At 49.2% G+C, this 143,335-nt stretch overlaps 2 protein-coding genes across 3 annotated transcripts; both read right to left on the minus strand.

Moving 5' to 3' along the window:
* Positions 1-6,663: 6,663 nt before the first annotated feature.
* Pkp1 (plakophilin 1) lies at positions 6,664-54,531 on the minus strand. The gene is given in 14 exon segments (NM_001394216.2): positions 6,664-8,916; positions 10,935-11,041; positions 12,036-12,123; positions 12,648-12,834; positions 13,096-13,249; positions 14,383-14,559; positions 15,248-15,403; positions 16,996-17,110; positions 18,459-18,636; positions 19,454-19,661; positions 21,742-21,886; positions 24,624-25,018; positions 43,829-43,935; positions 54,139-54,531. Coding segments are annotated over 13 exon segments (2,187 nt in total). The 5' UTR covers positions 54,341-54,531; the 3' UTR covers positions 6,664-8,916; positions 10,935-10,966.
* Positions 54,532-92,739: 38,208 nt separating this feature from the next.
* On the minus strand, positions 92,740-124,618 carry Igfn1 (immunoglobulin-like and fibronectin type III domain containing 1). Of its 2 annotated transcripts, NM_001430788.1 has the most exons (25): positions 124,528-124,618; positions 123,791-123,878; positions 122,488-122,536; positions 121,987-122,109; positions 120,388-120,527; positions 118,789-118,888; positions 117,438-117,482; positions 117,187-117,232; positions 116,475-116,652; positions 115,216-115,329; positions 113,895-114,063; positions 112,448-112,720; positions 107,081-111,586; positions 106,477-106,601; positions 105,726-105,867; positions 105,085-105,384; positions 104,189-104,488; positions 103,512-103,685; positions 102,443-102,571; positions 100,145-100,447; positions 99,293-99,381; positions 96,575-96,770; positions 95,089-95,388; positions 93,700-94,026; positions 92,740-93,179 (listed from the first exon to the last, which is right to left on the minus strand). In NM_001430788.1, exons 3-25 carry the CDS (start codon positions 122,492-122,494, stop codon positions 93,166-93,168), a joined length of 8,100 nt encoding a protein of 2,699 aa, NP_001417717.1. In that variant the 5' UTR covers positions 122,495-122,536; positions 123,791-123,878; positions 124,528-124,618; the 3' UTR covers positions 92,740-93,165. The 2 variants fall into 2 exon arrangements, with proteins under 2 accessions (NP_001417717.1, XP_087436932.1); XM_087580806.1 differs by lacking the exons at positions 107,081-111,586; positions 117,438-117,482; positions 118,789-118,888; ... (3 more) ...; positions 123,791-123,878; positions 124,528-124,618 and having other exon boundaries at positions 92,748-93,179; positions 117,187-117,227.
* Positions 124,619-143,335: the final 18,717 nt, after the last annotated feature.

A 143,335-nucleotide genomic window follows, 5' to 3' on the forward strand; every position in this document is an offset into this window, starting at 1 on the left:
GTGTGTATGTGTATGTGTTTGTGAGTGTGTGTATATGTATATAGTGTGTTTGTGTGTGTGAGTGTGTGTATGTTCATGTGTGTAATATGTGTATGTTTGTATGTGTGTGAGTGTGCATGTGAGTGTGTGTATGTGTTTGAGTGTGTGTATATGCATATATAGTGTGTATGTGTATGTGTGTAGTATGTGTATATGTGTGTGTGTATGTACAGTGTGCATGTGGAGCATAGAGATAGACATTGGGTGTCTTTCTTGGTCCTTGGGTACCTTATTACTTTTCTTTTTAGACAGGGGTGGGGAGGGAGAGAGGTGAATGCATATGATATATGTGTGTGCAGGCACACATGCCTCTGTGCATGAGCAGAGGCCAGAAGAGCCAATTAGGTGACCTTCTCTATCATTCTTCACCTTAATTTTAAAGACGGGGACTCTCACTGAAGGGTGACAGTTAGCAAGCTCCAGTAGTCCTTCTGTTTCTGCCTCCCACAGCTCTGGAGTCACAGGACTGCCTGTTCATGGCTGGCTTTTTATGTGGGTACTGTAAGCACCTTTATTGATGGGACATCTTACCAGCACTACAATGGCATTTTATTCAGCCATAATGAAATTATATCATTTGCAGGAACATGGATGGAACTCAAAGTCATCATGATAAACGAAATAAGCCAGATTCACAATGGCAATTGTGTTATGTTTTCTCATATGCAAAATGTAGAATACAGACACCTCATACATGCATACACACACCACACATACTACACACACATCACATACATACCACATACACACCACTCACACAGAGACTACACACACCACACAATCACTACATACACACCACATACACACATACCACACACACACCACACCACTCACACCACACACACATACATACCTACCACATACACAAACACAACATACACCACACACATCAAACACATCACACAAATACCACACACATACTACACATACCACACAAATATAGACACTACATATACACAGGAGACTCTCTGAGAAGAGGAAGGGAATCAATGGGAGAGGGTAAGAGAGGAAAACTAAGTAATAAGTAATAAGGAAACCGAATAAAGCACATGACATATACATATGATAAAGTGCATGACATGTTATGTATGATAAATGTATAAAGAGGTCATAATGAAACCCACACTTTTGCATAATGAGTATATGCTAATGAAACAAAAGCAAGCACGTGAACCAAACAGCCAACCACAGAAACCCCCTAAAGAATACCATAAGAGGGGGCTGGGGATTTAGCTCAGTGGTAGAGCGCTTACCTAGGAAGCGCAAGGCCCTGGGTTCGGTCCCCAGCTCCGAAAAAAAGAACCAAAAAAAAAAAAAAGAATACCATAAGAAGCAGGGACTTTCGATGATAGTATTCATTGGGAAATCATAACAAACAGGTGTATGTGAACCCTCAGTGAATACACAGCGTAGACAGTGTACGTGATTCACTCAGGGAGAAAATATGTCTGACATGAAACAAAGTGGCAATTTAGTTGGTTTGAGATTATATGGAATACAGAATAGAGAATATGTTCTTTGCTTATAATGGATAAATAAAAAGTATCTAGAATTTTCCCAAATGTTTAAAATTAAGTAACATTCTTCTTTAAAACCCACAAGGAAACAAACAGAAAACTTACAAAAGAAGTAAACAATATTTGAAAAGTTATAAAATTCAGCCAAAACAGTGCTAAGAAGTTTAAATATTTAGAATGCTTGAAATCAATAACCTACGTTTCAATGTTAAAAATCTAGAAAACACTGGGTGTGGTGGTCCCAGCACTCAGGAGACAGAGGCAGGCAGATCTCTGTGAGTTTAAGGCTACTTGGTCTACATAGTGAGAGAGAACCTGTCTACACACACACACACACACACACACACACACACACACACACACACACACACACACACACACACACACACACACACACACACACTGAGAGGGAGAGAATACAAGGGAGAGAAAAGATCAGAACTACACAACAGTGTTGCTCCTTTGGAGGCAGCCGACACTGGAGCATGCGCAAAGGCGTTTTTCCGGAGGCGTTGCGGACATGGGAATTTGGCTAGCACAGGTGTGTGCATTTGAATGGTGCACAGAATGATGTTTGGGGTTTGTGCATTTTACTGTATCTGTATTTTACCTAAGAGGGAGGAGGGGAAGAAAAGGGTAAAATTAAAGAAGCATAAGCCCAGGCTGGGGCCACCTTCCTTCCTTCCTACATGCTCCTCAGCGTCACTCCACCCCGCAGGAGTAGCGCACCATCTGCAGGCAGCCTTGGCTGCTCCGTGCCTCTTTCTACTGCTTCACTTCAGTTTTCATTCATTCCCTTCTCAATGGCACAGGGCAGCCAGGTGTCCAGTCCGTGAGCCTCTACATGCTCTCCCCTTGCTCTTCTCATCATCTCTTGGCTTAAAAGCCCTCATGTTTTTGTTTACAAAAGTCTGGCCCAAATTATGCTAAGGCCTCTTTAGAACATGGGGGCACTGGGACTAGTTCGTTCCCTGTATTCTTGGATACACGAGAAGAGTCCTGTTTGTCATATTAATGCATAGCAAGTCTGAGCTTGTAGCCGGACTCTTGGCTACTTTGTGGGTTTTTTTTCTTCCATCCTTATTTTGCCCTTTCACCCACCCTAACACGAGGTAGGACAGAAAGATGGATAGAGGGGAAAGAGAGAAAGGTACCCCCCCCCCCACCACCACCAATAAAATCAGGAGTAGGAAAGGGAGCAACAATGTCACTAGACTACTTCCTGCTGATTAGGGGCATTGAGTTCCTTGGGTTAAGTTTGATCTTCACTGCCAGCATATCTATTTTCTTCTTTTTGTCTCCTCGCCCATGAGTACTTGACAAATTGTAACCAACAGCATCCAGCCACCAACCAGCCAGCCAGCAGCTCCCCACCGTTGGGCTCTAGTATTCGTTTACCCTCTGAAACGCTCTGAGAATTCCAAACATCACACACTTGAAACTATCTGCAGCTGTCAAAAATCACACCCCTGCTAGAGCATGAGGCAAGGACATACAATGTTGGTTTGTTTGTTTCTTTCTTTCTTAGAAGCCAAAATTCTCACTACACGAGCTCGATTACCTGGGTTTGAGACAAGGATGGGCATCCTGGGTCTCAGTCATTTGCTTCACGTATTTCTCTCTTGATTCAAGAAATGTCTGGGAAAGGGGCTCTTGTCCTTCAAAAACGTCTCTCAGCAAAAATAATTCCCCATAGCCTCTTTCAAATTGAGAAAACCCCTTTGTAGATAGCCTGTTTCCTGGCCGCTTTGAGGTTATCCTCTCCCCCCATGCACACACACACACACACACACGCACACACACACACACAGCACACAGCACACAGCACACAGCACACACAGGTCCTGTCTGGTTCACTCTGCCTGGCTTCCAGTGTTCCTCAGCCCCAACAAAGGAGAGAGCTGGATACTCAGCAGGATGTGGAGGGTGGAGCTGTTATCACAGATGCCAGTGGAGGAGGTGCATGCTAGGCTCACTATCCGGCTTCCAGGTCTTTCCTTTGGAACTGATCCATATCAAGGTTACAGACAGAGTTGGAGGAGTCTGTCAGAGTTCCCCTGGCAGGTAACAATCCTTGGATCCCAGGGCGGAAAACAATAGGGATGGCCAGCATGAAGAGATCTCCTCTCTCCTCTCTTCTTCTCTCCTTCTCTCTCCCTACCCCTTTCCCTCTCTCTCCCTCCTCCCAAACAATATGACCAGACCTCGCATATGCACATAGCTGCATGGATGACAGGAATCCCCATGGAAGCAGTTACTCAGGCTTGCTGAAGCTTGAGGCTTGTGGTCCCTGTATCGGCACTCCCCCTGCTTATGCCCACAGACCAAGTGGTCAAGTCTCCATCTGTTGGTTGCAGTTTAATGGCCCCAGAGTGCTAGAATATGTCCCAGAGGATCCATCACTGTAGCCACAGCTAGCCTCTAACTCACTTTGTAGGCAAGGATGACCTTGAACTCTTGAATCTTCAGTCTCCGTCTTTCTAGTAGTGGGAAAGTTGGGATTCCAGATGTGTGCCACTATGCCCAGCAGAAGCAAAACTTAAAAATTACTTACTAATTAAGCAGTATTGAAGTTTTTTTGTGTGTTTTTGTTTGTTTGTTTTATTTTGTTTTGTTTCGAGACAGGGTCTTAGTTTATATATCAGACTGGTCTTGAACTCACAATCTTCCTGCCTCAGTTTCTCAAGTGCTGGGACTGCAGGCATATACTATTACATCCAGTTTTATGCATTGGTGTGGAAACACTCTATCTCTTACCACTGCAAAATTTCTTAGTGTCTGACTAACAGAGACAATAGCATGTTAGAAGCATAAGGCATGGGCTCTCTGCTAACCTTGCCCCCCCCCTCACCATAGGAGGTTCCTCAGCTTCCACATGCCTCTTCAAGATGGTCAACCTATCACTCCATGACATACACACGTGCTGACCCAGCAGGTGTCTGCAGGATGACTAGTGAGGGTGGAGAAGACATACTGGGGTCATGGAGCATTCTTTGCCTTGAAGCCCTTGGCTCATTAGTTCTATATTCTAACCAACCAAACCAGCCAGCTCTGGGCTAGATGATGCATGCTGTAGTTCCTGGCATCTGATAGCCAGTCTGTGAATCAGAACTTTTATTTTCCTGCATGTCTGCACAGCAACCGCGCCTCATGGGACGTGTAATCCTGTGCTGTCTCGGGCTCTGTGAACCCTGATTCATCACAGCTTTGATAGTGTGTAGGACAGCTGCTTCCTCCGCAGTCTTCCCTATCGTGTTCTGATATCGGGACTCAGGAGCACTGGGTCTGGTCCAGGCTTGGTACTTCTGTAAACTTCCTGTGTGACTGAGCTGGTCACTTTCTCTCAGTTTTTTTTTTTTTTTTTTTTTTTTTTATCTGTTGATTGGAATTTGATGCTCCGTGCTCTGCCTGGGTTACTAAGGCGAAGCACACATCCAAATAGAAAACAATGCCCCAAGGTTCTGAAAGTGAAAGGGTCATTGTGTGGCTCTTCAAAGAGGAAGACTGTTGCCCAATATCTGTTCACACGTTTCCAGCTGTGCTGGCAGCAGAAGGCACTGCCTTTTAGAGACGGATGCTTCAGCCCGCTGAAACCTGAGGGTGGGGGGTTCTGGCCCCACCCCAGGTAAGTTGTAAGAGGAACAAGTGGAATTGGCTTCAAGGTCAGGCATGTGGACCTGTGTGGACACGGGCTCTGTGACACTTGGCCTCTGGGTCTTTGAAGCTTTTTCCTTCCCACTGTCTAGATGTCCTGTGCCCTTCCAGTCTCTTTTGTTCTTCCCTATCCAATCCTGGACCCAAAAGCCCTCCCATGCTCACCAGGCTGTTCCCCAAAGGATTTGCCACTCACTTGGCTAAGGGCAGCTGGATGAGGACTTTTATAGTCATTTGGCACTTCTGTGCCCACATCTAGTATAACACTGAATTTCTACACTGCTATGGTTTCCCAGTAATCGTATGTAATAGTTCTGAGAAAGCGAGTCAATGAGTCTATAAACTGCTTCCAAACATGGGCACATAAAGCTGTCAGACGATGGCAGTGTGTGCGTTCTGCAGTGTGCATGGTTGTGTAGGGACAGCAACCCCTGGGCATGCACCAGGAATGGACGCATCTTACCCATGTGCTATTGAGCTAAAGCTAGAATGAAACAGGACTTAGCACTGGCACCCGTTATAGGAAGTTCAAGATGACCAAATTGAAATATAATCTTAGAAGTCCAGGCGGTGCCATGCTCTCCTTGGGGTGGGGTGGAAGCAGGAGAGGATTGAGGAAGGCTCGCCAGCTGGTCCTGTACCATTTCTTGCTGTTCGGTTTGAAGACGGTCAGAGGTGTGTACATTTTAAGTTGTGTGATTTTGATCTCCGATTGTATTTTAATGAAAATATAAAGACGACACTTGCTAATTTTGCATTTGACTTGCTTTCTGCAGTCAGTACAAGTTCACAGGTCCCCACAGCATTTCCAGAAGCCCCAGCCTAGTGCATCTAATAGTGTGGGTCACAGAGAACCATAGTCCTCTCCTGGTCCTCAGCACCCTCTCCCTGGCCGTTACTGGACACCATGAGACCCCAGGGTGCTATAACGAAGGCCTTGTTAGTCATGACTCCTCCGGGATGGGGAAAGCTCTTCCCTAACGTCTTCCCTTTCAACCCAAGCACCCCTGATTTTCTCAGATGATGATGGCCCTTAGCCGATACCATGCCTGGGGTCTTCTACCTCCTTCTGTTCACAATCACTAGCAGCTGACATAAAACCCACATGGCACAGGCATTTTGGGAACCTGAGCTCCTAAGTCTTCCCCCTTGAAATTTTCCCTCCTCCAGCCAGGATGGCTGGGGCTGTGCTCACAATGACTTTCCCACTTGTAACCTGGGTGACATTAGTCACATCTGTTCCCTCCTAAGCCCTGCCTACTTGAAAATTAGGACAGCAAACCCTGAATCTTGGAGCACGGTGTTCACACGAACTACAGTGGATCAGGAATCTGTGAACACTCTTGGGTGACATTTTCAACCCTTGCCTGATACACAGTCAGTAGGCCGAGATGTTGGCGAGAAGGCCCTTCATCCCTGAACAGTATCCCGAATAATACAAGGCTTGAAAAACTTCAAAGAAACACTAAGCAGTTTATTGATTTCCTATATTTTGACAAAGCAAATACATGATGTATCATACAAGGAAACATACAAGATGGATCAAGGAGAATGAGGGCTGGACGGAGGGTCCTAGACACTGCAGCAAGCGCAAAAGTCAAGGAAGATACAGGGCCTCTGTCCTTTGGTCCTAAATTGTGACCTGTTTTAGGCATGGAAGTAGGAGACATATTTGATTTAAAACATGAAGACAGGTCTGGGATAAAGTCCAGCCAGCCCCTTACTCCCTGCTTCTAGGAATGTACTCATAAGTCCTCTTCATTTTGCCCCTGAATGACAGGCATATGTTGGGCCCAGCCTACCTGGCCAGCTTGAGGTCATGGAAGAAGTTACCATAATTGGCCTGATCCCTTGGTGTCTAAGACCTGCTTCATCCCCAAAGCAAAGCGTGGGCCCAACAAATCTTCCTCCCAGGGAAAGGAGAACAGCCCATGGGCTGCAGGAAGTGAGGACTGTGCTGGGGGTGTTGGGTGGGAATGTCATTGTTCAGGGCCTTTAACAGTTTCACTTGGTGACTTGAGCACTCTCCAAGATTCTCTCAAACTTACTGAGTAAGTGGACAGTCCTTACAGCCCAGGACCTGGGTATCCTTTCTTGGGTGGACATATACTATATGGGGCAGGGGTATGGTAGGTTTTATTTATTGTTATACTTTAAGTGCTTCCTTCAGACACTGTCTGTACAGAGTAGTGTGACAATGGCATGTTTTAAGAAATAGACTGTTTTGGATCCCAGTGATTGTCAAGGGAGATCACAGGAAGCATACCCGAGGAGAGTGTGCTGGGACAACATCCCACACTGGTATTGGAGAAAAGGTGAGGTAGGAGGCAGATTCCCATATGAGCCAAACAGGGAAAGATGTTGCAGACTTAAAGTGCCAGAGTACACCGGATAGATGACTTAGGACACCTCTCAGGGACAATGTCTCATGTATCTGACCTCCACCCTCAATGGACAGATCTTTTACTAGGCCACCCTGAGCCACAGAGGGGTTTTTCGGTCTTACAGCTGGGGTAAGAAGAGGGCTGGGCCAGGGAGCATTCTGTATCCTCCTCGAGAGAGGTGTGGCCCTGATCCCTCTTGTCCACTCAGCACTAACCACACCAGCGGAGAAGCACTAGCCTAGACATGAGGAGCTCCAGGGGGAAGGCTGAGCGCTGTCCCACCCAGTCATCCGTCCAGGGAGCTTCACACAGACAGGCTCACTCATGTGGTTCTCAGAAGTTCTTTGGTAATACAGTCTGCAGTGGGAAGTCTGGGTCCCTAGGGTTGGCCACCTCTACCCCACTAGGCATTTTGTTTCACAGAGACAGAGTGCAGACAGGACAGCCAGCGTTCATGAAGAAAGAAGCTAATGGCTGGGATGTGGGCTAGCTGATGCCCTAACAGGACACTTCCTTTTCATGGTTCATCCATCCAAATTCCCTTCTGTCAGCCTCTGGGTCACTCTCCCTGCCCCAAGCACTCCCTCACCTGACACTCAGCAAGCGGGGTCTGAAGCACATTGCAAATAATTTCCAGTTTTCCTCTCCTGTTCTGTGAGAAGCCTGAGCAGGCAGGTGCCCAGTGCCCACCTGTTCCCACCCCATCCCCTTGAGGAGACGAGAGAACACAAGTAGTCATCCCCACAGCTCTGGCTTCCAGTGCTATTCTTACTTCCTTTCTCCCAAAATAGCTGCTTGCAGACTCTCTGAAGTCTGGGGCTCCACTGGCTAAAACTTTCGTGTAGGTGCAGCCCATGTGTCTATAAAGGGAGACACCGAGAGTCCCCCGTGCTGCCTGTGAACTGCAAAGGATCTGCACACCCAGCCTGTTTCACTTGTTGGTTATGCTTTTAGGCGCGCACACACACACACACACACACACACACACACACACACACACAAACACATGCGTGGACACACACAGGTATACCGCACACACATACTTACATTATACACATTATATATATACTGTTTCTCAGAGAAGAAAGTATTGACATCAGATGTAAGCCCCCTTTAACTCAAGAAAGTCCCCCCACCCAACCTCCCCAACCCTATAGCCTGCCAGTTCCCCTAAGGAAAAAAAAAGGAATCAAAAATTATTTCCATCATCCACAGTTTTCAGGCTGCTCTTGGTTGCATCTGAACGTCTCCAGATACTGCCCAGGATGGAGCAGGTTACCCATCCTCAAGGCCTGAGGTCTTCTCAGCTGGGTCGTGTCTTTCTGGAAAGAGAAATGATCACATTAGAGGGCAGTGAAAGCTGGGCATGGCAGTGTAGACCTGTAGTACTAGTCACTTGGCTGAGGCAATAGAGTCACGTGTTCAAGGCCAACCTAGGCTACAGAACAAGTCTGAGGCTAGTCTAGGAGACATAGGAGGACCCTATCTCGGGACAAAATATAAACAAAGGAGGGTAGGCGTTAGAAGCCATTGGTAGAATATTTGCCTAGAATGTGTTAGGCTGCAGATTAAAGTCCCAACAACCACAACATACAGGTAGGGAGACATTGCCACACCGGAAGGTCTGACCCGTACTGCAAGCCGCTTCTCACTCACGCCTTCTCAAATGTGTCTGCTTCGATATTTAAGTTCTTGGCTTATCTATACGAGAAACCCTTTGAATAGCCACTTAAAAATAAATTTTTTCTGTGCTTCACTTCAGGGCTACTTAAGGGCTATCAGATCAGAATTGCTAAGACGAAAGGAAGGCCAGCATCCCAGTCGATTCTGGTGAGTGCTTAGCTTGCAAAGCTTTGACAGTGTGTAGGATTTGCACTTCCTGTCTCTAGAAGCATCACCTGGAAGCGAAGCTTGTCCACTCTAAGCACATATAGAATCAGCATGGGTTTTAGGAAGGATGGAGGGACTAGAGAGATGGGTCAGTGGTTAAACTCATATGCTGCTCTTCCAGAGGACTAGGGTTTGATTCTTAGTGCCCACGTGGTGGCTCACGACTGTCTGTAACTCCAGTTCTAGAGGATTTGATGCTCTCTTCTGGTCTCCTTGGTCACCTGGCTGTTACAGGATATTTGATCACACTGTGAATCCTAAGATTGTGTTATTTACTGAAAAAAACAAAGCTGTTTCTAGTTGTGGAGTAGCTCAGCCTTAGAACACACCTTCAATCCATCTGGCTGGAATACAGATATGCCCTTAGTGAAATACCTTTAGTCAAAAACAATGAAGGTAAAGTTAGTTTGAAGAAGGAAACACCAATGATTGAAAGTGATGTCTAATTGAGTGACAGACAAAGTGACGAATCAGAGAAAGAGTTTGACTCTCGTCAGAAAAGAGAGGAAAGGGAAGCTAGTCACGGGACAGTGCAGGACAGAAGGCCATTTTTGCAGAGACAGGTTGCAGAGAGAGAACAAGCTAGACACAGGTGAAGACAGAAGGAGCCAGAGAATGAGAAGGAGCCAGACGATTAGAACAATTCACTAGAGTTAATTTGAGGCCAAGCAGAGCAATTCAGGAGAAAGCGAGAGAAGCCAGATTGAGTCAGTCAGCTTGGAGAGAAGTTTGAGCCAGACCGACTGAATTGAGCCAATCAGCCAGAGCTCAGAAAGAACAAGGGCGAGCTTATTCAGCAGCAAGTCTCAGAGGCTGAAAACATTCTGGGCTTGGATAAGATTGTATCAAAGATAGAAGCTTCCAGGACTAGGCCTAGGTTAGCCTCAGAGATAACAATTTAATATTACAGGAAAATAAAAGTTACAAATCCATGTGTAAGCAAGATGCCCATACACATAAACAAAAGAGTTAGAAGAAATAAGAAGGAAAGCAAGCTGCAGCTGACCTAACCCAGACTGGCACATAACTGCGTACTATGTAACCCACCTGTGAATGGCACCACCTGGCTTGCGCAGTGAGTTACCTACACAGCTGTCCTCAGTGGTCCCACCCAGACTCCTGGCCCTTCCAGTGTTTTTTTTTTTTTTTTCCAGAGCTGGGGACCGAACCCAGGGCCTTGTGCTTGCTAGGCAAGCGCTCTACCACTGAGCTAAATCCCCAACCCCCTTCCAGTGTTAATAAAACATTACGTATCCCTAATGCCCTGTGATGGGACCACCTGTCTTCTCAGCTAGGGTTCTCCATGGCTGTCTTCTTCACCCTGTTAGTCAGAGCCCAACTGCCTGTTAGGCCAAATGATGCTTCTTCCTAACTGCACAGGCCCGGACTCCGAGAGGCTGTAGTGGTGATCTGGAAGCACCCCTTTGCCATGGGGCAGGCCGATTCTCACCTGCAAGTTGAACTTGCTTGCACACTCTCTTCTTAGAACCGGGAGGTGAAGTTTCTGAAGTTGTTGGCCCCAGCTATGTTTCCCATCATGTTCCTATCGAAACCTTGCTGCAAGGGGAGAAACAGACACGTGATTCATCATAGGACAAGCAGTGTGGGGCCTGATGCCTGGTCAGGAGCCTGGCCAGTGATTGATGGGGGGTTGGGGGGGTCCCAGGTCATTGTGGGTGGTGTCATCCCTGGGCTGGTAGTCCTGGGTTCTATAAGAGAGCAAGCTGAGCAAGCCAGGGGAAGCAATCCAGTAAGTAACATCCCTCCATGGCCTCTGCATCAGCTCCTGCCTCCAGGTTCTTGCCCTGTGTGTGTCTCCTCCACAACTTGCTTTTGGGTCATGTCCTTTTATTGCAGCAATAACTAAGACACCAAGGATGGTTTTGAATTCCTGTATCTCCTAGAGATTCTCCTGTGTGCCATGACAGTTGGCTTTTCTGGGTCTCAGGTGGCTGAGGACAGGCCTAGTGCTTCTCCAGAGACAAAGGTACATGGGCAAACTCTTTAGTCGAAATCGAAAGGGCACCATAACTAAGCCCTGAACCTTTCTAGGACATACTGTGTTCCCAAATGGCTGGTGTTCCCTTTGTCCCAACTTCTTGCTACCCTGCTCTAAGTCAGCAGTTGGCCCTTTGGCAAACTTTTATCTCCAAAGGTATTGACATTACTATCCATAACAGTAGCAAAACCACAGTTATAAAGTAGCAATGAAAATAATTTTATGGTTGGGGGCCACCACAACATGAGGAACTGTACTAAAGGGTCATGGCATTGGGAAGGTTGAGAACCACTGGTCTAAGTGTTCTCATGTTGGGCCTCTCTCGTCTTTCCTCCACCCCCAACATGCAAGACACCTGAGGTAGATCTTCTGGTCAGAGCCCTGCTCACACTCACGATGCTCAAATCAGCTCCTGACTCTCCCCTTGAGTCAGCCTCTCCTTGCTTTGTGAGGTGCACAAATCTTGCTCTCTCTTCCCAATCCGCTAGGACTTTAGTGCAGGGCAAGTGTGGGAAGGGTCTGGCCAGGAGGGCTGCTGGTCTATGCTCTTACCTGCCTGAGGACACTCTGCAGCTCCTTGCTGGCCCACATGTCAGACAGGAGTAGCCGGGCAGCCTCGGCAGCCTTAGGTGAGGAGGCACTATGCAGGTGGGAGGTGAGTTTGTGAGATGAGAGTCCTGGTGACACAGGAACACCCTTCCCTTGCCACCCGCCTCTTTAGGGTCCAGAGGTGTGGGGTGGCTCTGAGTATATGAAAGAGGAACTCTGAGAGGAACAGTGAGCCTGAGCCATCACCCAGTGGGACCATCTCACACCCCCCACCCATCTGGAGACACCTCTGAAGATGGTTCTCTATCCCTGGTTGAAGAAAGAGTCCCACAAAGCAAGAAAAACATTCTCATATAATTGGCCCTGATTCTTCTGTGCTTCCTGCTGACCCTCAGATAGTCCAGAGTCCCGCATGTCTCTCAGCTAAGGAGTAGACTGTCCCCTCTATGCATTTCAAGGACTTGGGGCAGAAGCCACAGCCCTTTAGCATTCAGCTTCTAGAACCTCTCCCTCCTCCTGTTCCCTGCCTCCTTTAGGCATCCTGTTCTCTGCTCCCTAAGTTCTACTGTGTGTTGGGGGGTGAGGGGGTGGGGATTAGGTCCCTCCTCTGCCCACCTGTTGCGGCACAAGTTGAAGACATTGTTGAGCATGCTGTTGGAGAAGTACTGCTTGGCCATCTGAGGCTGCGAGGTCATCAGGTTCCTCACAGTGTAGCAGGCAGAGGACAGGATATCTTCAGAGTTGCTGGTATTGCCGGTGTGGCTAGTGAGGAGTCTGGTTACCTCTGGGAACACCTGATTCCCTATAGTGAAAGGAGTTGAGGAATGGGGTCAGGAAGCAAGAAAGGTAGCCCCTCAAGGACCCACCGGGACTCCAATTCAGATGGATTTCTGTAGACTCACCTGTAAGGTGAGAATTCCCTCCCACACCTCTCTTGAGCCAACTTCCCCCAGCCCCAGCATACTTGCACTATGGAACAGTTTGAGGATTACCTTCTAGAAGGCTCTAGAAAGCACGGGCCTGTGTGTCCTGTGTGGATGGAAGAGAGGACAGGGGCTCTTACCCATCACTCTGTGCAGCACAGGGTGGCGAGACATGTTGCTCAGCAGAGAGGCCCCAGACCGCACCACATCCGAATTGCCAGATTGCAGGAGACGGGCTATTTGTGGCAAGCCCTTTTCCTTTATTCCAATCAACTGACTCATACCATTCGACATCTAAGAGAGAAGATCCAAGGAGGAGTTGGTCTGTGGCCTCCAGGTACCATAGTTAGTGGAGAGGCAGATAATCCCAAGCAAAAACAAACAAACAAACACCTCAAACCAACTAACCAACCAACCAAAAAACCCTAAGCCTTTTCTCTTTCATCAGCAAGTTGGGAGGAGACAAAATTGCTCAGGACTAGGTAACTATGAAGGGTCAGACTTTACCTGCCCCTGTGTATCCATCCCTGTGCCTGGTGGGGTCAATCTGAGACTCATGTGGGTAGGCAGAGAAAGGGTCATTTCTCTCTGTCATGGTGATTCAGGATTCGTGTCTAGACTAGCACTGTCCCATTCCCACTCACTCTCTCGACTCTTCTATCTCAGACACCTCTCTCCGTATCTGTTTACGTGAAACCACATGGCCAAGGGCAAATGACAACTGAAAAAAATCTGGTTATCGTCTTCAAAGTCTCCACTCTTTGTAGAGTCCAGTCCACATTTACTGACAGCTTGCCCGAGACCAAGATGGATTAAAAAGGATTTGGGTCCACATAGAGGTGGAACTGGCATCCCTTGCAAGCCTGCTCATCTGGATCTCAAACTGACATCTTGGTAAGACCTAATGTAGGCCAGTTTGGGGTCCTTTGAGACTCCAGACTCATCCTTCTCACAACCAGGGAAGCTACCTGACCTCAGGTTACCCATGTCTACTACTGCCCAAGTCTCTTTTGTCCTAACTATATCTAGGGAACAACAGCTAGAAACTACCAACTACCCTCTGGTTTTACCCTACACCATCTAACCCTTAAACTTCCAGGCTGATTCCAGCACCACTTTCTCCGAATCTGCCCGTTCCTCAAACTCGATTTACCTATCAGTTCATCAAATGTCCTCTACTGCATACACGGCTCAACTGGTCAGCCCCAAGGGCAAGAGATTATAATGTGGGCACTACCCAGAAGTTCTCAGAGGGCAGGAGGATGTCTGTCCCTGTCACTGCTCTGGCCCAAGGCCCAACATGCTCCCACCTGTAGCTCCAAGCTTACTCAGAGCCAGATATGTTTGAGAGACTCAGCCCGGGAAAGGATAGTCTGGTGGGAGATGCGGGGCAAAGGCTGGGGAAATGGGAGGGTGGGAATCCTCACCAGGCCCTTGCTGGCGGTCAGGTTCTGCAGGGCCCCGGCACAGGCCTCCAAGGTAGCGTCTTTCTTGCTCTTGCCCATGAGGTTCAGGTAGGTGCGGATGGCATCTGAGTGGTACAGCCAGCTGCTGCCCTTGGGGTTGGTCTCTTCCTCAGGGAGTGGGCAGTCATAGTTGTTGTTCTGTAGACAGACAGCACGTCAGTGAGGAGCCTGATGATATAACATACCCAGGCATTCTGCCTCTCCCCCAGTTTCAGGTTGTGGGTTCTGTTGGGAAGGATAGGGGAAGACTGCCCCCATGTTTCTCTTTCTTCTGTGCATCCCAGGACCCCCAAAGTGAGAGAACTGACTATGGATCTCTAGATGGTCTCTGGGGAGCATCTCAGAAGTATGTTCTGGGCAGCATCACCCCTGGGCCTCCAATTGTGTAAGGCCACACTAGGGGCTGGCAGCAAGATGCTGAGAATTTTAGCTACTTCGGGATGTCCAGGCTAACCTGGCTTCTACATCCTGGCTTTCGTCTATAGCGTCTTTCTTAGGAGGCCCAGGAAGTGCTAGGAACCTTTGCCCAAGATGGTAAGAGTTCTTTCTACTGTTTCTCTAATGCTCAAAGATCAGGCAGAGAAGGATGGTTGTCTCACTATACAGTAAGAAGAATGGAGGCCTGCAGAAAGGTTGGCCTGGGCTGCTACAGCCCGTGTGGGTTCCCTGCTGCAGTTCCTGGATCGTAGTATCCTTCCAAGAACAAGGCTTTGACCAGGACCCATCCTTAGGGTTGTTTTCTGGTTCCAAGAGGAGAGGGCTGCAGGAAGGTAGACCTGGTGGGTGCTTGGGGAGGGGCCCTCGCTCCACGGTGGGCACTACTCACCATCATCTTGTCACCCCTGTTGCTGAAGCAGCCAGTGGAGGACTTCTCGGTGTAGGCATTGCGGGTGTTGTACTCCAGCTGCCGGTAGCGGGTGGGCACCTCGGCGTCCAGGCGGTATGAGAGGTTATGCAGGATACACATGCAGTTCTCCACAGACTGGGGGCAAGGAGAGATGCCTGAGTACTGTGCCAACAGATTTCCGGGCCCGCCACCTACTCTGAGTATTCAGAATGGCCTGTACCACTGTCAGTCTGGAAAGAACTCACAGGTGCACCCTGGGAATAGGACATAATCCCAGCCTCTGTTACTTCCTGCCTGTCTGAGTCTGTACGACCTGCCACACCTTTATGGGCCTCAGCTTCCTCAATTGTAAACTGGGCGAGCCTCACTTCTCTTGGTTAGTGGAGTAGATTATGCACTAGGCCCTCAGTTCTGCATGCACCCACAGAATCAACAAATCGAAATTAGTTTTCTTTTAAAAGGCATTTCTAAACATATAGATTTCTTTCTAGGCATTATTAACAACTATTTATTTGGCCTTTATATTATACTAGGTTTTCTAAGTAACTTACAGATGATTTAAGGTACACAAAGGAGTGTGAACAGGTTATATGTGAATATACCCTCTATACGTTCCTTTTATGGAAAGGCTTGAGACTGTGGATTAGGTGTGCATGGGAATTTGGACCAACGTCTATGGTGACTGAGGGGCAACTGCACACGAAAAGGACCAATCATGGAGCCTTGCACATAGCACACATAGCAAGCAGTAGTGACCACTTACTGCTACCAACCACATGGGGGGCAGAAGACGAAAACGTCTTCTCCAGCCCCAGTTCCTTCTGGCTTTTCAAAGCATCTGGTCACTACAGTCTTTGCTGTCCCCTCTTCCCATGGTCACCCCATAGCCTCCAGCATTAAAGATGCTGCCTGCATACCGACAGTGAGGCCTGGACTCGGAGGACCTCACAGGAGCATTTGGATTCACAGCTGATTTGCTTTCAGTGAGCCTCCAGGGTAGGGCTTGGGAGTTACGCTTAGATCAGCACTTGGTCCCTGTTAGGACCAGGGTGAACCTGACTTCTATTGCTTTGGGGCTATCTGGGTAAAGGAGATGTGCACAGAGCAAGAGGAAGGGAAGCTCTTTGTCCTGCAGTTTAACAACAAGGCTGTTCTTGGAGGACCTGCTATCGCTTCCATAGAAGGAAGCAAGAGACAGAGATCCCCCTTCACTGATGTCCCTGGTATCCTGGGTGTGGGGACGGACTAGACCTCTGTGTCCTGAGCTGTGCTCAGCTGTGCTGGGAGTATCCCAGCCTCTATTTATTTTTTCTTCACAAACTGCTTTTCAATCTGTGCGTGCTGCTGCATCCAGAAGTCTAGAGAAGGCAAGAGGGTGACCTTCCAATGGTGTTTCTGGAGGTGAAACTGGTACAAGTTTCATCTCAGAAAGGAAACGGGGCCCCTAAGAATACTTTTGTGGCCTCAGCACCACAAGAACAATGTGGTCCCCCGAGCCCAAGCACGTTCCAGATGTCTCCTCCACTGTTCCTGCCTCTGCTCGTGTTCTGTCTCTGAGACAGATTTCACAAGCACTCGGAAAGTATAACCTTGACTTACGGGTTCTGGGAGAGAAATATCAGGACTAGGAGAGTCCCCGACTTAAGTGTGTGGCCCTGGGATTTGCAGCTATGGGCACAGACTGCAGGATTGGGGATGGAGGGGTCACCAGGGGCCTGCACCCTCACCTTGTCATCGCAGCGGCTGGCAGCCACACAGTTCTGGACATAGGCCATGAGGGAGTCAATGAGCCCAGAGTAGTTCCGCATAGTCTGGCGGCCAGCATCAGCTGAACTCAGATTCCTGTGAGAGAGAACCGGGAAGGAGGATGTGGATGGGGTGATGAGAGGGCAGGGCAGGGATGAGCAGAGTGCAGTGGGCATGCGCAGTGAAGAGCGGCAGACAGCACAGTGCAGAATATAAAAGTTGTAGCCGGAAGAAGAGGGGAAGAGAGAAAAATAAATGAAGAAAAAGAGAGAAGGAAAAGATTCATTCAGGTCTGCCTGGCCCCGGCTGAAAGGGGTCTCCTTTGAACTCAATTGTTTCTGTCCTGTAGCCCCAGGAACAAGACCCTCAAGAGCTCCACCGCATCTGGCGGCCCAGCTCCTGCCCTCTAGTGGCCATATGAGGGTCAGGCGTTTAGAAGCTGCTGCTTGTATTTTTTTTTTTTTTTTGTGGAAGCAGAGCAGATCTGAGGAGGTGCTAGACCATAAGGGTTAACCTGGGGTCCAGATGTAGTTGTCTTTAATGAAGATGTGTTCGTTCCCAAGCACTGTGGGTCCTCCTGCCTAAGGTGGTGTGTATGGTGCATGCACAGGATGTGTGTACGTGCGTGCGTGTGTGTGTGTGTGTGTGTGTGTGTGTGTGTGTGTGTGTGTGTGTATGTGCGCTGTCACATCCAGCAGTCATGTGGCCCCATAAAGTCCTTAGTTACTCTGACTTTTCATCTACCTAGCCTCTTTGTCTCACAGCCTGGAGGCCATGGCTGGAGGCTGGTTGGGAGAAGCACAACGGGAGACACAGAGCGAATACTAACTTCACCCCTACTCTGGAAGTTCTCAGAAGTTCTGGGGGACAAATTCCATTGTGGCAAGTGAGACCCTAAAGGGGACCTTGCTCCATGGTTTCCGTACTCCATGCCGGTAGCCATCCCGGAGCTCTGAGAGCAGGAATATCCAGACCCCACCAGGGCTTTGCCACACCCTGCTGTGGAACTCAAACAACATTGGGCAAAGCAGCACCATCTCCATGCCAGTGAACATGGCAAAGGTTTCTGCTCTCAGGCGGGAGGTGACTCACAAGCAGCCAATCAGTAAACTTTCGAATATGAGAATGTTCTTCAAGATAGCACAAGAAGTACATTTTTCCGTGGGCGGAGGAGGGGTTTTCAGTTGAGCCAGTCTGGCTATTCCAAAGCAGGTCATTTCTACTCTTAGATTCCCAATGCTGTCCTTTATTTAGAACCTCTCGGGACGTTGCAAGGCATAGCCAGACTCACAGACATTGGTAATGCCTGACTCTCTGTCCTGGAGCCAGCCCACAGAAAGCAGGGCCAGGCCAGCAGAGGCTACTCTGGCTGGATGTTGGCTGAAATGGGGGCTGGTTGTGGGAGGGCCTGAGCGGAAAGATCTGACACACCCTTTTCTCTCACCTCAGGCAGCCTGTGGCATTGAAGAAGACCTCGGGGTCCACTACTTCCCGGGACATGTTGCTGTTACCATCACACCAGCCAGAGAAAGGGATGATGACCCGGTCAGTCAGAACAGGCAGGGCATCGGCCACCAGTTCCTCCTTTAGCTCGTCAGTGGAAGACAGGTTCCAGAGCAGCCCTGCACACAGACACAGTCAGCTTAACATGGCGGGCTCTGCAAACCTGAGGTCTAGTGATACTGCCCTGAGTCCTAGCTCTGACAAATGGCCACCTTCCAGGTAGGCTTGGCCCATCAGACCATGGTCTGATTCCTCATGATCCTGTGCTCAGTGCCCATGTCGACTGCAGGTTCTGTGAGGTCTGAGAACATCTCAGAGTTCTCTGCCCAGGTAAGAACCAGGCACAGGGATAGCCCCTGAATTGCAGTCAATTGCTCAGCGGTTTTTAACCATATGTTTTGGGACTCAGAACTGCTCAATGTTCTCTGTTTTCCATTTGAAACCATACATGGAGAATATCAACCGTGACAGCGGGTCTAGGAATTCTTATCAGTTTATTACTCTGAACATTCTTGTCTTCTCTGGTCTAATTCAAGGTCTTCGTGGTGGCTTCTCCACCCTGTACCCCATCTCGAGTGCTTCATGTACTTTGTGAATACAGGGTAAGTGTACTGTAAACAGTCATCCCTTGAGATCCTCTCACCCCGACCCATGGACTTAGCTCCCCTTTTATCACCCGCAAATCCCAATACCCCCTACCTAAAGCTCCTTCCCTTGCACCCCAGCCTTGAGGATGCCTTCCGAAGGGTGAACGCCGCCCCAGGTGATCATCTGGGTGCCACCATTTCCATTGAAGCCAGCGCCATGGAGCCCCTGAATTGTGGCTCAGTAACACCCACCCGGCTGTGCCTCAGCCTAGCCCAGAAGCATGGGCTAGAGACACAGCCTGCCATCTTGCCCACTCCCCACCCCGGTTTCTCTTCGGTAATACCCTACCAGTCAACTGTTTCTGGATCTCCGTGCTCCCGCTTCTCCTCAGGAGGCTGACAGCCTCACGGATCCCATTCTGCCTCCTGGTCTCCAGCTTGTTAGTGGTGCTCCTGAACACCAGATTGCGCAGAGCCCCGGCAGCAGCCTGCTGGACATTCTGATTGGGGCTGCGGAGGAGGTCCACCAGCTTGCAGATGCCCCCCAGCTGATAGACCTGCCGAGAGAGTTGTTATATATCATCTAAAGGAAGGGAGGGTGGGATATTTTTTCTCTGCTCAAAGTAACTGGTTTTCAGACCAAAACAAAAATCAGTTCAGGAGCGTACAAGTCAGCCACAAACAAATGCAGCAATGAGATTATGGGACTGACACAGACATGAAACCCTGAATTCAGAGCTTAGCTCCATCCTCTCCTACTCAGGGCCCTAAGCAAGTCTCTCCTCTGTCTGGAGCCATCTTTTCCTCCTCCGGAGCATAGTGAAGGCCAGAGGAGAAGATGGATCTCCATGTACATCAGAATCCCAAGGTGAGGCAAACACATACAAGGTGCCACAGAAACTCTCCAATGGTAGAAATTTTGATGAAAACGGCCTCCATGCTTCTTGGAAGCCACTTGTGGTACACATAGCTGTTTGTGTGTTTATGAAGTGGTCTTGCAAGTGTTTTCCTAGCTGGCCAACTGTGTGCGGGGGCATAAATGAGTCCCGTTTTCACTGAGGGGAGGGGCTGGGAGGGAGGGAGTTGGGGGCTGGGAAATAGTCATATCCTTTAGTGGAATCTGAGGGAGTGGGTGTCTGTGAAATTCATGGCTGTCATTGAGCCCTGGGACTCCTCCGTGGCTGCTGTAGGACACGATCCTCCCACTGGGACCAGGGTTGCTGTTTGTACCAACCCTGCAGCAGCTGCAGCTGCCTGTAAGAGACCCTCAAGATTGGGTTTGCTGAGGTCTGGGGCGATGGGTCAGTGGGTAGGGTAGAAGTGCTTGTCCCAAATCCCGATGATCTGAGTTCAACCTCTAGGATGCACACAGTAGGTAGGAGAACTCACACAGTTGGAGGACTGAATCCTGACAGTTGTTCTCTGACCACTTCATAAACACACTCATGCGCGCGTGTGCGTGCGCACGCGCACACACACACACACACAGAGAGAGACAGAGAGAGACAGAGACAGAGAGACAGAGAGAGACAGACAGACACACACACAGAGCGACAGAGAGACAGAGACAGAGAGAGACACAGAGAGACAGAGATAGAGAGAGACACACAGAGAGAGACAGACAGACAGAGAGAGAGACAGACAGACAGGTAGGCGCACACACACACAGAGACACAGAGAGAGACAGAGACAGAGAGAGACAGACAGACACAGAGACAGAGAGACAGAGACAGAGAGAGACAGAGAGACAGAGAGAGACACAGACACATACACAGAGAGAGACAGAGAGACAGACAGACAGATAGGCACACAGAGAGAGAGACACAGAGAGACAGAGAGAGACAGACACACAGAGAGAGAGACACACACACACACACAGAGACAGACAGACAGATAGGCACACACACACATACACACACACACAGAGAAAGAGAGAGAGAGAGAGAGAGAGAGAGAGAGAGAGAGAGAGAGAATAAATGAGTAAATAAAAATTAAAGATTTAAAGATCGGGCTTGTTACTAGAAGGTGGGGATGGAGAGAATCATTGACTCTTGAGAGTCCAGCCACTCCTTCCCACACCTCCCTCCCAGAGATATTTAATTCTTTCCAAGGTGCACAGATCCTGGAGGTGACAGAGTAAATAGTATGTGAAAGGTTAGATGAAGATTGAGGGGGGTCTCCATCTACACATCTGTGCCAGGACGAGACTTGTTTTGGGGTCACTTGAGCTCTTGTAAGTTACTCACCCACCACGCTCTATAAATAAGCCCAATAAACCCATTGGCATGGCAGCTTGTGTTCTGATGGGATGGGTATTCTGCTCTGTCATTGGGACACTGTCGGGGGGCAGTTGGTCTATCATCGGGACACTGTTAGTGGGAGGGAGTGACAGCTGTTTATTTTATATCACACTAGGGAAAGTTCATATAGCAATGGCCAGTGGGGGAGATACCATCCAAAGTCCACACAGGAGGCCTCCTCTGCAGGTTAAGATGAAACTCTGCTCTTGCAATGGCAGGAGCACTCCCCATCCCAGTGTCTGGGATCCAACTGCTCAAGCGTCCACTCCTCTCCTATGGTGGGGCCCAGGCTGACACACTCAGGACCCACCATCGAGGAAGGGATGCGGCCGGTTACCTGTTGCTTGGCAGATTCATCCTGGAAGCAGGTGTGCTGGATGTAATAGGCTCCGATGGCCTGGTACTTCTCGTCCTGGGAGCACAGGTACTGCACAGCCTTGGGGATGGTCAGCCCGCTACACTCAATGTCCTCACTGCAGATCCTGAAAAAGTAGGGTGCAGGGCATTACAGCGTGAACATGGCGACTCCAGTGAGCACGCTCTCTACATTCCTCCTCATACACTCAAATACCACGGCTTCCATGTGCCCTCTAGGGAAGCTGAAAAGGACAGGCTGTCTTGGAGAAAATCTTGTGAATGGCTCCCTACAAGGAAGGAAAACGGCCGTGTGCTGGGTGTCCCTCTCGTGGTACGAGATTGCTCTCAGGGGCTAAGGCCAATACGTGACAGTTATCTTCATATTGTGCACAAACTTGGCCCTCTTTCCTGAGAGGGAACTCCTCATCTATCCTGTGGTTGTGTTTGTTCCTGGTCCTGGAAGAGTAAGTGAGAGGCCTGTCTACTCTGTCTCTTTTCCTCCCCACATCCAGCTAGATGCTTGGCTGGTTGGCTGGTTTTTCCTTTTTGTCTTTTCGAGACAGTTTCTCTGTGTAACAGAACCCTGGCTGTCCTGGAACTCGATTTGTAAACCAGGCTGGCCTCAAACTCAACAGAGATCCTGTCTCTGCCTCCCAAGTTTGGAGATTAAAGGTGTGTGCCATCACTGCCTGACTTCCCTTCCAGGTTCTCTCTCTCTCTCTCTCTCTCTCTCTCTCTCTCTCTCTCTCTCTTTCAGTCTTTCACGTCCTGACAGTCACTGTATTTGTCTGTGTTAGGATCACTTTCATGGGACTAGTGGCTAGAGAGCCACTCCACCCACCATAGTACAGTCTGTGACTTGGTCCTAAAACCCTGCCCACTGGATTGTTCTACAGCTCAGAAACCATCCACTCCATAGGTCAGGTTCATGCCCACTGCTTAGACTGTCACTCAAGCTCGTGCATTAGGTTGAACCACAGCAAATGTCTATTAGTTCACCGTTTTAACTGAGTGTTTGGCTTCGCTGCAACCTCTGGCACGTTCCCTAGACTCTGGCAAGAGTCTGTTGGTTGTAGCAAGGCAACCTCAGTTCCAGGCATGAAGGCCTAGCCCAGGCCTGCTGAGTCTCCCTTCCAGGAAGCCTTTCTAAGGAAGGGAGTCCTCGGCTGGGAACTCCCTGAGCTGCCACGGTGTGCAGCCACAGGCAGCCTTTGCACCCGAGTGTGTCTTCCTTCCAAGTGGAGAGAAAAGGGCCCAGAGGGCAGAGACAGACCCTCTGTGGTCAGCCCTACCCCACCGATGTCCTCAGCATCTGCAGAGGGAACCCTCTCTTCATTTTTATGAGACTGACGCTTTGGCCTAGCTGGTGCTCAAGGAATAGCCATAGTTTTAGCTAGGGTCATCCAACTTTGTTTCTGAAGGGGATTCTACTCAAGGGGTAGAATTCTCTGGCCCTGGGCTAGCTGCACACCTGTTCTCTATCGAGGAGGCACTGCCTTCTCTTCATCAGTCAAGTGTCCCTTCTGCGTAGCTTGTCACTCAATCCTAAACCTCCATTTTGGGGCAGATGGCGCCATGATTAGTCTCCCAAAGAGTTTCACAAATTATTCTAAATACATCTTATGTACTTCAAGGGGTAAGTACGTCAAGATACACTAAGCACATCTTGTGCTTCAAGGGGTCCGCTTTAAACTGGATTATGCTTTCTTTCAGAACAGTGTAGACTGATAGGAAAGAGTACAGGGTAGAGAACCAGATGTGTGGCCTTGGGGCAAGCTTGCTGTCTCTGGCCTTTGCTTACCCCTCACCAGGGTCTGCCTGGAAAGGGGTTGGACTAGGAGGGACACACACCACCTTGGTCACCAAGAATGTGTTCCAGAGCTGCCCTGGGCTGCCAGCATGGCTGTGCTTCCTATGCTCGACACACAGAGTGTGGAGTAGATGCTCCCTAAATAGCTGCCCAATAAGTGAGTAGCTGTTATTAGGTCATAAGAAACAGTGGAAGGTTCATGCCGCTCTGAGCCTCAAAAGGTAGGTTTAATGTTACTGTGGGCCCAAGGTACCTGTGCCTATGGCTCTCTTCATGGTGTGTGTGTGTGTGTGTGTGTGTGTGTGTGTGTGTAACAGAGAGAGACAGAGATAGATAGAGACAGAGAGACAGAGAAAGGCAGAGACAAAGACACACACAGAAAGAGAGAGAGAGAGAGAGAGAGAGAGAGAGAGAGAGAGAGAGAGAGAGAGAACACATTGCTAGGACCTCCAGATGTCTGTGTTGGGTCCAAGAATGATTATTTAGTTTCAAAAGCTTATTTTAATTATTTTATATGTGTGGGTATTCTGCCTGCATGAGTATCTGCGTACCACTTGCATAACTGGAGGCTGGAAAGGGACATTGGCTCTCCTGAAACTGGAGTCTCATAGATGGTTTCGAGTCACAAACGTGGGTGCTGAGAATCAAACCCGGGTCTTCTGGAAGAGTGGCCAGTGCTGGTAACTGCTGAGTCATTGCTCCAGCCCTGAAAATAAGTATTTCTAACACTTTCCCAGGCACTGCTGTTGCCGATCCGAGAGACACAGTGTGGCAGCAATTAGCCTGCTAATCTCTCTGTTGCCACCCTCTGTTCATAGCTGGTCACCCTTAAGTCCTGTGTCCACAATGTCTAGCTTCTGTGGCCTTTTCGCTTCTAAGGCTCCTCTAGATCCATGGTCCATCAGACCAGAGACTCCTCCAGGCGTCGATAGGAAAGTCAGAACACAGACTGAGCCTCTCCCTTCCTCCTTGGGAGTGAGCGACCCTTGCAGAGTGAGCCAGGCTAGCAGATCACCTCCCACCTGTCCCCTCCACAGCCCTGCAGCACTCACTTGGAACTGGCCCTTGAGTGGCCAAAGGACATGTCCTTGTTGCAGGAGATAGGCGGCATGCACACTGGGTCTTGCTTGGAGGTGCAGGAGGGCGGCCTCACGGGACACTTCTTGACAGCCTTCTGACCGCTGCAAGTGCTGTAAAAGCTGTATCGGTTCTGGGTGGTCTTTTGGCCCTTGCCGCCCAGTGTGCCCTTGCGCAGTGTGCCCCTCGGGTCACAGTAGAGGTCAGGCTCGCTGCGGCTTGCCTTGATTTTCTGCATGAAGCAGATGTCACTGCCAGCGCCTGTGGTGGCACAGCTCCCTCGGGGATAGTGCCGGCTCCAGTTCTCCATCTGGCTATAGGAGCTGAAGCGTCTGTTGTCAGGCTCCCGCTTGAGGGTCCCATTATAGATCTAGACAGGAAAGGGGCGAGAGGATTAGTTTAGCTCTTGACTGGGAGCCTGGATCTAGCTGTCCACAGAGGTAGCCCTCCCTTGCCCCATTACAGTGTTCAGAGGATCTGGAAAAATTTGCAAAGAGAGGAACCTTAGGCATTTTTTCCCCCAAATTCAGGTTGTGGTCTGCTGTGGAATATGAGATCATTTTAGCAGATATGTCCACCTTTATTACAAGTATAGAATAAAGAAAAATACTGGAAAACATACAATACAGAGTGCAGGACAATAGAGATATAACTTGTTTTGTGCTACATTGAATACATTCTGAGTTGCAATGTAAAATGTATTTTACTTTTAAATTCTGAAAAATAACTCATCGTATGTACATGGGTGTTCTGCCTGCATGCATGTCTATACACCACGCATACGTCTAGTGCAGAAGAAGGCACCAGAAGAAGTTGTCAGATTCCCTGAAACTCCAGTTACAGATGGTTATGAGCTACCATGTGGGTGCTGGGGATTGAACCCGGGTCCTCTGGAAGAGCAGTGAGTGAGTGCACTTAGCTGGTGAGCCATCTCTGAGCCCTGCAAATATACTTATTGTGGGAGTATGTGAAAGGAAGCTCTATACCACTGATCTGGCCAATGGGCAAAGTCTAAGATGGGGGCTGCAAGCCAGAGAGGAGGGGTCCTCCAACAGCCACTCAGCATGAGCAGCACCCACGGGCTTTTGTCCCAAGTCCTCGCCTTGTCACTTAGGCCATCCCACAAAGCAGCTGACCGGTCCAGCTGGCGTCAGCTCGTGCACATGTTTGGAAATGTCTATTTTATTTGAGCTACTAGCTAGGGAGCCCCTGTGCACACAGAGGTGGTATAGGGTACAGGGTGGGTGCAGGGAAACCTCTGGGCTGTGTCATCAGGCTGGCTGGGAGAGACGCAGAGCAGAAACTTATCCGAAGGGAAAATGTACCATGAACCGTGAGATATCCCTAAGGGTCTTGTAAGTCCAACAGAGAATTATTTCTTTGGGAGGAGCCTGCAAACCCAGAGGCTTGGTGGGAATCAGCTCTGGTACTGAACTGTCCACAGAAGACTTTCCCAGACCCGTAAGCTGGCGGGTCTGGCCTGCTGGAACTTGTTCTCAGACAACAGGATCAACACTGAGCCTGATAAAACCTCCCCATACAGGTGCCGACTTGGGAGTCACCTTTGCTGGGATGAGCAAGTCCAAGTCCAGCCCAGAGGCTGCCCACCCAACCCTAAGAGAAGAGAGAAAACGGGATCAAACTGTGTGTCTGTCTGCAGGGATGGCTGCTGTGTGACCAGCAATTACCATCTACACTGGATCTCGCCACACAGGACTAAGGAGGGGCTGTTGGTCTGGTTCCCCCAAAGAACGGTGTCAAGCTACTAGTTGGAAAGTGGTGTCCAAAACCAGGAAGCCATATACTGTTAACCTTGGTGAAGGCAGGTACTCTCCCTTCACTCAAACCAAGCGGGCGCAATTTTCTTCCTCAAACTGGGTCAAACCACCCTGCCACACGGTGAGCTGGCCTGTGGGAGTTGGGAGAGACACAAACAATGCTAAGGCAGAAGCTGGAGGAGCCGGTGGTTTTCTTGGCATTTGGACATAAACCGGACTCCTTGATGACTCTTTGCAAAATTTACAGAGGCCTCCCGATCAGGCAGGAAGGCGGCAGATGGTGCTTTTGGTGATGGGGGAAGCAGAACACTCCCCCATGGGCTTCCAAGGGGAAGGCAACAGGAGCTCCCTTGTTCTCAGTAAGTGACACACCTGGACGTCATCTCAGACACCTGACAAGGAGTGCATATGCTCTCCTGGCCCAGACCCAGCAAAGACGCCATCCTGCTGATTAAGCCGAGAGAGGTTCTGGGCTCTGCAACCAGTGCTGGGAAAAGGAGCAGCAGGCGGCCTTGGCAAGTCTCAGCGAGGTGGGCTGCCCCCAGGGAATGGGCGAGGACCCCTCTCAACAGCCACACCCCAGTAGTGTCATCCATTCCTGGGAGCCCCGCCTTAGTTTTTAAAGTCACAGCGCTGGGTTGTATGAATGTGACATCTGGAGATGGCTCTCTCTCATCTCACCTGTGCCTTTTGCTGTCACTTTGGCGAGCAGGAGAAAAACTCAGCTGGACACTGTCCCCTCCTAACTCTACACAAGCCTGGATGCTCTCCAAGGCTCAGATAAATCATACTTACTGCCTCTAGTCCTGCCTGCACAGGTGGCCCATGATGCAGCCTCTAAGGCTGAATTGGCAGCGGTGGCATGGGAATCCAAACTTTCCTCATGCATAAGCGAGTTAGGATGCCTCAGAAGGATATGTGACCGTCAAGAGCACAGACTAGAGTCACACTGCCTTGGTGATGTCAGATGCCTCCTAGAGGGCAACCTTAGGCCAGGGGCTTAAAGCCACTATATCTGAGATTCTCCAGCTGTGTAACCAAGATCCTGAGTGTTGGTGACAGAGAGGGTCATTAGGCATCACGAGACTAATGTTTGTAAGTTAGAACTGGACGTGACACCAGGGCTTGGACCATCTGCATCTCTCTTACTCTCACGATGGCTGCCTTTAGGAGCCAGCCGAGGGGTGCATACATGCTCTTGAACTCCAAGGAGCCTCCAGTCTCTGCCTCCCTAATGCTGGGATGATGCTTGCATGCTGTCATGCCTATCTTTTTACATGGGTACCGGGGATTCAAATGCAGGTCCACATATTGGCATGATGATAAATCTGCTGACTGAGCTATTTCTCCGGTCCCCTCTGCTGCCCCTCCCCATCTTAATTTCTTAAGACAAGTTCTGTCACTAAACATGGATTCATGCCGAGCTAGTCTCGCTGGCTGATCTGTCCCCCTACCCCCTGTTGGCATTACAGATTTGAACCGCTGTGCCTGGTTTTCAAGTGAGTGCTAGGCTCTAACCTCAGGCCCTCAAGCCTGTACAGCAGGCACTTTACCAGTTGAGCCATCTCTTCAGCCCCTTGCTAAGGGGTTTAAATAACCCACACCATTTCTAAAGAAGGTTCTAGATAATCCATAAGGGGGGGGACAGGCCCAGGAAGAAGATACCCAGTATTCAGAGTCCCATGCTGAATTTGGCAGGCTTTCTGCCAAGATGGAGGAGACTTTCCTTACATGGGTGCTCCTAGCATCTGCGGCAGGACACATCTTCATTGTCTGGATGCCCAAACATCACAGGATGTTTGTGGTGGCCCTGCCCCCAGGCTCCAAATGATAGCAATCCCACCCCCATTTCCAAACACTGTCTCTAAGTCTTAAGCAAACAGCTGCAGCCAGAGGAGAATGAATGGACACCTGTGCCCACAGCAGGTGGGAGAGTTTTGCTGTCAATGCCTCTCCAGCCACACCCCCACACTCAGATAGGGATCGCTGGCAGCCTCCTCCTCTTTGAATACAAAGGGGCATACACACACACACACACACACACACACACACTCACACATATACACACACATTCACACATTCACACATACACTCACACACACACATTCACACATACACAGACACACACATACCCATATGCACACACAAACACATATACATACACACGCACAGGCACACGCACACACATACACACACACATTCACACATATACACACACATTCACACATTCACACATACACTCACACACACACATGCACACACACGCACACACATACACAGACACACACATACTCATATGCACACACAAACACATATACATACACACGCACACGCACAGGCACACGTACACACATGCACACACACATTCACACATACACACACATACTCACATTCACACACACATGCACACACACATGCACACACACATTCACACACACACATGCACACACACACACACACACACATGCACACACACACACACACACACACTCACACTCACAGGAGCACACACGCCCCAGTTTGCATGCAGGACTGTCTCATGCTTTCTTGGGAAACTCAAACTTCAGGTGGGATTAGTCCATGAATCAAAACATTCCAGACTAGAAACTCAACTTCCTGGGAGCAGAACTGACCATTTTTAGTCAACAGGCTGGGCTAGGTGAGTAAGTTGAAGCCCAGAATGTGGGTGCAGAGACGTCCTTCTCCATTTGGAACATCTGGGGACTTCCTGGGAGGCGGCTCTTGTGACCACAGTCCAAGGCAAGCCAGATAAGACTGCATTGGCCAGAAACCTCCCCATAGTTAGCCCATGTTCTGCCCTCCCTCTTCCTAATGCTGCAGATGTCATTAGAGAGTCACCTGCTCAAAAAGGGAAGACAGGCTTTGTGCCGGGAGGTAGTTGTTTCCTTATGTGGCTGTTCCTGTGTCGGAGGAAGACACTTCTTCATCATGCTAGCGAAGCCCCCAGGTTGTTTAGTGGCTCTGCCTTTAACGCCCCTGCCCCCCAAATACTTTCTTTTCCAATGAGGCATTTCAACCCACATTGATGGTCCCTCTCTTCCAGCTCCTCCTTGAGTAGGAAGCTCTCAGGAGCCCACTAGTCACTTGCCACTGTGTAGGCAAGGAATGCGAGTTCAGGAGTGAGTTGGATCAGAGCAGATCAATACATTTCTTAAGCTCCAAAGGCCCAAGAAACTCGTATTTGCTGAAGTCATTGGGCTGGACAGTAAGCAGCCATTCTGGACGAGGTGGTACCCACCTGACTGTACTCTCTGCTTCCTTCCTCTGTATTGCTACCTGTTGGACTGTATTCCTAATTTTCCTCAGTTTATTCCTGGGCACCACCTAACTCCTCCCAGGAGCCCCCAGGACCCCCCTTGCCCCTGCACACACACACACACACACACACACTTACTTGCACTCACACTTACACACTCACACTCACATGCTCACACACTCACTCACACACGCCTTTCTCAGGCAAAGCTTCCATTAGTCCCAACCTAGCAGCAGAGCTCACTGTACCTCTGCTATTTACCAGGCAAGCGCATCAACTTGACCCTACCCCTTCTATCCCCCTAGGCCCCCCTAGCCAGCCATCTCTTCCCTTCTAACACACCCTCTCGAACTATCCCTTAACAGCAGACACATTCTGACCCCCTGCTTCACCTACTCTCTGCCCACCTTCTTTCAAACCCCACATTGCTCTCAAGTGTCTGCACAAACCTGCCCCTTCCTAGCCCTGGATGCCCATAGTTGGACTCCTTTGGCTGCCCACCCACTCTCCCCTGGTCCTGTTTGTTCTCTGGTTACAACAGTAGGGCTCTGTCATTCCTCCATGCTTTTCAAACCATAGGCATTTTAACTGTGCCTAGCACAGGGCTGGGTTCCCAGCACACACATGCTGCTCTAGAGAATTTCTCCTGGGAATGGAGACTCCATTTGCCAATGAGTGCTGGGTTCCCCATGACCTCCTTGCCCAGGGGTCCCCCACAGATGAATGAATGGGCTGGTAGAGGAGGATAGGAGGAACTTTGAGTGGGGCAATATGGGAGTCACAGCCTGTACTCGGCTGAGTTCAGGACACTTTACCCTGACCTGGGACATAGCTGATATGTGGCCAATCCCAGAAAGTTCTATTTCAGTTCTGCGTAAGCAGACAGAAATGACCTACCTCTTTGGGGGCATTGTAAGTGCTGGGCAGGCCAAGATGAAAAGTGTCCGTCTCCCCAGCTATTAGCCCATTTTGAAACCACGCTTCTGCCAACAAGGTGGGGCTGGCCAAACTGGCTCTGCCACAGGACACACCCTTCCCTGCATGGCAAGTCACACACCCAGTGGAGTGTCCAACAGGGTCATGTTCAGCAGCAAGGGAATCTCCCCACGCCCTTCTCATGAAAGCCAGTATGCATACAACTTCACAGAATCCTCATCCCTTGTGGGCCCGGAGAGAGCTTTCTAGAGAAAGGACCTTAACAGAAAGCCTTTCCAGGACAGGCTCCATGGTTGTTTATTTAGCAACTCCCATTGCCTGCCTGTGCCCACTGAGGACCCTTACACAGTAATGACAACAAGCTGTCTTACATCTTATAGGGTTTTGTCTACTCTTGAGTAGCAAGGTACATCTGATATGCAGATCACTCTGCTGAGCTTTTCTGAGGGCTTTCAGACTCTGGTCTTCTACCGACAAGGCACCCAAGGGGGACACATAGGACCCAAGGTATAGAGAGTTCTCTGAAAGGCATAGGGTGCTGCTTATGTACCAGTCTGAGCCAGTAGGGGAGCCGCTGAAGCCTGAGTCACAAAAGATGGGACTTCATCAGGGAGAGTGCCGGTCCCTGACTCATCTTGAGAAGCAGAGGGCCCAGCCTGGGCTGGGTTTCTTATTTCCTGGCACACGGTTGTGAGAACAACCCCATCAGTCAGAATCCCTGATGTTCATCCAGGCAGAAAGTGGTGTCACTTGTCCTTGAAGGGAGCTGGGGTGGGAGTGCCCCTTTTGGAGTCCTCAAAGGCAGAGAAGAGACACACCCACAACACCATCACCAACAGCCTGAAACTCAGGGACACCTCAGAGGCACCCGAGAGAGGCCTATGACCTAAAGAGTACCATTTGGTTTACAGTTTGGTTTGCTTTGGTTTGCTTTTTCAAGACAGAGTTTCCCTGTATATCCCTGGCTGTCCTGGGACTTGCTCTGTAAACTGGGCTGGCCTTGAATTCACAGAGATCCACCTGCCTCTGCCTCCTGAGTGCTGGGATTAAAGGTGTGCACCATTACACACTGACAACCAGTTCCTATCTACTGAGAAGAGGGAAGACAGCAGAACTCCAACACAGCCCAGCTCCAGGGCTCAGATATGTTTTGTTACCGACTTTTGTCTGTCTGTCTGTTTGCTTGAAACAGTCTTACCTCATGGTCCAGTCATAATTACCCTTCCTCAGCCTCCTAAGTGTTAGGATTATAGGGGTGAGCCACCATACCTGGACTGTCACTTAAAGAAAAAAAACCACTTTAAAATGTAAAAGACAACAGTTTGGGTGCCTGTCTTGGAAGCATATGTAGACTTTGTGAGAAAACTTGTCAATAAGTCAGTGTCTCATGAGTTGTGAGGAGCAGAAACTGTGAGCGCTTAGCAACCCGTTGGTACTGAGAAACATTTGCAGACAACTGAAGACTCATCTCCCGAAGCATCAAGATGGCCGCAGCCCAGGACTGAGGGAACTACAAAACGCCGGTCAGTAGCCGGAGAGGCTTCTGGGAGGTGACTTTCTCTCTAGAGACACCCAGTGTCCCTGTGACCTGGTCTCCTTGGCTGTAGATCCCAAGTCCTCCTTATGGAGGTGAGAAGTCCTTAGGGTCTCCTCCTATATGGTGGGAGGCATCGAACTGAGCTGCCAACTGCTATCAGAACCAACTGCCACAGCGGCTACGGTGCCCTCCATCTCTACACCCTGCTCCCTGCTTGATCAGATCCTCTCTTTCTTCCTCCAACACCTGGAGCAGTAGGGTTATTGTAGCTTGTGTCGATGTCAGAGTGAGTTTGGGGACAAGGATGTGACAGTCTATACACATTTCTTTTTAAAGATTAAAAAGTGTGGAGAGACAGAGAGAGAGAGAGAGAGAGAGAGAGAGAGAGAGAGAGAGAGAGAGAGAGAGCGAGAGAGCACATGCACGCGCATGTGTGGATAGGTGCATGCAAGTGCAGGTGCTTACATGGACAGAGGTGCCAGATTCCCTGGAACTGGAGTCCCTGAGAATTTTAAGCTGTGCAATTTGAGTGCTGAAAAATCAAACTCCTGTTCTCTGGAAGAGCAGTTGAGTTTCCTTAATTGCAAAGCCATCTCTCCAGTCCCCCATGTTTTCTTCTAAAAGGGAAATCTGGCCCTCGGCTGTCTTTTTCCCATGACCTCAGACAAGTTGGAGCCTCAGTCATTCTACACAGCAGTGTCATGGATTCTGGGTTTTGAACTCAGAGGCCCACTCTGCTGTCCCAGTGATGGGTTCACACAGGGAGGGAGGAGTAAGTGGAGCACTGCAGTGTGAGCTAGCTGCCCAGCAGAGTACAGATAGATCTCTCACATCCAGTGTCCCCAGCTTGTCCTAGAATGTTGGGGGGGGGGGAGGCTGAGTGGCCCTGAGGGTTGTATGTATTTCTCAGTGCAGAAGACGGACAAAGATTTTGTGGAGGAGACATATCCTAGGGAACTTGCTTTCCTGGCTCTAAAGACCCTGAAGGATCCCAAGCCTCCCCTGCTGATTAGATCATCAAGAACCTCATATGAAGTAAATGGCCATCTTTATCCCCAACTCGAGGGTAAAACATCACCCCTTTGGGAAATGAACATGTGTGTGCACACATGGACATGCAAGCATGCACACACAACTATCCACATGCATACACACACACACACACACACACACACACACACACACACAAGCACACATCCATCCTGTGCACCTCCCACCTGCTCACTTGAGAAATACATTTTTCCACAGGTAGACTTAGGTAAGGGAAAAACTTGAAAATTCCTTGCTCACATCTGAGGCCTCTTGGCTCTCTCTCTTATATATGTGGTCTCTCTCACTTAGCCACTAGACACTAGAGTATGGTGTCGTATGACTCTCATCCCAATGTTCCAGATGCTGAACAAGGAGACTTGTGAATTCCAGGCATCCTAGGCATCATAGTGAGAACTACCTCAGTAAAACAAAAAATAAAACAAACAGAGAAAAGCAAACAGCTTCTGTCCTTGGTGGCCCTCTTTTGAGACATCAAAAGTGTCTCTAGCTATTGGCTAGACCGAAACTTAAAGACTCCAGGCCTAGGAGGTACCTGCCTTTCCTCTTTTGATGGATTATGACAGATTCTTGAATATATTTAAAAGGAGACTAGAACTTGGGGAGGGAAACTCAGTGGGAGAAGGCTTGCTTCATATGTATATGGGCCGGGGTGTGAAAGAAAAGGAAAAAGAAGTAACAAGCTTGGCTGCTCATTGGTGTCATTCAAGTCTACGGCCTAAAGACCAGGACTGAAAAGACCCTCTGGCCCAAGGGACACCAGTGACAAAGGAGACTTTGGGATGGCTACAGCTGGTGTGTTCTGTGCGGGACCATGATCGTAGCAACTGGGAGGAGGAACTCGTTCCCTTATACCACGCCTTGCTCCAAATACACTGCTGGGTCACCAACGTTATGTGGAGGACAGAGGGGCCGCCAGTGCTAAAGTTGGTAGTGAGAGATAGACCCTGGAATCTCTTAGAGTCAGCTAACTATTGCTCGGTTTCTATGAGTTTGGATATCTTGGGCCACCCAGCTTCAAGACTAGGTAGTTAAGAGGAAAATATGGGCCATCGGCTGCTCCCCGAGTACTCCCATTCTGTCTACCCTACTGGGTCTCCAAAGAGGTGGTTAGGATTTTAGGTGAAGGTAGAAGATGTTGGGGGGGGGTTGTTCCAGAACCCTCTTTTTTTATTCTTTTATGAGTCCACTGTAGCTGTCTTCAGACGCACCAGAAGAGGGGCATCAGATCCCATTACAGATGGTTGTGAGCCATCATGTGGTTGCTGGGAATTGAACTCAGGACCTCTGGAAGAGCTCTAACCACTGAGCAATCTCTCCAGCCCGTCCCAAAGGAGGTTTTATTCCACAGAGCTTGGCCCTTGGCAGGCACTGAGTCACAGACTTCATCTCCCCATACTCCATTGGCAAAAAAGTATTCAGCTGGGCATGGGGCTGGTGGCTTTATGGAGTGGCAGGGCTCCACCTGGGTGCTATTTTTTCTTGACTCTCAGATCTCTTCATGACCTGGGTGGGAGTCATTGTGGGAAAACCATCACACATGATTATCCTATGACTCAGAACCTTCTCATATTTTCGCCATGCACCATGGCTGTGAGAGAACTTTAGGGATCTCAAGGACATAGGCAGTAACCGTCACTGAAGCCCGGAGCAATGCTTGCATTTCCAGTCTGATGGTCATTTGGACGAAGCCTAGGGGTGAGTCCCTATGCTTCTTTGTTACTCACCGACATCTCTTTTAGAGCAAAACAACACAGAATTTCCAGTGGGGCCAACACTTCTCGCTAGCATCAAATAGATTTCTGTCTCACAGTGTTGATATTGGTTATAAAGGTCATGGCTACCCTTCCTTTAATAGCCAAAGAATGCTGTTTTTGTGTCGTCTGACGTTAGGGGTGTGCAGTTTCTTTTCAAAGGAAGTGCACTGAAGTTTAAAAGTGATTCCTTGAAAAATAAGTAATAGTTGGAATGATGGTTTTTAATAAACTGTAATACTAACTGCTCATGACTGGAGTTTTAGAAATGTTAGGGCAAATGTTGGCAAAGAGAGGCTTAACGCAGCCATGTGACAAGAACTCCGGTCAGGAGAGCTGGCTTTCCCCGCTGCCTGGCTGAGTATGCCAGTCAATCGGCCTGCTTCCCCAGCCTCAGTTTCTCCAATCACAACACTGCCCCAGAAGGCTCTGGGTTTGGGGTAGGTTGTTCATCCCCGACTGAAGTCACAGCGTCCTGGCCAACCTGGCTCAGCCCTGTCTTCCTCCCTTCAAGGCCACACCCTGAACACTGGGTGGAGGTGGAGGGGTGGGCCCCCCCCCCCCCAAGCTGCTCTCTCCACATCCCCTCCCCGCCCCGCCTCTCCACAACCAGATTTGATTTTGTTTTTCAGCTGAGTTTGCGCTCTTGGGGCAAGTAGGCAGGCAGGCCTCGCAGAGACTTGCCAGGGCCCTGGGGGAGAAAGCTGAGCCTCACCCTAGCAAAGGGTGGGGATAGTTCTTCCACCCACCTGGGAAATGCTACTGCATTTGTCTCTCTGGGCTCAGTGACAAAAGGAAAATTCTCACCAGTAAAGGCACCAGAAGATCCCCTCAATGACTTTTGGTCTATGGTCCTTCTTCTAGTCTCTACTCTCTGGCTTAGAGCTCCCTTGTAGGGGAGAGTCACCACCCATCTCCTGCCAGCTCCTGTCTCCCAGCTCCTGTCTCTCCTCAAACTTCAGGCTCACCACTCCCTTCATGACCACTGAGCTTCAGACTCAGTTCTGCCAACTCTACCTGTGAGGTAATGGGCAAGCCCCTACACTTTCCTGCCACTTCATTCCCCTGCAAATCAAACCAGAATCAAAGTGCTTGGTTACCCACCCATCTCAGAGATACCCAAGGATCGAGTCAGGGAACAAAAAAGCGGGAATGTTCTGTGTAAATTCGCAATACAGCCTTAATCCCAGGGATTATCACATTCTGTGAGTTGACAGAGAGGCAGAGGGGTGAGAGAGTCTTACAAGTCCCTACCTGTTATAATTCAGATCCTAAGGGCCACACATCCCCAAACCCTACAACCCAGCCGAGAAGGCTTTGGCCTTTGACAGCTTTCATTTACAGACCAGGAAACTGAGGCCCATTGAGGTTGAAGTCAGAATGTGCTGTAGAATTTAGCTTTTAATTATATCCTCTCTTAGGCTGCCATTTCATCTGTTCTTTGTTTTTAACCACAGCGTAAGGACTTTAAAGACCAGCATGCTGGTTAAGTCCATTGCCTCTTGTCAGCTCCCCACACCCCCACCCCCTCGCCCAGAAGGGCCCCAAACAAAACTCTACCAATCACTTCTAGAGAAAACTAAAGACATTCGTTTTATTGTTCTTGATTCTACTCGATTCCTCACACCATTCCTCTAACGATCCAGAGGCTGTACGTAGAATGTGTGTGAGGGTGGGGAAGAAAGCAATGGCTACATCTTCTGGAAGCTTCCATTTTAGAAGACAACCCTGACCCATGCTCAGTGCCTACCGCTTTATTATGTGCCTCCTAATCCCTAGTCAGGAAGGACGGAAGGAATGGAGCCCTGGTGAATCAGCCTAAGCCTTGATTCTTCCAGTCTAACCACCAACTTGGAGCTCTGCAATAATGGTATGGAAACCATAGCTGATCCATTAAGCTGAAGCTAGCTCTTGCTGTCCTAGGAAATAGTAACATTCTTTTCTGGGGACTTTCTGGGAAGGGCCTACTGCAGGTGACAGTGTCCTGGGCTGCTGGCCATGCCCTGGGCTAGCCCCACCCAGTCTTCCTGCTCCTTCCCTAACAAAATGTCACTCATCTATCCTACAGCACCCCCACCCCCATGGGAACAAGTAGATCAGGGAGGAGAGCAGGTAGACATGCTCAATCCACTTTGAGGGGCAGTGTGAATTTTGGTCCCAAGGGGTTGGCTGCAGAAAGCCAGCGGGGCTTGTGAGACCCCTGGAGCTGGCAACCCACAAGCTGCTACCCCGTGGGGTAGTGTCCTTTTTTTTTTTCCCTGATAAGTACAGCAGTACTCCTTCTCCTCAGTCCCAGCCCCAGGGTTTTGCTGTGTTCTCCACCCTCTCCTCTCTTTTCACATAGTCCAGCATTTAGCATCTCTTAGAGGCCTGTCTGGTCCCCCATCCGAAGTTCATACTCACTGATGCCATTTTCACTTATATACCGTAATGACCATGTCCTCCTATCTTGGTAAGATCCTAGTGAGCATCCTCTACTCCTTTTCCACAGGGAGGGATTCAGGCTATGGATGTTAGAGCTGAGAGGTCCTCAGCTAGGTGCGTGCTACTCGGATAGCTAAGTCAGCTGTGGAGGGAGACGCATACAATGGAAGCTGCTCCACCTAGAAACTTGTTAGGTATAAACAGAGCCACTCTGATTGATGGTGGCTTGTCAAGGAGGCCCCGTGCAGGGACTCCTTGGATGTGGACATTTGTCACAGATGAAGTCCCACTGTTGTGGTGTGAGCATGCTTGTAGCACTGATTAGTTGTCAGAGACAAGTCACATTTACCCCTCTCTAGGCACCATCAACTCCTTTGGATACCTCCTTTGCTTTCTGAGGTACATTCTGTCCTTTGGCAAGTAGGATCGTTGTCTCTTCTTGTCGGGTGATAGCCTGGGGCCCTTGTGGGACCCTCCTATCTCTCAAGGCTTGGTGGGAGTGAGTCATGAGCTGGCAGCAGAGACACAGAGTTGGCAAATCCATCAATTGCTCCCTCCTAGAGGATCCATGTCGGAGTCTACTCTATCTTCCCTCACCTGGACTTTGCAAGAAAAGGCGAAGGCCAGCAGGCACCATCAAAGGATCCCAGCTTGCACACCTGGAGTGGCACTTAGCAATGGGAAGAGTGGGCGGGGAAGGCGGTGAGCCTGAACTTTTAAGTCAGGGTAGTTACATTAGCAGTGTTATATGCTATGCCTCCGTTACCCCTTGGCATGGCTATAGTTAATGAACTCCTACCACATCTTCCAGCCATGGCAAGAGCTAACTAACCTCCTTTTCTTGGTGGTAAGAGATGCTCAAAAGAGAGCAGGAAGGAGGCTTAGAGCCTTCAATCACCTGGGAGACTGAAGCAGAGCCTCTGGGCTGAAGGAGCTGCGCCAGCGCCAACCACAGGGCCACCCGGGTTTGGTTTCAGCCCTGCAGCTCTGAGTCATGAGGGCACTCTCAAGGCCTGCGGAGTGTTAAGCTTTGGCAAGGAGCTCATAAAATATCCTTATTCTGTGTTGAAAGAAAAAATGCCACTTCAGGGCCCCCCTCTTCCACCAGTGCCTTTGAGACTACAATCCTGGCCTCGCAGTGCTGATCGAATATGTCATACAATAGTCCTCCTACTACAGTGAGAAAGAGATTCCCCACATTTCAGAGATGGAGGCTCGGCGGATTAAGAACAAGCCTGGAGTCACTGAGATAATGAGGGGGAGGGCCAGGATTTGGACTGAAGGCCAAGACAAGCTTATGCTATCTTGAGACCCAGCCTCTGTTAACTGTGGATTAGCAAAGGCAGCCTCTGTTAACTCCTAGGGTAAGAGGTCCCGCCATGTTTCTCTAGCAACCCCTCTACACTGCACAGTGCACAACCCAGCCCTTTGCATACCCAACACTGTTACTCTGACAGAGGGGAACCACCAACCTAGAGGGCACTGTGCATGGAATCACTATTTCCCACTGGAGCCTGAGACGGCCATTGTTTTGCTATCATTACCAGGAGTCCCTACAGATTGCCTTGAGCCCACAATAAACAGGTTTGGCTCGCTTCAGAGTGAAGGTCTCTAGTGCAGAGTCCACAAGACCCTGTCGTTTAGGGAACATCAAGCACAGATGCATCAATTAGGTAAGTGGCTAGGTGAATGATCCAGGACTCTCCTTATGTTCCTGGAGAGCCTCGCTTCAGGAATGCCAAGCTGGACTTAATTGAGCATATCTGTGATTCAATATGGCAGCCACCATGGCTCATCCTACTTAGGAACTGGCTGCTATGGTCCACATAACTTCTTTCCTCTATAGAGCAGATCCTGGGAAGGATGGTCAAGTTCAATCGACATCCAAACACCACTTTACTTGACAAACTCTCAAAATAATTCAATGCTCAGAATGTGCTTCTTGCTTCAACAATAGGAGAACTATAGCTCTGATGTGCACACGAGTGAGGATTGTGCCAACCTCTGCCCCAGCTTCATCTGATACAGACCCATACCATAGTGCCTATCTACAGCTTTAGAATAGAATATCTGTGCTTTCCAAATGGTCTCAGTTCTCTTGTCTCTTCATCCTGGTCTACCCGAACCAGAGAAAGGTATTTTAAGTGACCCATTATCTGGATAATTAAGAGGGACGAAAGGCTTCTATTTTCCAACTAGAAACAGAGGCAGCCCGAGGTAACTCCTCTTGGGTTCCTAGCCCAGTAGAGGAGTTCTTATGGAGACTTGTTTTAATTATAGGAATGGCCTGGGATGACAGACCTTAGGACACAGGACATAGAGCTGTGTTTCAATCTCATATTAAAAATATGTTTTTCAGAGATGGGTGGTGGTGATGCATGCCTTTATTCCCAGTATTTGGAGGCAGAGGCAGAGGCAGAGGCAGGAGGATCTCTGAGCTTGAGGCCAGCCTATTCTATAGAGTGAGTTCTAGGACAGCCAGGGCTACACAGAGAATCCCTGTCTTAAAAAACAAAGCAAAACAACAACAGCAACAAAAATTGGGGCTGGAGAGACGGTTCAGGGCTGCTCTTCCAGAGGACCATTTCTAGCACTCACATGACAGCTCACAATTGTCTGTAACTCCAGTTCTGGGGCTCTAACATCCTCACACAGACATGCATACAGGCAAAACACCAATGAACATTAAATAAATAAATAATAAACAGATATATTAAAAATTATTTCAATTATGTCCCAGATAGTTTATTTTGTTGTATTTTACCTCATAAGTTTACTATCACTTCCCCATTAATGATTATTGCCAAGCAAGTCTAGGAAGAGAAACTATGGCCATTCCCTCCCTTCTCCTGTTGGCTAGACTCCCCCAAGGAGAGAAGAATTGGCTGGAAGTCTGGGGAAGAGAGGAATGAAAGGGTTTGAATTTGTAGACCTCTTGTGAGTCCCTCAAACATGGCCGCATTGTTGACACATAGAAATCTATGGCGACGGATACAATCAACTTCACAAAGTGTAAAGACCTAGGATAAGGAAAACAAATCTTCCCAGGTGAGCAGGTCGTAGGTCAGGTATCTAGGCCACCATACCATAAGGCATTGTGTGACCTTCAGGGAATCATTTATTATCTCCGGGCTTGAGTTTCCTATCTGTAAAACCCACTGGGGTTCTATCTACTGGTTCTGTCTACTGGTTTGGCTCTGAGAACTGGGATGGTGCAGTCAGCCCATCTGAGGTGTCAGGTGTGGGGACATTCTTTGCCTCATGTCACAGAGTCCTCCTTCTTCTGGATGCCTGCAGGACTCTTGGGCTGTCTTGCAGGTGATATTTTGTCCCTGAAGAAGGAGGCTAGAGTGACCCCATAGTCTGTAAAGTGATGCTGAGGCAATAGACCGCTTTGGACTGTTTTCCTTAAGACCGTGGGTGCTTTTTGTATGTCAGACTTACTTCCTCTTAGTTATAAGACTCTTTATGTTCTGTTTCCTAAAACTTGTAATATAATTGGTCATTGATAAAATGCAAAATAGTTTTAACTAGAAGGCTGTTGATGATACAGACTAAAAAGTAACACTACTAATTTCAAAATATAGTTAGAATTTTCTTTTAGAGTTGCCTATTCTATTCTATTCTATTCTATTCTGTTAACTACTCTATATTTAAAGAGAGTATTTACTCACTAGTGATGAACCTTTAGTATTTGGGAATGGCGAGATATTTGGAACCACAATCAAATCTGAAGAATGAAGTAATCAGAGCAGGCAATACTGTTTCTGATCTAAAAGGATCATAAGGAATTAATTCTGGAACCTAGAAGGCTTCTAAGACATACTGAAAACAGTTCCGTTTAAAAACATCTACAGGCTCTAGAAATATTTGAGCAGGATGTTGGTGTAATTCTCCGGTACCAGAAACCATTGTCTTTTATCTATTTCTGTTGACTTTTGCCTCTCTCAGCTTGACTAGAAGTTCACTGAGGGCAAAGTGAGTCTCTGCAGTATCATCTGCAATGTGGGTCACGTGATGCTGTGCCCAGCAGTTGCTCAATGCCACCTGGCTGACCCACCGAATGAATAGAATGTAGGACGTGGCTCTTCACCAGCTCTCAGCAACTCCTGAAAACACGCTGACGAGACCTGTGCAGGTGAACCACACCCTTCTCCCTGTGTTCCCTGCTTCGGGCTGCCATATTGTTTTCACTGGAGGGTGGGACATACAACATTCCACGCCAGTTGTACCAACCATGGGAAAAATCCCACGGGTACACAGTTTTCTCACACCACAGATCACTATGACTGTTTTCCCACTCTCCTCCTCTCTAAATATGGACCCCATTCGGTTGTGCTCAGTGTGCGGCTGATTATACGTCTGGCTCCAATATCAATTACTCTACTTCCTCTCTACTCAGCCCCCTCCCTCTGCCAAATCCTCGTGTGTGCTCAGCTCTTCCCCGTTCCCATAGCCTCTCCTGAACTGAGAGGAGACGGGGCAAGCCTCAGCAGCTACCCTGTCATGAGTCATGTCTGCAGTGTTGCCAGCAAAGGAGTGAAGAGGGTTGGGCCTTGGGACTCGGGGAAGGAAAGGGATTTTCAGTGGTTGTCAGAAAATGAGTGCAGGGAGGTGTGGGGGGGGGCTGTTTGGGAACATTAAAGGCAAGTGAGACAGCCAAGGGTTGAGTTAATTAGGTATAAGAAAGTGTTAGAAAGGCATGGGCCATATGATGAGGTATTTTAGAAACGAGTCCTCCCACATTTCCATGGTTACACTCTTCGTTTGATAACACGGTTAGTGTAGCATGAGATCTACACCTGAAGTAGAAAAACTGGTAGCATCAGTCTCTTTTTGTGGAGGGGAGAACTGATGTTCTGACCTTACCAATTTTATCCAGAGTCTCAGCGGAGAGCAGAAAGAGCTCGAGCCTGCTCTGGGCACTCGGAGCATGTATATGATTAGCATGATTATTCGCTTGGATCAACAGGTCCAACTGTTTGCCTTCTGGGGATTTTATCCAATCCCCTTATTCTACATCACTAAGGCAGTTTCTGAATCTCTCTGGACATCACCCTTTGTGTTAAAGCCCCTTTGCATCTATGAGTGCTCTGCAAGCTTATTCAGTTTGATCCCTTAAATTTATGTTATCCTGAGAGTGACAGTCAATATAAATGACCCCCACACACCAAAAAAGGGAAGAGAGATGAATTTGTAGCAGACTGAGTTCATTCTTTTCCTTCGTCTGCAGTCCGTAACATCCATGAGAGATCCAGGTAAAGAAAGGAAATCAAGCCACAGTAAAAGAACACCAAATTCACAAACTGCCCACTCTTCCTGCACAGGACCCCAGGACCTTCAGCAACCTGGAGTGGCCTCTGTGGTCATTTGTTCAAAACAAATACTGCTGATCCTGCACCCCTTTGAAGACCCAGACCCAGCTTTGCTTGGAGATGGTATCTTTTATCCTGGTTCATTCAGTGTTTTGGGAGCCTCACAAAAGAGTTCCCAAGAACAAAGCAGGTTAATGTTGAAATTAGCAAAAGTAAACAAAAGCATGGAACTTGAGGACTCTGGGAAAACTTGGGTGCTGTGTAGGCTGGTATCCCTGGTTCTGGAATAGGACAAAGCAGGTACTGGTTCACATGATTGTATCCAGAGCACCCAGCACAGCACTGGGCATAGTGCTTGCCTCCATAGATTCAGGAAACAGATAGGTGGGTAGAGGGAGTTGAGGAAGACAGAGCCAGAACCAGGATTAAAGGATCTAGAATTATCCCCACCCACTTGAACTTTTTTAAACCTCGCAAATCGTCATCTGCTTTTAATGTATATCACTTCATTTACTCTTGCCAATAAACCCAAGAAGTCCTTGTTATATCGCTTGACTTGTGAGGAACTTGAGTCCTGGAAGTTGAAACCCAAAGACAAGGTCAGCGAATGGCAGAGCTCGAGTCTGAACCTAAACTTCTCTGACTTGGAAACCCAAGCAAAGTTTTACTCCTAGGAGGCCGCCTTTGCAGAAGCCACTGTGCAGAATGTGTTCTCCTGGTCTCAGAGGACTTTCTGGGCACACTAGTATACATGAAAAGAGAAAATGCTTCACAATTCCCAACACAAACCTCTGTCTACAAAGAACCCCCAGAATTTGAACTTCTCACACATCCTGATCAAGTCAGAAAAATTGGGAAATAGACTCTTAAAAATGTGTTCTCTAAAATATTCTCATGAGCTACTCAGAAATACCCAATCAGCATCGAAGGAGATTGTCTCCTTATGAGGCAGTGGCCAAGCCAACAGCCCCAGTCAGATCTGCAATCCTGACTTACTGACTGAAGTCTGCATTCCTCTTTTTGAGCAACCAGCGAAAGCTCTCACCACCAGGAACCCCACACCATGCCCACAACGTTCCAGAACTTTCAGGATGGAAGCAGTTCCTTACCGGATATCCCCAGGAGCCATTCCCTGCTTGGAACTTGGAGAAGTAGCTGCTTCTGCTCGTGGTGCCATAGTTGTTGTAATTGTCAACCAGCCCATCGTACATGGAACCTGGAGGGCAGAGAAGGAAGGTTAGGACGGGGATGATCGTCATCTTCACCAATCCCTACTCCCATGGTGTCACACACAGCCAGGTCCACCAGCTCTGTGGAGGAAAACAGTCAGAGTTCCTGGGGAAGAATGAAGAATGGCTTGTCATCTGCTGGCCATGCCCATATCTTTCCATATCTGCCATAGCCATGGCCTGCAAAGAACCACCAGCTTGCTTTTAGACCCCTTGGGAGACATTGACACCTACAGGGTAGGAGCTGTCCTGGAGAGCCTTGGAGAACAGCAGTTCCAGCCCAGGGAATCACAAGTCCGCGCTCCACAAAGAGGAGCTGCCCACTTGGGGAAGAAAGGCAGGATCCCGACATTTCAGGTTCAGAGCGTCGAGGTCAGAGCCCCACTGCAGTGCAAGCTGTTTAGCGTCCACTTCTGTCAGGACTGTGAGTTCAAACCTGAACCCAGCCCCCACAGAGGATCCGGTAACCTGCCCCTTCCTTCTCCTCTGAGGTCCTCTGGCTGGTAAACGGGGAACAATGATCAACCTCAAAGGGCCAGTGAGGATTAATTAATGTTTTCCCAGTGCTTGGAGACCCACAAATGACAGGCTCTATGGGAGGACAGAGTGTCATTAGGGTTATTAGCGGCGAAGTGGCTTTGAATCACAGAAAGCAGGCTGGATTTGGGGTTTGAGCAGGAACCCATCTTCCTTCTCTCTTTTTCAGAATGGCAGGAAGCAGGGTGGTGTTTACAACACAGCATCAACTTCAAGCCAGTAAGCTGGTCTGTTTGAGATCTTTATGTCATGAAACATTGGTCATGGTGACATATCATTCACCATGATGAATCCTTCTCTCCTGAGCCATACTCCTCCTATTCTATACATCTGCCAAAGCCAGGATCAAGACCTCATCTTCAGGAAGCCCTCACTGAGCAGCCCTGCTCAGAGGAATCTCTCTAGTCTCTGATAGATCCTGCTGCTGTACCCCAAGTCATGAGCCACCGGCTGTCTTGTTTCCTTGGCTACATTGGAAACTCCATGAAATGGTTCTCTGGCCTTTGTAGCCATAGCAAAGTTTGCTCACACTCATTAAAGGTAGCCTCTGGGAGTAAAGGCAAGCAGGCCTTCTTAGAGGGATGTGCATTCCTTTCCTATAAGGTGATATTTGGAACCCCCCCCCCATCAGAAATCCTGTCTAAGGAGGAGGGCTGGACCTTGACCTCCCTTGAATTCATCCATTAACCCTTCCACTTCTGCCACATCCACTCAACTCCAGGTCATTTTTTGGGGAACTAGATTGTCTGAATTGGGAACAAGAACAAGATAGACAGTTCAGAATTGGGCCAGCATCCTGCTTAGGGCCACCTCCTCTGTCCCAGCGCAAGACTCATCACAAAGGACATTTCCTTTGACTCCAATTCCTCTTCTTGGAGGGTGACAGGATGTAGGACATATTGGCTGTGACAGTTTCCCCCAGAAGCCTAAATGTGTTAAAAAAAAATTGGTCCTGGTCTGGCTCATAAACTCTTTCTGGGCCTCAGCTTCTTTTTCTTCTGTAAAGGTTGCCTTCTCTGTATCCTAAATGGTCCATACACTATGGACATGTAGTCCATGGCTATAGGATTATAGGGACACATGCCTGATGCGTCCAGAGAAACTTCAAGAACTTTCAAGAACTGACAACTAAGACTGACCCCACCTCCTCTGCCTCCTGCCTCAGGGTCATCCCAGAGGCTGTCCATCCATAGAACCCCAAATCCCACCCCATAGGGCTCAGGTCCATGCCTTCCCCTAAAAATGAAGTCCTGGATTCTGCCTGGCCCACAAAGCCTCTGACTTACTCCCAGCCCTCTGCAGACATGGTAAGTTTGCTCCTGACCTCGTTCAAAGTGCAGCTGCTCCTCTGGACAAACCGTGTTGCCATAAGGAACAGGAGGAAGGCTGTGGACTTAGCCACTAGAGAAGGGGGTCCCAGGCAGGCACAGACGCAATCAGGACTCCAAGGAGCTGACATCCAGGTCTCACCCGCCTTGATCCAGTCCGTGTCTGTCATCTCTTCTGAAGCTTGGCAGACCAGTGTCTGCTTGGCTCTCTTCTCTTGAGCAGGCATTTCTTCCCAAAGGGCAGGTAAGGGTCAGCCAGCTACTTCCAGATGGAAACTCTGGGGTGGTGACAGATACTACAACAAAGCCCCGGGGAGGCCTCCTACTTGAAGAATCATCTCCTGGAGGCTCCCACCCAGGCCTCCACCCCGTGAGAGAGAATCTACCAGCATGACCTGATCCCTGTAGGTCATATAAAACTTCTCTCCTTCCCATGCCCTTCACCAGCCTGGCTGTCCTCTTATACAACCTCCAGGCGAAGTAGGAACTGTGCTATAGAGGCAGAAAAGGACACAGGGACAGTCGGAAGCAGAAGATGAGATATTCTATTCTCCCTAGAGCTAGTCCCCATGCCTCCAAGTGACTCGGGTGGAAATGACTCTGAGCCCTAATTCTCACTTGCTCGGTTCCTTCTGGGCAACCTTGGAAGGCACCCTTCAAAACCTCTCTGCAATCAGGGAGCTACCTGACTCCCTGTGACACCAAGGCAGCCATTGTGCCAGCCAGCACAGATCTTCTGGCAGAAGGAAGATACACAGCTGTAGGGGTGGCAAAGATGTAGAGGAATCTAGAGATGTGACCCATTAGAAATCAGGAGGAATGGTGAGCGTTCTCTGTAACTGCACTGTTCCCGCACCCTTTCTCTCTCCTGACCCCAGGGAGCCCCCAGGGAGCCTGGGTAGTAAGCTATGCCCCCTGTAAACATGTTCAACAGCAAGAACACTGATCCTCTGCAAGTGGAACCATGATAGCTCGCTCCTCTCCTGGGTTCACCACTTCTACAAAACTTACACCTAGGAAACCTTTCTTGGCTATCCATGATTGCATCTGCTGCGTATACAGCTCATGCCTGACTATGTCTAGCACTGGACACTCCAGGCACCTTTACAGGGCCTGAATCATAGCTCTGATTTCCTAGGGATCCTATACACAAGGCGCTGCTCTAGTTGTGGCTTGGCCAAACTGGCTTGAGCTGGACATTTTGGGACTTTTCCCTCCCCTGTCCAGTCAGCCCTGTAGGAAAGGTACTCTGGCACCTAGAGGCTCAACACCCCCATTTAATGCCAAATAAGATTAGAATCTTAGAATTCTATCAACCAGGGCCTCCTCTACCCCAAATGTTCTTTGAGGGCAGTGTTAACTGGAACAAGAGAGGAGGCTGTACGAAATTATAAATGTCCAAGTCCATGTCCTTGAGACAGATTCTTTACCTCGTGGAGGTAAAGGGAGAATATCTAAACACCCAGTTACCCCTCTGAACCATACTGTCCTTCACTGCTCTCTACACAGGTTCATTTGCTATGAACAAAATGATGTTGGCTGCTTAGCGAAAGCTGGCAGCCATCTCTATGTGGTCATCATCGGGACGCATCTGCAACCCCCAACGGAACCCAATGCCTTAGAATATCAAAGAGTTTCCCTGATCGACAAGCAGCGTGAGCTGCCTGTCTCAGTCCATGCCAATGTAGAATTTCACTGGGCGGAACCAAGACAGATAATCTACGGCACTGAGGACAGCTCTCCTGTGCTCGCCTTCTGTTCTGGGCCTTAGATGAGGCTGGCTGGCTTTCTTGTGTCCCATGGGCAACCCAAGCTTTCCCAGCTACGAAATCTTTGAAAGGCAGGTGAGCACGGGAGGGGCGATTCATCCCTTTCCACTTTCAAGCTTTCAAACAGCCACGCCCACAGCACTTGAAGCATTCTTTCTCTTCTTTTTTTTTTTTTTTTTTTTTGGTTCTTTTTTTTCGGAGCTGGGGACCGAACCCAGGGCCTTGCGCTTCCTAGGTAAGCGCTCTACCACTGAGCTAAATCCCCAGCCCCCATTCTTTCTCTTCTTGAGCCAACCCCCTGACTGCATTTAATACCCTGTAAATTACAGACAATCCCACCCATATTTTAATACCCTAAACCTCGGTCACAACAGCATGAGACCCCGTCCAACGGCTACGCTTACTCTATGCTGGCTGGTACATTTCTTGGGAGTCTATACGACTATCTGTGTTGTGTTGTGTCCGTGTGTCTATCCATCCATGCATCCCTGCATACCTTTCTTCCAGAAAGCTGGGGGCTCTCTAAGCAAGGGATTTTATACTTAAACTAGATGCACCCCACCTCCATCCCCAGGATAAGCTTCTCTATCACAAGGATCCCCAGGACAAGGCCCGTCTGGCTAACAGGCAGCCCTGAGGGGTTAGAGGGCACCCGAAACTCCTCGATCTCCCTTCTCCTAAACCTCTCTCCTTTGCTAAGCCAGACTTGTCAGAAGGAAGCCTCTCTGGGAGTCTATAGCTATCCTCCGTAAGGTCGATGCCTCTTCTTACGTCCATACCTAAATCAAGCTCATCTATTCCTCAGTATAAAGAGCTTGAGAAAGAAGGCTACAGTCTTTCAGCTTTGAAAAGGTTCTTGGGTTGGGGATTTAGCTCAGCGGTAGAGCGCTTGCCTAGCAAGCCCAAGGCCCTGGGTTCGGTCCCCAGCTCCGAACAAAAGAACCAAAAAAAAAAAGGAAAAGGTTCTTTTTTTTTTTTTTTTTTGGTTCTTTTTTTCCGGAGCTGGGGACCAAACCCAGGGCCTTGCGCTTCCTAGGTAAGTGCTCTACCGCTGAGCTAAATACCCAGCCCCAAGGAAAAGGTTCTTAACCACCCCTGCCCCAGAGCCCTCTTCGTCCATGGTACCCACAAGTAGACACAGAGCAAGAGGGATTTAAATGAGGCAACAGAGAGAACTTCTTGGAAGACACGCGTGAGACACTATCCCCCAAAGATATTCAAGAGCGGGAAGAAGTCTCGCTCTCGCTGTGTGAACAGATGGGTAAGGATCCCAGGAGGACTTGCCCTAGTCTGCTCCCTGGGCCTCTTCCTAGCTACAGGGAGCACAGCCAATTGCTTCTCCTCCTCGAGAGCTCCCAGGATACCAGGGAGAGCAAAGAGTTCAGCGCACCTTCCTCAAGCGCTCTTGGCAGTGGCTCTTGGCTTCTTCCTGGGCATATGCACACAATAGAAAGGCCAAGACACACTGTGCTGCCCCCATTGGGCATCCTCTCCTCAGCCTCCTAAGGTTCCTGCACGCTTTGCTGAACAATGGTTAAAACCAGCTCTGATGGTGCCCGTTCTATCTGATAGAATCTGTGTGGCTTCAGCTGAACCCACAGCATAGGTAGAGCACAGGCCCACGCTGTGGAGCAGGCCTGGTATAAGCAGCGTGGTGGGTAAGAGTAGGGAAGGGTTAGGGGGGAACTCAGCTGTGGTGAGGAGTAAAACCCATCACATGGCAACCACTCCTCTCGGGGAGCAAGAATGAGTGAACGGTGTAGCAGGTACAGGGATTCCTTGTGCTCGTCTGACATGAGTCAGGGTGGGGACCGGGATCATAATTCTGAACTTTGCTATATGGTATAATCAGCAAATGAAGGTTTTAGAGTGCCAACTTTTTCAGACCGACTAAATCAGATCCTCAGACAGCAGGACCTGGGTACTTTTTTTCTAAAAATCCCCTAGGGTTTTTAGAACCCATACCTAAGTTTGAGATTAGCTGACAAGAACTTTATTTTTGTAGGCTAGCTAGGATATTTACTAGAGAGACAAAACAACTAGGAAGTCTTAAGTCTTTTTGAAAGACAGCCACAAGCAGTTTGGGTGAAGTCTTTACAGAGGGAGAGAATTCTAAATCTATTTCCGAAGGGCACAAAGCACTTTTGATATGCTCTTACCCAATTCCTAACAGCTGCAGAGACCCAGAGAAAGGTATTGACTTGTCCAAGACTGCATAGAAGAAAATAGTAACAGCCAAGCTGGGCTCTTGCCACAGTACAAGTTGCAAGGTGTGGTGTGTGTACATGCCTACGCTATGTGCTAAGTGCGTATCTGTACATGTGTATGCATGGGATGTGTTGTGTATCTGTGAATAGATATGTGTAGCAAATTCCTGTATTCATATGTGGAGATATGTTTATAATGTAAAATATGTGTGTGTTCATGTTCTAAATGTTTGCATGCAAGTGTATGTTCATGTGTGTGTTGTTTTGTGTATATATCTATATATATATATGCATCATGTATTGGGTATGTGTGTGCATATGTGTGAATATTTATGTATGTTATAGTATGTGTATGTATGTAATTGCGCACGTCCATGTATATAAAGTAACTGCATGTCTACAACAAATATATTCATATGAAGAATGCATGTACATGCATATAACACACACCTACAGAGAATATCAAATAAAAATATTTGACATCCTTCTATTCTGTTAGGGTCAAACACTGTAAACCTTCTAGAAGCCACACCCCATCACAGAAGCACTTTTCAAATTCTTCAAGATTTATTTATTTATTATATATGAGAACACTGTAGCACTTTTCAAATTCTTAAGCCTAGAATCAATGGCATGTTAGTATTTACAGGCTGGGTGGGCAGGCAGTGCCCCACACCGGTTACCTGGCGGTGTGACCACTGCTCCTGTTATTCTACCTCCAATGTATTTTTACAAACTCTGCCAGGGAGCTAAGCAGAGGGTGGGATCCAGGGAAACAAACAGCCTCTGCTACAAAACACCCTGGGATAGTCCACATTTTTGCATGTGTTGTAACAGGTTAACAGAAACATTGGCTAAAACCCCCACTTCAAGCCAAGGTACACGGTAAAGAAACAGAATTGGTTCATTTGAAGTTTAATTAGTATGTTTTGCCTCTGGAACAAGCTTAAACACAAATACCCTTTAACATCTCTCGTCTCAGCTTGGTGCCTGAGAAAACAACCCCACGGTGATGTCTATCCACAGTCCGTGTCCAGGAAAGGGCAGCTTTCAAGGGTGGAATGAGCAGAACCTTCCTCTGGCAGGAGTTCATGCTGAGACACAGACAAATACAAACACGCAAGTCACCAAAGGCAGGGCCGCCCAAGGCCGCCTTTTTACAGTTCGCAGGAGCGGGCATGAGACTGCAGAGGCTGAGCAGGCGGGAAACTTGGAGGCTGAGCAGACACCTCCTCAAATCCAGCCACACTCCGATCTCTGCTCACCGGGGAGTAAAGGGTCTGTACTGTAGTGGGAAATACCCACGACAGGGAGAAGGAGGAAGTTCTGGCCCAAGATGGAAATTTAGACTCACAGACAGTTAAGCCGCCAACATGAGGCAGTTCAAACACTCGTCCTGTTAGATACTTGGAAGGAGCAATAGAAGAAAGCTCCTTTGACGGAACTTTGTGTGTGACCTGTGTGTCGTGGTGGCTGCTGTTGTGCTTGAATCAAATGAGATATGGGATAAGCTGTGGGAAGAGATTCCAAATGAGGTGTACACATCTGAAAGGTCCAACTACTTGTCAGCCCTTCACCCTCATAGGACACAGCCAGGGGAGCCTTTCCCACCCTTAGAAACAAGAATACTCTTTAGCAAAGATCTCCTGCTGGACAGATTTCACAACACACACACACACACACACACACACACACACACACACACACACACACGACCACCACCATGACCACACCCCCACCCCCACATCACCATTTGCTTATTTCCCACATAGTCAGGAAGACAAGTACTTAATACTCTGACACACAAAGGGATTCCCTGAGAACACGTGAGAGCCACTTCATGGACAGTTCCCTTGGGTAGAGAGCAACCTCCCTCCCTCTGCATGGTCTTCGCCCCCCACTGGGGACTTCACGACCAAGCTGAAAGGATCTGGCCTACTGTGAACAAGGAGGGAGTAGGTAGGTGTGTTAAAATGCTGCAGTTTCCTCATCCAGCCCTCAACAGCTCAAACCCTCTTCCTAAAGGGTACGAGGTGACAAGGGTGGACCTGATGGATGAGGGTCTGAGGAAAAAAAGAAAAGCCTTTTCTAACCACCTGGGCGGTTGGTAAGTTTCACCTGGCTGTTCACCAAGGGTACCAGGAACAGTGGCCATTTTGCCAAGCAACCCCTTGGGTGGGGCCAGCCTTCTTTAGAGTGTGGGTTCTAACGAAGACGCTCTAGATATGAGGCAAGGAGCTCCAGACCCTACTGAAACCAGCATTCTGCTCCAGGTGGAGACTATGTGAGAATTCAACTGTCCAGGGAGCAGAGACCTCCCATGGCTGCCAACTGGTCTCTGTCAGTATGGAAAGCAGGCTCCTGGCATGGAAATCGCCAGAAGAAAGAGAGCGCAGAATGGCTGTGCAGCAGACACAGAGCACTTGGGCGTTTCGGATAAAGAGGACAGACGAATCTGACGAAAACAAAGCCAGATAAACCAGACGTACCAGCTCTGAGTGCCCCAACCGCCCATGCCAGCTGGGAGAACTGGCCCCCTTCGGGAACCTCCCCAGAGGCTGAGGATAGAGCAGACACACCTACAGGGCCAGTCCCAGGAGAGTTTCTGGACAAGTATGCACGAGGAGGCATCAGGGTCAGCCCTAAGCCTTCGCCCAGCAGAATCCCCTTGGGGGAAATGTGGTAGAGACATCATCAGATGGCTACCCACAAAGCCCACGTTAGAAGGAGTAGTTTGAGGTGACAGTTGTCAGGGAACACCCTGCTAGGTAGGGAGAAGGGATGTTTGACCCTGACTCCAGTTTGAGATTCTTTTGGCTCTACGAGGGGAGCTAAGACTGGTAGAGCAGGGGTGGAAAGGGACGAGGTTAAGCACTAAGCAGAGAGGAGTGGGTGGCCTTAAACTGTGCCCTGGGCTGTGGCTCCAGGAGGCCCTTTATCACTCCAAACCTGCTTTCAAATGACGCCCGCCCCGTAAGCAGTGACAAAGGCATTAAATAAAAGGGGAGTTAGGCAAGGGAGGGAACATCTGTTAGGAGAGGAGCCAGGCACCCAAACGGGCAAAGGGCATGAGAGCAGCAAAGCTTTGTGGTGTGGGAGGTGGCAGAGGCGTCCAACAGCCATTTTCTCTTCCTTAGTTCTACCGAGGGGTCACTAGGAAACAGAGGAAAAAGAACACATGTTGGGGAGAGTGTGGGCCTGTGGGCATGCCGGAGGACTGACAGAAATCTATTTCTTTTCTTTTTTTCCTTGTCCCTCACTGCTCTCCCCCAGGTCTCTATAATCGTGCCCTGTTTGACCTGGACTGGTTCACAGTGTGCCCTTTTATTAGCATTTTACTCAATTTGGCTAAATAATAAAAAAATAAACATGTTCAAGTTTTTGCTAATGATATTTAATAACCAAAGGTTGACATATTTCTTACTGGGAATCCTTTGCATGGAAACTTTTACTCTAAAATTCCTACCTCTAACACCTTGTCAGGTCCACTTTCCACCTTCAGCTTCAGGGACCTGGTCCTTTTTCCTGGCCTCCTCCAAACTGGGGCTTGTCACTCAACACAACTTGGGACAAGGACAGGACTGGAAGCCCGAACTGGTGAAGTGGCCTCAGCTGAGACTGGGAGTGTGCCCACCCCACTGAATTCATTTCCGGTTTGACACTGTTTTCTACTTAAGCTGGGTCAGGGGAAGGGGGCTCTCTCTGTATTAAGGATTAGAGAAAGACAGCAAGAACTGGGACCTCCTTCCTGGTTGTGTGGGGCCCTATGATAGCCCCCTAATCAGATTTGCATCTTTGGTTTGGTTAGAGAGTCTTTGTATAATAGCAGAGGATCCCAGGGACTAGTGAGGTGCTCCCTGACTACCTCCCAACCACATAATGCCTCTCCTAAACCCAAATTCACCATAGTAATTTAGATGCTCCCTTCCCTCCTTCACACACCACCTCCACTCGGGATGCTGTCCCTCTCCACCTGGATGCAAGCTAGAGACTAAAGGTTCTGGTGATTCCAAAGCCTGGGGAAGGTGAATGAGAGGATGTGGTGGGGAGAGGTAGGCGAGTGCACCCGGGTCTGGAACTTCAGGACAGACACTTGAAGATGGTAGGAAACCTCCCATTCAGGTACCCCTGAAGCAGGATTGGGAAAAGAGAGCCATCTGGATTTAGGACTTGAAAGATACTCCCAGATATGTCCCCCAGTGAGTAACCCTGGAGGCCGCCGGGTCCACCCTTTGGCATGGCCTGATTGCTGAGAGGTGGGCACGTTTTACAGACCCCGTCGGGGGCGGGCTACGACGACGGAAGCGCATCGGGAGGGAAGCACCATCCCAAGGGCGCACGCCCTTTACCTCGGTTGGAGTGACTCAAGGTGGACGACTGCGAAGACTTGGACTTCTGCCGTTTGACCGTCATCATCACCTGCTCCTGCACACGCTGCCTGCCCGACGTGCCGGTCTTCATCTTCTGGTCAGAGGGCAAAGCGAGCGTGGAGTTGTCCTGGTCCTGGAAGCATTCGTAGGCCAGCGCGGTCTTGAGTGGCGAGTGGTTCATGGTGGCGGGAGGCGCGGGCCAGGGGAGCCGCGAGTGCGAGCGCAGGCCAGGGGAGCAAAGAGTGCGAGCCGGGGTGTGAGCGCGTGTTCTCCTCTCAGCGGCTCCCTATGGCCATAGAGGGCTGGTCCGCGTGAGGGCTCCCGGCTGCTGCTCCTGGCACCTCCGCCCCGGCTCGTCCCTCAGTAGGCACTGGCCGGACCCGCCCTCCGTCAGACAGGATATACCACCCCTGCCCTGCGCCACCCACTCCGCAGGCCGCCGCTCAGACGCGAGCTGTAGGGCACTGCCGCTGCCAGGAGGGCGCTGGGGTGTGTGTGTGTAGGGCGGGGGGGGGGGGGTGAGTGCCGGGTGTGCAAAGCTCCCAGGCTGGTCCTTCCTCTCCCGGTGGCGGTGACGACGTGAGGTCCAGGGGAGCCGCCCCTGGGTCCTGTTCCTGCTGGCTCCAGGAGAAAGTGTGTGCTCAGCTAAGGACCGATGGGGGATCTCTGTCGAGGAAAAGGGAGCTTTTCTAGCTCAACTCTCCCTTTTCTCCCCCATAAAGTGAGGTGCCTCTCAAGCACTGAGGTAATGGCAGAAACCAGCCCTGTTCCTTGGGGGTTTTCAGACTGATGGCTGATGGCTCTTGGACCACTGGCCAAAGAGGACTGCTTTTCACTTGAGGCAGCTTTTAGCTTGAAGGGAGTGAAGTCTGGGGCAGGGGCAGGGGCAGGGGCAGGGGCAGGGGCAGGGGCAGGGGCAGGGGCAGGGGCAGGGGCAGGGGCAGGGGCAGGGGCAGGGGCAGGAGAAGGGCAACACTTAGAGAACAAACAACCCACAAAGTAACACTGTCACTTGTGGATACACCCAACACAGAACTCGTGTTAACAACAGACCTTCTCTGAAATGACATATACTACCCCCCACACCAATGCCTGGCATCCAATAGGTGGGCATCCAATGAGAAGTTAAGATAAACACTAACTTGAAGCCTACTCAGACCCTCACTGAAACACTGGAAGCTGACTCATCCCTAAAACTCCCCACTATGGTCAGGGACTGTGTGTGTTCTCCTCTATGAGCACACAAGCTTGGGATGTGTGTGGGGTGTTCCAAGCATGTGGTGCCCTCCCGAGCTATGGAGGGAGCCCACATCAGTGACTCTGGTGTAGCAGCGGCTGAGTCCTCTGAAGCACTCCTTGATGGCCATCTATCTTAAAGGCATCACACCCTGCCTTGCCCACTGAAGCAAGCCATCTGGAGATATCTTATGCATTTCTTGATGCCTCTGGTTCTGGATATCCAACACTGGAGTGCACAGCAGTGACGTCTTGTCAGCTTAGGTTGAGGGTCTCAGTGAATGCTGTTGGTCTTGCCTTCAGGTGTAACTGTAGCCCATTGTCCACAAAAGTCCTTTGCAGCTTGCTCCTTTAATCTGCAGAGAAAGGGGCAATCGCAAAGGGAGACCGGCTGTTACTTAGGCATCCAGGAGCGGCCAAGAAGACCGACTGCAACCACGTGAAGCTCGTCACCTCTCTTACAGAGAAGTGGGTGCAGCTTGGCTGTTCCCCAGACGACACTCACGGGAGCCACCTGCACAGCAGATTTTTTATAAAGCAGATCATGGCTTCCCCTAGAGACAGCGGAATACTTGAGGGTTGTGTTCTTAAGACAAAACAGGCAAAACCAAAAACCCCTTAAGAGATTCGAGCCCAAACATGCCACCATTAGTGACTAAGGTAAAAACACCTTCAATCCATTGTAACCATGCCGCCACGTTGTGAGATTCTGCATCTAGCCACAGACGGCTGTACACATCACAGCCTGGCCACATACTTTCACGGTAAGAAGAGAGGCAGCCTGCTCCCGCTCCCAGTATGTGGCACCAGGTCTGGTGGCTCCTGGTCCATTGCTTGTCCTTCCCACTACCCAGCCTCTCTTAAAAGTCCTATAAACTGGGCATTAAATGCTGTATACATTGCTTCCATAAGGGCCCAAGTGTACTATAAAGTACACACAACAGCTTATAAAAATGCAGCTCCATTATATCATACACTTGGACTACCCGAGACCTAACGTGTTAGCTATAATAAACCTTAATGGAGTCTTTAAATAATGATAATTCTACTATCTTCTGCAACACACAGGGACCGGAAGCAGGTGATTGGAGTAGCTCATATTCTTATGAAAATCAAGTCCGTGGAAGCCCAAGCTGATAACCTTTAAAGACTGTTTCCGGGTGTAAAGTTCAATTTGTCTAGCTCCTGCTGTGTGATTTGGGTATTGACACTATTTTTATCGCACCGAATAGCAATAGGCAGCATTTAGAGCGTGTTCCTGCGAGCCTGGTGCTTACACACAGGGTTCTGGGTCCTCCTTATGTGGCCCATGCCATCTTGCAATGATCCTATGAACTCGGTGCCACCACCACCACCTTTCCTTTTCAGTAGAAGAAACTGAGGCACTGTAAGGTTACCCAATTAGTAACTGGCAGAGCAAGGCCAAGCAGAAGCAACTGGATCCAGAATGTGGCATTACTTGGCTGCTTCCTTACAATTTTTTTTTATCAAGCAGTGGGCTCTGAACCCTTTCAACACCTCAGTTTTATATTATATATATATATATACACACACACATATATATATGTGTGTGTGTATATGTAGGTATATAGGTATATGTGTATATTATATATATGTGTGTGTATATGTAGGTATATAGGTATATGTGTATATTATATATGTGTGTGTATATGTAGGTATATAGGTATATGTGTATATTTTATGTGTATGTATACATGTGTGTATGTATGTATACATATGTATAGGTGTATACACACACATATATATGTATATATATAATATTGTATATACAATTCCAGCACTGAGAAGTTAGGCAAGCTTGTCACTATTTTCCTTTATGGTGTCTCTTACTGTGTCTGTGACATCCTCGGTCTCCTGCACCACATCTGTAAACTGAGGGGCAGATCTGATGGGTCTTCACGTAGCCCCGGAATTGTGATCGCATTGTGACGTTTATAGAGAAGGGGGATCTCCGGTCCTCTGTTCAGTGCTCTGCTTTTTACCACTACTCCCAACAGAGTGAGAGAGAGAGCCCGTGAGGGCTCGCAGGGAGCACCGAGCAGCCCTTCTCAGCGCCTCACTCTGCCCCGTGCACCACAGCACACTCTTCTTTTGAATGTATTCTTTATCCAATCCCTGAACCCCTGAACCACTCTGAAAGGCATTAGTCTTCATGCTGGAAACACGCTTAGAAGCTGAACCAATGGTGAAGCCAAGGTCTTGTGTGCTACGAGAAGGGAACAAGGAACATTCTAGTCACCATTAGAGGACCAGATGAGGGGTATTCGCCTATTCCCACCATCCCTCTTCCTCCCGTGTAGGGTCCTATTTCAGAAATTACACAGAAAAGAAGGGAACCCTGCTAAGGTCTGAAGGGTGCTGAGGAGGTGATGTGGGTCAACCGGAGCTCTGTGGCACACTTCCAGGAGACCGTTGAACACGCCTTTGCTGGTGAGAGAACTCTGTGGATCGGTTAGAGTTTGGAAACTGAATGGCGTGTTCCTGAAGGAAATTTATTTTGACCTAATTATTAAACAGTCGAAGCAAAATTGCATCCTCCAAGTCATTGAAAGAAATGAGTAAGAATGGACCTCTAATTTTGTTTGCCACTTGCCCTACGGCGTTAAGTTGACCCAGATTGTGAATTGGACACTCAAGACTCCCTCCCCGCCTTCACCAGAGCAGGACATCTTGCGGGCTTGGTGGAATGTGAGTTCATTTAGTCAATGATTGTTCACTGAGCAACTGCTTACTGTGCGATGGGGGATGGGGAAGCCCCAGCAGTAATGGAGAATGGCCCAGGAAAGGCTCAGAGGCCTCTTGGGATCTTGCTACTTCTAACAGGGATGGGTGCAGCTTCTCCCTGCTTGGAGCAGCTCTACTAGATGAGTGAGTCATCTCCACCATATGTCTCCATCTCCAAACTGATACAGTATCCCCAGGGATAAGGAAGGTGAAACACTCTTGCTTTCTGGGCTCCTATGCTTGACTCTTTGCATCTGTCCCATGTTCTAAAACAGTGGCCACTGGGCTGGCTCTGCTCTCAAGCCTTTTCTTGTAAGTCTTTCAGCCACACAGCGGGCTTCTCGAGTGCTGTCCAACTCAGGTCTCAACCTCCCTGGGACATCCACACCACCTCCTCCCCGACCCTTATTCTCCGTTCCTCTTCCAGCTCTCTGTTGCTTTCCCGTCATCGCTGTGCTGATGCCTGTCCGCACGCCTTCCCCCCATGTATGCTGTTCCCCCTGCACGGAACACGCCCAGTCAGGCACTTAAGTGTATGGAGTCCTACCTAAAGTGAGCCAGAGGCCACGCCAACCCCTGGAACTTACACAATAAGAAACATCCAATTTGCATCTCACAGGGCTTACGTTCTAAAGGGATGCAGGAGGGCAAACTATCAAATGAGCTAGCAAAATTACTGCAAGTCATATTAGGTACCGTGAGGGAAACATGAGTGTTGATAGACTCCAGGGAGACAACTGTAGCCACCGGGACAGAGAAGGCCACCGGGCTGACACCTGAAGCACCGAGGCAGCTGTCTGTGTCTCGTGGAGCTTCAAGCAAAGTCTAGCATACCCTGGGGACCTGTACATCCGTGTCAGGAAGGCGATAGGCTTGAGGTGGGCAGACAGCAGCACTGTTCTGAAGAACTTCCTACAGTGGGGGCATTGTCTGTCTGTGGCGGCTGTTGCTTTAATCGGTTAAATCTACATGAAATTTAAAACTCCAAACCCCACCACATTTCAGGCACCTGGTAGCCACACATCGCTGGTGGGCACTCCACTATGGGAAGTGTAGGATTCTGAAACTCCTGTCTAGTTTAACTTTCTCAGAGTAAGAGCGAGCCATTCGCCCGTGTTAGCAATCAAGGTGGTGACAAACCCTCCGACCTCCCTCCTTGTTGCTGCATTCACTCCTGTTATCTGGGAAGAGTGATTCCCAAGCCAGATGCAGTCTCCCACCTGGAGTTCATCGTGTCTCCCTGTCCGTATACCTTGCCCTACTGCACGAGACCCGTGAGTCTTCATGATCTTGAGCCACCTGAGGGCAGGACACTGCTGATCATCGGCGTCCACGTGCCTTATGATTCTTTGGAATGACCTTCCATCTCGGGCACAGACAGCCCCAGATGTAGACCCTTCCCGGACTCTTGAAGCAGCTGAGCCCAGTGCACCACAAGTCTTTGTGTCAACAAAGCGTGCCCACTTCCCAGCCCGTGTCTCTGGGTGTCCGTGTAAACACGAGGAGCCTGTCTTTTTCAGATCCTAGGGGAAATGTATTCCAGGAACCCAGAATTTACTTAACTTCTGCTTTGTCCAGGGTACCTCAAGAAAACCCCACCTAAGAAGTCATTTCACCAAGATTCCAATAAATCATGCCTCATGGGAACCCTTAGGGGACTCTTTTAGAACCCTCAACCTCGGCTTCTCTCAGGTTACCAGACCAGAAAGGGACCAGACTCCACCTTGATTCATGGAGGGACCATAGGCCACCTTTTAACAGGCTGCAGGACACTGGTCCTGGAAGTTATAGGGGCATACAGAACCCCCCCCCAGCCATGGTGGAAAAAAAAGCTAGAAAGAGCAGAGGGCATGCCCACATTCCTTTGGCAAACCCTGCAGTTGTGGGGAGAGAGCATATGGCCAGGGCTAGAACGTAACCCTGTCCCTGTAGGCAAATATACAGTCCAGCTCTGTCCAGGAAGAGCACAGGGGCAGGGCTGATAGAGGCAGGGAGAAGACAGGCATCGAGGGGCTGGGCAGAAGGTCCTGGGTGAATTTCCTGGGCTAGCCAGCTAAAAGGCGAGGCCAGGGTGTGCACTGAGGGCTTCTGGGCCACCAGGACTGCCTCAGAGCTGCCCTTCTGGTCTCTCTGGGCGGGGTGGGTGGGGCAGTTGCCAGCAGGGAGGGAAGATGATGAATAGTAGCAAGGATTCAGTCCAGCGCTGACTGACAGCAACTGTCAGCACTAGACTTGTACTGTGCCCTGCCCTTCTGCCAACCCAGATTTTACTAGTTCCTCCTAACACTGTCTTCCCGAGGCCCCACCTTCTCTCTTGCCTCAACCTATAGATAGTTGTCCTGCTCTGTGATCCCCTGGTAGACCTCAGGGTTCGGTCATTCCCTGGCTCACCCAGATGCCCAAACTCATTTCAGAATAGATTCTAGGAGGGACCCGGGAAATACAAGGACGGAGTTCTAGAGTCAACAGATAAGACACTTAACCTCTTGCACCTCAGTTTCTTCACTGGTAACATCAAGTTAGTAACATTCCTCACAGGGTTCTTAGAGCCATAAATAGATCTCTCTTCTCTCTCTCTCTCTCTCTCTCTCTCTCTCTCTCTCTCTCTCACACACACACACACACACACACACACACACACACACACACACACACACTACACAGTGCAAGGAATTACTGTAGGTATGTAGTAGGAAGCATAACAAGGGGCTAAGAAGGGCGTGTTTATTCCTCCAGCAGTATCCATCTTCTATCTATCTGCCAGTCTTCCACAATACCCAGGGCCGTGTGCCCTGCTCTGGTCCTTGCTTCTTGATGGCAGGTCCCTCAAACATTCCCTCCCTTCCTGGAACCGGGTGATAATGTCTCCAGGCTCCATTCATAGTCTCCCTCTGACTGTCTCTGCCTCTTGTCCTTTCCCCTCTGTGAAAGACTTCTTTTTCTATCATCAGCGACCTGCCATTACCTAGGGATACTTGGGAGGTGGAGGGGCCCTCTGAGACCCAGCAAGCCCTTGACTTACAGTAATTGGCAAGTTGGTGTGGAGAGACTTGGAGAGGTAAGCTTATGATGTCATCCTCAGTTTCTGACCCTGACTCCTCCAACCTCAGGGGCACTGGTCTCCTTCTCCCTGTTTGGTAGATGGTGGGGTGGGGACGGAATGATAAACTTGATGCTTCAGAGGCAAGGAAGGGAGTAAAGTGCCTGGAACAGGCTTGAGCTGGAAGTACTGATCCTATAATGTTCTTGTCATGTCTTATGCTGGGAAAATCGTTAGTATTCAGGAGGTGGAGCCACAGCCCATGGTGGGAGTTGCATCTAGTAGAAGCGTGGGGTGTGTGCCTGAGAGCCCAGCAGGGCCCTGTACTCTTCTTTCTGTCTCACAGTCACCTGCCCAGTCCCAACCCCAGGCCTGCACAGCTTGCTGGTGATTTGATGAGTCACCTGCCCTTGCCTGCAGACGGCAGCCACACCCGAAGCAGCTGGCACCTTGCATTGCTTCTGCTCTGAGCTGCTGGGCAGGCAGCCTGCCAGGCCATGGATGGGCATTGGTGGGAGCCAAGACACTGCAGCACCTTAAGCCAGGCTAAGAATCTGCTGAGTGTTGAAGCCTCCCGTCCGTATCCCGCCCCAGCCAGCTAGCTAGGGCCTCCTGTGGAAAGCCGGACGCCTTATTCAGATCACCAGTAACAAGCCACAATACCTCCCCCACCTACGTTCAGTAACACCCAAGCTGTGGGCTGCAACCAAGGGCCTAGAGTCTCCTACCTACTGGCCCTAAGTCGGAGCTATGCCTGGTCACTGTGGCTCTCTCTGTCAGACATAGTTGTCATTGCACCAGAGCCCACCAAATCAGCTCTGTCCATTGGGGTCCATTTCAAACTTCTCCCTAATCTTCAAGATGCCTTCACACTAGAGAACCCCTCCCTCCTCCCCTCCTTCCTTCCCTCCTTCTTCCTCTTCCTCCTCCCCTTCCTTTTTCCTCCCTCCCTCCCACAAGCCTTATAGCACATTGCCAACCCCTTGCCCACTTTGGTACATCATACTGTCCCTCTGCACTCTAAGCTCTTTGTATCACCAGCACACCCACTACTGCACTCTGAATATTTAAATGGCTTGATAAATGCCTAGTTAGGCAACCCACATTCCATTCATATGTTGTTATGACATCCCTGTCACCAGACCCCATCTTGGAAAACAGCCACGATGACCTTCACCTTAGATCCTCCTGGGGTACAGGCAAGACTTGGACCTATTTTGACAGAGTCATCGAGGATTTGAGGGGAGTCTGTTGTTACCCTATTCTTCTAATCCTCTCCAGACTTTGGGCTCCATGTTCTCATAGCTACTAAGGGCGTAGAGGAGAGGAGCAGGAGAGCTGAGAAGGAGGCTTCTCGCTTTGGAAGCAAAGCAGCCTCTGGATGTGCTATTTACCTGCCAGTCCTACCTTGACTGGCGTGCTCTGAGAGCCTTTGCTGTGCCAACAAAGGCCAAGTGGCCTTCATCACAAGAGGGTTTCACCCCCACTCCTACTCTCTTGGAAGCTGATCAATAAAATGGAGCTGAGTGGCAAGAGGTGTGAACCTAGGCCTCTCTTGTTGACTCCTGAGATCTCTTAAGCAGATATCCCGGCTCTATGGCTGTGGAGCTCAGGCTGAGGGAAGGAGAGCACTGGGAATGGCTGGTGATATGGGAACAGGATTTGGAGGACTCACAGGAACCAGAGAATACTGGAGAGAGCGCAGAAATGGAGAAGGTAGGCTTGATGTTTAGGGCAAAGAATTTTGGTTTTATTGTTACAAGGGGCGATCATTTGCATTCTCAGAGTATAAACACTTTCGAGACTACTTGTTGGTTCAGGTGAATTTGCCTGAACGTCCGTTTACCTCTGTCTAGTGCTTTATGGTCTTGGGTTCTTGTGCTGTGTCCCCTGGGATCTTCCTCTTGGTTCCTTGACAAATTGCCTCATTATCACGCCCCTCCCCACTCCCGGGGAGGATGAGGAACCGAGTCTTGGAGAAAGGCTATGACTTGCTCAGAGCTAACATCGCTTAGTGGCAGAGCTGGATCTCAAGGTGCGCAGTGTGATCCCCAGACAAATTGTTTTTCTCCACACAGCACCACACACGATTTGAAACATCTCTGGGAGGAAAGAGCTGCCAGAGGACATAGTCTTCAGGGGACATTTTAGTGGGTGGAGTTGTGTCGCTGATCAATATCGACATCCCTTACCACTGGAGCCTGTGAGCGTGGTGAGCTTTGGAAAGGGTTCTTTGCAGGATTACAGCTGAGATGAAGGGTTTCCTTAGAGAAAGGTGAATGGAGGTCTGAGCCATAGAGGAGACCACATGCAGACAGAAGATCCTGGGATGCAAAAGCCACTGGAGACAAAGAAAAATGAAACAGACCCGCAGATGGATGGTTCTGGGCTTATGGCATCTCCGAGTGGGAGAGAATAGTATTTGTGAGAAATACCTTGTCCAAGGATAGAGAAATTGAGCTCAAGAAACTGATATTGATGATGAACTGAAACTCCCTGGTTTCTCTTGCCCAGTACCAGGAAGCTAACCCCTTACTCCCTGAACCCCCATCCCTCGCCTTGATGCTTGGTTTCACTCGGTACTGAGAGAAGAATGATGCCCAGTGACTCTCGGCAAACCGAAGCGGCCCTGGAGAAGTCACTTTTCCGCCAGGAGGAATTTATGAAGCCGGTTACACCTCTCTGCCAGGAAGTCGGAGGGGCCTAGCCTCTAATAACTGCCAGTCTCTCAGCCTGGCGGCCCATCATTTTCATACTTTCCTACTTAATGGGATGTCTGCAGGCAGTCAGAGCAACACAGCCACAATTAAACACAACACAAAACATAATAGGACTTTGTCTTTCTGTGGGCCTTTCATTGAGAACTCAGACGGCAGTCAGGCTCTGGGGAGGCCACTTGTTACTTTATAATGGGGAGACTGAGGTCTTGTCCAAGGGTAGAGCCAGCATGGGGCCTGACAGGTTACTCATTGGAGTGTGTGGTTCTGAAAGCCGTCTGGCTCCCCTGTGTCAGGCAGAAAACAACTTTTGCTTGTTTACTTTTTTTCTGGATTGGTATCTTCTTAGAGATGACCAGAATGGGGTCCAGCCAGCCTGTCCAACTTGATGAGGCACTAAGGGCTGGTGGGCAGAGGTGATCCTGAGATAGAAGCGTTGCTCTATACAGGTCTTTGTTCTTCATTTGACCATATAGGATGCAGAGTTCAGGACCTGGCTTGGCTACTAATCTGCTGTGTGACTTTGGACAATCCGCTGGCCTTGTCTGAGTTTCGGTTTGCTTGCTTATAAAAAGGAGCAGGTGGGCGTAGATGCTCTAAGTCAGTAATTCTTAGACCTTCAGGTGCATCTAATCCCTGAGGAATCTTGTTAAAACACAGATTGTGGTGGAGCAGGTATGGGGCGGGGCCCGAGGCTCTGCATTTCTAACAAGCTCCCAGGGGTAGGCCATGCTGTAGGTTGCACACTTGGAGCGAGTTAGCTAATCGTGGTCTGTAAAATGCCATCGACTCATTGTCACCACCGTCCTCAGGGTAGTAGCCGGAACAAAACAAATAGGCTAGCATGTGTAAGAGGACTTTATAAGCTGCAAGGCCTTCTACGAACACAAAAGGGCTCCCATAATATGATTAAGACTTGGTGCTCGAAACCAGCGGACTGGCCTCAAGGTCAAGTCCTAACACTTTTCAATCCTCCATGAGCATTCCACTCCCCATGCCTGTGGAATGGGGGGTCGGGGGGAATGGGCGAGCATATCAACCTCACATGCCTTTTGGGAGAGTAAGATGAGATGGGACCATTGAGCTCTAGATGCAGGAGATCCTGTGTACAATGACAAACATCAATTCTCCCCAGAGTCACTATCCAAGATGGAGGATGGAGCAGTTGCTGGGAACCTGAGGCATCCACCTGCACCTTCCCTTGCTCCCCACAACTGAACTTCATCTAATTTGGCCCTAAGGCCTCCCATGGGGCCCCAGGATCCCCCACCTTCCTACAGTCCTGGAGATTAGATCTCCAGTCTCTCTGTCCCTTGACTATACTCGTGCAGCTGCTGGAGAAGCTGTGGTCTCTGCTAACAGTTGGGAGTGTAGCTGGCAGGGAGTCAGGGGGATCTGCACATCTTTTCCCCTGGGAAACCACCTGCTGTCTGAAGTGTCTGAGGCTTGGCACCAAGGATGGACAGTTTCCATGGTGATGGAAAGCTTGTGGGATTCCCCATTCAGCCTAGCCTCCCACCCACCTTTGGCTTGGGAGATGCATCTAAGGGCCCTCCTCCCAAGCAGTGGCTTCTTCCTTCTGAACCATCTACCCTAGCCCGAGCCATTCGCAGGCAGATTCTGTGGACAGCCAAAACCCACAGTGCATAGCCCCGTGGATAGGACTTAGGTACTGACTCTCTCCCAACCCGTAGCAGTGAAGTCTGGTTGTGTCTAAACAGAACAATTACCCTAATTGCTGTTTGTGCTAATTATCCTGTCATCATTGGTCAGACAGTAGGCTAGCATTACTCATTCACACGGCCATGAACAGCAAGCAGCTGTAGGGCCCAAGCCTCTGGAGAGGTAGAGCCAGAGTGTGGAAGCGCACAGTCTGTCCACGTCTCCAGATCCACGGTGCCCCACAGTAGGCTAGGAGCCTTTGGGTGTGATCCGTAGGTTTTAGTTTCCAGAGAGGAGGGTTCAGGTTTGCTGATGCGCACATTTTATATAATATACTTAAATGTGCAGGGAAGGGCAAATTACCATATTATTCATAGTTCTGTTGATGATGACGATGGGGAAAAAAACTGAACTTTCCTGTTTAAAGTAAGTACTGGATTATTTGTAACAGTCTTCTTCGGAAGCCTTCAATGTCACCGTGTGAGTAACCACTGCAGGACCCTTCCTGCCCAGCTGATGCGTTCCCTGTACTCCTTCCTTCCTGCCCAGATGAACACTCCTGGGAGAGTGGTGTTGGGGGAAGGGTCCTTTGCCCTATTTTTAGAGTACTCTGCTGAGGGATGTGGTGGTCCCCAGAGACAGTGGCTGTCTCCCCTTTCTAGGGACTTTTGGTTTTCTGCACCGTGAGAGGTGAAGAGCAGCACTCCTATATAGAGGTCTCTGTCCTGAAAGGGCTTCACCTTGATTTTGACATTGCAGGAGGGGTCAGCCTTCATCCTCCTCGCAAACCCTCCCTGGCCTGTTTCTAGGTTGCAGAATGCTTGGGTTGTATCTAGCGCTTTCTCTCAGCTCCCGGTCTCTTTCTCGTCCTCCTTCAACACCCTTTCCTGGATGATGCACCTCCCTGGTTAGTTTAATCACAGAAGAGCTTCGGGGAAAGGAAGAAAAAAAATTCTGGATGACACACAGAAGAGATTTAAAAGCCATCAGGTGTATCGTCCAGAAAACTCAAAGCAAGCTTGGGGAGAGGACACGCTAGGACTTGGAGTGAGAAGAGCTGGTTTCTGTCCCAACTGTTGCTGTCTGGTTCTGCCTTTCCTAGGCAGAAAGAGTAGGCACAGAGGCATTTGGAGGTGAATTGTGGGCAGATTGTGCAACACGCCATGCAGAGAAACACATACCCAGGCCACACAAATGCTCTGGGTTCCTTAGGTTTCCAGCCTGCCTGACTCACCCCACCCTCTTACACACCTGTACATGGCTGCCCCTTCACCATGTTGCCTTGCATGGAGGATCCATGAATCCATTGCAGAGTGAGAAGGAGAGAGAGGGTGAGGAGAAAGGTAAAACAAATTTCCCAGACTTCGAATCTCATTCCGGGCTAGCCACTCAGGCAAGCTGGCAGCATGTTCCTGCTTAGGAATCATGGTAGCTAAAACCCTGATCCACTCTAGCAAAGGGGGAGGAGCTTGGTCCATGAAGAAGAGAACCAGTAATGACAGCATCCCCACTTGCCGGATGGATCCATCCATTCTGCTCTTAGGATGGTGCATGGTCCCTCTGGCCATCAGCCAGTGTCCATCCTTTCCCCAGTGCTTCCAATGGACACTTCCCTGTGGTTGAAATCTCTGTGGACAATGAGTCATGTTGAGTCCCAGACATGGGAGGTCCAGGTATGAGGGAATCCTATGGCCATGAAAGGAGTCAAAAGCAGGGTTGGCATTTCCCACCGTGAGTTCCTCTAACTCTGGGAACAGCTCTGGGTAGTGGCAAGGGTGGGCTGAAGGGTCCTTTCTCTCTCTATTGCCCTTCTGCTGCTGCTGCTGCTGCTGTGGCAGACATATAGGTTACTGGAAAGGGCAAGTTGCTAAGCTTGCAGCCTGGGACTAGCACGTAGATGACGATGGTACATGTTTCTAGAAGACTCTTAGGTCTGGCTTATCGTCATTTACACAAGCGCCTCTGGCCTAGTTGCTGGTCACCTTTCAATTGTCTATCTCTGCTTAGGTTCCGGTTAGATAACATAAAAAAATACCTATCAGGACTTTACGCCTCAGGTACATTTCACAGGTTGAGGCTATAGCTCAGGGCTAGAGTGCTTGATGAACAAGTTCAAGACTCTACCTTCTGTCCTCGGCAACCTTCTCCTGAAGGGGACACATTTCAAGGGTCTAACTACCTGGCCTATTCTGAGGCTAAAGAATATACAATTTCAAGTCCGATTAGCATTTTGAATATTTTCCTACCTTGGCAAAATATTCCACCCAAACCATTTTGAAGAATACCACAAATGCATCCTTGACTGCTCGTGCCATGCCTACGGTTCAACTCCAGAACCATTTGGTCATCCCACACTGGAACACCCTCATCCCTTCCCTCAGCCCCTGCTAACTACATCCTAATTTCTCTTTTGTTAATTTAAATGTTGTTCCTTCATTTACTTTATGTGTGTGTGCCTGAGTGTATATATGTGCAACGTGTGAGTGCAGGAGCCCGTGGAGGTCAGAAGAGGGTGTTGGCCCCCTTTGAAATGGAGTTACTGGTGATTGTGAGCTACTAAGTGGGTGCTGAGAACCAAACCCCAGTCTTCTGTATGAGCTCTTAACAGCTGAGCCATCTCTCTAGTCCCTTCTGCTTTCTGCTCCTGTGATCTGGCTACTTTAGGAACCTGTAATGTTAGACTCCACAGCACCTGTGTGGCATAGTTTATTTCACTTAACGTAAAATGCTATCCAACCCCGTTCGTGTTATATCATGTCCTGGACTCGCCGTCCTTTTGGAGTAATATTCCATTGCGTGCACATACAGTCTTGTCCACTCATCTGTCCCAGACACTTGGCTTGTTTCCATCCTTTGGTTACTGCAAAGAATGCTGCTGTCAACTTGGGTATACAAATGTCTGGTCAAGTTCCTGATTTCAGATCTTTTGGGCATCTATCCAAATCCCTTTGGCATTCCTCACAATGGTGCCCTCCCCCGCCCCCCCACCGTGATATGGGCAATGCTTTCTCAATTTCTATCTTCCAAGGATGAGGACTCACTGAATTGCAAGAGTCTGCCTGTCCCTAGCGTAGACTAGTGCTGCCATGCCATAGGGATGTCTATACTTTTCATCCTCTCTGGGTGCAGCTTGCTCTGCAAAGCCCTGTGCATCATATTTTTTTCAGGGGAATATTTCTGAAGTCGTTCCGCCACACATAGTAGACCTACTCTGTGCTGGACACCTACTATGTGCTAGACACCATTCTTTTCCCTTGACAAAGTTGTTTTCTCAATGGGTTTAGGTTTTCCTCAGTAAGTTCTCAGAACTGTTCAGAGCCCGCTGTATTTAGATTAAAACACAGAAAGCCTTTAAGGCCTGAGAAGGAGCTAGCACTGCTCCAGTTTCCCCTCCCCTCTGTCCACACTCAGACACCAGTTTTATGTGCCCGCGCCCAGCATGTGCCAGGGAGAGGCACTGAAGCTAGGCAGGACTGAAGTACAGCCTTGTTTCTGAGGAGGCCTCAGGCATGAGGCAAGATTTACAGGCATGAGGCAATCCAGGGAACAATACAAGACAGATGTGATTCATCCGCTTTATATCAAAGCAAATGGAGGGTGTGGACAGAGCTGCTCATGTTAGCATAAGCAATATGAAAAGGAATGGTGCATCAACTGTAAAAACACACAGCGGGGCGGGGAGGGAGCAAGGAAGGAGCGCAGCCTGAAGAGTGGGGCGAAGGACCCACTGTGGTGCAGGGAGGTCCCAAGCAGAAGCCAGCAAAGCCAGATACAGGCTCCCCCCCACCCCCAGCATCTCTTGTTTCCAAGAGGGTTCATGCGATTTGATTTTAAAGACCAGATCATCACCAAACTGAAGGAGACAAAGGAAGGTGACGGGCTTAGGAAAACAAATGGAGAACCAAATACAATTACGAATGTAATAATTAGATATATAGGTTACATGTTCACTAAGGTTTAGAAATGACACCCGAGGCCTAGAACAGAATAACATACCAGAAAGCCCAGGCCATCATCATCGTTGCAGAGGAAACAAGGCGGAGACCGAGAGCAACAGGAGAGACCACAGTAAGTTTGGAGGACAAAAGTGACTGAAGACCTGGTATGTGAGAATAGTCATTATTCCTGAAGGCATGCAAATGAATCAGAAAAGGTGTTCAGGGTGTAGTTAATAGAGGACAACTGAGCACAGAAAGGCGTGCAGGTTACAGCAGAGAAGGCTGGAGATTGGCAGAGACACAGCTGGTCTGAGTTCTTGAACTTGAGCGCATAAAGAATTTCTCAGGTGTCCAGCCAGAAAATCACACAAGAGGAAAAACCTAGGTTCAGCCCAGACTGACCCTCATTCCAGAAGACAGTGATGTCCCCCAAAGCAGAATGGAAGACAGCCAGTTCAGGTCAGTAGTGTTCCAGTATGAAGCCAACAGCAGACCCTCAGGAGCGAGGGCCCCCCTTAAAACACACTGGGTGGGATGGATGGAGTGGGGCTCAACAGTGGAGCCTGCACAAGGTCCTGGTTCATTCCGTGAGCTCTGAAAGATTTGATCGTGGATGTCCAGAACCGAGACCCCAGGGCTGGCATTGAGCTTCACCTCCATTCAAGCACACAGCTTTACAGAGGGGATAGAAAGAGCAAAACTTCTGAGAAGATGAAAAATCACCTGAGCGGGGAAAATGCAGGGGATGGGAGAAGGGGGGCTGGGAGGAAGCGGAAGGAGCCAGCCATTTCCTCTTCGTTCAAGGTCATCTGCCAGACCACCGGAAATGAAAGCATCTTAAAAAATATAATTTCTTAAAATAATTTTTTAGTCAAACATCTTGCAGGAACAAATATCTCTTGTGGTTATGAGGCAATTTATCAAAGGCCGAAGAACGCTTTCATTTTTCTTTTTCTTTTTTCCTGACCTTATTTATGGATGCAAATAAATAATACTTCCACACTGTTTAAATTGTATTATATGATCATAAAATTATAAGACTATTTATCTGTCCACCATTCTACCTGTATCTTTAGAGAAATAACCTTCAGTTAATATTCATATAGTTTACTATGAATTACAGGGTTTGGGGTGATTTATTACAATAAACAGTTTTTGACAGAGTCACTGCTCAGCTTAGAAATACCAGAGACTAGGTGAAATTAAGGAATAGGCTGGACACACAGACTCTACTGAGCCCTCTTGACCCTCTGAAGGCAGAATGGGTGGGAGGCTTTTGGAGCACATGAGGTTTGGACTTGGCCTGGTGGGACAGGGCAGGCTGGTCAGAGGGGGTGTCTCTTTGGCCAGACCTGTTTTGTTTTTGTTTTACTTTGTTTCCCTTTTACCCTTTCTACATCTATGGATGGAGTGTGGATTCTATGTTGTGGCTATAAAAATAGCTAAGGCCAGAGAGGAAAAGGTAAAGAGCCTTCTAGATAGAAGCATAAAGTATCCTGGGAGGTTGAGTACATCAGAGAAGCTAACTGGCAGTGTGTGGACCTACCGTCCAAACCAGTAATCGTCCGGAGCGCTGAGGAGGGGAGAGCCTCAGCTGAAGGGAGAGAGGTACCTGACAAAGCCTCAAAGGTGGGGCCCTGTAACTGTGTGTGAGGGGACAAGAGGGGATAGCTTCAGAACTAGTCCATAGTGCTGAGACCAGAGAGGGAAAGGAGCAGTGATTGGCACCACCCCATAAGAGCACGTAGTGTCCACTCTCCCATGCAACATTGCATGGCCTATCCACGGGGCTGGGCAGTGGGGACCAGCTTCCAGCAACTGTGAGCAGTCCCTGGTTTTGACTGCAGTCTTTCGTGGAGTTGTTCATGCCTGAGAGAGGAGAGATAAGGACTGAGGCAAAGGCCATGGTGATGTCTCTACCCACTGGACCTGCAGGGCATAGAGACTCAGCTCTCAATTGGGGTCATGCTCTCGAGGTCATAAATGTCTCTCCAGCTCCTTGTGCCTTCCAAAAGATCATTAAGTCATTAATTACATAGCAAGTGGCAATAAAATGGCCCCAGTATTCCTCATCTTCCCCAGAGCCCAAGGCCTCAGGACCCACAACCCAAGGCTTTTGTTTTGAACCAGGTACCTTGCTGTGTCCTGGCTTTGATGCCCTGCATGCATCTGGTCACTTAGTACTTCTATCATAGCACAGGCATTCCAGCCTTGAACTCCAGTCCTGCATACAGAATCGTGGAAAAGCCATCCAGCAATTCCCAGCACAAATGGCAGGGCAGGATTCTAGACCGGGACAGAGGGACACAGTAAGTGACTGCCCATCTGCTTTGAGCAGTGAAGCTCGTTTTCTTTCAGAGACAGAAGTCCTAAATCTCACTTCCAAACTGCCTCACAGGACAAGCTGGAGGTGAAGAATGGAGGCTTGATTCCCACCATTGCTTTGCCATTTACTACTCCCTGTGACCCAGCAAGTTGTGTCAACCGCCGAGAGCCTCAGTTTCTTTTGACATGAAATAGAAGTGAGATTATGACTTCCATATGTCTGTCATGGTGTTGAGACAGGGTGGTGTATGGTAAGGTGCACCAGAGGCCTCCTTTCTGATTATTGCATATCCCTCCCATTCCTGGCCCTCCTCAGACTGGGTGCATCAAGGAGCCTGGCACAGTCAGCCTTCCTCTCTGGGCTCAGCTCTTCACTGGCTTTAACCGGCTACGACTAGCCGTGAGTCCAGCCTGACTTCTTGGGCTCTGGCTGTCTGACCAAGCTTGTAGGCAGTCCAAAAGAAATAGAATGTGAACCATGCATGCAATTTGAAAATTTCCAGTAATGCCACACAAAAATTAATTAATTTTTTATATAAGTCAATATACCAAAATGATATTTGATAATATTTCGATATTTAATATAAAATTAATATTTTATTTATATATTAATATTAATATATATTAATATTTTATATAGATTTAATATAAAATTATTGAGACATTTTGATCCTATGAAATGTTTGAAATCCAGGCCCTTTAACCATGTCTGGTATTGTACAGCACAGATCTTTTTTTAAACATTTAAAATTTTTTATTACATATAATATATAGGTATATATGAGTGCTCTGTCTGCATGGACACCTGAGTGCCAAAAGAGGGCATCAGAGACCTTTATAGATGGTTGTGAGCCCTTATAGGTGCATGTGGTTGCTGGGAATTGAACTCAGGACCTCTGGAAGAGCAGTCAGTGCTCTTAGTCACTGAGCCATCTCTCCAGCCCACAGCACAATTTTTAACGCAAAGAAATCAAAGGGAGATTGGTGTGGATCAAAGACGCACAATAAGAAATTAATTAATTAACTAACTAATGAATTAATCCTTTCATAACTCTCAGCAGGTTCCCTTACCCAGGCAGGAAAATGTCTAAGGAGGCCAGAGACAAGACCCCCTGGAACTCTGTCTCTGGAAGATCTAGGAGCATAGGAACAAGCCAAACATCCCCTCCCCCCATCCCTGACCCCTCTCGACATGTATGGAGAATGGTAGCCCAGTGAAGGGCCCTAGAAGGCATGGTGGGTGAGTCAGGCAATCTCTGGCCTCACAAGCTTGTTTTTCAGAGGAAACCCTTTGTGGTTGTGTATGAGGCCTCACATGGGTCTGGAAGAGCCTGAGGTCTAGAGACCCCAGAGAGAGAGAGCCCAAGGAGTTCTCTATCTTTCCTTGGCCAGGAACCCTAAAATATAAACAGATGAGAGTAGAACCACCCATATAGAACATGGCATGTGAAACCCAGTCCATTAGATTCCACTCAGGAATCTAGCCACCCACCACAGTGACATAGGATCTTCCCTCTCCCAGACAGCAAGCCCGTCTGCCTTCCCACAGTCTTCCTGAAGGATGGGAAGTCCAACATGGTGTCATCCTAGGGAGGAGAAAGGGCAGTAGTTAGGTCTCCTGATGGTCACAGTCACTGGTCGCAGTCTACTCCATGTTGCCATGACACCGACATCCCACTTCATGTCTGGAATGCTTGCCGAGTGACTGTTCAGTGACATCAGTTTCCTGACGCCATAGTCATGGCCAGCTGGATCGGCTTTCTCTCTCTGCTAGATTCCTCACCGTGAGCACACATTCCTGGGGGCCTGGGTTTCTGTTGCTAGCAGCCATGTCATGCGGGGTGCATCCCTCCTTGCCCTCTGAGCAAACCTCCACATCTATGAAACTATGTGGGGACGCGTGCTCACAGATGGTCATGAGAATGAAATGAATCCCAAGACTCCTGACACCTTGTGGGCAATCACTGGAGACTTGGTCCCCCTCTCCTCCCCCCCCCGGACTGCCCTTCAGGGAAGAGCCTAGCCACCACCGTGCTTCCTGCTTTCAGCAAGGGTGGTTTGCCATGGGTGTGTCTTAGAGCTCAAGGGTCGTACTGAAGCCATCTAGAGCTACAGGGCTGGGCAAGGAAGCTCCTGGAGTGTGAACTAGGAGCTTCTCAAGCCCAAGTCCACCTGAGTGGGTCTACTTTTATCAACTTTCTGAGGTAGGAATATTATTTGTAAAGGGAAAAAAGCAGAAGGTGGTCGCCACCTCTTTTTCTTTTTGTGGGGACAGTGTTTAGGGTCAGAGGGTGTAGCATTTGACATATGGTCGTTGACTTCCCAACAGTGCAGCCTCTACCACATCCAGGCTTCCCATAACCCATGGCAGGAGAATTGTTTACCTTTAAACGAAGAAGGTTGGGGTGCATGTGGGAGTCTTGCAGAGACATAAAGTCCTGATGAGATTTCATTACAGAGAATCAAAAACTATGTGAAATTATCAAGGGTGCAAGCATAGAATCAAGAAGCAAAATAAGGGGCTGGAGAGATGGCTCAGCGGTTAAGAGCACTGACTGCTCTTCCAAAGGTCCTGAGTTCAAATCCCAGCAACCACATGGTGGCTCACAACCATCTGTAATGAGATCCGATGCCCTCTTCTGGTGTGTCTGAAGACAGCTACAGTGTACTCATATGCGTAAAATAAATTTAAAAAAATTCTAAAAAAAAAAAAGAAGCAAAATAAACATGAAGGTTTTTTTAAGTAACAAAAGACTTGTTCCTCTCTATGTATTTATATATATATTCATACATTTATTCATATATATCAGAGCCATTTTTTTAAACCTCCTTATCCTCTGACTGGAGAAATGAATGTCTTGCTCCAAATCTCGGTGAGACCGAGATTCAGAGCCCAGTGATGAGGTTAGCTGAGGTTAGCTGCTGACTAGAAGCCTGTGAATAGAGGACTGCTCACACTCGAGTGTCAGAGCTTCCCCACTCCCCAGGCTGAGCTCAGACTCCAGCCTTGGCTGTCAGCGTCCAGCTCAGACAGAACACTCAGCTCCTTACCTTCCTGGATTCTGTACACTCAGCAGGGTGCACAGACGAGGGAGGCAGTACACCATGGGAACCCAGAAAGGAGCATGGAAGCCATGGGAGTGCCCCAGCCTATGCCCCAGAGCTCAGTGGAGTGGCACCAAGCCTGGGCACCCAGAGTGTCCCCTTCTCAGAGTGTGACTGGGTGGGAGGGGAGAGGAGGAGGTGCCCTGTGTACAAGGAAGGCAAGTCAGCTGAGAAAAGCCTTCCCACATACTGATCCCCTATACCAGATATTGGAAGGACACAGAGGTGGTTCCCACACAGGCCCTGGCTACAAGTCACTATACCTGAGAGGGATGTAGTGGGAACCTGCCTTGTTTTGTTTTTTTGTAAGTTTGCCATATCTCACCAGCCTGTGCACTCTGATGTAGGAAGAAAGTTTCTCAGTGGCTCTACAACTTTGTTGGAAGGAGGCAGACTCAGAAGGAGGAAAGTTATGATTGGGGCCACCAGGCACATACATACTTCCTTTACGAAAGCCTGAGGAGAGAAGCTAGCAGCAGCAAGGAGAGATGGGTGTGGCTCCCTGCCCCAGCTGGGAGCCCTGGAAGGGACAAGATGGAAGTCCTGTCCAGAAGCCAAGTCACACCCTTCTGCAGGTTCACATTTTCATCAGAATCTTCTCAAATCACTGTCTCCTAGCTGGCCCCGTCCAATCATACGCTTGTCCCCTGTCGCTTTTTGTCCGAATTCTCGCCTTCTCAGGGAGACGGAGAGAGAATTCCTCTGCCTGCAGGTTCATCTCCCAGCACCCAGCACCGCACCCCCGCCCTTCTACAGAGGTCCTGGATCCATTGCTCACAGGGAAAGTTGGAAGCAGTCAAGGGCCAGTTGCAGAGAGGGGATCTGGGAGCACAAACGGAGCTGTAGCCATCCCAGATGACAGGGTGTAAGCCACCAGCGGCTTGGGGAGGCAGGCTGGGAGCCGTGTCTCATCGCTTGGGAAGCCTAGTGCAAGCACCAACAGCTCCCTTGACGCATGCAGTGTGTGTGTGTGTGTGTGTGTGTGTGTGTGTGTGTGTGCACGTGTGTGTGTGTTTAGGGGGTAGTGTGTGTGTCTGTGTGTAGGGGGGGTAGTGTGGGTGCTACTGCCAGAGAAACAACCACTCATACTTGGGAATACATTCCAGCCCCTACTGTGGACCCTCCTCAGGCCAGCAGAGGGGAGGCCAATAGCATACATACCACACACCTGGTACATTTTTCCTGGGAGTCCAGGTCCTGTAAGACCCTGGCCTGGCCTCCTTCTGAGCAAGGAGTAGTCCTTCCTGGCTGTGTCCTATAAGGCCTCCTGGGTGACACCTCCCTGGGGGATGCCAGGTTTCAGGTAGGTCTACTAGATACAGCCAATAGAAAACAAACCACACCACACCTGTGTTATCTGGAACGGGTGAGATCGCCCCTACTCTGTCCTTCCCGAGCCAAGCCCATCTTCTGCCCTCCCTTACCTCTCATAACTGCTGTGACGAGGCATAGGTGGCCCTGCCGTCTGCCCCTTTATGTGTTGTCCTGCAACAGCGTGGAGCTCAGCCTTCCCAGTTCCTGGAAGGAGGCCATCATGATACAGCCTACATGTTACACTGACCTACATAATACAGCCCACTATAAAAGAAATGAAGGAGCTCATGAGGTCCCCAGCTCCTAGACGGAGGCCAACACTACCCACTTCCATGGTGAGACCCACCAGGGAAGGTCCAGAAGGACTCAGAGGGATTCCCAGCTCCTGGATTGCTCGGTGAATTGGGCAGGATCTGCAATGCTGCTAAGGTGAGCGATGGGGACCAGAGCCTTGGTTACTAACAGCAGAGCACAGTTTCCAGTGGGAATCTGAAAGGTGTCAGCTCAGCAAAGCTGGGGACCTTTCCTTTTCTGGCAACAGGGACAGCACAATACTAAATGGAGAGAGACTAGACTGGACCTCCAGGAGCCATCTTTGTGCGCTCACATGCCACCCTTTTCTCTGTGGCATCCCGCCTCTGTCACTGTCCCACAGTTCCCAGGTCAACACACTGGACTCTGATTTCGGGGACTGTGGCTGGGCTGCACCAGGCGACACTGGCATCAGAGATGGCACGGGACACTGGTGTGGAGGGCACCTGATTGCTCCGAGGATCAGGGTCTGCTCTGCAGCCAGAGCTTGAGTTGATTCTCGGTGCTGTAATATATCTTGGTGATGGGTCTCCACACCCTACAGCATAAACCATGACTGCCTGTGAGAGCTGAAAACTGGAGGTAGACAGGCCCTGACTGTTAGTTCCTGGAACTGGAAGCAGGAGGTGAGGGAACAGGGCCTGAGTGTCCTGGGTTGGGGGAAGGTCCACAGAGAGGGAGTTATCCATTGAGAACTGCCAGGGGTAGCATACAGGATGGTTGGATGTAGCTCTGATTAGTGGCCTATGGGACTAGGAAGGGCAAGGGAAGACAGGAGATAGTAGAGCCAGCCAAAGGGGCTGCCCTGAGCTGGCATTGGCCTAACCCCCTGCTGTGAGCCTGCAGCTCCCAGCTCAGCTGCTCCACAAGGACCGCTGGGGCACAGCTCTCCCAGCCTCTCCCTTCGGCCCCTCCCTCACCAGCCTGCACCCAGCCTGTGCCCCACATCTCAGGCACCTCACCCAGGACATCACGTCCTTTGAGTATGACAGAGCTGCTGGCAGCGGAGGCCGCACCCTGAGGTGTCTCTCCGTTCTCCTGGCCAGCCCCACCAGATTCCCCAGGCTGAGACGGGCAAGGAGGGATGGACTAACCCGACTCCATCTTCCAGGGAGAATGTCTTTTCTGGGAGTCCCATGCCAGCTTCTAGCCAGAGCCCCTGGTTAGGCCTGGCTTCCTTCTCACTTTCTTTTCTAGTGTCGTCTTGTCCCTTGATTGGACTCCACAGTCTCATCTAGGTCAACTGAACTGAGGTTCTGAGGGAATTCCACTCTTATTGGTCCCCAAGAGGGACCCTCCCTGACCCTCAGAAATCCCCCCACCCCAACCCCCAGCAGCTCTGGACCTTGAATAGAAGAGATGAGGAGATGATGTGTAGAATGTGCCTCTGGTCTACTGTCTTCTCCACACTGTGTCCAGCAGAAGTAGAGAAGGAAGTCTAAAATCTGCTTGGGATCCCCTAGGGAAAGAAGCAGAAAGGAGGGATTTCAGGGGAGACTATGGAGAACTATGCAAATGTATGGGGGTGGGGTGGCGAGCAGGAAAAGGAGATGGTGCCAGGCTGTCTCAGAGCTTGTCTTCTGTCCCGTATTCAGTCCCTTCCGGTAGACACTCAGAACCAAGCTCCAACCTCCAGAAGACCCCAGAATGAGGGGCTACTCAGACAGAGGACTACAGAAGGCAAATGGGCAGGAGCTGAGAAAGGAGACATCTCTTTCCGGACCAGAAACAAGCCCCGTGGGAACTGCATGCAATTCTCCCCAGAGAGGCTTATAGAGAACAAACAGCGATCTGTGGGCACCCACAACTCCAACCTTACCTCCACATTGCTCCCCTATCTTCAGGCTGTTTCCACATCTTTCCCCTCTATCTGTCACCTTAGAAATCAAGAACCTCTCTATTTCAACTCTAAGGCCGACAGCACCCCCTGGTGGCACACCTGGAACAGCCCGTGATACACGACATTGTCCTAGGAAACCCAAGACCCCGGCCTCCTCCAGCTTTGCCCCACCGCACCCTTCCTCTGTTGCTCGGGCCTCGTGATAACTGCGGCCTGGTTTGGCAACTTTACATCAGCTCCAGAAGCTCCTCCGTGATAGCAGAGAGCAGGGCCACACTGCCCTAAGCCCGCGCGCCCCGGGATGAGGAATGGGGGTGGGTGGGCGTGGCATACGAGATTTAGAAGTAACAGTAGTACCTTGACAGGAAGGCAGCCTTGATACTCACAGAAACTCTAGGAAGATTCGACTAGGAATGGGCTCAACAACTAAAGTTAACTAACTTTCCCAAAACAATGAGACCAGCCCCAATGGAGCCAGGATTAACCAAGACGTCCAGGGAGCCCTGAGCTAGAGATGCCCGTGGAATGCATAGCCGCAGATATAGCATAGCTTGGAAAAGGGAGGTGTGTTCTGCTACTTACTCACTGTGGGACTCCAGGCAAGGACCCCTCTCTGGGCCTTATTTGCTCTCTGAGGGAGTTCGACTACCCTGTTTCCATGATTGTCCTGAGAGCATGCCTAAATGTAGACTTGCCAGGGCCAGGGACCAACAGCTGCCCCACCATCAATACCCACCGAGGACTGAGTGGGGCCCTAGAGTCTTAAGTGATCGTGTTTAAAGCGAACCGACAGACTGTAGGTTAGTGGTCAGGGAAGCAGTCTTCTTGTTCCAGCATTTATTTCCCTTGAAGCCTTGAATCCTTCAGAACCTTTTCTCGCGCCTTAGAAGCTTCAGTTCCTTCTTGGTCACCAGAGGGCGCTCTTACCTACTGCCTCAAGACTGCCCTCCAGGCTTTAGCCAGGACGTGCTTTACTTCCTGTGTCTTATGGCCTCGTGGCTAGAACTGTCCCCCAAGGTGAAGACTTTGGTCTGTGCTCCTCTCAAGAGGCCACCCATCGGCTTTTGTACCAAGTAGGGCCTGATGCTGCCTGGGGCATGCACATAAACTAACAACAAACAAATAACCTAAAACCTGATAGTTGTGTTAGGCTCTGTGAGAGTCTGCCCCTGTTTGATTACCACTGAGTACTGGCCCCAGGCACTGTTTACCATTTTCCTGCCCTGTGTAGTTCTCCTCTCTTGAAGGCATGATTTTGTCACACACAGGCTGGGAAGAGGCTGCTGCTGGGTGGTTCTCATGACCAGTTCCAGATGGTCTGGGTGGCCACCAGATTCCTAGGTCACAGGCATCCTGGGGAAGGTGCCTGCCACAGGGCAGTAGGTAAGACCATGCCAGCTCTGGGCAGGAGGGCACATACTTAGGAAGACAGACTTATAAAATGTTGCGGGGAGCAAAGCCCAGTCCCAACACAGCCACAGTTTCAGAAGCAGAACAAGCAGGGAGAAACCATGTGTAGGTCTAGTCCAGAGAAATAAACAGACACAGATTGGGGTGGGAATTTGGCAATGTCTCTCAGATCTCAGGTCTTGGTCCAGGGGTATAAAAAGGGGTTTCCATGGAGACAGGAGGCCCTGACTTACCTCCTAACATGATGGAGTCTTCTGAGACCAGAGCCACTGACTAAGGATTAGGATGAAGGGACAAAGTGGGTGGGTTGGCAGAATGGGGACCTGCTGTACATTTTCCAAGGTCAGTTACCTCTCTCTTCCAGCAAACCGAGGCTGGCCCCAAAAGAAGCGAACCCTTCACATGGGCTGCCTGTCAGAGGGAGGGGTGTGCTCTGCATGGTGAGAGGTAGGAAGGGCTCCATCTGCTCCTTCAAAGTGTTCTTTAAAGAAAGTTAACATTCTCCTTAGTATAGAGAAGAAAGGTGACCTCGCTCTGAACTGTGAGGTCCTCTAACACCATTGTGGGCAGGCCTAAGGCTCCTTCCTTTTGCTTACATTAGCTCACCCGGTCAGTAGGAAGATTGATCTGGACATAGATTGGGAGATTCATCTTGACCAACATGTCCTCCAAGGCTCAGGTGTCACCTCCTTCAGGAAGGCTTTCTTGATTCCTTAATGTGAGTTAGATGTGCCACAGGTGCTTTCCCATAATCCCCCTGTGCTTATTCAAACCACCATTGACCCAATTGTCCTGAAACTACTTGGTCACTGGCCAGTGGGTCCTGAGGTTAGGGCCATCTAGGTCATAGGCTAAAGCGTTCCCACAACAACCAAATGGGGTCGTAAGTATTGTGTACCCACTGCTTGAGGTAATCTATAAATTAAGGGGACAGTTTGGATGTGGGGAGGGCTTTGAGGCTGGGCAAACATCCACAAGGCTAGAAGTGAGCCTGACCTCTAAGTCTCTTCTAGTCTGTCAGAACTATCGCCACTGGCATTTGCATGGGTAGGGCAGCACAGAGGGTCTCGGGGAGGCCCTAGTTCAACCCAAGAATACTCATCCTCAGAGCATAGTGGGAAGGCAATGCAGGGCCATTCCTGTGGGAGCAATAGCTCTCATTTCTGTTTGAGCCCCAGATGTCTCCTGGGCCTCACACTCCTCAAACCAGAGGCTGGAGTAGAGGCTAGAGGTCAGAGACCAAGTTAGACACTCCAGATAAAAGCTTAATGTCTTTGTCAGTATAACCCAGGGCTATATAGCCTCTGGCTCAGTGTAAGTAGACTTGGTTCTTCCAAAGGACCTGGGCTTGATTCCTAGCACCCATGTAGTAGTAGCTTACAAGAGTTTGAAATGTCAGTTCCAGGAAATCTGATACCCTTTTCTGGCCTCTGCAGGCACCAGACACGAGTGTGGTACTCAGATATACATGCAGAAAAAACACCCATATACAATATATTCCAGCCTCTCTTCTCTATAGAGATGGCCAGTGGGCTTAGCAGCTTTATTCTAGCCCAGAATACCAGTAGCCATTTGTTGAAGAAGTGGTTGGCTAACCCTGTGACTTTTAAATTTGGGCCTGAACCATCTGAAGCTCAGACAGATTTTTATCCCATGGCTACAAGCCACAGCTTTGAACTCAGCAGACCAGGAAGTTACTTTCCTATTTAAGAAAGGTCCCGGGGTGCCAGAGAGATGGCTTGGTGGTAGTTAAGAACCATCTTGCAGAGGACTTAGGTTCAACTCCCAGCACACACATAATGGCTCATAGCCATCCGTAACCCTAGTTCTAGGGGATACAACAGGGACACCTGCATGGATGCAGGCAAAACAGCTATACAAATAAAATAAAACAAATACTTTTTTCTTTTTAAAGGAAGAGAAAGGTCCTACAACATTGCTACATTCCTGCCCACTTAGAGTTACAACAGACACACCACCTCCTCCTGCTAGACTCAGGGACTTATTTTTGTAATTTTGTAATTCTTACAGTCCTTTGAAAGAAGTGATAATTTTGCATCCCTTTTCACTGGTAAAGACGTCCAATCTCAGAGAATTGAAGTTGCTTACTTAACACTGCACAGCTGGTGACTTGGGGCATCAGTTTGACTCTGAGCTTATGTTAGTCATGCCGTACTAATTAGTTGTTAATTATTTGGCTATCTAGTGTATTGTGTTTTATAGAAATAAGGAGGAGAAGGGATATGTTTGCTGGAGGTGCAGTAAGGTATGGCGGGAAGGGGATGCCCCTGCCAGCCCCTGCTGAGGCATTCCTTCCCCCTGAGGGACCAGCGACAGGATGGTGTAGTATAGAATAGAGTTTATTCAGGGAATGGGGAGAGTTGAGAGGGTAGAGACAGAGAAAGGCAGAGAGGGGGGGGAGAGAGGGAGAGAGACAGAGAGAGAGAGAGAGAGAGAGAGAGAGAGAGAGAGAGACAGAGAGAGACAGAGACAGAGAGAGAGACAGAGAGAGAGAGAGAGAGAGAGAGAGAGAGAGAGAGAGAGAGAGAGAAGAGGAGTAGAGGCTGGCCATGAGCACATGGAGAGAGACTGGGGGGGAAGTGGAATAGAGGGGGGGTATAAGGGGCAAGAGGACAGAACAAGAGCAAGAGAGCAAAAGAGAGAGGAGGGAACAATAGCACTTTTTACAGTGAGTCAGGAACACCTGGCTATTGCCAGGTAACTGTGGGGTGGAGCTTAGACTAAATTCCAACATACTGTGTGCCAGGCACTACTTTGGGCCTGGAAACAGAGCAATGATCGTGCAAGACAACAACTGATGGAACTAACTGGCGAATTTCCACGAAATAACACACTGTAACAGGTCTCTCGTGTCTTCTTTCTTATATCCTGATTTATATTTTTACATTCCAGATTTTATCCCCCTTCTGGTCCACTGTCTGTTTTACATCCCATACCTCCCCCGCCCACCATCTCCAAGAAGATGTCCCTAACCCCTCCCCCAACCCCATTAGACTTCCCCACTCCCTGGGCCCTCCAGTCTCTTGAGGGTTAGATGCATCTTCTCTGACTGAACCCAGACCCAGCAGTCCTCTGCTGTATATGTGTTGGGGGCTTCATTTCAGCTGGTGTATGCTGCCTTGTTGGTGGTCCAGTGTCTGAGAGAGCTTGGGGGTTAATTGAGACTGCTCTTCCTCCTACATGGTCACCCTCCTCCTCAGTTTCTTCCAGTTTTTCCTTAATTCAACCACAGGGGTCATCAGCTTCTGTCCATTGGTTGGGTGTAAGTATCTGCATGTGACTCTTTCAGCTGCTTGTTAGGTCTTTCAAAGGCAACCCCATCCCTTACTCGATGCCCTGTCTTTCTACTGGAGGTGGGCTCTACAAGTTCCCTCTCTGCACCATAGGACATTTCATCTAAGGTCCCTCCCTTTGAGTCCTGAGAGTCTCTCACCTCCCCAGTTTCTGGTACATTCTGGAGCATCCCCCCTCCCACCTCCTACCTCCCGAGGTTGCCTGTTTCCATTATTTCTGCTGGCCCTCAGAGCTTCAGTCCTTTTTCCCCACCCAATACCTGATCATGTTCCCCTTTTCCTCTCCCTGTCCTCCTTCCCTCCCAGGACCCTCCCTCCTTCCCTCCCCCTCCTGTGATTGCTTTCTTCTTCCTCCCAAGTCAGATGCCTCATCATGCCACAGGGGCACGTGTTCCACTATGTTCATAGCAGCCTTATTTATAATAGCCAGAAGCTGGAAAGAACCCAGATGTCCTTCAATAGAGAAAATGTGGCTCATTTATACAATGGGATACTACTCAGCTATTAAGAACAAGGACATCCTGAGTTTTGCAGGCAAAGGGATGGAACTAGAAAATATCCTGAGTGAGGTAACTCAGACCCAAAATGACATGCATGGTATATACTCACTAATAAGTGGATATTAGCCAAAATAAAAAGTACAGAATACCCAGGATATAGTCCACAGAACTCAAAAAGGTTAACAAGTCGTGGGAGGTTTATTAAAAGGAGAAGTAAGAGGCTGCCTCTGGGTGGGGGAAGCGAAAATAGGGTGGGGGGAGGAAAAGCATGCCTACTCCACCCCCACCAGGGCACACGCTCAGGAGGATGTGTGCTGGAGTACCAATGGGACTGTGTTGCCTGCCTCTGGGCAGCTATTGTTGACATGTCTTATTGTTACAGGATCCCTTGGGGCTGACCATGAAGGTGCCTGATTGCTAACATTGTCCTGGGGTCCCTTTGGGCTGGCCATGGAGGTCCTGATTGCTAACATTGTCCTGGGGTCCCTTTGGGTTGGCCATGGAGGTGCCTGATTGCCAACAACAGCATGTTCTGTGGCTCTGTAGTTCTCACTGAAGGAAGGAATTACAATGCAAACTAATAAAAAAACAACTGTGTCATACTGTCATGGATGTGTGGAGGAAGACACATTAGGGAGGTTGCTGGGAAGAGAGCTGTTGTTTTAGATAAGGTAGCTGAGAGGGGCCTCCAGGAGAAGGTACCATTAGTTTATTGACCTAATGGGGATGTATCAGCCACTGGGTTGTCTGGAGGGTGAATGTTATGAACAGGAAATAGCAGAGAGAGCTGTGTAGCTGGAACAGAGACAATCAAGATTGAGGGCTGGCTGAGAGGGCTGAGTAGGGCCCAGGACAGCCTTCCTAAGATAATGTAGCTGGATATAGCACCAACCTATTGGAAGACACCAATGACACAAATCTCCAAATGTCTGCTCTATTGAGAGTGGGCTTATTGGGCCCTACTTTGGGGTGTTTCCCTTCCCCCTCACTGAGTCTTTCAGCCTGCTATGGCAAGAAGTTGTTTACACCCTTGGCAGCTGCTCTCTACCCCTGGACTTGGGACCAGGACTTTCCAGGACACCTTCCCCCTCGCTGAGCCTTTCTGCTTGTTGTTGTTAAGAAGTTGTTTGCGCTCCTGTTTTGGGGCTGGGACTTTTCACTATGCAGATTTCTCCTGTTTTCTGGTTGGGAATTTACACCTGCTTTATTGTTTTTCCACAGCTTTTGCCTCTGGTATATAAGGAGATTTTAGTAAAGCCCGGACGGCATTCTTTTAACATGAATGACCCGAGTATGTGTTTCGTCTTAAATCTCGCAGGCCTTACGCCCGGTTTTCAGTGTCGTGACATCGTCAGGGCTTTTTTCATCCATCGTGTTATTTCTTCCACCCAACCATGGCAAGCTATGGGTGTGAGGGAGGGACTGTCCGTTCTAACTTAACAAGAATGGAAACTGGGACCCAGAGAGCAGAGTCTGTGGGAAACAAGGTCAAGTGCAGAACTGCGTTCTCTGAGAACTAGGCTTCATCCTGTTCCTGGGAATCCTCTGGCCCATGAAGTCTTCAGACTTTGGGTGGCCCCCTTGGCCAGAGAAAATAGTGGATTCTCCCATTAGGATGTCTGTCCTTTGCCTTCAAAGAGTCAGGGGATGGGAGTGGAGAAACCAGAAAGAAATGAGTTGCTCTTCTTGTTTGCATAAGCTGTTCCTACCCAGAAGTTGTGTTTCTGCCAGTGCTCCCCTCTTTAGAAAGTCCCAGTGCTCCCCTTAGAAGGCTCCAGTGTTCCCCTCTTTAGAAAGCTTCAGTGCTCCCTTTTAGAAGGCTCCAACGTGCCTCAGGAAAAGGTGCCACAGTTAAATGTCAGAGGAGGGAAGGCTCCTGGAGGCCAGGAGCCACAGAGAATGACAGCCAGAATGCCACTGGAGTACAGAATCGCCTTTCAGGATCTCGATCTCACTGGTTATAGAATCTCGATCTCACTGGTTATAGAATCTCAAACAGGAATAAGAAGGGACTTGGGATGGTGCAGGCTTATGAGAAGACAAGAGTTTGTCCAAGTGTAGGCCATGTGCTGCCTCGGTAGAGGGCAGACAGAGCCTCAGATACAACAGGACGAGACCCAGTTGCCAATGTGAGGGAGTGGCAGGAATCTCAGAGAGTTGAATATGGGATTAGATATGAGACAGTTGCAGGAGACTGACTTCATCAGAGAAGCCTTTGGTAGGACACTATTATGACCCCTCTGAAATCCAAGACTGAGTCTGTAGTGGGATTTTAGCAGAACAGTTGTATCTGGCATACATCCTCGGGAGTGATAGCACCTCAGCTTTGAAGTTGACTTTTGAAGTCGTCTTCCTCAGTGATTCTTAGCTGAGATCTTATGGGGTTATTCTTTTGAAGGATTCTTAGAACTTTTGCATAACTTAGAAGACTGCCCTGGCAAATGGCTGAGAATTGCTTAGGTGATTAACCCCTAGGTCAGATGAGAAGTTTCAGTATGAGGAAATTGACCTGCTAAAGGTGCACCTTTTCTGTAACAATAGAAAGAGCTTCTAGGAGGAGGCTGTCAGTGTTCAGTCCTTCAGAGGCGGATTCTCTGCTGCTGTGAAGCCTACATCCATCCTGCAGAGGCTCTCTTTTCTCTGATCAATGGCCCCGGGTAACCCAGAGCACCAACTTAGATCCACAGTAGACGCTTCCTGAGAGCGGCTCCTCTGCACACACAGCCACTCTACAGCTGCTCAGAAACTAACAGCACCCAGCCAACTGTGTGGTTTCGTTTGCTTTCTGCAGTTCTGTGATGTGATGTCCTGAACCATGCTAAGCAGCCATTCGACCACGGATCTGGACCCCTGCCCCTATATTTTGGTACCAGGTCTTGGTGTACAGCCTAGGCTAATCTCAGATTTGCAGTCCCCCTGTAGTTCCGGATATGTGCCATCATGACAGCTGTGGCCAAAAGTCAGGGGCGGATGAGCTCAGGATGCAGAACAAAGCTAAGGTCAAGTGGTTGTTGTGATGATTCAGTAGACAAGCATAACGGCCTGAGTTTGATCACTGGGATCCACATGGTAGGAGGAAAGGATTCACTCCCAAAAGTTGTTCCCTGATCTCAATGGTAGTGTTAGTGTAAGCACACACAGTAATAGTTCACAAGTTGCTCAGAATGATGACTCAAGGCCACTTCCACCCTGCACTCAACTTGCCCGTCACAGCACAATGAAACTATGGGCCCCCTCTGGTTGAAAAGACATTTATATTGGTGTGTTTATTAAAAAAAATAGAGGGGGGGTTGGGGATTTAGCTCAGTGGTAGCTAGTGCTAGGCAAGCACTAGGCCCTGGGTTTGGTCCTCAGCTCCGAAAAAAAAAAAAGACAAAATAATAAAAAAAATAGAGGGGGTATATGTTCTAGGGAGGCATAGTGAGGTATGGGGGAAGGGGGTGCCTGGGCAGGCCCATGCTGAGGTATCTCTTCCCCCTGAGGGCCAGCCACATGACAATATAGTATGGAATAGAGTTTATTCAGAGCATTGGGAGGAGAGTCAAGAGGGTAGTAGAGACAGAGAAAGGCAGAGAGAGAGAGAGAGAGAGAGAGAGAGAGAGAGAGAGAGAGAAGTAGAGGCTGCCCATGAGCATGTGGAGAGAGGGGGGAGGGGAATGAGGAGGGTAAGGGGCTGGAGCAAGAGCAAGAGAGTGAGGAGGGGCAAGCCACCCCTTTTATAGTGAGTCAGGCGCTATAGACAAAATGCTAATATATACGCTGTTGAAGAAGTCAAACATGAGGCCGTTCTAAACCAGGACTGTGTAGTACCTGATCCCTCTCTACCCACTGGAGACTCCACCAGCTTCTGTCTCCCTGTCCTCCAGCTACTCCTCTCTATCCCAAGCAGGGGCTTCTCAGGAACTTAATGGAAGATGCTGTTGGCATTTAGTCCAGGCTCTGCCCCACAGTTACCTGGCAACAGCCAGGTGTGCCTGACTCTCTATAAAAGGAGCTACTTGTCCCCCTCCTCTCTCTCTTGCTTTCCTACCTTGCTCCCTTACCTTCTTCCCCTTCTCTCCTCATTCCCTTCTCTCTCTCCTCTCTCTCTCTCTCTCTCTCTCTCTCTCTCTCTCTCTCTCTCTCCACATGCTCATGGCTAACTCCCCACACCCCCACCCCACCCCGCCTTTCTCTCAACTCCCCTCCCCATGCCCTGAATAAACTCTATTCTATACTATACCTTCCTGTGGCTGGTCCCTCAGGGGGAAGGGATGCCTTAGCTTGGGCCCGCAGAGGCACCCCCTTCCCCCACAGCATACCGTACCTCCACCAAACATATCCCTGGGTTCTCTTTCTTTTTACAAAACACAACAGATGCACGCCCGGTTTACCTAGTACCACCCTGGGGGTGCATGATGGCTCTAACTCTGCTGAGACACTGGGAGTCTGTACAGGAAGGGATTAAAGCAAGGGGCAGCTGGAGTGCCTAGGGCAGAAAGCAGGTGCTACCCGTACAACCTAACTCGAGGATAAACATAGGCTGGGTAATAGCCACAAAGGCTGTGCTGTGAGGGTTATAATTGTTAATGCCACTCCTACACTCAGCTGTGGGGGAAATAGCAATTCCAAAGTGATTATAGAGACCCCACTGCCTTTATAATATTAGCTTCCTATCATTAACATAGCACAGTCATTTATTCATGCACTATTTTTTAAGTAAAGTTTCATAATTTCTCCATGTGGGTTTTGTTCACCTTTTATTCAATTGATTCCTTAGGCATTTCGTGTATTTGTTGCTACCCAAAGTGGTAATATTTTGAATGTGATATTTTCTAGATTGATCTCTGCTGGTTGTGGAAATACAAACTGTTTTTTGTTGTTGTTGTTGTTGTTGTTGTTGTTGTTGTTGTTGTTGTTGTTGTTAGATTCTTTTATCCAGGTTCCTGTTAAATTCTTTGAGTTGTGTGTGTTGTGGAACTCTGTCCTTTTGGCACAGCATAGCCACAGCCATATTGAAATCAGAACAGCTACGGTTTCTCATGAGACCCTCACAAGGGTGGACACACTAACCTGTCATGGATGGAAGGAAGGAGGGAGGGAGGAAAGGAAGGAAGGAGGGACAGAGGAAGGGAGGGAAGGAAGGAGGGAGGGATGGAGGGAGGGAAGGAGGGAGGGAGGGAAGGAAGCAAGAGCTCACAAGGCTCATGGGGCACACAGGCACAAAGGTGTATGAACCCGCATCCCCACGAGCACATAGGTAGGAAGTTAATGAATGCTGCAGTGTTGCCCATGCTCCTGTATGCAGCTCCAGTTAAGTTCCTTGCTGTTCACCAAGCTAGAAAGGGCAGGACCATTTCTTTGCCTAGCTGTTGCCCTCTCTGTCATGAATAGAAACGGACTCCTCAGGAAAGTCCACACGATACTTCATGCCTGAGGAGGGATACCACAGAGCTGGGGAGATGTCCAGTCATATTATTTCCTCTGCTATTATAACCAGGTACACAACCAAGGTTTCTCCATCTGAAGGTGGGGTATCCCTGGGGGGGATTTCTAGGGTGGCTCTCTATGTAGTATGGTATGCTATGCCTTTTCATAATCGAGGTCAACAATGTATGGGGAAGAATGTCCCTAAGTGGCAGATGGACTGGAGAATATATTCTAGTCCTTAAAAGTAACATGTCACAAATAGGCACTAGCTGTAGCTGCGTGGACTTTGCCGTGGGCAATAAGAATTGCCCTCTGGCCTCTGCGGGCACCCACACTCTTGCAGTATACATATACATTGACACAGAACTGAAAATAACTTTAACAACCACAAAGGTGGGGAAAACCCATGATTCAGCATGTACATGGGGTATAGTTACGATCCAATATAGGAAACTGGCAATTCGGGAAACCCCTCATCTAAAATGCTGCTCCTACGAGGCAGGGCTAGCTCTTAAGATGTGCTACTGGGTCATTGATGGCAGGGGGTCTCATGAATATCGGGGACAGAAGACATCACGGGAAGGACAGATCTCACTGGGAATCGCACTTGAGAGAGTGGAGCCTGATGCCCATGTCACTGGGCTGGAGAAATTGCATTCGTAGGAGAGGTGGGTACTGGGTCCCAGAGTGGGACAAACATTGTCTTTACAAGGTAGGAGGGGCTCTGCTGCCTGAATGACTTATACTGACGTGTGGATCGGGCCCCTAAGGTGCCAACAGCACTCAGGAATTGAGAAAAGAAGAAGCAAAGACTGATCTTATTTGGGTCTCATGAAAGCAAGTGTGGCAAGATTTGTAGCAAGGCAGAGTCTGGGGATGGGGGTTGAGTAAAGAGAGCCAAAGCCAGTGCTTTAAAGCCTTAACTACAGTTCGTCAAAGGGGTAGAAAAGGTCTGGGTGATTGCCAAATCACCTCATGCTGTGAAGAGGGAACTCTGTGGAACGGGAGCCACAGCCACCACCCCTCCAAAGGAAGTATTGGCTACATTGCCCACAAGACCCCATGTTGAACTGAAGATCTATTAGTCTCCCACTAATGTGCAGAATAGCTGGGCTTGGATAGGAACCAACGTGCCTTGGCTTCTGGCAGCCCCTGGGGCATTAGAAGCAGCGCGCATCACAGAACAGTGAAGAGGAAAATGATAAAATTTATGAAAGAGGTGGGCAGTTGTGAAACCCCCCTCTCCAATGGCATCCTCTGGGCATTTCTCTCCTGCAGGGGATATCCTGGGAGTGGAGATGGTTCACCCAGCCTGAGATCCTCCCAACAACCCAGTGTAGACGATAATGATGGTGGGTGGGACTGATCCAAGGACTTAGGTCCAATTTAGTAATGGACACAACAGGAGAGAGCACAGGCTGGACCAGGCTGGGCAGACCCTGAAGCAGCATCTCAGGATGGAGGTAGGACAGACAGCTCAAGGAGAATGACTGTGGACTACAGAAAGCTAAGTAAGGTAGTGCCTCCCATCCACAGCGCTGCATTGCTGGGGTTTTTGTTTTGGTTTGTTTTGGTTTTTTGAGGAAACAATAAAGCAGTGGGGTCTTTTCATGGGGCATGGGAGAATTCATCAGATACTACCAATCTGAGTGCTTTACAGATCTAGAGAACTGTCTGAAAGGCAGGAGAGCACCCGTAACAGAGCAAGAACAGGGAGTCAGCCTAAACAGTGTGCAGGGGCCGGGCATGGCGGTGAGATTCGTAGGAGGGTAAGGCACGCATGAGACCCTACAAAGAGACTGATAAAACGCGCACGTGAGGATGTCAGCCAAAGGTGTAAACACAAAAGGCACACACAGAAGTCGAAAAGGTAGTTAAATAGAATCCCAGGGCTACTCTTCCGGATGAGCTGTCCATCAAGGAAACCTCCAAAAGAATTAAGTAACCTACTCTTGCTGCTGCGGCTTACGGCCCAGAACCAGATGCCAAAACTTTCTCGCTGAAGACGCTGTATACTCCGCTTAAGGGACACAGAGAAACGGAGCCAGGCGGGAGATGGGAGCTCCTGCCTTGCTGGATGGCATTTGTAGTTTCAGAGGGGCTATGGAGGCTGTCGGAGAATTGTTGCCAAGGGTCCTACTCAGCTACACAAGCTGTACGTCAGTGCCATTGTACAGTGAGTGAGATAAAGGATAGGTTAGGCTCTGAAGAACAGAGATTAAAGATCAAGAGTGTGACTATATAAATAATCCAAAATAAAACAGCATATAGAAAGAGAGACTGAGGAAACTGAGCAGGGCCCCCTGAGCTGAAAGAGCATATACCAAGCAGTCTGAGCTGAAGGGAAACTGGGGTCTCACAAGGAGAATCAATTTGACTGAATGACAGAAGTGCCTGCACTTGACAGAAACCAAGATGGCCGCAGACCTCTCTACAAACACGACAAGCCAACACTTAATGTTAGTGGTACAGACCCGTCATCGCAGAACTGGGGAAGCTGATGTAAATAAGGCTCGCTGAACATTGTTAAGTTCAAGACAAGCCTAGCTATATAGATAGACTCTTGTTTTAAATGAGCCAAGAAGCCAACAAACCAAGCCAGGCAAACAAAAACAAAAATCCCAAAGCAAGCAAACAAAAGCTATAACCTGGAATTCTATGTCCAATGGGAGGGAATTTTTTTCCCAGGTACTATGGAGATGGCTTAGTAAAGGGCTTGCTGCACACGCATGGGACCGGAACCCAAATCCCCAGAACTTCCTTCTTGTCCTGCTTCAATCACAAGTAAAGGCAGCAGAGAAATCCCAAAGACAAGGCAGCTCCTTCCTCAGCGAGGCAAGAATGGATGACGTCCTGTCATACAAAGGCATTCTGGGGTCACTAAACATCTCTAGTACGATGCTCACCTCAATCAGATATTCTCAGTCACGGAAAGGTGCTCTTGACAGCCATCCCCAGCCCCTTGACCTATGACTTCCACTTCTCCCAAGTCTGCCGTACATTTTGGTGAAGTGGAGACCATAATCAGAAGACGGGCAGAGAAGACTGTGCCCACTAGTCAGGTAACCTGTCAGACCTGGTTGCAACATTCTGGGAGACGGTGGGCTTGGCTTTCTCTAGGGCTCACTCATTCCTCTAGCCCCTGAAAACTCCAGAGCAAATCTCAGGTGTCTTGAGGTATCGGACCACACCTACAGGAGTGTACAGGTGTGCCTGCCTATAGGTGTGGAGGATGGTAGATCACATAGAGGACCCATCCTACCTGTGACATAGGACGGTGAAGCCATGGAGAAATTGGGTGAGTGAATTGGAGCTTTGCATGAGAATCAAATCTTTATGCGCTTGATAGTCTCCTAGCTCTGCTGACAGGAGCCCCCAGAACAGATTGCAGTAGAATTCTCCCCAGTCTAGAGTGTTGCTGGCTCCAGGAAGGGACAACTGGGGGTCACAGTCTCTAAGCATACAACATTTAGGGAAGCTTAAGTCCTTCTGGTCCCAGGGTTTTTGCAGGGCAGAGGCATGTGGAAAGCAGGAGCCAGGCAAAGGGAGCCCCCGCCTCACAGACTGTTTCCCCTATCCTGGCCTTCCTGCCCTGCAGAGGAACACTGTTCTGACTCACTCTGCCCTGTGAGCCCAGACATTCTCTACTCGGAGGCTTTGCTTTGGGGTCCTTCCTTCAATCAACCAGCCCCAAGTTACTGTGCAAAAAAATTCACCTTCAGTTGCTTGTCATTTTAATGAAATACAGACAGTGCCTCCCCTTGGTGCCCTCACCCAGGCCCTCTGCTCTATGACTTTCCATTCCTGGGGTCACTGTGGGCTCAGTTTCCACCCTGTGGACCACTCTCTCTGGAGCTCCTCCAGAGGTGCAGAACAAAGAACAGGAACAGGGTCACTCCAAGCCTTCATTCAGCTCCAGGCTACATCCTCCGCTCTTCTTCTATTTCTTCTCCAAGGACTTCAGCCCTTCTGGTCACTCTCACCAGAAGCCCCCTTGTTCCTGTCTCACCCTGGAACATTTCCTGTCATGCTGGACTGCTCCCCAGGTCAGTGTGGGTATCAGGAGCAAAGCTTCAGAGGTCTGCAATCCATCTCATAGCTGAAGGGTGGGGCAAGGCTAGCATTGCAGATCCAGTGGACTAGGAGTTGTATTCTGCAAGACAAGGAGAATTTCAAATGAGCCTGAAGGGACAGCGGCCCCTCTCACACCTATCCCATTGTGAAGATTCTGAAATACTGGGCCTGGGCTGACACAGAGCCACCAAAGCTTTTCTTATGGGCATGTATTATTCACCTTGATGAACGGAGAGGGCTGATAAGAGGCTCCGCATGGTCTTTTAAATATTCCTATCTGACACAGTTATTAAAGGACTTGCAGAGCAAGAGGCTTATGCCTCATCTTGAGACATGTGCCAGCCCACACGGGGACTCAGGTGGGTAGTGTAGGCCCCTAAAGTAGCCAATGTCTCATTTCACAATTGGGCAAATCAAATCCCAGGAGGTTCTGGGATGGTCAGGTTAACTACATAATAGAACACCCATAGAGGCAGGCAGAAATCCAAGACTCATAGTACACCATCTGAGTCTTCTTGAGAAGCCAGGACCTGAGGCCAGAGGCTACTCATCTGGAACAGAAGTTCCCACTTGGTCCCCTGTCAGGAAGCCATTGTTACCTGTGACGATGAGGGTGGCTGTGCTGATGGCTTGTCCGAGTGGGTTTTTGGCCACGGCCTTGTATTCGCCACTGTCCTTAGGGGACACGCTGGGGATGATGAGGGAGCACACACCCAGCAAGTCGGTGCTGTACATCGCAGGGTTGCTGTCCAAGCTTTGGTCGTTCTTGAACCAGGTGACTTGGGGCTGGGGTGAGCCCTGCACTGCGCAGGTCATGCGGCACTCGCAGCCCTGGGGCAGAAGGTGAGCCCGCAGACCCACCAGGAAGCGGGGTTTCTGGCTCAGGTCAGGTTCCCGGTAGGTTGGAGACTTCACTGAGAACCTGTCTGTGGTGCATTCCCCAGGCAGAAGGAAGGATGGTTAAAAAGCCTGACTGGGATCCAGGTTTGCAGAAGGCCCAGGAGCTGAGTCCTACCACACAGCTCATCTGCACGACCTGACGCTGTTTTTATCCTTTGCCAAAAATTATGTTTGGATTTCTAAAATGGTTTAAAAACTTTAAAATTTATTGTGTACAATCAGGAGAGAGAGAGAGAGAGAGAGAGAGAGAGAGAGAGAGAGAGAGAGAGAGAGAGGGAGAGAGAGAGGGGCATAAAAACCTCACTACCTACCTTTAGATGATTGTAGCTGACATTTTGATATAGCACTTTCTAGATATTTTTGTATTTTATAGAGGTAATTGTAATCTTTTTTTCCTAACGACCCCTAAAGAGCTACACTTTACTTGACTTATAAAATATTCTTTGTTTTTATAGAAGTACTAATTTGTATTTTTGTTTTTTAAAAATTTTTATTGGGGGGTTGAGGATTTAGCTCAGTGGTAGAGCGCTTGCCTAGCAAGCGCAAGGCCCTGGGTTCGGTCCCCAGCTCGGAAAAAAGAAAAAAAAATTTTTTATTGGATATTTTATGTATCCCATCCCCTTCCCCCTGCTTCTATGGGGATGCCACCCCTCCCACCCACTCATCCCACCTTACCGCCCTAGCATTCCCCTACACTGGGACATCAAACGCTCACAGGACCAAGGGCCTCTCCTCCTATTGAAGTCAGATAAGGCCATCCTCTGCTACATATACAGCTGGAGCCATGGGTCCCTCATGTGTATTCTGGTTGGTGGTTTAGTCCCAGGGACTAACTTGTATTTTTAACTTATTGCTTACTGTTCTCTTTGAGAATTCACCCAAAGGCCCCCATACAGTCCAATACTCACAGCCTGGTTCCTTCTGCACATTGACGTGGGGCCCGACCCGCGTCCAGTACAGTGGGCATCCAGAGCAGGAGGTGGGAGGACCACTACATATCTGGCTAGACGGAAGGGCCCTACTCCACACATTCCACAGCCCACAAGGCAGACAGCTAAGCCCCTCCCTCCCTTTTGAGGGATTCTTACCTCTCTGCTTGGGGATACACCAGGGTTGGCTGGTGTCTGAAGGTTTGCTGGCCCCCAACTCATTCTTGGCCAGCACCCGGAAGTGATACTCATGGCCAGGGAGGACCCCTAGGAGGGTAAAGCGGTTGGTGCGGACATAGTCGGCCACCTCATGCCAGGATCCGTGAGATGAGGACCGCATCAACACTGTATAATGCAAGGGGGTGCCCTGAGCCTCATCCGGAGAGGGTTCCCATTGGACCGTCACTGTCCCAGGCACATTCTCCTGAAGATAGATGGAACCCGGTGCCTGTGGGCATGCTGCGAGAGAGAGGAGGGGGGAGGGGGAGGGGGAGGAAAGGAGAAGAGAAGCCATGTTGCAGAGAAGCCACAGACATAATGCTTGTGTCTTCTCCAGGACCCTGAGCCTCCTGGGGGTCCTACAGAACACAAGTTGTCAGGCAGGTGATGAACCAGAGGGAACCAAGTCTGGGTATACAATTATCTCTGCATGGTGAAAAATATCCCCCAAAGAAGGCTCTTTTTTTTTCTTTTGAGGCAGGTTTTCACCCATATTAAGCCAGGCTAGCCTTAACTCTTGGTTCTGCCTCAGTCTCCCAAGTCTGGTGTTAGCATTCTGTCTAAGCTCCACCCTCACAGTTACCTGGCAATAGCCAGGTATTCCTGACACTATAAAAGGGGCTGCTTGCCTCCTCCTCACTCTCTTACCCTCTTGCTCTCTTACCCTCTTCCCCCCCCTTCCCGTTCCTTCTCTCTACATTCCCTTCCCCACCTCTCTCTCCACATGCTCATGGCTTGCCTCTACTCCTCTCCTCTCTCTCTCTCTCTCTCTCTCTCTCTCTCTCTCTCTCTCTCTCTCTTTCTCTCTCTCCTGCCCTCTTAACTCCCCTCCCCACATCCTGAATAAACTCTATTCTATGCTATAGCATCCTGAGGTGGTCCCTCAGGGGAAGGATGTCTCCGCATGGCCCGCTGAAGTACCCCCTTTCCTGTACCTCCCCACACCTCCATAGAACATATCCCCACTCTCTTTATCTTTATATAAACACATCATCTGGGACTATAGGAACCCACCACCACAGATGACTTCCAAAAAAATTACCTATTAACTCACTTTTTTTTAATAGATAAAATGACAGGACATGGATAGAAGTTAGAGTTTTCATAAAACCAAATCACTAATGTCTACTGTTAGTCTGTTCCTTCATTTCTGATTATTCAAGGCTGGGGAGTCATTTCAGGGAAGGAACAACCTTCACGTCCACTAGAATCATGGGCAGATTCTTCCCATGGTGTCTGTCAGTGACGCAGTGCTGGGAGCCAGCCACTTTTGCTCTTGGACTCAAACAAAACAAACAAACAAACAAACAAACAAACAAATAAAACCAATGCAGGTAAGAAGTAAGGATGTGGTGTCTCCAAGTTCACAGGTCAGAATGGAGGGGGCTTTCATCGGCTCTCCTTTTACCGGCCTCCTGTGCCTCACCTGCCACACTGATGAAGAAGCTGTAGGTGGCTTCCTTTCCGTGTAGGTTCCTCAGCCTCACCGTGTATCGGCCACAGTCTGAGAGGCTAGCTACAGGAATCAGAAGCTGGGTGAGGCCATCCTTCACAGTGGTCACACTTCTTTTGGGCAAAGGCAAACCGTCCTTCAACCAGGTCACCTCAGGCATGGGGGCAGCCTGAGAGCCAAGAGCAAACGAAAATTGGGAAGAGGAAGGTTTTGTGTTAAGTGTCTGTTCAAATAAATTAGCATATACAATAGTAGGTTTAGTGATGAGTTTTTATTGCGTATGTGTTGCTGAATCTTCCTGATAGTCAAGGCTGTAGTCTTTTTATTTTACACAATTCTCTCTCTCTTCTCTCTCACACTCACGTACACACACACACACACACACACACATACACACACACACACACACACACACACACACACACACACTGGTTTTTTTTTTCTTTCTTCCCTTAAGGCCATCACCCTCTTGCTCCCTGTCCTTTGTGATTCCTTCCTCCCTGATCTTTGCTCTTCATGGAGGAAATTTTGTGAAAGGAAAAGTATATAAATTGACCCTAAAGTAGAGGGTAAGAAGACCGTTCTGAGCTGGAAGAGATGTGCCTTGAGCACAGGGAGATCAACGAGGAAGAGGCTGTCAGGGTTGCGGTGCTGCATGGGGCTAGCCAGTGGGTATGGAAGGATGGTGGCATAGGAAGGCAGGCTTATCCTTAGCTGGGAGGCTCAGTAAAATGGTTCTGGCCCTCAGCCTCATGCCCATGCAGATGTCTAGACATCACTGAGTGAGCTGCTGCTGTTAGATTGTCAATGGCAATGCAGCTGGTTCTGGATTCACGTGAGCGTACTTGGTGGGAGTGAGAAGAAATTAATTAATTGGGAAGACAGTATTCCCTCCCTGAGGCCCATGGTAAGGTAGGGGGTGACTTGGGAATTCCTGCAGGAAGTGGATTAAGCAGCTGGCCCTGAACTGTGGTGACTAAAGAGGAGAGAAGAGTGGCAGGCTTAGGGACCAGGCTGGCATGAGATTTCCTTTCTGCCTGAGCTTTATTAGGAGAATGGATCCTGATCAAGCCACACAGTGGGAAAGCGAGGGATAGTACCTCATACCAGAAGCAGCATGGTCGGCCTTGAGGCTGGAGAGTGTTAGAACATCATGGGATCATTGGGAGAGACAGCATTATGAGAGTAGCAGAATCAGCCATCCAGGGCAGCTTGCGGAGGCAATAAAGTCAGAGAAATCCTCCAAGCAAAGGAGGTCGTCTGCCTTTCCTGTCTTTGGGGGCTGAGCTTGCTTTCCCCTCCCCCCTGAGATCTGTGTAGTTGCAGCCAGAGCTGTCAGTTCTTGTCTCAAGGGCCAAACTGTAAGGAGGCGTGGCCCCATTTCCCCACGTTGTATATCTGATCTCATGGAGAGACCAGTCTCTCGAGCATCAGGCTTATGACAGAACAGTGGCCACTCTCAGCTGGAGAGCCTCTTCAGCTGCAGGATGCTGATGCTACCCACCCCCCCATGGGACCCCCATGGCGGGCACTCTGAGGCTGCTAATAGTAAATTGCCCATGGGGGTGTCCCAAGGGTTTGGGTATTAACAATTCATGGAAAGCACAGAGAACAGGGCCGGGGTTTGCTATCATCACTTTCTCAGCTTAGGGTAAGCTTAGGAAAGAGATGAACTCAATGCCATGTGAGAGGTGAGGAGATTTAAACACAGAGCAGCTAAGATTGTTGGCACTTCATCGAGGCTCTGCCCCGCAGTTACCTGGCAACAGCCAGGCGTGCCTGACTCACTATGAAAGGGGCTGCTTGCCCCCTCCCCATTCTCTTGCCCTCTTCTCCTCTTTCTCTTGCCCCTTATCTTCTTCCCCCCCTCTCCATTCTCTTCCCGCCTCTCTCCCATGCTCATGGGCAACCTCTCCTTCTCCTCCCTCTCCCCCTCCCCCTCCCCCTCTCCCCTTCCCCTTCCTCTCCCTCTTCTGCCTTTCTCTGTCTCTACTCCCTCAACTCCCTTCCCCATGCCCAAACTCTATTCTATACTATCCTATGCCTAGTACCCAGGGGGTACCTCAGCACTGGCCCGCAGAGGCACCCCCTTCTACCTCACCATACAGCACCTCCACCAAACATATTTCTGGCTTCTTTTTTTTTTAAATAAAACACAACAAAGATGCTGTCCAGAGTCAAATTAGCAAGCAACGATGGCATCAGGCAGTCTGTGTTTGACTACCACGCTAGTGACTGTTTGTGGAGTTGTGTGGTGTTGGCATTGGCTAAGGTTTATCTTGAGTCAGACTCCGATCATTTACTTGCACAAAAATATATTCTAAAAGCAAAAATGATTATCTACCTTGCTGGCTCCCTCAGTTCCCTGACGAAGATGGGGAGGGAAGGGGAGGCTCTAACTTGAAGATGCAGTATCAGAAGCCACCACTAGAGGGGTGTGTAGCCCCTGTACACTCGTACCTGAAAGCAGCAGTGTTCAAAGAGGCCAAATGCCAGCTTGCTTGGCCTCAAGAACCATTTTCCTTCCCACCCACCTCACACTGGGCCTGATTCCCAAGACAAGCCAAAGTGGATGACAAGGGCTAAAGAATGATGAGGAAGAAGGAGACTCCAAGATTGTCTCGTTTCCTGGTTGCTCAGGGCCCCCCTTCCCCCCCCCCCCCGCCCCAATGCCTATCCAGGTATACTTACTTCGAACGGGACAGGAACTCGAATGCTGTCCCCAACCCTGACCATCAGTGTATCCTTTGTGCTGGAATCCATGAGGAACCTGGGACAGACTAGAACACACAAGATGGCTTGTCACCTCCCTCCGCAGTTGGCTTGCAGCTAGCTCACCCAGGATGTAGATGGAAGGCTGAACCAATGTACTGGCCTGACAGAGAGTGTTTGGGAGGGTGTGTTGGGGAGAAAGGCAGGGAGACAGGACAGCCTTGCGGGTGGATCAAAGTTGCCACCAGGGAAGGTGAAGGTTAGTGTGGAAGGGTGGAAAAACTGCATTTTTGTTTGGAGGTGATAATACCTTTAGCCCAAGTCAGGGAGTGGCCTTGGTCGCATCCATTAAAGGATGGGACCAGGGTAAGCGTCTAAGATTCTGCGCTCCTCCGGAGCTCTTTGCTTTTTATTGTGTCCTTATTGTCACAGTGACAACTAAAGAGAATTGGTACAGTTCACAAAGACAAAGGATCTTCGGCTAGCAATTAAGGCCCAAAGGGAAGCACACTCCCCATTGCAAAACAGGGAGCTGGGCTTGTGCTGTCTCAAACTAAGCAGTGCCCATGCCCCAGAGTCACTTGCTTTAAATCCTGGTCCTGTGTCATAACAAAGGGGAGACCCTGGGTGAAGCATACCGGGTCTTTGCTTTCATTTCCATAAATTGGGGATCAAAAATATTAACCATGTAGGACAGGAGCTGTAAAGAGAATGCTGAGGGACCCCCTCAGCTTGGTGCCCGATGCAACCCCTCTGTTAAGATGGCTGCATAGCAGTCCCTCTCAGGAAGGGTCTATAGGATTCAGGGTGGGGAAAGGGGGTGACGCTCACCAGTGGCAGGCATGGCATGAACCAATGTGTCCAGGGACATGGCCGGACTCCGGCCCCCATCATTCACCGCTGTCACTCGTACAAAGTAGCCTTCTTGTGGCCGAAGCCCCTTGGCTGTGAAGATGGTGCCTGGCACAGTGCCCATGTGGCATGGGCTCCACTGATGGCTGTCTGAACCACACAGCTCGACAATGTATCCCTGAGCTTCATCAGCATCCTGGGCATCTGGCACCATCCAGCTCACGGTGATGCTAGTGTCTGATGTGTCTGTAACCTGGAGATCCCGCACAGGCCCTGGAGGTCCTGGACAAGCACCAAGGAAGCTTCAGGAATGTGTCATCTTCCTCTGAGGAGTCTCTCAACCAGGACTTGGGATTTCCTTCACTTAGGGGTTTCTGCAGAACTGTGGGTCCCTGGCTACCTCCTTAACTCACCCACCAACTTGCCAACCCCTAACTATCCTGTAATCCTTGACGGCTGGTACTTTTAGTTGAGAACCTGTTGTGTTCCATTGTGTCTGGGGGCTAGAGTTCTATGTATGCTGAATTGTAACTTTTAGCTGGGAATGACACCAGCACAGACACAACAGTAGCACTACCTATCCCTGGGGACTGTGGAACAAGGGAATGTCATGACGTGTGTGTGTGTGTGTGTGTGTGTGTGTGTGTGTGTGTGTGTGTGTGTGTGTGTGATATTTGTATATTATTGCAGTGTGACTGAAGTGACTGAAGTGTGATGTTCTGGTTATCAATGCTGGCTGCACATTAAACATTCTGCCTGTGAGGGACCAGCCTCAAAGGCACTAGGATTGGTAAGGGTCACTGGTATTTCTAAACATGTGATGATGTTTAAAACCACTGGTTTAGGGGGGAGGGGACTTCTCAGCCTTGAATTTGTACTCAAATTACTGAGGAGTTTACAGATCCTAATTCAGGAGTTCTGGGGTGCAGAATAAGAATTCTTCCTTTTTCTTTCTTTCCTTCTTCCTTGTTTCCCTTTCTCCTTCCTTCATTCTTTCCTTCCTTTGTTTCTTCCTGCCTATGTATCTATGTATCTACCTATGTATTATCTGTCTGTCTGTCTGTCTATCTATCTATCTATCTATCTGAAATATGTCTCTCCTTCTGTTCAACTTCTTAATGCTGGGGTTGTGCCACTATACATTTACAAGATGTGCACAGATTCTACAAGAAGTTTCCCAAGTGACATTTCCAGTCTACAGATTTGCTCAGTTGTAAGGGTTAGAAGATAAGGTCTACTTCTGTGGCTGCTGTAGACATTGCACATCTTGTTTCTTCCATCCCCGTCACTGACAAGAGGGCGTCAGAGGGCATCACTGACCAGCGGTCAACAGTGAAACAGGACAGATTTGCTCTCCTTGCAAGGAAAGGACACGTGGGCCAGCTCAGCTCCCTATCCCTTGTAGAGTATTATGTTGTCACTGGAGTTATGCAAGGAGTCTGTCACTTGGTTGATTCTACAAGTGCCTTTATTCTGCTGCCTTGATGGCTTGTCATCAGCAGGCTCATTTGAGGTGCTCAGGGTAGCTAACACCTTCTAAATTCTATGCCTTGGAGTGAAGCATTTAATAGGGCTTTTGTGAGAAGGGTGCTGTCTACTTGAATCCGTGTTTGAATCAAAGTTAAGCAAGTATCTTTCTCCTGCATGGGGCATGGGTATGTGACAAGCTGCTGTCTATCATACTTATCTTTAATGACAGATCTTTTGCTGTTTCTATAGTATAGAGAATGACTCTCAGCATCTCTGATGCGGCTGAGACCTCAGACAGGCAAATGCTGGGCTAGGCTTTGTTCACCAAAGACAGAGGCCGGGGATGGAGGCACCTAGCTCCTCCTGCAATGCTGGCCCCTTTGCACATGATAACCAGCGTGCATTAGATGGAAAACTGAAGCTAAGCTTCCTTGCTGTCTGTTCCCCAGGGATGAGACTCTCCACTAGTGAATGGGTAATACCACTGGGCCAGCATGGACACCAACATTCCTCGAGGCCAAAGAGTGCCTGGCATGATCTTGCCAAGTTCTCATTCCTACTGCCTGGGCCCTGGACCCATTTGATTTTGATCTAGACCCTTTAAGATCCCAGTGGCCTTTCAACCTTGACTTCCAGCCCTTTTGAATATCTCCCTCCAGACTGCCCCATATATATATCTCACACACACACACACACACACACACACACACACACACACACACACACACACACACATATATACATATATATGTATATATACATACACACACATATTATATATATATCCCAGATTGGTGCCTTACTTACTCATGGGATCTCTGGCAAAGACAGCATCGGATGGAGGCCCAGGCTCTCCAGGGCCCGACAGAGTCACAGCCATGACCCTGAACTCATACTGGCAACCCTGTCGCAGATCCACCACAGTGTACCTCCTTTCTGTGAAGACCACATAACATGTTAGTTTCCCACAGTGGGAACAGAAAACGGAGACATAGTTCAGCACCCCCATAGTCAGGAAAAGACCGAGCATGGAATCTAACACAGCCCCCCTGCCTCGGATCAGCCAAGTGTGACAGAGCCGCTTCCAAGGTGAAAGATGTTTCCATCCCCATCCCATCTGGTTTGCCTCAGCCCTGCCAGAGGGTTGTGATGCCACTTTGAGGTCTCTGCTTCATGCTGCCTTACAGAGTCATAATGCTTAAATACTAAAGGGTGACATTGGAGATAGGGGGATGTGGTCCCCAAGTAGCCTTAACTCCTAAGTGGCATTGCTATTATAGGATGCCTGACAATTTGTTCTGAGCCTGGTGCTGGGCTTCCAGTATACAGAGCACAGACATGCACAGGGTTCCCAAGGCTTCCTTAACACCTGCCTCAGCCTCAGTCTCTTCCAGATTCTTTCTTACCTCTGGAAGCAGCTAGCTTCTAGGATGCTAACTAGAGATGGAGAGAGGATGGAGACCTACAGAGGAAGTGGACTGCTCATGGCCAAAGCCTGAAGTGTGTGTTGGGGGCCGGGAGGGAGGAGAGCTTTCCCTCTGGCTTCCAGTCTGAGACTTCTACCCTAGGGGTCCTCAAGCTTAGCTCTGCTCGGACCTTGCTGGATGAGTCTTTGGGGTTTGGGAGTGGGGTGTTTGGCAGCAGCATCTTTGTCTTCTTCACACAAGATGTCAAGGGCGTGCACTCTCCACCCAGCTGTGACTATCACAAATAGCTCTAGACATTGCTAAATGCCCCCATCATGGGGACAGAACCACATCAGCTCGACTACATTAAACTGATCCGTGCTAGCAACACCAAGGGATCCTATGGCCCGGAGGGACTCTAAGGCAGCTTGGCATGGGGTCAGCGAGAAGCCGCCCTTGGAACAACTCACCAGACACGGGCTGCTCATTCACAGCCATCCAGGTGCTGCTCCCCTTCTTGCGCTTCTCAACCAGGTAGCCCAAGATGTGGGTACTGCCAGGGCCCTGTGGTGCTCCCCACGTGAGAGTGATGCTCTGGCTGGAGGCTGACAGGATTGCTGGAGCAGAAGGGGGCCCCGGGAGAGCTAAGGGCAGAAGGTGCCAGTCAGCAGAGGTTGAGGCAAGCACCAGCTCGAGGGAGGTAATGCTGTGGGAAGAGGGCATGGGGAATCTAGGGACACAGTCGCACTCTGCCTTCTGAAGCATTCCGGCACTGAGTCAGCTTTCCCTGGGACACTATTCTGGCTGCTCTGGGACAGAGATGATAGAACAGAAAATGCTCTCTGGCCTTGGTTGGAGCCAGTTCTCAGATCCTTTGTTCCAGAACAAGGACACACATCAGATAGAGAACAGTGTCGACCAATATGCAGGTCCTGAGAGAAGGGGGCTGTGTGGTTCAGCCTCAAAGAATCCTAAAAGGCCACCAAATCCCATAAGAAGATGTAGTAAAGAGTGTCCACTGTGCTCTACAACGGCACATCTATCCTGTTCCCATCCCTCAAGCAGAGCTAGTGACCCTCAGGCTGTACTCCTGCCACAGTAGAGAGAGCAGAGGAGCCCTGTATCCAAATGCCATCTGTTCTCTCACCCTCAGGAGCTATCAGCACCTCCTCAGACTCCAGGGCATCCCCGGCTCCCTCTGAGGTCACGGCCCGAACACGGAAGGCATACTTCCTGCCCTGCTCCACGATGACATCCGTGAAGCTGGTACTGTCTGGTGGGGGCTCTCCCACCTTCAGCCAAGTGCTCCTTCCAGCCTGTCGCCTCTCCACCACATAGTGTTGTATGACCTGTCCCCCATCGTCCCTCGGGGGTAACCAGCGGAGGCAGACACCTGCTCTGTGGCAAGCCTGAACCTCCAGGGGTCCTTGTGGGGGCCGAGGCTTATCTGAGGACCCATGAAGAGAAGCAGAAGGAGAAAGGAGTCAGAGAAGCTGGGAGGGGGCATGTCACTTAACTCCTCATCATGGGATAAGTCTGCAAGGGGGTGGACAGCCCAGAGTTACACACGGTTCCTGACACAGCCAGAGGCTGAGACAAGGTGGAGATAATGGATAGGTTCGAAATATCTTCTGGTGTCTCTGGTCTCTACTTCCCCAGCCCTGCCTTACGAGATACCATGGAATCTCCAGCCTGTACCCAGCTGCACTCAGTGGCCAGCATGGTCTCCTGCTTAGCACTCCTGTATAGGCAATCTGATGCTGGTGGTACAGATTGGAGGCCACCATTCCACTAATCTTCCCCAGAATCTGTTGTGTTAGAGCTCAGAGAAGCACAACAGGGTCTACCAGCCTCTACCTGGCCTTTACTTATCCTGTCTTCCTATCCAGGGAAGTGGGCCAGTAGGGGCAGCTTTGGATCTTAACTATCAGGCAAATGAAGACCAACATTAGCAGAGTCTATCCCCAGACCCATTCAGACCCCCAGAGAGGCTAGGACCCCAGAACCCTGGGGCCCTGGTTGGAGAAAAGGCAGGGTCAGCACCTATAACTTGCAGGGTGAACTCAGCCTCCACACAGCCTCCCTCACTCTTCAGCCTCACGCTGTACCGGCCACTGTCCTTCCTGCACACACTGGGGAGGCACAGCCGGGTGTAGCCATCTCCCAGAGCAAGTTGGATGCCCTTGTGGTTGCTGCCCGCCACTTCCTTCCCATCTTTCCTCCAGGCAGCCTGGACAGGGAGGCGGCTCTGGAAAGGTATTTTCACAGTGACCGGCTTCCCAGCCTTGAACACCAGTGGCTCTCTCAGTTTCTCGGTCACATCTGGAGCAATGGTGGGGGGATCTGGAGATAAAAACAGAGCAAAAGAATCAGAGAGGACCAAGCCCTGGGCCGCTGGGAATCATGGGAAGAGCCCAGAGAAGGAACTCCCTATCCCACCGCAGGAGGACTAGCAAAGGGAATTGGCCAGGTCTGAAGTAGGAAAGGCTAGGGTTAGACCTCACTAAGAACTTCCTGGTAAGGAAGGAGATACGATGTTAGTTGGGTTGGGAAAGGCATGGATTGGCTTCATAAACAATCATAGACTGAGAAAATTGCAGGCCAGTCATGGATTCAGGGCTTCCACAGAGGGGCATTTTCACTTGGTGCAAAGACTACAGGGCAAAAAAAGGGTTGGGCCTCACCCTGAACGGTCAGACTGGCCTCACTGTGCTGGCGGCCGGCTACAAAAGTGTATCTCCCAGCTTGGGTCCCCTCCACGTGGGTGAGGATCAGTCTGTGTGTGAGCCCATCTTGCTCAAAGATGACCCCATCTTGGGCAGTGAGCTGGAGACAAGGATCACCATGGAGATGGCCACTCCCACTCCATCCAGTTCAGCACTAATAACTGCCCTGTGGACTAGATGGTCATTACCACTTGCCACTGCACCTCTTGGTGCTGCTCAGAGAGACCAGTGAGCCCAGCTGGTCATCAACTCTCAAATCAGCCCTACGGGATGGGCGCTGTTGTGTGTCCCATTTTAAAGATGAGCAACTCATCTGAGGTCACATAATTGCTAACAGCAGAGCAGGGAGCAGGAGTCAGACTTCACTGACACCCCCATGCTGTGCCACCTGATGTGACTGCTTTGATGGGGCTCAGAGAGGCTGTTCAGAAAGACCAGGTGAGACCAATGTGCTTGTACAAGACCTTGGAGGCTGAGTGGTACTCGTGAGAGAGGATGATGAGAGGGTGACATTCATCATCATTTACAATGTGTTTATTAAAAACACGCCACATGCCAACTGTCTAAATGTCTCCCAGGGTAGAAATATCAGTAAAATAGTGAAATGTGCAAACTCCTGTAAAGTGTCTTCTGTTTGCTTCTCTGCTTTGCCGTGTTCCCCGATCCCATTAGTTAGGAAAGAGGGGCTATCGGTGTGAGGTGTCAGTACCTTGACGCCATCCTTGAACCAGGTGCCAGGTCCCAGGTCACTGGAAAGGGTACAGGAGAGTATGGCAGCTTCCCCCAGTTGTACCTCTGTATCAGTCAGACCCTGAGAGAAGTGGTCCATGGAGCCTAGAGAGATACAGAGGAAGTCCCCAAAGCCCACTCTTGGCCTGTGTTGAATTCTGGGGAGCCTCTATGGTCCTTCCCACAGGGCTCAGCCAGATCCAGCCTCTCATTTCCTTGGGCTGGTACACAGATGAGGGAGTTAGGTAGATGGAAAGCACCCCACCACCACCACCGCAGTCCCCGAGTCTTACAGATAGGCATTTGGAGTCACAGAGGCAAGCTAATACTCTGGAACTTTGGATATGGGGTTTCAAGAGCTAATGCCAAGGAGACCTTCGAGTTTCACACAGCTTGGATCCCTTCTGCACAGGGAGAGGAGAGGTGGGGCTGCTCCCTGAATTTGCAAGGGATTCTGGGAAGTGGAGACACTGGTAGGGATGAGTTCCTGTGCTGAAGGTAGAACTGGCACGTAGGCACCCCAGTGTCCAAGGACTCTACCCTCTGGCTTCACCCTATAGGAGTCACCAGCTGGGAGTACCTACCTCGGGCCTCCGAAGAAGAGCAGCCAGGGCCAGGCTTGTATCTGGATCTGGGGCTCTGGGTAGCATCTTGTGCCTGGCCATAGACATCTGACCTGCCCTCTTGGGTATCTCTCCTGCTGCCAAGATGCCTGTGGGGGCCTCGCCTCCTGTCTTCACTCCAAGGTTCTCTCAGAGACCCTCTCTCCTCATTGCCAGTCCAAGTCCCCAGACCTCTGGCCTCCTCTGCGCTCCCTCTCTTTGCTGATCCAACTTCAGTCCCAGCCTGCACCTGGTGCCCACTTCCACAGAGGCCAGGCTTCCTGCCTGACCAGCCAGAGTCTTTCCCTTCCTGACTTTCAGACTTCATTGAGGTCCTGGATCCTTGGATCTTGTCAGTCTCGGCCTTCCAAGACCCTGACTCCTGGAGGGATGCTTTTCCTTCTCCCTGTCCTGTTCCTAGTTGAAGATCTGGCTCCTGGATTCCTCCTGAAACTCTTTTGAAGTCCCTTCTGCCTGATGGACTATATAATTCATTTTGGGGTTCCTGAGGTTTGGAAGTGACACCATCTCCATAGACAGTGGCATCCCTTCTGCCTGGGACACTTGAGCTCTTTGTGAAACCAGCTCTGCCACATATAAACTCTGAGCCTCTGCTCTCCAAGGCACTTGGTCTTTGACATTCGCCAGCAGCCTCTTGGCCAGCTTCACATCCCTTGCCCTTGAAGGCTCCTTGTCCCTCATGGCTTTGCCTGAAAATGGCGCCATTCTCCTGCAGTGTGCTAGAAGTCCTGATGCCGCCTTGAACTCGGTCTTCCCAGCCTGGAGCCACAATGTGGCTTGTGTCTTGCCCACTGTCAGATCCTGACATTACCTTGGTCTCTTCCCCAGGTGTAGAACTTCTGTCTATTGCCTCCCCTACCCCTGGCAAGCTTCCAGAACTTGTTCCTCTCCTCCTGTCATTTGGCAATGAGCCTCCACATCCCTGAGGTGTCACTCCCTGCTGGCCAGCAACTCTACATCTTCCTGCCGCTCCCAAGTCTGATTTATTAAAGTCAAAATCGTTTCCTGACTCCAGAGCAGCTACCCCTGACCTACTCCCATCTTCCACTGTCTCCCTACTATCAAGAAGCCTAGATGTCCCTATAGCTCCTGTTTGGTCTACAGATCTGCCCTCCCCACTGGAAGTCCCTCTAAGAGACCCTTGGCACCCAGAATCATCTTTCCATTCTCTGATACCTGGTTTCCCCACAGAACCAACAGCCCCCCAGGCTTCATGGATTCCAGAGGATCCACAGTCCCTGACACTGTTCTTGGTACCCTGCCCACCTGGAAAGATATATGGCCTTTCTGGTGTCCCCAGCTTAACGGGGCCCATAGCACTGTCCCTGTGTCCTACGCCACCTGTAGTATCCAGCATTCCAGTCACCCCAGAGCCCACCTCTGGCCCTGTTGGATCTGCAAACCCCACCCCTCTGCCTTTCTCTCCACCACCCTGTGCTGCTCCCTGATAAACTGACCCAAGACCCATGGATTCATGTTCTTTGGGTACAGCCAGTGACCCTGGTCCTCCTAACCTCCCTGAACCATCTGCAAGGTGCCTTTTACTTTCTGATCCCATTTCCCTGGGCCCCACTGAGCTTCCCCTGAAACCAGCCCCATTCTTGGATTCCATTCTTCCTATTTCCCCCAAGCCATCCTTTAAACCCGACTCATTCCATGGCAAAATGTCTCCAGAATGATGTAAGCCACCTGCCCCATCCCTTAATGAAATAAGTTCAGAAGCTCCAAAACCATTCTTACAACCTGTCGGACCCCCTAATTTCCCAGCCCTGTGGCTCTCAGTGTTGCTCTTATAACTTGCCTCATTCTCTGACCCCATAATTCCAGAACACCCAAGATCATTCCTATAGTCTGGTTTACACCCCGAACCCACGGCCCCAGAGCCCCAAGTTCCATTTTTACAACTTGCCTCACTTGCTGGTCCCATTCCTCTGAGGCCTGATGAGCCATCTCTAAATACTACCTCACCATCTGGCCCTGTTCTTTCAGGCCCAAGACCCTTTGATTCTTCTCCATAAGTTGTTCTATCATCAGCTCCCCAAGGCTCTGGAATTCCTGAATCATCTCTATAACCTAATGCATTGCCAGACACTTGAGCCCAGTGGCCCTCTGAACCAGCCTCAGCATAGGGAGATGGCGCCTCGGGGTGCCTGGCTTTGTCCCAATTCCCAGTTCCAACTGCAGAGGTCCTGCCACCAAGTAATCTGATCTGTTCACCATCACCTTCCTTGTTCCTTCTCCCCAGAGACCCTGGTTCCATGGATAACGGAACCCCAGTGCTATTGCCAAAGTCTCCTTCTCTAAAGTCCCCCGGGACTCTGAAGTTCTCATAATCTTCAGTGTGACCCCAAGAACTTAATCCTCCAGTGTCCCCTGGTTCTGCTTCCATATATCCCTCTCCAACATTTCCCATGGCTCCAGAGTCTTTTATACCATCTCCACCCACAGATCCCACTGCCTCAGAATTCCCTAAGCCACGTACACAGTGGTGCTTCCCACCGTGGCCTGTTTGACCATGGCCTTGAAATACATCCCTACGCTGAGCTTCACTAATGGGCATTCCTCGAAGGCCTCCCTCGCCATTTCTGAGGCTGGCCTCTCTTCCAGGCACCTTTCCTGCAGGACCATACTGACCTTTGCTTCCAGACCACAATCCCCCAGGCACCCCCGAACCATGACTGTAAGTATCCCACTTCCCAGACTCTGTCTCTGCAGGTGCCCCACAGGTGGTTCTGCAACCAATATCAAGGCCAGATCCTGTCCCTTCTAGCATCCCGGAGCCATCCTGATATGTAGCTCCATTCCTAGAAGCCATCCCTTCGGAATACTCCCAGCCCTCCTCGTTCCCAGACTCTGCCCACCCTGGACCTCGGAAGCCATCCTTACAGCCCATCCCACCGCTGGACCCTTTTTCTCGGGACCTCCCTGACCCATTCCAGAAGTCTTCCTTGGACCTGACTGCCCCTGGGTCTCTTAATCCTTCCATGTGTCCCAGTGTTCCCCCAGAGTCCTGGACACCCAGGCCTTTGGATGTAAGTAGCCTGTGGTTTCTGGCATCTATCCTCTGACTAGGCATCATCTGGGCAGCTACTTGGGAGCCGTCCATGCTCCCTTCCTTCCCACCAGACACCAGCACTCCAGACCCACAGTAGCCCCCTATCTTTCTAAGACTGGACCATGAATCATCCTGAGGACCCATGTTTTCATACTCTGTACTACTTGGTGTCCCTACTTCCCTCTGTCCCACTGTCCAGCCCTGAGGAAACTGGAGGCCTCTGGAACTTTCCTCTGTCCTGCCCAAGGCTCCAGCTGAGCCTTGACCATTCCTTCCCTGGAGCTCTTGTAGGTCACCTTTCCAATTTCTGAGATCTTCTGGTCCTTCAGGGCCAGTTTTGTAGCCCCTCCCTACAACACCATGACCACCTGCACCCTGGAAAGAGCCCTCAGCTTTGGCCTCAGGACTCATACACCCCAGAAGCTTCCTGTCTCCAGACTGTGATGATTTCTGGGTGTCATTGCCAGCAGATGTCTGTCCTGGATATTGCCCTGCTACCCAGGACACCCCAACTTCTCCATGGCCGGCATCTTCACTTGCCTGACCACCCCAGTACTCAGGGCCCATGCCTGCCTTGGAGCTGTGAGCTCCTCCTCTAGGAAACTCTGGGCCACAAGGACTTCCTGCCCTGTTGCTTCCTCGAGCTTCCTCGAGGCGGGCTCCGTTATTCCATCTCATTGCTGCTCCCGTCTCCCTTCTCGGGTCACCCCTTCCTTCCATTGTGTCCAGACAATCACCTTGCATTTCTGTCCTCTCCTTTTTTAGCTGAAACCCCTGAGCATCTGACTGGGACCCCCACAGCACCCTTTGCCCTGCCCCAGCTCCCAGCTGGGGGTCACGGAGTTGTCCCTGGCCATGTCTGTCCAGTTCACTGCCATGGCCCTCTCTGTGTTGTTTTCCTTCTCCCCAGCTCTCAAGCCTTCCGTCCTGAGGGTGGCTGGAGCTACCCCTCCATCCTCCTGCTGTCTCCCATCTGCTGTTCTCATTGTCTCTGCCATGCCCTCGATCTCTCTCCAAGAAGCCCAAATCTGATTCTGTGTCCCCTCCCTGGGGATGCAGCCTTCTGGGAAGGTTTTCACTCCAGTCCCCCTCTCTGTGTGGCTGACTGTCCCCTGAAAGAGTGACCTTGCCTTGCTCTGCTTCCAGAAAGCCCTTTTTGTCCTGCCCAGATCCCCAAGTGGAATTAGCTATGTCTTCATCCATCACCAAGGAACAGCCATGTTTGCCAAAGGCACCCCTGCCTGAGCCTGCTGTGAGCTGTGCCCCACTAGTCTCCTTGAGGGAACCCTGCTCTCTGGATTGCCCTCCCTTGATGCTGATGCCTCCAGAGTCTTCTGCTTCGGAGGCCAGAGCTTCTGGAGTCTGCAGCCGGTAGTCAGTATCTGTGGTCTGAGGGCCTTTATCCTTCCCACCTTCCGTGAGGTGTTAATTACACAGAGGTCATTAATCCATAGAGAGACAAGAGAAAAGACCCTGTTAAATGAGGGCAAGGCACCTGTCTGACATGGCTGCTTTGCCTAGCCCCCACCCTCCCTAGTGAAGAAGCTGCCCATTGGAGGAGAAATTTAAAAACAAATAAACAAAAACCGAGGATGTTTTAGCCCATTGGTAGATACATCTATCACCCCCTCCCCCAGGTCTGTATCCACAAGCCACCCCATCCTGCCATGTGGGTCATGTGGTTTGGGTACATAAGTTCATGTGTCAAAGTTGCGAACTTATCAAGCTGCTGTGGGTTTCAGAAGACCCATTTGTCCCACTGTCTGCCTCGCCTGTGCCCAGTTAACAGTCTCTTGGGGGATCATATTGCCCCCAGATGCCAATGCTTGAGAGGATGAGGGTGCTTCCTGGTCCAGCTCAGGGCTTCTTATCCACATTAAACATGGGTCACTGGCATAAGCCCTATCCAAAGTCTTGGGGGTCATCCTGTATCTGAGGCTCCTGAGTAACCCCAAGAGGTCTAATGGAGTTCAAACAGCTGAGCTTGGCAGACCATGAACACTCTGTGTTGTACTCAATCAAGAATAGATCTAGGGGTTGGGGATTTAGCTCAGTGGTAGAGCGCTTGCCTAGCAAGCGCAAGGCCCTGGGTTCGGTCCCCAGCTCTGAAAAAAAAAGAAAAAAAAAAAGAATAGATCTAAGGAGCCTTCCTCATTCTCTCTGAGTGACAGAAGTAACAGAAGCAGATGACAAAGGGAAGGAAACCCTCATGCCTGCACTCTTGAGTCTTGGTCTTGGTAAAGGCAGGGGAATTCAGAAGTATGGCCACTCACCTTCGACCACCAGCCAGGCACTGGAGGCATGGAGCCCAGTGTTCAGCGAGTAGAGGCCCATATCTGAGCAACTGGCCCCCTTCACAACCAGCCGGTGGGTTAGCCCATCAGGAGACACAAATACTTCATATTTGTCACTGAGCCTCAGTGGTCGGTGCTGGAAATGCCAGGTAGCATTGGGACAAGGGTTGGAGAGGGTACATTCAAAGACTGCATCACCCCGTTCCTCACAGCGGGCCTCTGCCAATGGGACCACCACTCTAGGGGGAATGGCTGCCATAGAGACAGGAAAGAGGATGTATCAGCTTTGTAATGTGACACGGGGATGTCTGGGCACTGGGGCTAGGAATTAAGAAACCTAGTTCAGAGCAGTTTGCCACAATCTTCCTGTCACTTCAGCTAGGTTATCTCCTCACCCAGTTTCTATAGCCACCACCAGGTCCTTATGAAAGCATCAGTACCCTCATACACACAAAATGCAGGGTTGTAGTCATATCATGATCACCGAGAGACCTTAAATTCTCCTTTTACAAATAAGAAGACTGAGGTTTAAGAAATTAAAAGACCTAGGTATAGCAGAATATATAAGATGATAATGCCAGCTACTGGGTAGGACAAGAGGAAGGATCACAAGTTCAAGGCCAGCTTGTAGCATAGTAGGTTTGTGGCCAACCTGGACAGCTTTAGGGAGAGCCTTCCTCAAAAATAAAATAAAGGACTGGGGGGACTGACATTTGCCAAGAATGAGCTAGGCCCTAGGCTTGTTCCATCCTGACAGCTAAGAAGTGGCCCACCCCCCAAGGCCATGCTCCCCTGCCCATAAAACATTGTTCTTGGGCTTTCAAAGCCCATCCTAGCACTCTAGGCTGCTGAGTGACCCTTTCTTTCCCTTCTTGTTCTCCAGTCTTGGTTCAGCCTTGTTCTTTATGACCTATCTTCCCAAGGCTTCCTCATCGTGGTCTCTCCTTGTTCTTCTCAGAGGCCCCTGGTCAGGTGCTGTATAGATGGTGTAGGCACAGGACCTCATGGACACAGGACAGAGTTCAAGGAGGGACACAAGGTAGGGAAGGAACATAAGTATCAGGAGTAGAAGAGAACTGGGTTGCATGGGCCTGTCTAGCCCAGGTGGAAATTCTTGCTTGGGAATTGTGGGAGAGGCAGACATTTATCAGAAGGGGTGATGTTGTAGCAAAAGGGCATAGTCTGGGTCTGATCTGAAAATAATCAGCTACAACAGAAGGTCTGTGGGCAAGGGCATGTCATATATAATTGTGTCCCTGAAGCACTCTGTAGAGCCTATCTGGGTACAAACAAGAGACATATCTAAGTGTGTCCCTCCTCCTAGTTGTCTTTGCATTGTGGCCTTGTGGCTTGTATCCCTCTCCATAACACCAGCCTGGGCCCTCTGCTCTCCCCTGTGCAAATGTTTGTGATGACAAACACTCACCGCTGGGCTCTAGCTCTGTGGAGAAGACCACAGCATCCTCCACCATAACCTGGTAAAGGCCAGCATCCTCCGGCCGCAGGTCCTGGATCTGGAAGTGGTAGCGTTTCCCCAGCCGTCTCAGACAGTGCTTGGTCTGGTTATCAACACCGTAGGGGATCATCTCACCATCCTGAAGCCAGGAAAGGATGGTTCAGGGCCTCAGAGGGTCCAAAGGAGGGCCTCCTATCCTAGCCTCACTCTGGTTACTGGCCCAGGTCAAAGACATGATCCTAGAACCATAAAAGATGTGGGGGTTGTGGGATCAGTGCACATCTAAGGATGTCCAGACCTCATCCTATGAGTGGAAAAAACTATGCCGTTTATGCAGAGGCCCTCAAGATTGCTAATACAAGTTGTGCTTGGAAGAGAGTTGCTACACAGACCTGTGTGTTAGCAGGAGAGCGCCCTACGACCCGGGATCAGCTCATTCAATCACCCAGAAAAATGTTCGTAGAATGTCTTCAGGGATGCACAAAATGCAGACATTTATACACACACTCACCCTTGCTGAACTGTATACAGATTTGCTCTTTGCCGAGAACTGACAATCGCTAACACTTATCAGCTGCCCACTGCGTGTCACGCACTATTTCAGGTACTTGAGATATTACAATAAAAGAAAGCCAAGAAGAACAAAGTGGGATAAAGGGGTGATGGGCTCAGAAGCCCCAGGGTGGAGTGGGGAGCTCAGCAGAAGCACTTGGGTGAGATGAGAGAGTTAACCACACGGCTGTCAGAGATGAGCGTGCTAGGCACAAGGAGCAGCGACAGAGAGCGGGCAACAAGGCCAAGGAGTAAGAACGGGCAGCAAGGAAGGAGAGAGGCAGGCGGGAGGAGCCGGGCCACAGGAACAGACAAGCATGCACAGTGTCATTTGGGCATCGTAGTCGTCCATGAAGTAGCGCTTCTGATCCCTCATTTCAAAAATTAGGAAGCTGAGGCCCAAGAAAGATGTCTAGCCTGAGGTGGTGGACCAGGGTGAGTTTGGCTGCAGAAGGGTTGCATGCTTTGTAGCCCCCAGTCCCACATACCCACCCCGGCCTCACATGGTTGGCACGTGCTCAGAACTCTGTTTTTACCTTGCTCTGGCATTAGACTCTCTATATAGTCACAGACCTGACTCAAGGAGAAGTTTCTGGAAACTGCTCACATAGGGCGGGACCTAACTCTAACTTGGAACCCCATGGGTGAATGCTTACCACCAGGGTGTTCTAGATGATTCCATGGGATCCATCACTTACCTTCCAGGACCGGCAACCCCTGTCAGGGCCTCTAGCCTCACCTTGTACAGGTAAATCTTGCTCTCGAGTTCCTTGAGATCCAGCTCCAGGTTAAACGTAGCGACCCCTTCCTTGGTGACCTTGATGTGCCTCAAGTTGGCAATGGCATTGACATACTAGAGAGTGGACAAACCCATTAAAGGAGTGCAGAATCTGGTCTCAGCCCTGGCCCACAATGTCCCTGAAGAGCAGGAATTTATGGAGGTTTCAAGTGAGGATACTTAAACCCTCAAGAAAGAAAATTCAAAGATAAGAAGTCAGGTGAGGTAGGGCTCTGGGTGTCCATTCATCTGTTCACCCTGCTAATAAACATTAGGCGAACACCACTTGGCAAAGTTGTGTGCTAAGGGGGCTGGAGAGATGGCTCAGTGAATATGAGCACTGACTGCTCTTCCAGAGGTCCTGAGTTCAAATCCCAGCAACCACATGGTTGCTCACAACCATCTGTAATGAGACTTCTGGTGTGTCTGAAGACAGCTACAGCGTCTTTAGCTATTCATATACATAAAATAAATAAATAAATCTTACAAAACAAAACTGTAGGGGTTGGGGATTTAGCTCAGTGGTAGAGCACTTGCCTAGCAAACGCAAGGCCCTGGGTTCGGTCCCCAGTTCCGAAAAAAAAAAAGAAAAAGAAACAAATAAGCAAACAAAAAAACCAAACTGTATGCTAGGCCCTGTGTTGATACAGGTAAGAACAGTTGAAAGAAATGCTGAGGCCCTTGATAAAAAGCTACTTTCAGAATAATGAAGACCAGTTGCTTTTCAATCCCAAGTGAAAAAAAAAGACTTATGTCAAGTTAGACGCAAGAAGGAACTTCCTATGTAGATTATAAGATGCTGGAATCAGAGTACTAGAAATAAGGCCCCATGTCTGGGAATGATAACAAGGATGACGAGGACGACAAGGGACATTTACTAGACCCTTACTATGTGCTAGGCACTGGGCTAATTGCTGTAAACACATTTTCTTACTTATTTTCTCAGCAAACAAGTTAGATTTTGCTAGAATCTTTGTTTTTCCTATGAGGACATCAAGACACTGAAGCCCTAACTTTTCTAAAGTTCAGAGTTTAGTAAGCATCACGCCCAGGTATCAAAACCCAGAGCAAGCTTAGAAGACTGGATCCCTAGCAGGACCTCTCTTCTCGGTGGGGATAGTAGACTGTCTATTCCGATGGGTTCTCCAGGGCCAGCCCCAGGTGTGATGCTCTTCCAGACCTTGTGCTCCAGGTGGGGGATGGGGGCAGGGCCAGGATACCTGGGCCATCCTGTCCTCCTGTTTCTTCTTCATCTCCTGCAACTTGCGCAGCATGCCCCGGAAGTCGACGATGCCATACTGCATACAGATCTTCTCATAGTCCTTACGGTCTGCAGTCATCAACAGCTGCCACACCTGCTCAGACTCCGTCTTCTTATCGGGGGTTGGAGGTGGGGCCCTGGGGATCAAGGCAAGTGAGTCAGAGGCCAGGAGGTCAGAGGTGTCCTGGGTATTGACCCGCTGACCCTGGCCATCAGAGGGGTCTAGGGTAGCCACACTGGGCATACTTGAAGGGCAGGCACAGAGACTGAAATCTCTGGGGTTGACCACTATCTCAAGTGGAAGGGACTGGATGAGGCAAGCCTTACCCTGGGGTATCAGCTTGTAGAAGACTTTGGGCTCCTACAAACTGGTGGTGTTGATTTCTGAGCGAGGTTAGAATCGGATTGTTCTGCCGCTTTAAGCCATATTTGTTTTAATTACTGCTCAAGTGGGCCCTCCCATTTTGCAACAGGACTGAGGGGAAAGAAAACTAGGCCATGAGCTAGATCCAGGGTGCTCAGTTCTGTGCTCTTCTGTCCTCCCGTCTACTAATGGCAGTCTAGCTCCTTCCTTGGATCAGAAGTAGAAAGTCAGCCCAACTTCCTTATAGAAGGAGTCCAGGTGGGGACCATATGAGCTTCCAAAATCCCCCAGACAGCCCCAGACCTACCTCTTTTTCAGCATCTTCCGGCAGTCCATCAGCTCCTTCCTGAGGTCTAGAAAATAAAGATTAAGTCTTGAATCCTAGGTGGGATGTCTGGGTTCCAAAGAAAGGTTATATGCATCAGGGGTGATGAACAGTGTTTTCATTTCTTACGTTCTGATAATGCCCACAAGTGTATGTATGTGTGTGTGTGGTTATATTAAACGGGGAGCAACATGCAAAGGCCCTCAGAGGGGGGTTCCGACCACTCTACCTACCCTCCTGAGGTTCCTTTTGCCTTTTTCGGTTCTTCCGAAAACCCACTGGACCATCCAAGGAAGAGAGGAGAGAGGTGGTGCGGACAGACAGGGAGAGAAGCAAGACACTTGGATGGTCTTCCTGGGAAAAGCATCAAGCCCAGAGCCCTGGCCTCCCACCTATTCTAAGGCACAACATTACAGCAAAAGGAAGAGATGAGGGTGGGGTCTTCATGAGCTTTGATACCTCAAAGCTTCACCGTGAGCATCGTTTCATGAGGGGGAGACTCACTCACATGTCTACAGGGAAATTGACAGGGATAAGAGAAGCAACCACCGACAACCACAGCAAGCTCGGGGCATCCAAAGAGCATCTGAGAGTTGCCAGTACAGAGGAGGGGACCCAAACTGCCAAATACACCAGAGTCTGCTTTTTCACTGTTTCCACAGACATTCATAATCCTCTTCTTTATCGTCCGCCCCCAATGGAGGGTCTAGGGAAACCCAGTGCACACTTTCCCCTTGCAAGCAACAGCTTTCAGGTGACAGAGTTCTAGCCAATGGCATGTTAACCAAAAGCTCTGCTTTTGAGTTTTAAGCTTTTGCTCCCTTTATGGAAGAGGTGGGTGTACTTGTGCCTCCCCGTTCCCTCTCCTCCTGCTTGAGTGTGGAATAAGTTTGAACCTTCAGTGGTCAGTCAGCCTGCTAAGGATAGGAGACCTTATCGAGCAGAGAGACAAGAACTCAATCTCTCTCCTATGACAGCTCAGAGATGTAAATGAGCCCTAAACTCTAATCTCAGAATTTCTTACTATGTGAGATAATTTTAGTATCTGTATTTCTTAAACTTCTTTTAGGATTTTTTTGGGTCCTTAGGGACAAGATGAATGTCAACGTACTTGAGAGACTAGTTTGCTTTCTCTAGAGGTATCAGTCTTCCCATTATCATAACTCAAAACCTTAAGGATTTCCAAACACCTGGCAGACCAAACCAAGCATGTCTGAGATAGAATCTAGTCTTCGTGTTCTCATCTGTCCCCTCTGATATAGACAAAATATCTCTTATAGAGTGAGAAAACTGAGATCCAGGTGGAAAAAGAAACTGACTTTGTAGAAGATGCAGGACTAGAAACCAACATCTGGGTCCTGGCCCCATTCAGAGCATCTGCCACAGGGTGTGGCTGAAGGTGTGCCTTTTAGGCACTTGCAAGCTGAGGGTCACTGGGTGGAACCAGGGTTCCTGCAAGTGATGGGGAAACAGTAGCAACAGCCTCTGGGACCTCTCTCCTCTCCTGTCACCCTGTGGTTCCTCTGAGAGAGTTCTCTAGACAAAGTTGCTGCCCTATTTGATAGGCACATGGGACAAACTCACCTTCGATGACAGTAAGCCTCACTGAGCACGTGGCTTCTCCATAGGCATTCAGGGCAGTGCAGCGGTACAGATCCGAATCCTCTCCAGTCAGCTTGTTGATCTGTGGAGAGAGGCGGAGGGCAAGGGAAGGGGGCTAGCACTGACTGCATTTATTCCATGTGCTGCCCATGGTTGTGTGTTGGAAGTATGAGGGCATACAGACATAGCTTTTCCCCTCTGAAACTCGGTCTTTATCAAGAAATACAGACACCAAAACAAACTCTGGATTCAGACAGAGGGCAGATGCTCTTGCCATCAAGGGCAATATGGGTTGCAGAAAGAGCTTGCACTGGGGGAGAGTGAGTGAATCAGCACTGAAGAAGGTTGGTCTCTGCCATGCATTACTGCTATGGGATCTTGGGCAAGTTCCCTGGCCTCTGCATTTTAATTTTCTTCACTGATAAGATGGGAATGAGAATATCTTAAAAAGTAGAGGATGATCAGATTAACTCATGTCCTCAGGCCTGACACGTGTGAGTGTTCCACGGTTAGTGTCTAGAATATTATTAATATATTAACCACAATTGCTTAAGGGTGCAGATGCTGTTTGACTGGCAGTAGGGTGCACTCCAGTACACCCCCTTTAAGCTGAAGGTATTATCAGTTGAAAATGCATTTAGTAACAGCTACCTACAAAATTTGCTCTAGCCTTGTCTACTTTAATGTGGGATAGCACACCCAAGAGCGAGATGATTAAGTCCATTTTATATATTTTCTAAATATCTCATGTAAGCCAGTGAACACAACATGCTATAGAATACGGTTATCCTCTGACCAGTGGAGGCTGCAGGTAGCGGCCATTGCTCAGAGTGGCTCGCACACACATATTTCTAACCCGTGAAGAGATCAAACTGAAAAATTGAAAACTTGGTGTGTGGTTTCTACTCAATGCACATTGCTTTTCCACTAACACAAGAGCAAAAACTGCAAGTGGAACCACGATACGTCAAGAGCTGTCGGTACTCAGTTTAGGGTGGGACACCGACCAGTGGTTCTCAACCTTCTTACTGCCGTGGCTCTTTACTATTGACCCTCACGTTGTGGTGACCCCCCCTCCCAAGCAAACACTTTTTTGTTGCTACTTTATGACTGTAGCTTTGCTACTGTTATGGATTGTAATGTAATGATCTGATATGCAGGCTAGCTGATGTATGACCCCTGTGAAAATGTTGTTTGACTGCCTGAAGGGGTCGCGACCCACATGTTGAGAACCATGGGCTAGACACGTTCTGGGAAGTTCTACTCTCTAGACTTCCTTAAAGTGTGTACTATAATTATGCTTTTCCGAGGGTGAAGAAGTGAAGACAGTAAGAGGCAAGTAACCAGCTTTCCAAAGCCAAAACTGGAGGCCTAGGACTGTGGTCCAGTACGGTCCAGGTGGTCTCCTGATTAGTAGAGAGACAATAACAAATCCACTAGGCTTCTCCTGGCTCAGAGACCTTGAAAGTAGACCCAACTGTGGGGACTATCTCTTCTTCACCTGGGGACTGGACGACATCAAGAATTTAAGGGACTAGGAAGAGACCTATGAACCATGGGTAGGAGTGGCTGTGGGCTCACCTGTAGCACATGCTCCTCTCTACCAGGAGCAGAGGAAATCTGGTACTTGCTGGAGTTGCTGAGGTCTCCTTTGGTGCTCTGCCAGTGCACATCGGGTCTGGGCTCCCCACAGACCACCGCACGAAAGATGGCATTTTTTCCTGGGGCAGGAAGAAGCAACATGGGCGGTAGAGAGGTAACATGTTATTTGGATTTAAACTTACAGCACCCTGCCTGTTGTAGTCATCCCGAAGAAGTACCTGACTGTGATCTGTGATCCCCTTACTTGGGACTCATAATGTCAGATGGAATCCACAGTTTCCAGGTACCCAGAAGTAGTGCTGGCCTGACTTCCATCGTGCAGAGGCCTGGTGTCCCCAAGAAAGATGCGGCTGGGTGCTCTGTGGTGGTGGTGGTGATGGTACGCAGGGATGGAGTGGGAATCAGATTTCTTTAGGGGTGTGTGTGTGTGTGTGTGTGTGTGTGTGTGTGTGTGTGTGTGTAATGTTGTTAACTAAAGTTTACGGCAAGGACCATTGCTAAGGAAGGAACACCAATTCCACATGGTTTCCTGTGGCCTTTTAACAGTGGTGCTCCTGAGTCAAGACTGGCCTATGAGCCACAAGCTGTGTGGCTCTTTAGGGTAAGGTTAGAAGAAACAGTGTGTTGTGTGCTCATGTGTGTGTGTATCTGTGTGTGCGTCTTGTGTATATGTGTGTGTGTGTGTGTGTGTGAGAGAGAGAGAGAGAGAGAGAGAGAAAGAGAGAGAGAGAGAGAGAGAGAGAGAGAGAGAGAGAGAGAGAGGAGACCACAGAGATCAAGTGTCTTCCTTGTTCGTGTTCTATTTTTAAAACATTATTTTTCCTTCATTTTTATTTTACGTGTATGGGCGCTTGTCTTAATGTTTGTCTGTGTGTGTGATGCCCTCAGAGGCCAGAGGAGGGCATCAGCTCCCCCTAGAACCTGCATTACAAATGGCGTGAGTGGCCACATGGGTTCTGGGAACCAAACCATGGTCCTCTGGAAGAACAGACATCTTAACCCTTGAGCCATCTTCCCAGCCTTCTTTACTAAATTTTTGAGACACCATCTCAAGATCTGAAACCCAATTGGCTAGACAGGCTATCCAAAAAGGCCCTGAAACCCTGCTGATTCTCTCCCCCTCAGTGTGCAGACTGTGTGGACCCCAGCGTCCAGCTTTCTATGTAAATACCAGGAAACCAAACTTAAATCCTCAAGCTTACGGAGCAGACACCTTACTGGCAGCCAGGGAGAAGAGAGCTTTAGCCTCTTCCTGTAGAAGACGTAGAGACAAGGAGAGGAGAGAAATGAACCTGGGGACCTGATCCCCATTTAGCATTGGCCAGCCTTTCTCCCCCCACATGAACATAGCATGGACTCTCTCACTCCTTTCCCCATTGTCACCTCTGGCTCCTGTCCCTCCTAGGAATCCAGGCAGACAGACAGATGCCACTTGAATATAGGAAGGATGGATACATAGGTGACAGACAAAGGAGGGACTGGATGCCCAGAAAGGTTAGGTGGCCAAGCCTTGTGCTTTCTAGGGAGTGGGAGAGCAGGAGCCATGACTCCCCCCAGCAGTATCCAATAGGGCCTCACCCTCTGGTAGAGCCAAGGTGACAGGCTTCTGCTTGAAGTCTGGTGTGCTGCAGCCTTCTGGGATCTCGTCCACCAGCTGCCTGATGCTCACTCCTGGGATGGAGGACTTCTTGGGGGGCTTTCCTGGGGAAAGTAGGGGGAGTTTATCTTGACCTTCCTCTGATTCAGCCAAGGTAGGCATGTCCTGCCCACTTGCCCATTGTAAGCAATGCTTTATGCTTTCTAGTGGAAATCCGGTGGTTCCTCTCTGGCTGTGGGCCCCAGGAGGACTCTGGGTGTGTGGCTAGAGAAAAGCTAGGTAAAGTAGGGTGGAAAGGGCCATTCCTCAGGAAGCAGGAGTTCAGTTCCCATGGAGGCTCAGTAAAATGGAGCAAACTCCAAAGTCCACATCGAAAAAGCAGAGGTGGCGTGTTCCCAAAGAGCTCTGGGCCCTACCTCCTCCCTGCCTTCTGGCCATGTGAGGAACCGCAATGTGGGTAGAGGGGCAGTTAGCTCTCTTACCAGCCATAGGTCCAGCTTCTTTGTGCTCCTCTGGGTGGAAACTGATCTCCTGAGGATGACAGATGAATTGCCTATGATAGCCCATGATAGCCCATTTTGCTAGCACTCCACCCATCCCGTACCACCAGGGACACCAGCCATGATCTAAGGTGAATGTTGGGGGGCAGGCAGGTGATGCCCCTAAGAAGTTGTCTAACTGCTAAAATGAAAACGATTAGCTCCTGCTATTCCCTAGAATGGCTCCACTAGACCAATTTCCCAGAGAAGAAGTAGGTGCTGCCCAGTTCCTGAGGAAAGGAAACCATGATGCCAGGACTGTATAATCTATTGCTAGCCTGGGTTCCTGGTAGGACCCAAGCCCATCACCATTCAGAGAGTAAAACCGAACTCATTCAGGAATGAGCAGTGACTTCCCAACTTTGGAATGCAAATTCTCCACCGATCTCTTAGATTTTCTACTGGGGCCCAGGAGCCTTCTGCCTCCGTCTTTAACCAGCGTGGAATCCTTCAGACCTCAAGGACTGTGGGGATGAGACCAGATTTAATGACTCCGAAGCCTTCTCTCCCCCAGGTCAATAAGATCATCAGAAACCCATTCACCGCCTTCTGAGCTTATGAACGACAGGGTCAGGTAAACAGGAGTCTACCACAGTTTCTTTCAAGCCCTTTCACTATCATCCTCCCCACCTCCAACTTCCTTAATTGCCTCCATCTGCTATTGCCTGTGTGAGAAGGAGTAGGGTAGGCTTTGGGATTGGATGAGAGCCATGAATGAGTTAAAGGGAGAATCCTCCAGCAATCCCACCTAGCACCTGAGAGGTTGAAGCATGGCCAGGCTGTTCTGTTTGGGGGAGCTATACCTGCTGCCCAAACAACTCCATCATTGATATAAAATCACACATGACAGAGCAAATTCAGTACTTTCTTGCACAACTGCCCCCACGCTGGCACTTCTGGCCCCCTGTGCAGCCTAGTCATGCCCCCCTGTGTGTGGAATGTCACTGTGTGCCAACCGCGTTCTGGAGCGGTCACTAACACCACAGGAGACACAGCCACTGCAGGAAAGGAGTCACAAGGGTGGACAGGAGAGAAGATGACTCCAATGAGCAGGGCTCAGCTGGCTATACTAAGTGGGGGTAGATACCCCAAGATCTCCTTTCTTCCCTCCCTTAGGTCAGTATCCGATTGACTGAAGCACACAGGCGCCCAGTCACACCAGAGGTGAACACAGCAGAGCCACCGCCACCATGAGATCCTGTGGCTATTTGCCACATGTCAAGTAATTCAGATACCAGTCCCTTACCTTCGGTTCCTGTGGGTCCAGTTAAGAATCAATGATGCAGGAGCCTGTGATGCTCAAGGGTCCAGAGTCATGCTACTTCAGGAATACTCTAGAAGAAACAAATCCAAAGACTAATGAGTGAGAGGCATATCTGGCTGGAGAACAGAGGGATATAGGCTTAATCAGAAAGAATGGGAAAGGGGTTTAATTCTTTCCTATGTGATTTATTCCACATCCAGGAAGACTCCTAAGTCTTCTCAAAAGCACTCATTTCAGTCTATCTCAACCAGATTCTGCGTTCCGGGCCTCAGGCTGTGTCTCCCTTAACCCTTCCCAGGGCCCATAGGTCTCACCCACTGCCCCAGAAGCTGTTCCGTTATGACATCTTAGGTCCCTGATACCTTCAACTTCTCAACAGAAAGGAACAACCAAACAGGATTCCTCTCAACTGCTTTGGCCTTGAGGTCGATACTCTAGACTGCTAGTAAGATTTTTAACTTAGTTGTCGTATTATATTCTCTAACAGGCAGCGCCTGGAAAATCAGAAATTCACTTCTGCAGGATTTTCCAAAGATACTGGTTTCCCTAGAAGTATCCGAAATGGCACCCCAGCCTGTGATCAGTCAGCCAGACAGCAATGGGGCTGTTCTGAGGCCCAGTGTCTGCTCTTTCCTGCTCAGGAAATCTAGAGCACAGCCCAGAGCCTTCCTCTGACCACTCCAAGCCAGGTGGACAGCCAGGTACACAGTGTCACCCACCTGCATGGCCCACCAGCCTCCAGCCTCCCTCCACACACTCTTCCTTCTCGGTTTCCAGTTGCTGCTGGCTGCCAGGGACTCTGAGCCGACTGGCGGTGGACAGGCAGAACTGGAACAGATGTAGGTCACTGCAAGCGCCTTGCTTGCTCTCTCTGCCCCTCCCACTCACCCCACCTACTCCTCCTCCTGTGGCCTGGGCTTGGCAGGGTGAGGCCCCCAGAGCTAAGGGACCAGTTGGGGAGAAGGCCAGATATGGAAGGGTCCTATGGCATCTACTGGCCCAGCTCATGTTTTGCAGAGCCTTAAGCTCTTTGCCCGATCAGCTGAGGGGACATTTACCCATGATGCCTCATTTATTTGATCTCTTTGAGTGGGGGATGTTCTCATCATGCCCAGCCTCAGTTTTTCAGTTAAGCTCATCCCTTGGGACCCTTGACACAGTAAGTCACACTGATACATAAAGCCACTGTCCTTTTGATAATTGTATCCCATTGTGGTACCGAACAGTCAACAGACTTTGAGATTGAGTCACAAGACCCAGGGAGACTGAAGTGCGGAGCCCAAAAGCTAAGCCCCAGACTCAGGTACTGTTAGGCCCTGGGTATACATGTGTAAGCAAACAATGAGTCTTCCCCTCATGAAGTTTAATAGAACAGAAGGATAGTGACCATCCAGTTACAAACTGAACAGGCTCTAAAAGAACCAAGAGCAAACCAAAGATACCTGAAGGTAGGAAGCTACAAAAGGGCAGCCCCAGTTCAGTCTGGACAGGTAAGGTCTAGAAGACACTATAGGATCCTAGCTTACCCGAAGAGGGCTGCTGAGTTATGACAGAATCCAACTTGAGTTTGAAAACACTCACTCTGGCTGTGTGGAGAAGGAACTGGAGGAAGATGGACAACAGATAAAGTTTGGTTCTCAGCGGGCAGTTCCATAGACCCCTGGCATTCCGACTTATGGTAAAAGGTGGAGAGGGGGCTATGAACATGAGAGAATCCTTGGTATTTCGGGTGTTTCTGTTGGTCCTCAGGGAGGTGACGCACTCTTCTCTGAGGCCTAGAGATGGCCTTGAGTTAGATTTCACTGCAGACTAGCCTCTCTCTCCCATGTTTTAGGATGTCAAGGATGTTTCTGCTCTGTGTACCACATTACATTTAGATCTGTTTCACTGTAGCAAGAAAGGAAGTTTGGGTCGCCCAGAAACAAAATAAGTCAAGTAATTTCTCTGACCTCACAGCCTATTATCAAATATGATACACAGAAACATTTAGTAGGCTGTGTGAAAGTGAGAGCCTCCAGCTGTGTAGGAGGTCCCGTGCAAGACATCGATTGTTTTCCCTATTGCTGGCATCCAGAAAGGGAAAGGATGGAGCGCCAGCCCCTTCTGGATCTCCCAGTCTCCCAGTTATCACTCAAGCCAACAGATCTAGGGTTATGACCTTTTCTTCCCCAGTGACTTTCCTATACACAGATGTCATTGGTGACCCTTCCCACTATTGCTGGTGGCACACACACCACCTGACGTGTGTGTGTGTGTGTGTGTGTGTGTGTGAGTGTGTGTGTGTGTCTTCCAAGTCTTTGCCTTCATTGAGTAGAGAATAAGGCAGAGGATTTGCCTGTACTCTCCACTCTTCCTTTAAGCTAAAGCTGTCCTGTCTCCACAGGAGAGAAATGCATTGTATGGAAAGCAGCAGGAGGCCCAGGAACCATAAAGGCTCCCTTTTGGGACCCTTTAACCCCCCATAACATAGAATTAATGATAGGGTCTCTGACATACCCATGTTAACATGCAATGGCCCTGTCATTTCAGGGCGAATTGCATAGACTTGAAAAGCAGGTAATTCCATGTAACTTGGAGAGTTTAAATTGACTCTGGGGTTACTGGGGTTCTATGCTATGGTGTAAACGCCTTTGCTCAGCTCCATGAGCCAACCAAGGGTGCTCCACATCCTCCTCTCATCCTCATGGGTCCAAGGAGAGGGGTTTTAAAAATCATAGTTCTAATTAAAGTCTTAAAAGCACATACCATACATCACACACACACACACACACACACACACACACACACACACGGGGTGGGGGGCAGGGCTGGATTCTCATGAGAAGCAGAAAACCACATATTTATTCCCTGTGCAGATGACATCAGGGGATGGGACTCCACTCACCACAGTCTTCTCCTGGGAGGTCTGAGTTAAGAGAGCTGATCAAAACATGGTCATTCCCAGAGCCTCACACCTGTCCTCCCTAGGTCATTGTCAGGGATGCTTCTGGGGCTACCACTTCCTGAGAACCATCTGCCCTTCCCAGTCTCCCAGCTCCACTTCAGGACAATGTGCCTCCCTATCTCAGTCCATCCCAGCATCAAGCCAACCTCAGTGTAACGAATCCCGTTTAGCCTCAACGGGATGAAGACCTTGGAGACCCCAAGGACACTGTCATACTTGCAAAGCTGCTTTCAGTCACAGAGTAACTAAAAAGGCCTTGCCAAGTAAGCGTCGCTGACCTCAGAGTTTGCCTAGCATGTACAGGGCCCTGGGTCCCATCCTTGGCTAAAACAAAGGAGTTGGGGGAGGCTATACCAGGAACTGTCACTAGTTGAAAAGGCTCTGACTACTGCAATTTTTAAGCCTTCTTTACAAATGGACAATGTTCATAAGTATTTCCACTTAACCAATTGCTACATTTAACTCACAAATGCAAAATGCCTTACGATGTAATCGTGCCATTCGTGGGTTGTGACAGGGTTTATTTGGTGGTTAATTTTTGGTTCCTGCCTGTGGGGTGATACAGGGATGCTGGTGACAGGTAGAAGCGAGCATCCTCTCCTTTACTCTTGCCACTGGCTTCTCTGAAGCTGTGAGGCCAAACTCACTAAAAATGGCATTGGGGGCTCTTGGGGGAGCACACCCACATCACATCAGCCCCAGAAGATGTTCCCCCTGGGAAGGAAGCAGGAGGGTATCCTAGGAAGTCATCTTTCCCTTCTCTATGACCAAACTATCGGCCGTGCCCCATTCACCATGACCATGATGCAAGAGGAGCAAACCTACCGGGAAGGCGCCCTTGAACCATCTTCCCCTAGAACTGTGATGAGGGCGGAGCCCACTCTGACCTCATGGTAACCATGCAACAAGCCCATGACAACCACACTGCTGTCACTCTGGCACATCAGTCTCCTGAGAAGACGCTCTGGATGGGCAAGAGATGGAGAAGGAGGCTACTTGGAAGCCCTGCTGGAGAGCCCCGGAATCCTCACCCAGTTCTTAGCTAAATTATACCTGAAGCAACCTTGAAAACTGTGTTGTTAGGTGGAAAGACTAGATCCGGATGAGCCTGGGGTGCTGAGTAAGAAGCACTGAGGCCATTTGGGTGAATTGGGTGAAAGGCAAGCGAACCTGAGGCAGAGCAGGGGAGCTAGGAGCTGAGCTCAATGGCGCACGCCTTTAATCTCAGCACTCGGGAGTCGGAGGCAGGTGGATCTCTGTGAGTTCACGTCAGCCTGGTCTACAGAGCGAGTTCTGGGACAGCTGGAACGAGTGAGATGTTGTCTCAAAAATAAATACATAAAACAAAATAAACAGCTTAGACAAAGAGTCGGGGAGTTGGGAACCTTGATCCCTGGAACTGGCCCAGCAGACCAGCCTGACAGACTATTGGAAACAAACTCCACCAGGGCTAAGTTAGCAGAGGAATCTTTCTTCCTGCCCCCACCCACCACAAGGATCCAGTGTTCAACAAACATAAGCTTTTGATAACATTCAAAGCCCTTCTGCCCACTGACCCCTCCTCACCTGACTTGTTCTCCAACCCAACAGGCTGACCTGTCTCCTGACTTCATTCTCCCTCCTGTCTGAAAGGCTGTCCTTGCCCTGTGATCCCCATATCAAGTGACATTTCCACATGACTGTATCCATTCACTTGAGTTTCATGTCTCAGGACTGTCCTAGAGGCATGCTCTGTCTCCCTCAGTCCTGGGAATATTACAAGGGACAGAAAGTACCTCTCATTCCTTGGACAAGACTGAACCCCCCCTAGGGCATCTTTACTAACAGAGCCTTTCCCTAGGCTAGAGTCCCAGTAATGAAGAGAAGCTATGTGCTCTTTTCCCGTCCCCATCCTGGACAGAGAAGCTCTGTTTATAAAGAAAAGAGTCCTGGTAAACCACTTGCTTAGCGGATACCATATAGGAGCCTCAAGAATGTCTTTCTCCAGAGTAAGAAAGAGCTCAACGTTATATTATCTTGTGGGCTTCATAAGGAAGGCTGTGAAGTGTTCTCTGTACTTTGCTATGGCATTTGGTGTTCATTTGAATGCTGAGGAGACACAGAGGTGCATAATCAGAGAAATAAAATATTCCATCTTAGAAAGAGCCCCTAGGTATGTCGCTCCATCTCCATCTACTGGCCTGACACTCCTGAAGGTAGAGGTGACATCTTCTATAACAGACCAGGGACACCAAGGGTAAGGACAAGGACCCCCCAACCCCTGTACTTAAGCCTGGACACACATTCAGGGAAAGTTTGAAGCTTGTGGACTGATGGAGCTGGCATGATGGAGACCTAGAGAGGGCATGTGTTGTCATTGGGAACCTTCGTTCCTGCTGACCAGGTGGGACCCAGGATCATGGGAAAGAGATACCATGGCCCAATCCCCCTGCCTCCACCATGGCTTCTCCCTTAGGATCAGCTGTTTTTCCTCTGGCATCAACTTCCCAGATTCCCAGAAGACTAACCACATGCAGCTGGTATTAAAGATCAGGTTGAAACCCTATCCCTGTCCAGTGGCTTGGCCCTGGAGCTCCGGCTAGTGTTGGGTACCAGAGACACAGTTAGGCTGAGGACTCAGGGAGCTGGCTAGGAAAGACTAGGTCCCTTATGTTTGGGGGCAGCTATGCCACTGGGAGTTAAATCCCCTGACTAAGAAATTTAGGGACAGCACCCTCCCCCAAGAGCTGGAAGATGGGGAGACCCTTCCCTGATCAAAAAGTTAGCCCTCTAATTCCCATGTGTGATGTTAGAGGCAGACACTTGCTATCTGGGGAGACAATCGTCAGGTCACCAGTAGAAAGCATCTGTTACTGCTGTGGTTGATTCTAATGACTACTCTCCAAAGCCAAGATAGAAACTAAAACGCTTTAAGTGTGCACAGTGTATAACTGTGCAAGGCATATGATGTTGTGATCTCTTGTTATCTCCTTCGGTTGTTCTCTTTCCACCATGGGTTACAGGAAAGACGCTTGCACAATGTTGTCTCGGCTTAGCCCAGTCATTTTCAGAGCTTCACTGTGGACTTTGATAGTCAATGAAAAGTAACAGAGCTCTTGCCATTCTGATGATCTTATCCATGTACGAAAATTAAATGAGGGCCCGTGCTGACTGGCTCTTTTCTCACCTCAAAGTAAAAGCCATTCGAGAGGGATCGGGTCTTGTTCATTGAGTTGGAAATTGTTCTTGGAGAAAACAGAAACGTGGAGAGTTTCCATTCTAGTTAAGTCTCTGCTGCTTTGATCAAACTGTGACCAAGAACAACCTGGAGGAACAAAGGGTTTATTTGGTTTTGAAAGTCATAGTCCATTATGAAGGGGAGCTAGGGCAGGAGCTCAAGGCAGGAACCAGGAGGCAGGAACCAAAGCAGAGATCAGGGAAGAGTGCTGCTTCGAGGCTTGTTCTTCATCCCCTGCTCTGTCCACTTTCTTATAGAACCCAGGCCCACCTGCCAAGGAGTGACACCACCCACAGTGGGCTGGCCCTCCAAAATCAATCATTAATGAAGAAAATACCCCACAGACATACCCTAAGCATGTCACATAAGTTTGGCACATTCCTCGGGAGGTGGGGTTCCTGTCCCCATTTTGTAGGTAGGGAATTGTGAATGAGGGGAAGTGAGGGTAGCATGAGCATCAGCTGGTGATACAGGACTGCTGGGAGTGAGCCAAGTACAACGACTCTACTCTCTGGGCAGGGCCTTGACCATGTATAAAACAAAACAGGGAGAGGGAGGGAGACGGGGGAGAGGGAGAGGGAGAGGGAGAGGGAGAGGGAGACAGAGAGGGGAGGGAGAAAAAGAGGGAGACGGAGAGGGAGAGGGAGAGGGAGAGGGAGAGGGAGAGGGAGAGGGAGAGCACCCTCCCCCAAGAGCTGGGTATCTTTCATCAGCAGAGGACTATTGTTAGTGCTGGTTGTCAAAGGCAGGAAGTCCTCGTTTAGCTCTGTGATACCCCTTACTGCTGCGCTGTCCAGCTGCCCTGCACACATTGGTTGATTTCAGACACACAGTGTGCTCCTCTCTCTTAGGACCGTTTCTCCCCTTTCCTGAGACTCTCCTGCTTCCCTCTTCCCAGCTTTTAATTCTGGAAAGTTCCAGGGAGTTCCTCGGCTAACTTAGAGTAGGCCCTGGGGGAGCACTTTGTCAACCTGCTTTGTTAGAGGCCTGTTCCCAGGGGACTGACAGGAGCCAGCTGAATCTCATTAATGCCCATGACGGAAAAGGACTTTGGTGCCTGGTGACTGATTTGTGCCCCTGATCAGGACTCACTTGGCAGTGTGCCAGCATGGTGGCTTCACAGAACTGAGTGCCCAAAGATCTGATGTTCGCAGTTGTGTCTCTCCTGGAGTTAATGATTGTATTTTCCATTGCCGATGCTACAGGAAGTTCTCCAGGACTCTCAGACCTATTTGCTCACATTGCACAGTGTGATCTGACCCACAGGAATGAGGAATGGTTCCCTGAGCCTCATGCTTCCCCCAGGAGTTATCTCTGTCTCCTCATGGTGCATCTACAGATGGCAGTATGAAGGTTTTCTTTAGCTTCTATCCCAGCCCTCGGCACCTTCACTGTAGGAAGCAGAGATAACTTGACTCCCAAGGCAGAGAAACAAAACAACAAAACCCCTACAATTTCAAATGCTTATTTTTTAATAGGGCTCCCTGTCAACCAATATTCACAGAGATCATGAATGTGAGGCCAAACTGGGCTACATAGTGGGTTCCAGGCTGGCTTGTGCTGTATAGCAAAGAAACTGGCCTTTATGTCCTGGGTGGTGTGAGAATTTAAAGAAAGGAATTCTCCATTCCTGGCTGACTTCCTGAGATCAGTTTGAACCAACTTTTGGCTGAAACAGACCAAGACCACAAGCAAAGTAGAAATTAAGATATTTGGGATCGACGAGCCTTGAACTAGCAGTGACATCACTTCCTAGCCTGCACTGTGGACGTTCAGGATCCTTCAGAAATGATGAGGGGTTTACAATTATGCGAACCTGGGTTCAGGACTTGCCTCTGGCATTTCCCAGTCATGACTTAAACACACTGACAATGCCCCACTTGTGAAAGAGACATCAGTGGAAAGGGCCTTTGGACCAGATGGACCTCAGGTTTGAATTCCACTTACTACCTGCCAGCTATGAATGGATGAAGAGGACTTGACTAAACAGAGAGGGAGTGAGCAGGTTTGAGGGGAGAGGCAAGTGGATGGCCGCCATGTTAGACTATAGGGTCGGTTGGCTTTAACTATGAGTGGAAAGCCACTGCAGGGTTTGGGGCAGGAGGATGCCATATACCCCTACTTTTATTTAATTTTACCCAAAAGTAGGGATAGATGGAGGGAGGGTAGGTCTGTTGGCCACACATTCTAGAAGACAGAGGACCAGCATGGGCAGAAGTGGTGAGCAGGCCCAGAGCATGTGTGTGGGGGCCATGAGATCTACTGCCATGCCAGGTTCATCACTCTAGAATGGAGTAATTGTTGGTATTGCTGTCTAACCCACCAAGGAAGAGTTCTCCGGGGCAAGGGTCCCACGTTTATCACATTGGACAATGAGTTTCCTACACTGAGTCTAACTTAGTGCCATGGTGAAGGAAGATGTGTCTGGCCAGCTTCTTGGCAAGCTGTACCGATGGCCTCTTCTCCACCCTCCCCTTTAGCCCAGTCGGTCTGACTGCACAGCAATGCAGGTTAGCTAGATGGATGGGGATGCAGCCGCTGGACAAAGGCAGCAGAGAATGAGAGAAATGTAGAGACAGAAGCCGAGGGGAGAGGAGACTCTCAGGTTTCTATTGCTGTAGTAAACACCATGACCAAACACAACTTGGGAAGGAAAGGGTTTATTTGGCTTACTCTTTATCACTGTCCACCATGAAGTGATGTAAGGGAGGAAGCAAGGTAGGAACCTGGAGGGAGGAACTAACAGAAACCAAGGAATGCTGCTTCCTCCCCTGTTCCACATGGCTTGTACAACCCAGGACAATCTGCCTAGGATAGCACCGCCCACAGTGGGCTGGGCCTTCCCATGTCAATCACTAATCAAGAAAAAGCCCCCACAAGCTTGCCTACAAGCCAATCAGAGGTAGGCATTTTCTCAATTGAAATTATCTATCGCTTCCTGAATGCCCCTGGCTTGCGAAAACACAAAACTAACCTGGACAAAGAGAAAGACATGCTTAGCCTGAAAAATCACGGGGAGGCATGCTGGGTAGTAAGTTGCAAGGTTCAGGTCCAAAGATGAGGAAATGGAGTCTCGGCTTTTTCATATGATAACCCATGGCTAGCATTGGTGGAGATGATCCTCGCTGAGATGAGCCACACGGGCTCACTGGCTCAGCGCGGACAGACTGCATCAGGACCTCTGAAAGCTGTGTGTTTGAGGACATATATTCTCCATAGGTACCAAGGACTCAAGTTCCATGCGGGCTTGCTGTTGGTAGGTAGCCTGTTAGTTCTTGGGTAGGGAAGAAACGGCTCTGTGAGGGTAGTGATACCAGGGTTGAAGGGGCGCGGGTGAGAGCAAGGGTAAGGGAAGCTGGTAAAAGTGAGACAGGCTGCAGTGTGTGTTTGTGTGTGTGTGTGTGTGTGTGTGTGTGTGTGCGCGCGCGCGTGCGTGTGTGTGTGTGTGTGTGTGTGTGTGCGCGCTTCAGAGAGAGCCAGGAGGAGACTGTGACTGGGGTCTGCAGGAGGAGAAGCAAGGGAGACACCGAAAGGAGCCAGAAAGTGGAGCTGTCGTCCTGTCTGAAAGACATGCCAGGAATTCTTCCTTCAAAACTAGTTATCCCGTTGGGGGATGGAGAGCTGGTGGGAGAGGGATGAGGATGGAGGGCGCATGCCTTTAATCCTAGCACTCCAGAGGCAGAGGCAGACAGATCTTCAAAGGCAGAGTTCAAAGGTAACCTTGATTTACAGAAGTTCCAGGACAGCCAGGACTACACAGAGAAACCCTGTCTTGAAAAACAACCAAAAATACCCAACCCAAACCAAAACAGCTGGTGATCCTTAATCATGGCTATCACTTTAGATCCCTGTCCTGGGTAAGGACTCTGATGTGATCAGCGTGTCACAGTTGTGGTCACTCATGCCTCAACTACAACTTACATTGCTACTGTTGGCTCACTCATGCAAGAAAAACCCGTACTTAGTACTTAGTTCAATATGTGCACACACACACACACACACACACACACACACACACACACACACACACACACACACACAAACCCCTTTGGCTTCATGGAGATTTACTCTTAAGAGAATAATAATAATAATAATAATAATAATAATAATAATAATACTTTAAAAGGGGGCTGGGGATTTAGCTCAGTGGTAGAGCGCTTACCTAGGAAGCGCAAGGCCCTGGGTTCGGTCCCCAGCTCCGGAAAAAAAGAAAAAAAAAGAACCAAAAAAAAATAATACTTTAAAAGATAATTATAAGTTCTCTCTCAGAGCCTCCTTCCTCCTCTATTTTTCTTCAGTATCTGAGCTAAAGAGAGAAAACCCTGGAACTGTTGAGTTTTACTCTAGCCTAACCTGTAGGTACTGAATTCTAGTCCTTCTGACAGAGGACCCCCTTCCTACCACTAAGCCATGTGTGATCCCTGAATTCGTATCTTTCTTTCTATCTGTTAGAAACCGTTTGGTTCAACTCCCCGTGGCTTGTCTCCCTCTTCAGTCCGTCTCCAGCCACCTTAGCATCCATGAGCACTGGCTAAGCATCGGCTGCACATCTTGCCACCTGTGCATGCTCATCACAATCCCCATGAGAGCCCCAAGGAAAGGATGAGGTCTTCTCTCTCTGCTCTCCCCCACAGTGCCTCAACCTGGGTGTTGCCCAGGAATTACTCAGCCTCAAGGGAGATGTGATCCATAAGGGCAGAGAGCAGAGCAGATTAAGCCCATCACGTGTTTACCAAATGATAGCACTGAGGCACAGCAAGGGGTGGGCAGGAGAGAAAACATGGACACCCCAGACTACGGGTGCTGGGGCTAAGCTCACTGCCCAGAAAAGCTGATCTCGGAACTTGAGACAGACAGACCTACGCTACGATCTGGCCTGGAACAACTGCCACTAACTACAGATTTAGCGCCTCTTGCTGTGGCCATGAATGAGCTGTCTGGGTGGTGAGTTGATTGCTCAGCTTTTCTGCTAGGGATGATCTGTAAGGAGAGGAGAAAGAAGAAGCCAGACTCATCAGGGAATGAGCAAGGGGTGGGCGAAGGGGGCTTTTCCATGGCACGAAGTTGTGGAGACGCTGGAAATAAGGAAACCTGGAAAAATAAAAACCAAGCCCCTGTCCAAAGGGCCAGTCAAGGAAGCAGAGGTTTGGAGACAGAAAGAGAATTCTGTATTTGTTTGCAATCAATTTTAATACCAATAAGCATGCTTTCCTTGTAACCAAGGCTTGCTTTGGTCATAACCATAGTCTGGCTGAGCTGCCAGGATGGCTCATTGTGGTTGCCCCCAAGAATGCATCAAAAGTCATCTCACCCAGCAACAAGCCTGATACTGCACACGGGATGCACTTATGGCCACTTACAGTGGGCCTAAAACAAAGGAGGTAAAAAGAGATCAGGGATAGTTTGCAAAGAGATGAGAGAGAGATAGGCTTGGTGAGAGGTGGTCAGAGCAGACTGGAGACAACGGCTCTCCTCTCCTCTCCCGCTCTCCATCATAGGTGGTTATTAAGCAGAGACATGATGGGACACCAAGTCCTCAATGTCACCTTCCACCTATGTCCCAGGCTCTACAATAGACCTCTCTGCCCCTCCCTCATTCTAGGAGCATTCGGGAGTATCTGGAAAGTTCTTCCTGCCTTATAGGAGACATTGCTCTGTCCCAGGGATGTTACCTGAGCTTCTATAGTACACCTTGGCTCATGTCCTCCCCAGTGGTGGGAGGCAATGCTGAAGGCTTCCTTTAAGTTGACAAAGCATGAAACCCTTAACCCTAACTGTAAGTGGAGCCATTTGAAGGACACGGTGAGTCCCCACTCAGCCCTTTCAGAGAAAACCAGAAGCTTCTTCCAATGATAAAAGGGAAAGTTTGGTTCTATGACGACGAAGGGCCTCTGCTCCTTCATACTTCTTAGACACATTACAGGGAACATAATGGATGTGTTGCTATGATACTTATGGGAACACTCAGTCACCCACGGACACCAGTTCAATAAACATCTACAGAGCAACTGCCATATGCCATGTTGTGCTAAGAGCTGGTGTCCTTGTCTTCACATGGTTTTGGGTCCAACTTGCTCTGAGAGTATTCAGAGAAGACAGTAAAGGCAGGAGAGATGACTCGGAGGTAAAAGAACACGGGCTGCTCTTCCAGATGCTCCTGGTTCAATTCCCAGCACCAACATGGTAGCTCACACCTGTCTGTAACTCCAGTTCCAGGGGATCTGATGCCCTCAAACAGACATACAAGCAAAACACCAATGCATGCCCATGCAAACACACACGCACACACACACACACACACACACACACACACACACACACGCGCACGCACACACACATACACACACACGCACGCACTCGCGCGCGCACACACACAGAGAGAGAGAGAGAGAGAGAGAGAGAGAGAGAATCATCGAGAGGAAACAGTGATTCAGTGATTCAGGGGTTGTAACAATGACCGTGGGGGGACTAGGAAGATCTGATGAGAACAGACACAGTGACCCCAGTCAAGACTTCAGAAAGGGGACAATCTGGGAAGCTTCCTGAAGGAGCTGGAGGGATAAAAAGGGTTAAGCTAAGGGCTGAGGTTGGGAGAGACCGAGACGTAGATGCTTCAGAGTGTCACAAAGGAATCAAAGCAAGTCCAGCCCATTGGAGATGATCCCTCAAGAATCCTCTCCAGCAAGAACTTCCAAAAGGCTATTGAGCAGCAGGCCCCAGATAGTGAGCTCCTCTGTAGTCACACACAAACTGGCAAGGACTTACTTTGCCCTTTTTTCCTGAGTCCGTTAGGAAGGGTGTAGTCAGGTTGTGAGCTCCAACACAGGACACAAGGTGTTTGTCTTGTGGGACTCCTTCCCTATGGAGGCAGCTGTCTAAGCAGGTCAGGGGTGAACATAGCTTCCTAAACACCTACAGGGATCCTTACTCTTGAGACGGCATCCTAGCCATCGGTTTCTGTCTACTCATGGTCTCTGGTGTGAAGGAGAGGCAAGATTCCCTATTGTACACATCCGGGGTGAACCTCATCCAGTTAGCATCATACACAGAAACTGTTGGCACACCACTGCAGCCTGTTAACGTGCCCACACAGCTCCCATCCCAAATTGCCCTGTCAGGGAGCAGCAAACCATGGCTTGCAGACCAATCGTGCTGTTTTCACACCACTCATAGCCTCATTTTTGTGTAATATGTATTATATTCATAAATCGTTTGATCTCACCGAGAAGCTGGTTCTGGAAACGGGAATGACCCCTCCTCTACTTTAGACTGCAGTCTGGGGTTGCCCCTCAAACTGTGGCAGGAGGGAAGAGAACATCAAATTAATCCAAGAGAAAAAGCACTGTGTCCTTTGAAAGAGCTAGAATGTAAACTATTTCCAACAGAGGTCATAAACCGTCTATCCCATGATATAAAAGTGCCTGCAGTGGGGGAGAAATGCTGATTGAGTCCCGTGAAGTTCAGCCGTGAAGAGAAAGATCAATCAGGACTGCCCCAACTTCCCCAGTCGGTTTCTGCTGAATGTTAGATGATGGACAATTTGATGATGTTGTCTCTATCTGTTGCTTTGTTCATCCCAGGGGACACTCTGGGCTGCCCGGGAACTCCAGCTGGTTGGCTTAGAGGGATTTTTCCTTGTTGATTTCAGCTGCATATTTTGAGTGTTTGATTTGGAGAAGTTTTACTATCTATCTATCTATCTATCTATCTATCTATCTATCTATCTATCATCTATCTATATATCATCTATCTTTCTATCTATCATCTATTCATCTTATAGTCTATCTCAGCCATCCATCCATTATTTATTTTTTTACTTTAATTTGCTATGTACTTACTAAACTTACTCAAAACTAGAAGTATGACTATTGTAATTCATTCTCCACCCATACAGAACGCTTCATCACAATTGCAAAACCCAGTGTGGTCTGCATATAATATTCACTCTGACACTTCGTGGCAGGAGTCTGCAGAACTCTGGGCTAGAACAACTGTGTATTTTAAATCCTTGTATGTGCCCCCAACAAATCCCTGAAAATCTGACTCAGAAACTCCATCTTACCAAATGTCCTGACCTCGTAAACTGTCAACCCTGAAACACATGGGCAAGAAACATGAGGAACCTTCTGGGGAGAATTACATTATGTGCCCATGCAGGTGCCAGAGGTTGTTGTTAGGAGTTTTCTTCAGTTGATATCCATATTAATTTTGGAAACAGGATCTCTCACTGAACCTGGAGCTCATGGATTTAGCTAGACTGACTGACCAGCAAGCCCAGAGATCCTCCTGGCACCCCCACCCCCTTCTCTAGCTCAGGGATTACAGGTGTGAACCAGTTTGCCTGGCTCCTTTACATGGGTACTGGGGATCAAACTCACATGCTCATACGAGTGCAGTAAGCACCTTACTGCCTGTGCCAAATCCCCTTTACAAAGGAAAGCTGTCAACTGGGCGTTCAAGAGGACATTCTGAAGAGCAGCGAGAACTGACCTCTTAACTCCTGCCTCTGTGTCAGCGGACACTGGATGATGCAAGGGTCCCTTTAAAGGTCTGACAAAAGATTATGAGCAAGAAGTGTCAGGTGACAAAAAGTACTGAGGTATAGGGAGGCAAGAAAGAGGACTCCATATTCTGTGACCTGTGAAGTAGAGAAGTCCTGTCAAATACTGCTTTTTTTTCCTTACTATCTAATCAGCACTCCTAATCCCACAGAGTTGGTACAAGTCTCTCCTGGTACAACAACCAAATTCAATCAGGAAGCATGGGCCAGACTGTTAGATGGTAAAGAAAGAGAAACAGGTGGAATCCTCCAAGGAGATAGATTCATTCTTTCTAGGTGGCTCTGAGAGTGGACTGTGGAGTCTGGATTGGAAACCCAGCTCTGACACATACTTGCTCTATGACTTTTGCCATGTAATGTAATTTCCTGGCACATCACTTTTTATAGTTGTGATAGTTAATACTGCTTATGAACTTGACAAGATGTAGAAGACAAGATTCTAAGAGGCAAACTTTGAGGCATGTCTGTGAGAGATGATCTTGATGAGGCTGATTCAGGTGGGAAGACCTATTCTAAAAGTGGGTGGCACCATTCCCTAGGCTTGAATCTTGGACTGTATAAAAAGGGAAATGCTAGCTGAGAATTCATTGCTCTCTTCATACTCGCTTTGGGTACAATGTAACCATCTGTGTCATGCACCTGCTGTCATGGCTTTCCCAGCATGATGGGCTGAATCCTAGGAGTTTGAACCAAAATAAACCTCCCTACCTTAAGTTGTTTCATTATTTTATCACAGCAATGGGAAAAGTAAGTAATAAGTGCATATAAAACAGGGTATAATAACGTTTATTTCATAGAGTTTGGAGGATTCTAAATGGGTATTTGTATAATTCATAAAGGAGTGGCTGGTAGATACACAGTGGCTACTAAACACATCCAAGTTATTAAGTCCTCTCTCCTGACTTATACTCCCTTGCTCTTGCTCTAGAGTCAAGAGTAAATAAGCGCTCTGCAACAGAACGCTTGTCTAGTACAAAGGGGCCTCGGTTCAATCCCCAACATTACAAAAATAAATAGAAAAGATAGTTAGTTGGAAAAAAAACCAACACAGTTCCCCATGACTTCCAACAAGTGGTGGATCCTGATAACTCCTTGTTTGGCTGACGTATACCCTAATAGTAGAACACCCTGAGATCTTGGGTCTTTTCCTATCATTTCCTTAACACTAGGCTGGTGTATTGGTTTCTTTTCTCCTTGGTGTGAGGGAATACTTGACAAGAGCATCTTAAGGAAGGAAATGTTTATTTTTGACTCATAGTCCAAGGATATCATCCATCATGACAGGAAAATCATGGCAGCTGAGGTGTGACGAAGCTGGTCACACACATCTGCACGCAGAAAGCAGAGCGATGGGTACTGAAGCTTTGTTTGCTTTCTCCTGTTGTTTATTCGAGGACCCAAGTCCGTGAAAGGGTGGCACCCACCTCAAAGGTGGGTCTTCAAACCTTAACTAACTCTCACAGACAGGTCATTGTAGACACTGCCAAGTTGATAATCAATATTAACCGTAAGTCCACTCCTTGTCAACTTGATCATCAACTTGATGATTAAAACCTCACTTTTGGGTGATAACCTTCCGCCTTGTCTCCATAGACTCATGGACATCTTATAATGTATCCAGCCCAACTTCATAAACACTCATAGTCCTTCTGTGAGGTTTTTTTTAATGCACTTGTATATGTGTATTTGAGGGTATGCCGTCTGTGAGCAGGTACCTGTGGAGACCAGAAGAAGATATCCCACAGCTAGAGTTACAGGTAGTCATGGCCTGCCCAACATGAGTGCTAGAATCCAAACTTGGGTCCTCTGTGTCTTAGTAAGGTTTCTATTGTTGTTAAAAGATACCATGACCATGACAACTCTTAAATGGAAAGCATTTATTTGGGGCTGGTTCACAGTTTCAGAGGTTAAGTCCATTATCGTCATGGTGGGAGACATGGCAGTGTGCAGGCAAACATGGCACTGGAGAAGGAGCTGAGAGTTCTACATCTTTTTTTTTTTTTTTTTTTTTTTGGTTCTTTTTTTCGGAGCTGGGGACGAGAGTTCTACATCTTGATCTGCAGGCAGCAGAAGTGAATTGTGAGCCTCTAGACTGACTTGAGCTTCTGAGACTTCAATGCCAGCCCCTACAGCTCAAACAGGCCACACCTACTCCAACCAGACCACACCTCCTCCAAGGCCACACCTTCTCCAACAAGGCTACATTTCCTGATAGTGCCATTCATTATGGGCCAAGCATTTAACATTAAGCATTTAGCATTAAGTCTCTGGGGCCATTCCTATTCAAACCACCACACTCTGAAAGAGCAGCGCTGTCTTTAACAGTTCTAATATTGTTCAAATGTGAACCTGAAAAATCTTTTTTAAGACTCAGGCAATGTCTTGACTATGAGCCTCTGGATCAACACACAGTAAAATTCCAACTCCTGAAGGGAGGAATCCATGACAAGAAATATCAGTAAGGCAAACACAGAATTCTGTCCATTATCTGGGGCTCCTGGTGGAATAATCATGTAGATTCCAAAAGGCCAGGCATCGTGGCACACATGTTCAATCTCAGCACTCAGGAGCAGAGGCTGGTGGATTTCTGTGAGTTCAAGACCAACATAGTCTACATAATGAGTTCCAGGACAGCCAGAGCTATAAAGTGAGAACTTGTCTTGAGATAAACAAAGAAGAGAGAAAAGATTCCAGAAGGCTTTAGTAGCTCCACTCTTTCAACTCTCTTGGCTACACACAGGTATCCTATTTCTTAGGTCAGTTTTACTTTGTGCCTAAGGCTTTCTTTGGCAAACATCCCATGGCCCTATTATCTCCAACATCCTGCCATCTCTATTCTAACTTAAGCTTCATCTTACTGGCTTCATACAGTGGCTAGTTTCCTTAACAAGCATAGCTTCTTCCTCAGCATCAGCCTTGTCTGCAATGTCAAATTCCACCCTCTCCTCTTTAAGGGGCACATTTCTCATATCTTGCTTCCTAACTGTTCCTGCTATCTTTACTCCTCTGTAGCTGTAAACCTGGGTAAGCGCAGTGAACAACAACCATGCCACTGCCGGATGTTAATGCCAGCTTCTTTTGAAAGTTCCTCTGCCAAACCAACTAAGTGATAACTTTAAAATTCTGACTCAGTCAAGTTCTCAGGACATAGACAGATGCAGCCAGATTCTTTGTCATATGAATGGCCTGTGGCCCAGTTCCCAACATTCCTCTTTCCCTTTGAAACCTCGTGAGCAACACACACACACACACACACACACACACACACACACACACACACACATACACACACACTGTTTACATCTCTCCCAACATCCTGGCCTTCCAGACTCCTGTCAGAATGGCCTACTAAGTTCATCTTGTGGTATTCTAGCATTTTTCCAGCTCCAAGTTCCATTTTTTCCCCCACATTCTTCACACAAACCAGTTCCAATATGGTCAGATTTATCCCAGCCACAACCTCCCTCTGGTATTTGTTATTTTTTCTGGTTGCTATAGTGTCTGTAATGTTTGACAGAAGCAACTTAAGGGAGGAAGGGTCACTTTGGATCACAGGACACATCCATCGTGCAGGGCTCATGGCATCAGGAGGGACATGAGTAGTCACGTTGCATCCACAGCCAAGAGGCAGCAAGAGATGAAGAGCCTACGTCTAGCTCGCTTTCTCCTGGACCTCAGGCAGCAGGATAGTGCTATCCACAATTACCCTGCGTTTTCCCATCTCAATTAGTTTAGGAAATCCTTCACAGACATGTTGAAGGTTTGTTTCCTGTGATTCTAGATCCCTTCAAGTTAATAATCAGTACTGACCATCATAGATATTTAAAAGTCTTTGAAGTATGAGAAAACTAGTCCGCCAGAGTCCTGGTCTTGACCCTAATAGATCCAAGAAGGGTCTGAGATCTCAGTGGTAGGTGTTCTGAATGTCTAAGGCTTGGAGAAATACAGACACCATTAGAGGTCACAGAAAGAGATGTATGTTCTTGGACATAGGACTGATATATTGAGCCCAGCGATCTTGCTGCTCATATCATACTGTCCCCTTACCAGGAAAGACCTCTCTGAGTATCCAGTGACAGATGCTCTGATATGGGGAAAAAGCTTCCTCTGTGTAACTAGCAATGTAGACTAGAGAACTCTCCTCACAGCCCCTTGATATTTCCGGTAGGGCCTTCCAAACTCCAGGCTCTGCTCCTTTATAAAAAGAATTTCATTCTTATTTTTAATTATAGAAATTGAAAGGTCATATAGGTATGTGAGTACACACATCCATGGTGACCAAAGTGCTGGGTCTCCTGGAACTGGATTACAAATGGATGGACTTGTCCAACCTGTCATGGATGCTAGAAGTCAAACTTGAGTCCTCTGAAAGGGCACTCAAATGCACTCTAACTGTTGGGCCATCTCTCCAGCCCCCAGGCTCAAATTTTTTTTTATTTGCAATGATAGGGACCAAACCTAGGGTCCCTATCCTATAGATTAAAGCCCTGTAACTTCTATTAAATAGCTTTTAACAAAGAAAAATAAAGGTATCCATTAAGCACGTAATGTCTCCCAGACGTTGAGTTAGTATCTCATTCATCTTTGGACATTTAGTAGAGGACGGGGCAGGGCTGAATGAGACACCAATTATATGTCCTCATGTCATGTCCCTTCTGGGACTGATTTTCATGTGTCATGGTAACTGTAGGAAACAACCCCTCCCCCCATATTTCCTCCTCCCTCCCAAAGATGGCAGGCTGTGTCTTTCCCAGGCTGAGCCAGCTGCAGTTGGCTGTGATTAATGGCGTCTATTAACAGCAAGTT

This window comes from Rattus norvegicus, chromosome 13, assembly GCF_021556685.1.
Source record: "Rattus norvegicus strain SHRSP/BbbUtx chromosome 13, alternate assembly SHRSP_T2T, whole genome shotgun sequence".
Taxonomy (NCBI): domain Eukaryota; kingdom Metazoa; phylum Chordata; class Mammalia; order Rodentia; family Muridae; genus Rattus; species Rattus norvegicus.

What these genes read in the sequence shown, in the direction of transcription:
- Igfn1 (NM_001430788.1), bottom strand. An exon ending in GAGAGGAGCATGTGCTACAG is followed by an intron (nt 118,889 to 120,387) that starts GTGAGCCCACAG and finishes CTCTCTCCACAG; the next exon opens with ATCAACAAGCTGACTGGAGA. An exon ending in CGGAAGATGCTGAAAAAGAG is followed by an intron (nt 116,653 to 117,186) that starts GTAGGTCTGGGG and finishes CTTGATCCCCAG; the next exon opens with GGCCCCACCTCCAACCCCCG.